The sequence below is a fragment of the Piliocolobus tephrosceles genome, chromosome 20, assembly GCF_002776525.5.
Source record: "Piliocolobus tephrosceles isolate RC106 chromosome 20, ASM277652v3, whole genome shotgun sequence".
NCBI lineage: Eukaryota > Metazoa > Chordata > Mammalia > Primates > Cercopithecidae > Piliocolobus > Piliocolobus tephrosceles.
The window spans coordinates 19150088-19293779 of record NC_045453.1 but is presented as its reverse complement, the minus strand read 5'-3'; the positions used below and the strand labels follow the sequence as shown (position 1 = coordinate 19293779).

The 143692-nt window shown below is 44.6% G+C and overlaps 2 protein-coding genes, 1 long non-coding RNA gene and 1 pseudogene across 15 annotated transcripts; 3 read left to right on the top strand and 1 right to left on the bottom strand.

The window, feature by feature from the left end:
- The first annotated feature begins 15645 nt into the window (after positions 1–15645).
- On the top strand, positions 15646–16730 carry LOC111530045 (annotated as a pseudogene).
- A 23883-nt stretch (positions 16731–40613) lies between these two features.
- Positions 40614–79870, bottom strand: LOC111530036. The gene is made up of 4 exons (XR_002727683.1): positions 79803–79870; positions 64337–64599; positions 52785–53032; positions 40614–43219 (listed from the first exon to the last, which is right to left on the bottom strand). It is a non-coding gene; the product is annotated as an uncharacterized LOC111530036 (long non-coding RNA).
- ELMO2 (engulfment and cell motility 2) lies at positions 79596–120686 on the top strand. 3 transcript variants are annotated; one of them, XM_023197096.2, is made up of 21 exons: positions 79596–80102; positions 92182–92280; positions 92597–92637; positions 93096–93168; positions 93551–93601; positions 97812–97993; positions 99589–99688; positions 100753–100904; positions 103510–103588; positions 106609–106659; positions 111119–111241; positions 111539–111673; positions 112270–112374; positions 112467–112575; positions 113361–113497; positions 114955–115118; positions 115233–115345; positions 115465–115572; positions 116387–116469; positions 117899–117976; positions 119174–120686. In XM_023197096.2, exons 2-21 carry the CDS (start codon positions 92203–92205, stop codon positions 119372–119374), a joined length of 2163 nt encoding a protein of 720 aa, XP_023052864.1. In that variant the 5' UTR covers positions 79596–80102; positions 92182–92202; the 3' UTR covers positions 119375–120686. The 3 variants fall into 3 exon arrangements, with proteins under 3 accessions (XP_023052864.1, XP_023052863.1, XP_023052865.1); XM_023197095.1 differs by having other exon boundaries at positions 80020–80102; positions 92155–92280; XM_023197097.1 differs by lacking the exons at positions 99589–99688; positions 100753–100904 and having other exon boundaries at positions 80020–80102; positions 92155–92280; positions 119174–120682.
- Positions 120687–122321: 1635 nt separating this feature from the next.
- SLC35C2 (solute carrier family 35 member C2) lies at positions 122322–139616 on the top strand. Of its 11 annotated transcripts, none has more exons than XR_002727684.2 (10): positions 122322–122409; positions 127008–127384; positions 127997–128147; positions 129132–129195; positions 129940–130012; positions 130536–130742; positions 130850–130933; positions 133452–133627; positions 134714–134843; positions 135081–139616. XR_002727684.2 is itself a non-coding variant. In XM_023197102.2 (10 exons), exons 2-10 carry the CDS (start codon positions 127265–127267, stop codon positions 135209–135211), a joined length of 1035 nt encoding a protein of 344 aa, XP_023052870.1. In that variant the 5' UTR covers positions 122322–122409; positions 127008–127264; the 3' UTR covers positions 135212–136073. The 11 variants fall into 11 exon arrangements, 10 of the variants coding, with proteins under 10 accessions (XP_023052870.1, XP_023052866.1, XP_023052868.1 ...); XM_023197102.2 differs by having other exon boundaries at positions 130637–130742; positions 135081–136073; XM_023197098.2 differs by having other exon boundaries at positions 130574–130742; positions 135081–136073.
- The last annotated feature ends 4076 nt before the right edge of the window (positions 139617–143692 follow it).

Below are 143692 nucleotides of genomic sequence, written 5' to 3'. Positions count from 1 at the left end.
GATTGGGAATAATAGGATGGTATGGAAGGTGGAACAATTGCCCCCCAAAGATGTCCACATCCTAACCCCCAGAACCTGTGAATATGTGACCTTACTTGGCAAACGTGATTAATAATTGTAAACGAAAAACCCAAACTCTGTAAAATATGTAAAGGAGTTTATTCTAAGCCAATATGAGTGACCGTGGCTCCAGGAAGAGTCTCAGGGGGTCCTGAGAAAGTGTGCTCAAGGAGGTCAGGTTACAGTTTGGTTTTATATAGTTTAGGGAGACAGAAGTTATAGGCAAAGACATAGATCAATACGTGTAAGGAATAGATTGATTTGGCCTGGAAAGGTGAGACATCTCAAAGAGTTGGGGAGCTTACAGGTCATAGGTGGATTCAAAAATTGTCTGATTGGCAATGGGTTGAAAGAGGTAAACTACAGACTTGAAGTCAGTAGAAAGAAATGCTTTAGTTAAGTGGGTGGGGGGAATTGTGAAAGCCAAGGTTCTTACTATGTAGATGAAGCCTCCAGGCAGCAGGCTTCAGCGAGAATAGATGGTAAATGTCTCCTTTCAGACCTTAAAGTTGTCAGACTCTTAGTTAATCTCTCCTAGATCCCAGAAAGACCGGGCTGCATTAATGGAGGTTCTCTACAGATGCAGAATTTTCCCCACAAAAGACAGCTTTGCAGGGCCATTTCAAAATGTCAGAGAAATGTATTTTGGGGTAAAATATTTTGATTTCCTTCAGGATCTGATATCTGTCATGTGATGCTACACCAGAGTCAGGATGGAATTTGATCTCTTATTGCCACAGTCTGTTTTGTCAGTCACGTGATCTCTATTTTAGTGTTAATGCTGGTCAGTTCTGCTGAACTCCAAAAGGCGGAGGGTATAATGAGGTGTGTCCAACCTCCCTTCCCTCCCATCATGATTGTGAATTTCATTTTTTAGGTTTCACTTGACTCCCTGTTCAGTCTGTCGGGGGGCCTGGGATTTTTGTTTTGGCTTAGAGAATCCTGAGTTTGGGCAATTATCCTGGATTATCCGGGTGGGTCTGATATAATCAAAAGGGTCCTTAAAAGAGGGAGGCAAGAAAATCAGATAATAAAAGACAAGTAGGAGCCTCCAGAAGCAGGAAGAGGCAAGGAGACAGGTTCCCCTGTAGAGCCTTCAGAAAGACTGAACCAATGTACATCTTATTTGTATTGATTAATGTCTTTTGTGTCCCTAAAATGTATAAAACCAAGTCTCGCCAGCACCTTGATTTTAGCCCCGTGAGACCTGCTTTGGACTTCTAACCTCTAGACCTCTAAGAAAAGTTTTTATTTTGAGCCACTAAGTTTGCAGGCATTTGTTCCAGCAGTAATAGATAACTGATACAGAAAGCCAGAGACTGAGGGTGGCCAGGGATAGGAGGAGGTGAGCATAGGGTGAGGACATCTGGACCAGAGGCCTTATAGGAGGACAGTGGGCCCAGATGCTCGCTTGCATCCAAAGGCCAGGGTGACTAAACGACCCCAGCAGGGGATGCAACAGGACTGAAGCCTAAACCAAAGACCCAAAGGGATGAAATGTCCCTACAGAGGCCAGCAGGGCCCAGCCACCAGCACCCAGACCTGACACATATTCCCTTGTTCCTTCATTTTTTTTTTAAGTGCATCCCCGCATGAAGACTATGTAAACCAAAAATAAAATTCTAAGCCCTCCAACCACCAGAATGGACCCCTCCTCTCGGCAAAGTAAATTCCGAAGTTAACCTGAAAAACTAGTTCAGGCCATGATGGGAAGTGGGGTCGGACATGCCTCATTATGCCCTCCTCCCTTTTGAAATTACTGAGAGAATACTCTTTAAGTCTGGTAAGAAGCATTTATAATGTATTCTCTCTGAAGCCAGCTACCTGGAGACTTTGCCTGCATGATAAAAACTTGGTCTCCATAATCCCTTATCGTAGCTCAGACATTCCTTTCCATTGATTCTAAGTCTTTAGACAATAACTTAACCCTTTCAACCAATTGCCAATCAGAAGGTATTTGAATCTGCTTATGACCTGGAAGCCCCTGGCTTCCAGTTGTCCTACCTTCCCAGACTGAACCAATGTACATCTTATTTGTATTGATTAATGTCTTTTATGCCCCTAAAATGTGTAAAACCAAGTTGTAGCCTGACCACCTTGGGCACGTGTTTTTGGAATCTCCTGAAGGCTGTGTTATGGGCCATTGGTCACTCATATTTGGCTCAGAATACATCTCTTCAAATATTTTACAGAGTTTGACTCTTTTCATTGACAACTGTAATTCTGAGGTAAAATCAGAGGAAAGGGAGAGGGAGTGCTTGAGAGGAGAGAATGTACCAGAGAGCACATGTGAATGTTGAAAACAGAGAATTTAATTTCTCAATCGACTGACTATTTCAGAATAGTCTATTGTAAACATGAAGATGTGAAATGACCTTGGAGTGGTATGATTATGTTTTCTACCATCGTTTGTAGCCCAGTTATACAGAAAGATATTTACATTTTTGCATACACTGTGGCTATTTTAGCAAGCTGCAGGAAGATACTGAGTGCTAAGCATGTCCCTATTCACGATCTCATTAACTGACACAGGCACCCTAGAGGGAATTATTATTTTGCAATCTTCTTATTCTGGAGATGAGAAAAGGGAGGATTAAAAAAATAAGCAATTTTGCCCACAGTAACACAGCTGGTGAGGGATAGCACTGAGCTCCATCCTCAGATCCATCAGACTCTAAAAGACCGGGCTCTAGGCCAGCCATGGTGGCTCATACCTGTAATCCTAGCACTTTACAAGGCTGAGGCACGAGGATTTCCTGAGGCCAGAAGTTTGAGACCATCCTGGGCAACATAGCAAGACCTTGTCTCTACAAACAATTTTAAAATTCCAGGTATGGTGGCATGTGCCTATAGTCCGAGCTACTTGGGAGGCTGAGGTGAGATCACTTGAGCCCCAGCATTCGAGGCAGCAGTGAGCTATGATCATATCACTGCACCCCAGCCTGGGCAACAGAGTGAGACCCTGTCGCTTAAAAAAAAAAAAAGACTAGACTGTTAGGCTCTTTGACGACATACACCTAACCAAAGTGCCGATTCCTAAAAAGGTGCCTTCCCCACCTGCCACATTTACCTATCCAGCCTCAACCACCAATTCCCTGTACCCTCCTATTTTTCACATTTTATTCTCTGCAGTTATCTTTATATTATATTATTCTGTCTCCTAGACTCTGTTTATGGAAGCAGAAACTATACCTTTTATCTCTTTGTATTCAAAGCCTTTAGCTCTAGTGTCCAACACTTAATATGCCGGAAAACAGGCATTATTTTGAGAGTCTCCTATCACCCATCCACTGTACCATCATGAATTATTTTATTTCAGTATCTTGAAATCCCATCGGTGTATGGGATTATTTTATTACCTCATTTTAATGAGTAGAAAATGCAAACAGATTATTTTTCTAAGATCACATGGTGAGACCGTTTGAGTACTGATAGGATATATCCCAAATTTGTCTGAACCCAGGACTGGACATCTTAACATTGACATAAAATTCTCCATCATTATTATAACTATAGAAAGGCAGAAACTATGATAAATGAAACAAGCTTTATCAGCTTGGATAGTCGCCTAACCTATATGTGACTCATCTTTAAAATGAAGGCATTGGGTTATTTCACATTTTTTTTTGTCAGCAGCATAATACAAGTGTATCAGAGGTTCTGCGGGTATAACCTGAGACTGCACATATGAAAAAGACATTAAGTCTAACTTCTATTTTGTATAATTGACGTTTGTATTGAGATAATTGTAGATCGATATGCAGTTGCAAGAGAAAATAGAGACCTCATGTACCCTTTACCCAGTTTTTCCTAATGGTAACATCTTGCAAAATTATAGTACAGTATCAAAACCAGGATATCGAGGTTGATAAAATTCTCCAATCTTATTCAGATTTCCTTAGCTTTACTTCATTTGTATGTGTGTGTTAATTCTATACAGTTTTATCATGTGTAGGTTCTAGTATTCACCACCATTGTCATGTTACAGAACGTTTTCATCACCTCCAGGATCTCTGGTGTTACCCACATTTGCTTCTTCAATAACCACACCCACTGTCCCCCCACCCTCTCTCCTGTCCCAACTAACTGCCAATCTCTTCTCCATTTCTAAAATGTTATCATTTCAAGAATGTTATATAAATATTATCATACAGTATATAACTTCTGGGATTGGTTTTTACCATCAACATAATTCCCTGGAGATTCATCCAAGTCACTATATGTATTGATAATTTGCTTCTTGTTATTGCCTAGAAGTATTCCGTGGTATGGATGTATGCCATTTGTTTAATGATTTACCCTTGAAAGACATCTGAGCTGCTTTCTGTTTGGGGCTATTACAAATGAAGCTACTATGAAAATTAGTGTATAGGTTTTTGTGTTAACATATGTTTTTATTTTCTGGGATAAATGCCCAGTAGTAAAATTGCCAGGTTGTAGAGTAATTGCACATAAGATACTGCCAAACTATTTTCCAGAGTGGTTGTACCATTTTACATTCCCACCAGCAATGTGTGAGTGATCCAGTCTCACCACATCCTTGCCAGCACTTAATGGTGTTACTGTTTTTTATTTTAGCCATTTTGATAGGCAAGTAGTGATATCACGCTATGGTTTTAATTTGCATTTCCTTACTGGCTAATGATGTTGAACATTTTTCATGTGCTTATTTTCCATCTGTGTGTCCTTGTCAGTGAAATATCCTGTCATGTCTTTTTCCCACTTTCTAATTGGATTTTTTTTTTTTTTTTTCTGAGACAGAGTCTCACTCTGTTGTCCAGGCTAGAATGCAGTGGTGGGATCTCAGTTCACTGCAAGCTCCGCCTCCTGGGTTCATGCCATTCTCCTGCCTCAGCCTCCAGAGTAGCTGGGACTACAGGCGCCCGCCGCCACGCCCGGCTAATTTTTTGTGTTTTTAGTAGAGACGGGGTTTCACCGTGTTAGCCAGGATGGTCTTAATCTCCTGACCTTGTGATCTGCCCGCCTCAGCCTCCCAAAGTGCTGGGATTACAGGCGTGAGCCACCGCGCCTGGCCTGCTATTGAGTGTCGAGAGGTCTTTGTATATATTAGATACCAGCCCTTTGTCAAATGTGTAGTTTGCAAATATGTTCTCCCACTTTGTAGTTTGTCATTTCATTCTCTTCATTTGTCTTTCACAGAGCAAAAGTTTTTAATGTTGATGAGGTCTAATTTATAAATATCTTCTTTTATGGATCATGTTTTTGTTTCCAGTCTAAAGATTTTTCCTTTTCCTAAAAGTTTTATAGTTTTACATTTATGTCTTTGATTCATTTTGAGTTCATTTTTGTATAAAGTTTGAGGTTGAAGTCAAGATTTGTTTTTTTAAGTCTATGGATGTCCAATTGCTCCAGCACCATTTGTTGAAAAGGTTAGTTTTTATTTTTAAAATAAATGATTTTGTGATTTGCTCCATATTTATATTTTTCATAGAATAGTAATGGCTTCTATTATGTGACATTAAGTATAATTTATCCTCCAAGGAGATATGCCAAGTAAATCCTGTGGTTTCCTTTACTTGTTGGAATAGACCCACAGTTTCCTTAGGGCATATAAACCACAGGGTGAGAATAAGTACTGGACGATACTGGAAGCTCCTGTCAGCTTTGATAATCTATCTATGCCTCTGTTTCTGTTCCTTTCTGTCCCTTCAGCCCCTCTTCTATTCTCTCTATCTCTCTCAGTAAACTACCGTTTTTGATGTGGGTTACTATAGCTCCTAATTTAACCAAGGTGATAGAAGCTTGTGCCAATTAGTGAAATTATTTGCACCCCGATTTGCCCCCAGAGGTGCCCTGGTTAGAGCAATACATTATTTAGTCATTGTATCTATTGAAGACTTTGTTTAGCATTTTACTCTTTATACTTCACATACTTTACACTTAGCCTTAACAGTAATTCTTTGTTCTAGATTTGCTTTAGCCCCAACATGCAAAGGGAGAATTTGAGCAAAAAGACTTCAAGGCATCTTGCAAAGGTGGTAGGCCTCTATACAGGACTTTAAACTCCTACAGATGTGGCCTTGAATCAGCATGATCAAATTATTCTGGCCGTTGACTCCTCATCAATCTACATGATGGCCATAAATCCTGGATATGGGTGAGTATATACATATATATGATTGTTTACTGATGTTACAATATATTCAGATTCTTCTCCCTAGTTAGCAATGTGTGGTTCAGTGTGCTTTGACTCTGATTTCCCTTTTTTTTTTTTGAGGCAGAGTCTCACTCTGTTGCCCAGGCTGGAGTGCAGTGGCACGGTCTTGGCTCACTGCCACCTCCACCTCTTGGGTTCAAGTGATTCTCCTGCCTCAGCCTCCCAAGTAGCTGGGACTACAGGCACCTGCCTCCATACCCAGCTAATTTTTGTATTTTTTGTAGAGACAGGGTTTCGCCATGTTGGCCAGGCTGGTCTCGAACTCTTGACCTCGTGATCCGCCCACCTCAGCCTCCCAGAGTGCTGGGATTACAGGCATGAGCCACAGCGCCCGGCCTTGACTCTGATTTTCACAAGACTCACCAGTGCATTTAGCATCCCTCAGAAGAAGTAATTGATGAGCTTAAGATCTGGAGAATGCACAGCCAATTCCATGTGGCCATATCACCTAATCCATCTTTGAAAATTAATCATCAAACCAGTCCCTCTGCATTCTGGCATAATGGGGTAACATACAATCCCAATAGACTCACTTTGGGTGACCTTCCCCTACCCTGTCAAGTGCAGGTGTTAATTGATTATAAAACATGCTCACATGAAGTAAAATATTTACTCATGTTTCCCAACTTTATAGCTACCCTATACATTTGTAATTGGTTTGTCTTCCTCACTAGAATGTACACTCCATGAGGGACCAGGATTTGTCTATCTTGTTCATTGACGAATGTATCCTTAGCAGCTGGGAGCCTGTATTTAGATAATATGTTCTCCATTTTTAAATGCATGATTAAAATCTGGGAAAGTGAGGAAAGAAGGAGATGAAGAATGAATGATCTTGAATGGGATTATCAGACTAAAGGAAATAAAAGGATAGTTTGAACTGAATCATAAGAAAGAACTGTCTATCAAGGTACAGTTAGAGCAGTTCTTAGGGAGAAGTTTATCATCTTACATGCATACAATTGAAAAGAATACAAGAAAAAAGTAATAATGAAGCACTTATCTCAAGATATTGAAACAGCAAAACAAAGTATAAACAAAGAATACCAAATAGCAGTCTGAAATAGAAAACATACAATGCAAGGAAGCAACAAAGTCAAAATTCAGTTATTAAAAAGACTAATAAAATTAACACTATTGCAACTTACTTAGAACAGAAGAGGAAAGGTACAAATAATGAATACTGGAATACGAGGGTAGCCTAATAAACAGAAGAAATGAATCCTTTCAAATAAAAATAAGTTTTATTTATAAATGATGCATACATTTAAAATATCATAAAAGAGAGGGATGAACAATTTATGCCAGTAAAAGTGGACCAAATAAACTTTTAGAAAATAAGTTACTAAAATTGACTAACTGATTCAGAAAGAAATAGAAAATATTAATAGCTCTACAACTACCAAAAGAATTAAATCAGTTGCTTAGGCTGAGGCATCAACCCCGACTTCTCTGTTTCTAATATATCCACATCTAGTAATCAACAAATCCTGTCAGATTACCTGCCAAATATATTAAGAATTTGACCTCTTCCTATGATTTCACTGATACAACTCTGATCCAAGCCACCATCGTCTCTCATCTGGATTACTGGTTCTTCCCTTGCCACCATGCAGTCAGGGCAATCCCTTTAAAACAGAGTTCAGACAGGGTCACTCACTGCTGTAAGCATTCTGGTGGCCCCGACGTGAGCCAGATTAAAAGCCTAAATCTTCACTCTTCCTTATGAGACCCTACCTACTTGAGCTATTCTCCTGTTAATCCTTTAGCCCTCTTCTTTTTCAGCTTCAGTAGCTTTCTTACCAATCCTTGAACACAAGGAGCTATTTAGGCTGTCCTAGATAGAGTTTTTACACTTTCTGATTTCTCTGTCTGGGAGACCCTTCCTCCTGGAATCCACATGGTTATTTTTCTCACTTTCTTAAAATACTGACTTAAAAGCCATCTTCTCAGGCCTTCCTTGGCCACTCTATCTAAAATGTTAACCTCCTGCCATTTTGTATTTCTTCTCCCTACTGTATATGTTTTTCTCTTCTACACATCACCATTTAACTTACTATGTATTTTATTTATTGATATGGTTTTTTATCTGTTTTCCTCACTGGAATGGGGAACTTCGTAAGGGGAGAGCTTTTTGCATATGTTCACTGCTGTCTCCTCAGGGTCTAGAACAGCAATAAGGCCACCATAGCTGGACTATATTCACAAGGGGTGGAGTAGCAGGGGAGAAGATCAAAAGAGTTAACAGGAAACAGATCATTTAGGGCCCCATAAGTCAAAGTGAGGACTTTGCTATTATGCCAGAAAGACATGAGTGGGCACTTGGAGGGCTTAGGAAAACTAAAAACCTAAATAAATGTGATTACTATGTCCATGAATTGAAAAACTAAATATTGTAAAGATGTCAAGATTTGACAAGTTAATTGATAAATTCAGTGCAATCCCTATCAAACTCCTAGCAAGGTTTTTAGTGGAAATTGATAAGCTGACATTACAACGTACCTAGAAATGCAAAAGGCCAAGAAATAGCCCAGCCAATCTTGAAGAACAAAGTTAAGAGACTTATACTACCAGATATTAAGACTTATTTTAAAATTACAGTAATTAAGTATGGTATTGGCATAAGAACAGATAACCAAAGGACAGAAACAAAATATAGAACCCAGAAATAAACCTATATAGCATATGAAAAAAGCCATACTGCAGAGCAGTGAGGAAGGAATGATCTTTTCAATAGATGGTGTTGAGTCATCTGGGAAATTATATGAGAGAAAAATAAATCTACCTTTCACCATATACTTAAATCAATCACATGTGAATTCATGTCTAATTGTGAAAAGTAAAACAAAGCATTAGCTGATATAATAGGACAATATTTTCATGAATTTGAATTAGGAAATGGTGTCTTAAATAGGACAAAACCACATTAACCAAAAAGGAAAAGATTGATAAATTTGACTACATTAAAATTAAGAACTCCTGTTCTCAAAAGACACCATTAAGAGTGAAAGAGGCAAGCCAAAGAATGGAAGAAGGTATTGGCAATAAATACACCTGACACAGTATTCTTACACTGTATATACACAAAACCTTTTTGAATTGATAGACAACCCAATTTTAAAAATCGGCAAAATACTTGAATAGGCACGTCACACACACCCAATATCAACATGGACAATAGGTGTAGAAAAAGTGCTCAACTTCATCAGTAATTGTGAGAAATCTAATTAATCCCAAAATGACGTGGTACCACACAACCACCTAAAATTAAAAGGATTGGCTAAAACTGAAATGATTGACAATACCAAGTTTGGCAAGAATGTGGAACAACTGGAATCACATTGTTGGTGAAGAGTGTATTTTTACAGTTTCCAAAAAGAAGACATTTTAGCATTATCTACTAAAATTGAAGATATCTGTACCCTATAACTTAGCGATTACAGTCGTAGGTAATATCTTATGGAAATTCATGCTTTTGTTCACCAGAATTTGTGTACAAGAATGTTCATAGTAGCACTATAATGTCTATAAACTGGAAAAATGCAAACATCCATTAGAAGTAGAATGGATAATTACATGGCAGTGTATTCATATACTGAAATATTGTACAGTAATAAAAATAACATGCTAAACGTGGTAACATGAACAAATGTCACAAACATAGACACAAGGGAACATGTGAAGTGTTTTTCCATGTACCTGGACTTCAAGTAACAGGCAAAGCTAAAATAGAGTGTTTACAGATGCATAAAATAGAGTGTTTTTGAATGCATGCTTGGGTGGTTAAAGTGTAAAGAAAAGGTAAAATATAATTGGCATAAAAGGATAGTGTTTATCTTTGGACTTGTCTCAACCGACTCAGTCCCTTGGGTTCCTCTCTGGTAAAATGGAAGGAAATAACCGAAACCTGGAATTAGTGCTTGCTTCACTTGAAGGACCATTTGGGTGGAAGGCGAGGTAGGAGGAGGAAAGATGGAGCCAATAAGGGGGTGGTGGGAGATCTCCTAGTGGGAGGGAATTGGCAGCCAGCCAGGGGACCTACGCTTCAGCCTCAGCTCATAAAAATTACTGTAGGGTCTTGAAAAACTCGCTGTCCCTCTTTGGCCCTAGTTTCTTTCTCTGTAAAATGAGAGAAGTTGAAATTAACTGTCTTTTGTGGAGCATCTATTTTATATTAGATGGACGTTATCCTAGGAGCTCTGGGAGCTCTACTATTTTAAATACAAAAGCCTGAGTGAGGTGAATCTTGTCCCTATTTTAAGGGTAGCAATTGTGAGGATGAGATATGAGAAGTCACCAGCCAAGGGCAAAGACAGCTTAGAATTCTCCAACCCATTCATAATATGGTTAAGCAAGTGTGGTACTCTAGTGTGATGGGTCCCCCATCAGTTTACTTAAAGGTGTATGTCTGCTGCCTGAACCCTGAAGGCCAGCCAGTGAGCCAAGGTCATGGTGCCCAGCCAAGGAGCAGGTGTCCCTGTGAACCCAAGCATCCCAGAGAGTATCTAAGAATCTACAAGAAAACAGTCTTATTGCACACATGGTCAGCAAAGAGCCAGAAAATTTGCTTAAAAGTAGCTTAGGGGCTGGGCGCGGTGGCTCATGTCTGTAATCCCAGCATTTTGGGAGGCCAAGATAGGCGGATCACAAGGTCAGGAGATCGAGACCATCCTGGCTAACACAGTGAAACCCCGTCTCTACTAAACAATACAAAAATATTAGCCAGGTGTGGTGGCGGGCACCTGTAGTCCCAGCTACTCAGGAAGCTCAGGCAGGAGAATGGCATGAACCCGGGAGGCGGAGCTTGCAATGAGCTGAGATCGCACTACTGCACTCTGGCCAGGGCGACAGAGCGAGACTCCGTCTCAAAAAAAAAAAAAAAAAAGTAGCTTCGGGCTGGGAGGCAGGGTGGATCTCTAAAGCTGTCCCCCTGCTGTCCAGGAGTGCCTCATATGTAAGTCCTAATAAACTCATCTACTTGCCAAACCGGACTTGCCTAACTCATTTTTTGGTCTCTTGGCTCCCTCCCAGTTTGGGGGATAGTTTTTGACTATGATTCTGGGTTTTTCTTATTATAGGTATAGTGTTGTCTACTGATACCATTATTTTCACATGGTCAATTTTTAATTATGTATCAAATAAAATGAGTACATGTTTTTGTTGATAAAAAGTAAAATATTAGCAAGAAGTCCCATTTACATTGATCATCTCTAGAGAAATAAGTACTGTCATCAGGTCAGCGTGTATTCTTGACTTTATTTCCAAGTATTTGTATCTATACATTTCAAATGAGACTATGGAAAATACTTAGTACAGTGCCACCTATAGTACAGGAATTTCAATTTTACAAATTTGAAATGAGGCCAAAGAATGATCATATTAATAATTATGTCTCATATTGAGGTAGGAGGTGGGATTCGACTCCAGAGGCAGGTTCAGACCGCAGTCCAGGTTAAAGACTAACTGAAACAGGGAAGAAGCAAAAGCCCCTCTCCATAAGACATGTCTACCAGTGAGTGCCATGTCAGTTTACCGTTGCCATGGCAACACTGGAAGTTACAGCCTCTTTCCATGGCAACGGCCTGACAACCTGGAGATTACCACCCGTTTTCTAAATATCTCTGCATAATCTGACTGTTAATTTGCATATAATTAAAAGTGGGTATAGGCCCGGGGCGGTGGCTCACGACCATAATCCCAATACTTTGGGAGGCTGAGGCAGGCAAATCACCTGAGGTCAGGAGTTCAAGACCACCCTGGTCAACATGCTGAAACCCTGTCTCTACAAAAAAAAGAAAATTAGCCAGGCATGATGGCGGGTGCCTGTAATCTCAGGTACTTGGGAGGCTGAGGTGGAAGAATCTCTTGAACCTGGGAGGCGGAGGTTGCAGTAAGCCGAGATTGTACCATTGTACTCCAGCCTGGGCAACAGAGCAAGACTCTGTCTCAAAAAAAACAAAAAAACAAAACTGTGGGTATAAACACAACTGTGGAAGTGCCCCTGAGCTGCTACTCTGCGCACACCATCTATCAGGGAACCACGCTCCACGAGCAGTATTTCTGCTGCAGCTGTGCACCACCACCTCAGTAAAAGTTGCTGTCCAACACCACCAGCTCACCAAAAACCATCCCGGGCTAAGCCCTAATCTGGGGGCTTGCCTGCCCGACATACAGATCTCCCAAAGTTTCCAAAATTTGTAAGGAGTCATATCACTTATAAGCAGTAAAGAACACTAATTGTGAACTTTGGTTACGTCAATGACACTTGGCCATATAACTTTAGCATATAAACTACAATAGACTCATTTAACAATCAGAGCCATGACTGCTAGTGTCCTGTGATGAACACACTGCTACTAATGCTTTAGAATATTCTAAATGATTTTGTAACATAGATAGTTATTTTAACATTTACTTTTATTAAAATGTTAAGTATTTTAATTACTACACCAGTCCCATCCAAATATTCATTAAATAGTGGAGCTTTTAGAGGGTTTAAAAAAAAAATTCATGAAGATCAATTACTTTGAAGTGGAAATTAGATGTTATAATATACTACAAAGATGCTTAAACCAACACCACAATGCACTGTGCAGTTAATTTAGTGGAGAACACTCAATACAACATCAGATCTAAAGCTGAGAAAATTTAAAAGGCAGCATTAGCGTACATGTATTCCACAAATAATGTAAATTTATGCCCCTGAGAATGCCTCCTCTCTATTCCATGTTTATTCCTAGGGGGATAATAGTGTTGAATGATGCAGGTTTTGAATTTCCTAGGCCTTTGTAAACAAAATCCTGGCATAGACTGCACTATTGTTATGTGTGAGGATGAAGTCGATTTTTAATTTTTCTTTTGGTTCAATTTTTTCCCTGTGTTTAGTATTTGCATATATATTTAAACCCTTAGGAAATATGCGTTATTTTTACCAAAAAAAAAAAAAAAAAAAACCCAATGCCTTATTTTTGTGTGTAAAGTACATTTTATTTAAAAATATTGTAAACTCCACCCATATCACTTAGAGTATCCCTACATTATATATTTTTTCTTTTATATCCTTGTCAGCAGGAAGTCACCTGCATTATAATTTTTAATGGGTACCTAGCGTCTCACCTTATAGATTCCTACCAGTTATTTTATCCTTTTTTCACATTTAGATTTTTTAACAGTGTATTACTGTTAACATGAACTGTGAGAAAGGTACCTACACACATATCTTTGGACAGCTATTTCCTTAGGGCACATTAATAGAAATAGAATTGCTCTATTAAAGTGTATGCTCATTTTAAATCTGGTGTGGAGTGGCCTCCAACAAATATAATTGGTTTTAGAAATTATATTCCAAAAAAATTATCAGAATTAACATTTTCCCAAACTGATACCCATCCTATATATCATTTTTCTTTATAATCTGCCAACTATAAAGGCCAAAAAGTGTATGTAAACATTTGCATTTTTGGCCAGGTGTGGTGGCTCACGCCTGTAATCCCAGCACTTTGGGAGGCTGAGGCAGACGGATCACCTGAGGTCAGGAGTTCAAGACCAGCTTGGCCAAAATGGCAAAACCTCATTTCTACTAAAAATACAAAAATTATCCAGGTTTGCTGGCACGCACCTGTAATCTCAGCTACTCAGGAGGCTGAGGCAGGAGAATTGCATGAACCCAGGAGGCAGAGTTTGTAATGAGCTTAGATGGAGCCACCGCACTCAAGCCTGGGTGACAGAGCGAGACTCTGTCTCAAAAAAAAAGTAAATAAATAAACATTTGCATTTTTAATTTGTAGTTTATGGGCTGTTTTCACATATTTATCCTTCATTTGCATTTCCCTTTTATTACTTACCCTTCATATTCATAGATCATTTTTATGGTAGTGTAATCTTCTTATAAATGTGTAAGAGATAATTAAATGAAGTCAACAAACCATTTCTTTCATATACTTAACAAATGTGTTTTCTAAGTGTATTTTTACTTGTTTTTTTCTAAAAGCAAGATTTTAAATTTGTCTAGAGTAAAATTCGGCAGTCATTTCTTTTGTGGCCACTGCCTTTGATGGCTTGGTATTCTTACCTAGAGATTAGGCAAGAAAATTTTTTTATATTTTCTCTAGAATCCTGCTGGTTTACTGTTAAAAATGTTAAACGAAAAGTCTACATGAAATTTATGTGTTATAGGGTGTATGTGCTAGACAGATAATCCTCTCTCCCACCAACACCTCTAGTTTCCTAACATGATTTCCCCCTCTTACCCAGAAATTTCATCTTTTTCATAGTCTAATTTTTTTTTTTAGACGGAGTTTTCCTCTTGTTGCCCAGGCTGGAGTCCAATGGAGTGATCTCAGCTCACCGCAACCTCCGCCTCCCGGGTTCAAGCGATTCTCCTGCCTCAGCCTTCCTGAGTAGCTGGGATTACGGGCATGCACCACCATGCCCAGCTCATTTTGTATTTTTAGTAGAGATGGGGTTTCTCCATGTTGGTCAGGCTAGTCTCAAACTCCTGACCTCAGATGATCCACCTGCCTCGGCCTCCCAAAGTGCTGGGATTACAGACGTGAGCCACCGTGCCCAGCATTTTTTTTTTTTTTTTTTTGACAGAGTCTCGCTCTGTCACCCAGGCTGCAGTGCAGTGGCACGGTCTCGGCTCACTGCAAACTCCACCTCCCGGGTTCATGCCGTTCTCCTGCCTCAGCCTCCTGAGAAGCTGGGACTACAGACACTTGCCACCACGCCCGGCAATTTTTTTTTGTATTTCAGTAGAGATGGGGTTTCGCCGTGTTAGCCAAGATGGTCTCAATCTCCTGATCTCATGATCTGCCTGCCTCAGCCTTGCAAAGTGCTGGGACAGGCTGGAGTGCAGTGGCACGATCATAGCTCACTACAGCCTTGACCACTCAGACTCATGTGATCCTCCTACCTCAGCTCCCTGAGTAGCTGGGACTACAGGTGTGCACCACCATGCCCAGCTAATTTTTTCTAGTGTTTCTGTGTTTGTTTTGTTTTTTAGAGAGGGGGTTATACTGTGTTGCCCAGAATGGTCTCAAACTCCTGGTCTCAAGTGAATCTGCTGCCTTGGCGTCCCAAAGAACTCGGATTACAGGCCTGAGCCACCGTGCCTGGCTGGAGCTTACTATTTTAAAGTTATTATTATCATCAGCAGCAGAAAAGAAACAATTGATATAAAAGTATATTGGCCTACACATCATCTTAACCATGGGATCAAAGTTAATCTTGCCAAAAATGGGCGTGTGGGATAAACAGTCACAGTGGATGCTGCAGCTCCCAAAACAACAGCCACAGTATCAGGAGCAGGACCTGCATTGTCAGCTATCCCACCCCTGTCTCAGTCACCACCCCCGTCCCTGGGGTTGGGAAGAAGGAGTGGCAGTAGCTGCAGCAATGGCTGAACTAAACAGGTCACCTACTGGTATTTTGTGCATGGGATTTGTAAGGAAGGAGATAACTGTCGCTACTTGCACTGCCTCTCTGACAGTCCACATGGCGTAGTGGGCATGTATTTTCAGCGACGGCACTGTGTTTATGGAGGCCGCTGCAGATGTGAACTCAGCAAGCCACTGAAACGGAAAGAAGCAACTGCTACAGATCTAACTACAAAATCATCCCTTGCTGCTTCCTCAAGTCTCTCACTGATAGTTGGACCGCTTGTTGAAACAAATACAGGCGAAGCTGAGTCCAATTCAAACTTTGCAACGGTCGGAGCATGTTCAGAGGACTGGTGGATGCTGTTGAGTTTGTTCCCAGGCAACTCTACTGCAGCCGTACTGCCCCTTTCTGCAGTGACCAAGGGAGAATCAGAGAAAGAGCAAACAGCTGTGATAACAAAGAAGCTGCTTTGCCCCTAGGCTGCAGTGGGAGAGAAGGAAATGGGTAGAACTGTGTGTATCTCCACAGAGAGTCATGTGATCATGTAAGCTGCAGGTCCTATCCCCAATGGATGCTGTCCAGAGACCACAGCATATAAAAATCTTGCCCTGAGGCCCATGAGAAGGAAATAGAGCTCTCACTGGCTATGCAGTGCAGCAAGGATACGGTGTGTGGGATCTGCATGAAGGTGGCCTGTGAGAAAGCCAGCACTGGTGAGCGTGGCTTTGGGATCCTCTCCAGCTGCAGCCACACCTACTGTCTCAAGTATATGCACAAGTGGAAGGGCATTAAGCTATTTGAGAGCAAGATCGTAGTGTCCTACCCAGAATGCCGGATCACATCTAGCTTTGTCATTCCCAGTGAGGACCAGGTGGGAGAAAGAAGAGAAGCAGAAACTCATCCAGAAAGTCAAGGAGGCAATGAGCAGCCAGGCGTGCAGCGATTTTGATGAAGGATGGGGGAGCTGCCTATCTTGGGGGATGTGTTTTTACAAGCAGGTATTCCCTGATGGCCATAGAAAGGGTACACAGAGACAGGCAAGCAGATACTGGGCCCAGTGAAGGAACCACTTCTAGGAGTTCATTGAGGAAAGAGAGAACAATGACCACTTTGACAGCAATGAAGAAGAGGTTGTCACCTTTGAGCTGGGTGAGATGTTGCTTATGCTCGTGGCAGATGGGGACGATGAACTGACAGACTTTGAAAATGAGTGGGACGTGTTCCATGTTGATTTGGAAGATTTTTATGACTTGGCTCAATAGCCACCTTGCGTGGCATGTGGACTGGCCTGCTGACCTCAGCAGCAGTCCCCTGTGGCAGTGTGACAGTGCCCGTGTTTCTCTCCTAGGCAGGCCTATCAACTCCAGGTGCTGTCTTAATTTTTACCCAGGGCCTGTCTTCTCAATCTATGACCTTTCCCCAAGAAGTGTGTTACTTTGTGGAAAAAAAGATTCAAAAATAAATCCTGAAGTTAGTGTTTTGTAACATGAATTTAACAGTCAGTTCATGTAGGTGTGTTGTGTCATCTGTTTTCAGCCAGATTGTATTTATGGACTCCGCACGCTCGTTTTGAGGACCCTAGGTTCAAAAGCAAAAGCGGTGGCCCTGCTTTCCAGTCTAAGGATAGGAGCGATGGCTGAAGGGATGTGCGCTTGTAGAGTCTTCTGCTCCAACACAGGGTATGGACCCTTGAGGTTTCTGCTGAAATCTGCACATCTGTGTTTTTATATCTATTCCCTATCCTGTGATTCCCACCCTGTCCACTTGCTCTGTGATTTTGGTCTCTTGCTTAATTGTACACAAGTAATACTACTGGGTAACCAGAACCAGGTGCGAATGTGTTGAGATTTCTATTATGTGTTTTGTTTGTTGTTTGTTTTAGATGGAGTGTCTCTCTGCCACCCAGGCTCCCAGGCTGGAGAACAGTCACACGATCTCGGCTCACGGCAACCTCCCCCTCCCAGGTTCAAGCAATTCTCCTGCCTCAGCCTCCCGAGTAGCTGGGACTACAGGCATGCACCACCACGCCTGACTAATTTTTGTATTTTTGGTAGAGACAGGGTTTCACCATGTTGGCCAGGCTGGTCTTGAACTCCTGATCTCAGCTGATCCTCGCACCTCGACCTCCCAAAGTGCTGGCAATACAGGTATGAGCCACCGTGCCCAGCCCTACCATGTTTTATATGATAGGAAAATTGAGAAAGAATGCAAATAAAAGATAGAGGGGCATAAAATCAATGGAGAGTTGAAAGTTGACTCCCAAGAGCTTGGTGTGTGTGAGTGTGAGTATGTGATAAGCTTCTCATCCCTGCATAGATGCAGTATTCTTAGCCTTAGTAGAGAAACTTGGTTTAGTGGTTTAAGCCTTGTGTGGCAGATAGATTTTAAAGGACAAAGCAGTGCTAGCTCTGTCTGTCTATATAAATAAAGAAATGGCTTAGCCATACAGTTAAAACTATCTGGTTATTCTACATATTAACACAAACTGGGGCTTGGATACAGAATTGTATTTACTATTTACAATCTAGGCTTTCTAGTCCAGGCACTTTTTGAAAAACCTTTGTCCCCATTCGAGATGTTCTGTTGTTGAGTGTTTGTGTTTGTTTTTGTGGGTATTTGCCTAATTCCACATCTGAGCTTTCAGGTAGACAGATGTGATTCAAAGCTACATTCTAAGGTGTTTACTGTAGTGGAGTAATTGGTCTACAGTAATAAGTCACACTTTTCTACTAAAGGGGAGGAGACGGTAATCCCTGAGACAAGCTAAGTTATTAAAAGAATTTCTATTAGAAATTTTGCCTTTGTGCTTTGTTGCTCTGTTTCCTGAAAATAACTTGGACCTGCTCCTGGTCTACCAATTGGTTCCTTGGATCCCACTCGTTCTTTAAAGTAAAAAACAAGTAATTGTTGCTGTTTGGCTTTGAAGGGAAGGTGAGGGTTAAAGAAAGACACAGAGACAGAGGGGGCTCAACAGCAACACAGGTTCATTGCAGACACCTGCAGAGATGAGGGGTCAGCTTAAAGCCAGAGTCTGACCACTTACAGGCTGGGGTACTTATAGGTATGGGCAGGAGGGATCTGGGCCGTCTGACTTGCTGCCCAGCAGGATACTGGTAAGATGTACCTATGGTCAAGCAGTTTGGCCCTCTTTCCGGTGGGATGTGATAAGATGTTCCTTGGACCTTTGTCCAGCAGGATATGACAGGGATGTCTCTTCAGTTGGGCCCTTGCCCGTCAGGGTATGGTAAGAATATTTCTCATGACCTGAACCCCCGTGGAATATTTCACTTTGACCAACGTCTGCAAAATGGCAGGGGGCTTACAAAATGGTGCAGTTTGGACTAACAGTTGCCAAAGTCTCTTGTATTTTGCAGCCGCCCTTTTGTAAGAAGCACATTTCCCAGGTAAAACAAAAAATCATTTTTACAGATGATGCTTTTCAGTATCTATTATGGAGTATGACCACAATGCACCAATTTAATATTGGAAAATGCCTGTTCTTCATGGGTATAGATAATTTCATAGCAGGTATTCAGAAGAGTATTTTGTAATTCTTCTAACTGTGTTTTATTAAATTCTTTATTTTTCTATTACTGTTTTAGTTTTGTACTTCTTAGTTTCAGTTTATTTATGTTATTCATTAAATTAGCTTTTCATTATTTACCGTTACTTCATATGGTGTCATGCCTTTTTTTTTTTTTTTTTTTTGAGACGGAGTCTCACTCTGTCACCCAGGCTGGCATGCAGTGGTGTGCTCTCGGCTCACTGCAAGCTCTGCCTTCCGGATTCACGCCATTCTTCTGCTTCAGCCTCCCCAGTAGTGGGGACTACAGGCACCCGCCACCATGCCCGGCTAATTTTTTTGCATTTTTAGTAGAGACAGAGTTTCTCCGTGTTAGCCAGGATGGTCTCGATCTCCTGACCTCGTGATCCGCCCACCTCGACCTCCCAAAGTGCTGGGATTACAGGCCTGAGCCGCCGCGCCCGGCCAGTATTTTAATATTATTATAACTAGATTAATATAATCTAGGCTTGCATTATATGTTAGTGGCAGAACCAAAAAAAGAACCCAGGCCCCATGACTGCCAGGCCATTGTCCACCTGTCTTGGTTAAGTCGAAACAAGTTTCTTAGTTAAAAAAATATATATATATTCGGAGGCACTGAAACCAAAGGAGAACAAACCTTTTTCTTTTTAAAGTAGACTCTCTTAAAGCACATTTATTTTTGTTGTCAGAGGTTCCTGTTAATTCTTTAACCTCCAAGAATTAAAAATATACGTAGAAAAGTAGATGAGCACACCTTTGTAAGTTTTTGCTGTGTCATTTTTTATGCTTTTTATTATGGAAATATTGAAAACATAGAAAAGTCAAATGATATAATGACTCCCAGGTACTTGTCACAGCTCCAGCATATGGACAATGTTATTTCTTCTATATACCACTCCCCCAACACACACCCACACACACTCTCTCTCTCTCTCTCACGCACACACACGCATACACTTTCCCCATTACTACCTGCCTCTACTGGATTATTGTAAAGTAATATATCAGTCAGTCAGACAACAGACAATGTAGCCTGTAATATGTGTGGTAATAGGACTGATGGTGTGACATCTCATCCTTTGTTGTAACATGATTGTTCAACCAGGTCTTTTTAGTTGGATTTCGTGTGGTTTATATTTGTCTGCTGTTAAATCCAAGGAGGTTTGTAAGAAACAAATATTTACTTTCCCCAGTGAAAACCCTGATTCTGTTAGCTTCCAGTGGTTATACCAGGGTTATAAGAGTCCCCTGTGCAAACTTCTACCTGCCAGTTCTGAAGGATCAAGAGAAATTTTCACACAGTTCAGCAATTTGCCAGCAGTTGTCTGTGGATTTCTGGGCATGTGCTATGAGGAGCAAAGTGGAGCATATTTCTCATGACTTCTTTGCTCCTTCTCCCTCCTATAGCTCTGCCTTCACATTTCTCTAAACTTTTTCAGGAGCAGAAGAAAATGAACACATCCCTGGTAAATTATTTACTTATTCGATTTTTCCAGTGAAACTTAAGAGCTACTTTGTCTTTTTAGTAACCATGCTTTTTCGATCATTTTTTCTTCATTTTTTTACTTCCTGACTTTTTTCCTGCATTATTTTACTTTCTTTTTCTCTCTTCCAGTGGTTTTGAAAGTCTACATTTTATTTTTATTCTATAATTGATTATCATTGATTACTGTTGATGTGTTTAACATATTTTTCTATCAACATCAGAATTTTTTTCATCGGTAGTATACCTAAACAAGATACACTCTTCTGTCTTCTCAGGTTTTGTGGAAATCATTTAAATGCTTTTCTTTTTCATCTTCTTTTTATATGATAAATATTTTTTTGAATCCTCTGCTAATTATTGCATCATGCCTTCCAGCTACTAGAACATTAATAGTTTGTATTAGAATATATATTTTCTGTTTTTTTAGTTTTGTTTTGTTTTCTTTTGTTTTTGAGATGGAGTTTCGCTCTTGTTGCCCAGACTGAAGTGCAATGGCACAACCTCGGCTTACTGTAACCTCCACATTCCGGGTTCAAGTGATTCTCCTGCTTCAGCCTCCCAAGTAGCTGGGCTTATAGGCATGCGCCACCATGCCTAGCTAATTTTTTGTATTTTTAGTAAAGACGGGGTTTCTCCATGTTGGTCAGGCTGGTCTTGAACTCCTGACCTCAGGTGATTTGCATGCCTCGACCTCCCAAATGTTAGGATTATAGGCGTGAGCCACCATGCCCAGCATTCTGGTCATTTTTCTTGTTCCCAGTTTGAAGATACAGTGGCAAAATTATAACAGTCAGTCAGCTCTACTATTACCTACAATTTAGGTCTGCATATTATGTTCCAGTCACTGTTAAATTCCTTACTTGGAGTAGCTCATGTAATTCTGGCAACCATATTATGAATTAGGTACTTTTATTTCTCCCTATTTACTGAGGGCACAAAGATTTCAGTGACTTCTTTGGGTTTTTATTTTCTTTTAAGATGGACACTCACTCTGTCACCCAGGCAGGAGTGCAGTGGAGTGATCTCGGCTCACTGCAACCTCTGCCTCCCAGATTCAAGCAATTCTCCTGCCTCAGCTTCCCAAGTAGCTGGGATTATAGTTACCTGCCACCATGCCTGGCTAATTTTTATATTTTTAGTAGAGATGGGGTTTCACCACATTGGCCAGGCTGGTCTCAAACTCCTGGCCTCAAGCAATTCGCCCGCCTCAGCCTCCCGAAGTGCTGGGATTACAGGTATGAGCCCCTGCCCCTGGCCCAAAGATTCATCTTTATACTAGCTCTCTCTCCTGAGCTCCAAGACCTTATTATATGCAGCTGTCACCTGGACACGTCCACCTGTATGTTTCACACATACCTTAAGTATAACATGTCCCAGGTGTCTCTCTATCTGTCTCTCCCCCGCCCCTCCACAATTCTTTCTCCTTTTGTGGCAATCCTAGTGTATGGTGCCAGCATCAGCCCAGCTGCTCTCATGATAACCTGAGAACAATGCTCCATTTGCTCTTCACTAGTTAATTCCATGTAGAATTAGTTCAGGCTTCTCAATCCCCACTGCTACTACATGAAGACAGGTGGTCACCTCTCACACCAGTCTACTATCTTCCTCTCGAATTTCCCTTTAAAACTGAGTTTCCTGTAGTCCCAGCACTTTGGGAGGCTGAGATGGGCGGATCACAAGGTGAAGAGATCAAGACCATCCTGGCCAACGTGGTGAAACCCCGTCTGTACTAAAGATACAAAAAAATTAGCCGGACATGGTGGCGCATGCCAACAGTCTCAGCTACTCGGGAGGCTGAGGCGGGAGAATTGCTTGAACCCATAGGCAGCGGTTGCAGTAAGCTGAGATCGTGCCACTGCACTCGAGCCTGGAGACAAAGCGCGACTCTGTCAAAAACAAACACACAACAAAAAACTGAGCTTCCTGACCTTGACCATCGACACTTTGGGCCAGGTAATTCGTTGTTGTAGGGGCTGCCCTGTGCACTGTAGGATGTTTAGCCGCATCTCTGGCCTCTACTCACTAGATCCCAACCCCACCCCTCAGTCATGACAACAAAACTTGCTTCCAGACATTGCCAGATGCATCCGGGGAGGCAAAATTGCCACTAATTGACAACCACTGCCTTAAAGCGTTCTCCATTCTGCCCCGGAGCATTACTTTCAAAATGTAAATCTAGTTATATTACTTATTTGTATGTCCCCATTGTCCGTGGAAGTGATATAAGTAAAGGTGTATATACTCTAGAGAACTGCACAAGACAATCAGATTGTGCATGGAAAGAAAGTATTGGAATATCCATTTAAATTTGTTTTGTATCTAAAAAAACTAAGTAAGTTGTTAAGCTTTACTTTTGGTGAATGGCTGAGAGTTGTGTACATATATAATTTACAAATACACTGAGGGATGCTCAGGGTTTTTTACTAATGGGTGACTAAATACTTTGGAGGCCAGTGGTCTATAGGAGAAAGTCTAAAATCCCTCTGACCACACAGCACCTCTATTGTTCTTTATCTCCGAAGTCCCCAACCTTATTCTTCTAACCCACCGTACTACCTTGTAATTCCTTTCATTTGAGGTGTGTGTTCATGATCTACACCTTGGCTTATGCTGTTGCCCTGTGTTCACATAAAACTCACTGCTTGTGTACAATCAAATGTTACTCTCCTTGATGAAGAATGACCTGAGAATTAATTTTTTTCCCTCTTTGTGACCTCCTTCTACCTTGACCACCCATTTTTTCGTGGCTTCCATAATTCATTGTTGCATGTGTATGTCTGTATAGAAAGTCTCTTCATCAGTCTAAAGAGTCTTAAAAACAGGACCAAAGTCTTCTTTGCCTTGGTCTCCTCTGCAACTAGAACAGTTCCAGACATGTTGAGGAAACTCCAATTGTTTTATGAATTAATAAGTGGATTTGTAAATAAGCATAAAGGCCTAGCGTTTTTATTATGATTTCTGTTTCCCCCGTAAAATATAACTGAAAGAAGGTACATGTCAGATAGCCTTTGTAACACTTCCTTGTAAACTTTTAACAGTGAACATGGTAGGGATTAGTTCCCATACATATTTTCCATGGCATTGAGTCTTGGGCACTTCAGATGGAGCAGGATTGGACTGTTACAGGGCTCAGTGCTGTTCGAGGATGTATCTGTGGACTTCACCCAGAAGGAGTGGCAGCTCCTGAACCCTGCCCAGAGGGTCCTGTACAGGGATGTGATGCTGGAGAACTACAGGCACCTGGTGTCAGTGGGTAAGCCCAGCTTCTCCCATGCAACTCCCAACAGCATGCATTTCCTATCTTAGGAAGCAAATTATTGTAGAGAATGATGAATTTCATGTTTGAGATTTCGGAGTCAAGACTCTTCGAGGGTACTTTGAAGAATATTATATTCTTACTTCCCTGGTGAAAGGGTCTACTTTGATGAAGCACATTGGGACACCATTATTGTGTAGCTTCTAGAGCTTCTCCATTCTTGTTCTTCTTCAGAAAGCCTGAACCCTAAGCAATTTTTCCAAGTCTCCTGTTACTTCCCGTAACAGGGCACTGTGTTCCCAAACCTGAGCTGATAGTCAAGTTGAAGCAGGGAGAAGAATCATGGATATTAAAGAGAGAACCACCGAGTCAGAGCCACTCAGGCGAGTTGAGGTCAGGTAGAAAGAAGCTGGGGGAATTAGATCCCAGGTGGTCAATCCAGATGTTGGTATCTTTGAAATATATTTTAGAAATCTCTTTTAGAGGCTCCAGGCTTTTAAAAGTAACAGAAGAAAGATGACCACCATATCTTAGATATCAAACTTCCAAATATTCTCATATATAAAGGTTTTGTGTTTTTCTGTCTGACTTTTAGGAAGAGACTTTCTTGTTTTTTATAGAATCCAGTTGCTGTCTTCCTCATCCTAGACCTTTATGTCTGTTTTTCTCTCTGTCCAACAATGGCCATTGTTCACCTTCTCTCTGGTGTCAAACACTCTGTAAACATGCATTTGTTCATGCATTCCTTTATTTGACAAATATTTATTCGGGACCTGCTACATACCAGTCACATTCTAAGCACAGGGGATACAGAAGCAACATCTCTACTCCTATCAGTAGATCCAATCAGCAAATGAATACATATTAAGCCAGGTAGTGATCAACATGCTGAAAAAGTCAGATGAAAAAGATACAGACTCCTAGAGAGTATTGTTTTAGCAAGAGGAGACGGGGAGGCCTCTTTGTGGAGGTGAACATTTGAACAGAAACAGTGGAATAGAGTTTTCAATGAAGGGATGGACTGAGCCATGGATTTTCAGAGAGCTTTCCAGGCCAGGGGAATAGCAGGTGCCAAGATTCTGAGAAAAGAATGTGTTTGTAGTAATTAGAGAACAGCAAGGAAGTCAGTGGGACCAGAGGGCATCCAGCGAGGAGAAAGAAGCAGATAAGATCAGAGAGTTAGCTGGAGGGAAAGCTTTATAAGCCGAGTAAGACTTTCAGTTTCACTGAGTGAGATAATAGGTAAGAGAATATGGCAAAGGCTGTACCTTTTTTGTTTGTTTGTTTTTTGGGTTTTTTTTTTTTTTTTTTTTTTTTTGAGATGGAGTCTCGTTCTGTCACCCAGGCTGGAATGCAGTGGTGTGATCTCAGCTCACTGCAACTTCTGCCTCCTGGGTTCAAGTGATTCTCCTGCCTTGGCCTCCCAAGTAGCTGGGACTACAGGTGCCTGCCACCATGCCCAACTAATTTTTGTATTTTTAGTAGAGATGGTGGCCAGGCTGGTCTCGAACTCCTGAGCTTGTGATCCGCTCACCTCACCCTCCCAAAGTGCTGGGATTACAGGCATGAGCCACCGCGTCTGGCCAAAGCTATACCTTTAAGCACTACTTTTGGAAGCCAGGAAGACACAGGCCTCTAGCAAGGGAGACTGAGAAGGACCATCCAGCATAGTATAGGGAGAACCAGGAGAGCGTGAACAAGGTGTTTTAAGAAGAAAGGAGTGAGATCTGATATGCAGATGGATGTGTAGAGTTCAGCATTGCCTCATCTTTTCCTGAGAGGTATCCAAAAACCACAAGGAAAATATAAAACAAGATGTCAACTCAATTTTCACTGGAAGTTGGAGGCAGCTGAAATGCTAAGGCAGCTGAAATCCTTATAACATATATATTTTAAGGTGGAAAATCTGCCCGAAGCAATGAAAATCAGGCTTGCTTATAAAAGAAGAAGTAGAGAAAAAAATACCATGCAAACTAGCACTGTGGAAAACAGTGTTAGATATATTGTACAGACAATATTTACTTAGAAAATTTTCCTTTGGTGAAACTTAAAAGTGGTGAGGGATTTCTTTCTAAACAATGGGACAGTAGTAGCATTGTTTTGAAGGATATCTAGGTTCTGAGGAGGGCTAAGGACAGAATGTGTACTAAGTGGAAAACATGAGGAGAGGTTTGTGGTTGAAAATGAACAATTTTGGAACTATATAGCCTGATCTGATAGGAGCTAATACTGTAGACTTATGGGATGGTCATTTGAACATGTATTGTGAATTTCGGTGTAAGAATCTAGTATCTAAGCGTTAAAATCTAATATCAATTTTTTTGTTAGCATGTTGACTTCTGTTTGTTTTATCTACTACAGAAAAATCCTAAGTTCTTAAGCACACAATTGGTATTATTGCATACAGTGTGACTTGCAGAGGATAACAGCACCCATAGACAAAATTGTTAAGACAAAGATCAAAAAGGGTCCTTGGACTATGTTAGGTAGCCAGGTGTTTGCTTTCTCACAGAAAAGAGAAACCAAAGAGAAATAAAACATACGAGAGCAGAATTAAAAATTAAGAGTTGGCCAGGCACAGTGGCTGGACACTTTGGGAAGCCAAGGCTACAGGATCGCTTGAGGCCAAGGATTGAAGACTAACCTAGGCAATATAGTGAAATCTGCCTCTGGAAAAAAAAATTAGCTGGGCATCCTGGTGCACACCTGTAGTCTTAGCTACTTGGGTACTTGCGAGGCTGAGGTGGGAGGGTCACTGGAGCCCAGGAGTTGGAGGCTGCAATGAGCTATGATTGCACCATTGCACTCTAGCCTGAGCAAAAGAGTGAGACCCTGTCTCTAAATAAAATTAAGACCAGGTACAGTGGCTCATTCCTGTAATCCTAGCATTTTGGGAGGCCAAAGTGGGAGGATCACTTGAGGCCAGGAGTTCGAGATCAGCCTGGGCAACATAGCAAGATCCTGTACCAAAAACAAACCAAACCAAAACAAAACAAAAACGAAAATTAGCTGAATGTTGTGGCACACATCTGTACTCTCAGCTACTCAGGAGACTGAAGTGGGAGGATTTCTTGAGCCCAGGAGTTCAAGGCAATGAGCTGATTGTACCACTGCATTACAGCCTGGGTGACAGAGCCATATCCTGTCTCAAATAAAAAATAAAATAAAATTAAGAGTTGAAAATTTATGTCCATATAAACACATGCCCATAGAGATATATAGCAGCTTTATTCATAATTGGCAAAACCTGGAAGCAACCAAGATGTCTTTCAGTGGACGAATGGATAAATAAACTGTGTAGTACCTCCAGACAATGGAATGTTATTCAGCACTAAATAGGAATGAACTACCAAGCCATGAAAAAACATGGAGGAACCTTACATGTATATCACTAAGTAAAACAGCTAATCTGAAATGAAAGGCTATATGACATTTGGAAAAAGGCAAAACTATGGAGACAGTAAAAAAGATTAGTGGTTGCCAAGAGTTAAAAGGGAGGGAAGGATGACTAGGCAGAGCATAGATTTTTAGGGCAGTGAGACTATGCTCCCTAGTATTGTAATAGTGGAGACATATATATATATACACACATTTGTCCAAACCTATCAAATGTACAACACCAAGAGTGAATTCTAATGTAAACTTTAACTTTGAGTGATTATGATCTGTTAATGTAGGTTTGATCATTTAAAACTATATACCTCTCTTGTGGGAGATGTTAATAGTTGGGAACTTTGTGCATATGTGGGGGCAGGGGGTATGTGGGAACTCTGCACTTCCCACTCAATTTTGTCATGAATGTAAAACTGATCTAAATATAGTGTATTAAAAAACAGTATTAAGACAGGGCACAAACAATTGGTAAAGCAAATCAGCAGATTGAAAGAGGGATAAGTACGATAGTCCAACAGGACAGATTACTATTGATTAACTCTGATAGAATCAGGTGGTAGCACCAACAATCAGGATATGGAGGTGAAATGGATCCTGTTGCAAGCATGCTTGTCCTCTCAAAAATTTTAACATTCTCTTTGGACATTGTTTTTCCGTATCAAAACTACATGGAGAGGTGGGGCCTGAACTATAGGACTGAGCTTCAGGCCTGAGGAAATGAATGATTTTGTATTTTTAATTGAGAATTGATGTGCATAATGGAAAAGAAGAGAAAGATTAGAGGCATGTAGAGTGAAGTAAGAATTCACCTTAAGTAATTAAGGTATAGGGAAGAGAGAGAGAGAAGGATCTAATCTCTGACACTTCCTTTAATCACCCTTTAGTCTTCATTGTCTCCCTATTGTGTCCCCTGTCTTTACCCCATGCTTTGATTATCTTCTATTGGATTAATCATTTTCCTGACTTCCTTTTTTCTCAGTTCACTATTTCTTTTTGTTTTTTTTGAGACGGAGTCTCGCTCTGTCGCCCTGGCTGGAGTGCAGTGGCCGGATCTCAGCTCACTGCAACCTCCGCCTCCCGGGTTCACGCCATTCTCCTGCCTCAGCCTCCGGAGTAGCTGGGACTACAGGCGCCCGCCACCTCGCCCGGCTAGTTTTTTGTATTTTTTAGTAGAGACGGGGTTTCACAGTGTTAGCCAGGATAGTCTCGATCTCCTGACCTCGTGATCCGCCCGTCTGGGCCTCCCAAAGTGCTGGGATTACAGGCTTGAGCCACCGCCCCCAGCTCAGTTCACTATTTCTTATTTTATTCCAAGATTTATCCATCTTAAGGTCATATTGTAATAAGCCAAAGCTATTTGTATTAATTTTTGACTTTGTCTCCTTTTTTTACTATAGTGCATGTTTTATGTTTGCTTTCATATTACCCATCCAAAGACTAGAATAAATATTTGTTTAGGACTTCTGTTATCCCAGGATATTGTGCGTGATACTGAAGAATCAACTCAGAATACAGCACTTGCGTACAACCCCCTCCTTAAGAAATGTGTTAAGATTTATAATGTATGGTTAATTGCCTTATGTTTAGAGGTCCAGAAAGCCAATAACATGAAAGAAGTCAAGAAAATAAAGACAAATATTTGAGGCAAGCTTTATTAATCAACAACAAAATACCGACTAAGAGAAGTAAAACCTTAAGGGAAGCATTTAATATGTCCACAAACACAGTGCCCTCAAGAAAAATGTCCCATAAATGTGACTCGTTTGGAATAAGCTTGAAAAGTGTTTCAGAAATCATTATTAATAATAGAAACCATGTAAGAAAAAAGTCAGTTGAAAAAAGTAGGTGTGACTTCCTTGATATTAAGCATAATAAAACTCATGCCGAGAATAAACCCTGTGAAAATGATCAGAAGAAGAAATCCCCCAGTCATAATCAGGATTTTGTTCAACATTCGAAGGATTCATCTTTGGAGCAACTTTTTGAATATAATAATCGTGGGAAAGGCTTTCACAGAAAGATAGTCTTTGTTACATGTAAGAGCTCTCACGGTAGAGAAACCTTCAGAAGGAAACAAATATGGACAAGTTTTATCTCAAAGTTAAGGCTCAATTCTCGTCCAAGAACCCTTAGGGAAAGGAAGCCATATAAGCCCGGTAAAAATGGGAAATCCTCATGCATGAAGTCAAAACATGCACTCAAGAAATTCACACAGGGGAAAAACACTATGAAATCAAACTTTACCCAACATCAAAGAATGTACGCGGGAGAAAAACCTGATTAGTGTAAAGAAAATGAGAAAGCCTTGAAGAAGTTATACCATACTCAAAATGAGAGAACTTGTGCAGGAGAGAAAAATCTATGAATGTAAGAAATGTGGGAAATTCTTTCATGAAAAAGCATGCCTTACTAAACATCAGAGTGCCCACACAACAGGAAAACCCAGCAAGTGTAATGATAGTGAAAGAGTCTTAAAGAAGGAATCTTACCTCACCCCCAGAGAATTAAAACAAGAGAGAAAAACCGTAAAGATAATAAATGTGAGAAACCTTTCTTTGAAAAGTTGAAATACACTCAACATCAGAGAAGGCACTCGGGGAAAAAAACCAATGGGTGTAATGAAAGTGGGGGTGCCTCAAGTAGGAAGTCACAACTTACACAAAGCCAGAGAGCTCACAAAAAAGAGAAAACCTGTGACTGTAATAAATGTGGAGAAAGCTTCCATAAGAAAACAAATCTCAGACAGCAGCAGAGCACACACACAGGAGAAAAAACCCCTATGAATGTAATGAATGTGAAAAATCCTTCTTTGTGAAGTCCAACTGCACTGAACATCAGAGAACTCACACAGGAGTAAAACCATATAAATGTAAGGAACGTGGAAAGTCCTTCTGCCAAAAATCAGCCTTCTCAGTACATCAGAGAATTCACATGGGAGCGAAACCATATAAAAGTAATGAATGTGGGAAAACCTTCTGTGTGAAATCAAACCTTACTCAACATCGAAGGACTCACACAGGTGAGAAACCCTATGAATGTAATGAGTGCTGGAGATCTTTCTGTGGGAAATCCAACCTTGTCATGCATCAGGGAACTCATACAGGAAAAAAACCCTACAGATGTCCTGAGTGTGGGAAAACCTTCTATGAAAAGTCAGCCCTCACAAAATATGAGCTAAATCACACAGGGGAAAACCCCTATGAGTGTAATAAATGTAGAAAAACCTTCAGCCAGAGGTCCTCCCTCACCAGACATCAAAGGAAAATACACAAGAAGAAAACTCCCATCAATACCCTCCATGTGCAGAAACCTGCATCTTCAAGCCAAATTTGTCAAACATCAGCAAAATCATAGGGCAAGAACCCTAAGGTGTTAATATATGTAGGAAAGTATTTATTTATAGGTTATATGAATAGGAATTAGAAAATTAGCATAGGAGTGAAACCACATGAATGCTTTGAACATGTGAAAGCTTTCAGCAAGTATTCAGAGCTGAGGAGGAAAAATTAATTTTAAGATATATGAATACAAAATATTCTCGTGCATAAAATATTTAAGTAGAAGTCATCTTTCTGATATAATAGAGTAATTAAGGAAAAGATTAGAAAATGTCTTGTTCTTAATAGAATGTGAAACGATCCTTTCATAAAACTATGAATTATTTAAGTCATTGACAATAGCGTTAAATATGTATGAAGATTTCCTGAAGTATATTGGGCTATATATGATTACATAGGATATGAGTGTGCTGTATAACATAAATTATGTGTGTGTTAGATTTACACATGGGAACCCACCACTGTCTCTGAATCACAACAATACAATATATTTTATAAGTGAAAACTGAACAGTCACACAACCTGTGGCCCAACAATTCCAGTTCTAGATACATACCATAAAACAATAATTCTCAACTGGGTTTCCTAATGTGTGTTTGGAAGTAAGTTGTTTTGATTGTCAACATGATTGATGTCCTACAGGCTCTTGGTAGATGGGAGGCCAGAGATGCTAACTTCCCTACAATGTATCAGTGAAAGGACAGGAAATAGTCTTATCCAGAATACCAGTAGTTTCACCGCAAAAAAAAAAAAAATTGCCCTACAGAAACTCTTGCACATCTGCACCCACAAATGTGTACAAGAATGTTCACTGCAACATTGCAATAGTTTTTTTAAAAAAAAATTTAAAGAAAATATCCAAATGTTTATTAACAATAAACTAAATAAGTGTTGGCACAGTCATATGGTAGAAATAATATACATCAATGAAAATGAAACTCTATTAAACACATCAGCATAGTTATATCTTAAAGTGATGTTGAATTTTAAAAAGGGAAAAATATAGATACTATGTTATTTATGTAAAGTTCAAAAACAAACCAAGAATACATTGTTCAGGAATACATATATAAGTAGTAAAATTAGAAAAGAAAGCAAATGGATGATTAACACAAAATCTACAATATCAGTTACATTTTAGGAGGAAGGAGGGGCTTACATTTATGGAGAGAAAAGAGAGCCTTCATGTTCCTTAAATGGGTTGTGGATACACAGGTATTTTATTTTTATTTGTATCATGTGTATGCATATTTATTCATATGTGTATCTGTTAATAGAATATCTTATTTTCAAGAAAAGCCTTAAAATAATGCATTAGAACATTAACAGAGGTGATGTTTTGTAGTAAGAGTTGTAGTTAAGATTTTTTTTTACATTTGTCTATTTTTCTGTAGTTCAAATCTTTTCAATGACTTTTTTCAAGTATCCATACCACTAGTCATTTAGGCCTACTCTTGATTTTCTTGACGGTCTTTTTCCATTTGTTTCCTAGTAGAATTTCTCCTAAATTTTTTAAAATGATAAAGTGAACACTGACCAAGATAGAAGAAGTAAGGGAAGTGGAAAAGCAAAGCAAAGTACAGTAGACTTTAAACAAGTAGAAACGAAAAAGAATCAATAATAAAAGTTATCGCAAATAATATGAACAAATTGAATTCCTACATCAATGCCACAGATAGTTTAACAGTGAGTTGGAAAACTAAATCCAACTATGTATGGCTTGTAAAAAAAAAAAAAAATGTACCTAAAACCAGGTGACAAAGGGAGTTTGAAATTTAAGGGATGACAAAAATAGATCCAGTTTTTTTTAAACATTTATCCGCTAAAGTGTGACAACATGAGGGTAGTGCTGTGATTACCTTGTTTAACCAAACTTCCACGAAGTTGTAGTCTAGGGAATAGGATGGATGTTAAAAACTGTGGCAGGGCCTGCTAATCACCCTGCAGTAGCCATGGTTCCCTTCCTTTAATAGTAGAACTCCCTAGTGAATGCTGGCAAGGCATTTGGCCACCCAACTAGACTGTACATTTCCTATCCTATTTCACTACCAGAAAAAAATAAGAAGGAAATGGCACCTACCTGTCCATTGTAACTCTCACATGGATTATTTGGAGAGTGTAGACATTTATTTCCAATGGATTTATTGAGAATTTATCCTCCTTTGAATAACAACAAAAAGCTGAAGGCCACCAAATATACAATAATAATGGATTAGCTAAAGGAATTATCACACATCCAAAGGACAGAATATCTTGCTATATGTCAATAATAGAAAACTCTGCTATAGCAGAGTTTACTACATGCCAAGCACTATTCTAGAATATAGATATAGATAGATATATTAATATGATGAAAATGTTATTTAATCCTCATAACAACCTATGAAGTAGATACTGTTATCCCCATTTTACAGATGGGTAGACCAAAGCACAGAGGTTAATTTGCCCAAGGGCATATACCTAGTAAGACATGGAGCCAGGATTTGAGTCTAGGAAGTCTGGCACCACAGGCCATGCTCCTAACCGTTAGCTTCTTTACTGCTCATCAAAAGTGATCTTGTAGGGGAAAATCCACTGATAGGAAAATATGTTCATGTTATGTTTCTTTTCTATCTGCGGTTAACATTTCTAACCTTTCATGGTCTGAGAATCCACAGGAAACTGAAAAGGGCAGGGAAGGGGCTTTCAGGCACGTCTGTCTTTTTTATTGATGGTTCTCTCTTCATTGTCATTTCTAGTGAGAAACTTTTAAAGATATCTTGTTTTGATTTTATTTGGAATGATGAACAGGGCGCTGAGCATGGGGCAACTTCTAATCTTGACATTGCCTCTAACCAGCTGTGTGACCTAGTCTAGCCCAATTTTATTAATCCTTAAATTGAGGAGGCATATTTAGATAATACTATAATGCCTTTCCGTTTTTATCATTCTGAACTTTGTATGTCAATCTGTAGGGCAATCAGCACATCCTTAGAGGCTGAAGGCAATGATGGATATAGTATGAGTGCAGGGCCAGCTTAGGTCAGGAAAGAATGAGTGGAAAATAAATAAAGCATGTGTCTTCAGAGAATGTCTTTAGAGAAGGTTGAGACTGAATTTTCTCAGCTGCACCTGCTGACTCTCTCCTGTCTTGAGTGTGCCCTCACAGACATCCAATAAGCCTTTTCTTGTGGAGTCTTCCCCCTGCCAAGCCCCTCAGCTTAGCTCCCTGCTTTGAGGATTGCCCTGAAACGTCCATTGGCACACAACTCAAGTGGGTCTCTGCATGGGGTAACACCACGCAAATTTTGCACACTCTGAACAGAAGGATCAAGAATTGCTTATAGCCCAGCTCCTTGCCTGGGGCTTTTCCACACCTGCCTAGACCTCTGGTGTGAGGTCTCACTGAATTTCTATTCCTGGAGTTTTGTCCTCCTAACACACAAGATCCATTGCATTCACATGGAGTCAGTATCTGAGCCCCAAGCACAGCTTCACTTTAGACAGGACCTCCCACCTGATAACCAGTATTTGTCCCTGATGGTACCCATGGGCCCCTGAATCTCACACTGGCTTCTGGTAAGCTCGAACCAGGGGTGTTAGGAACAAATACAGGCCAGAGAGTACATAAGACATCCAGAAGCTGCAGAAATATAGTGTCCTCCAAAACACCAAAGAAACATCAAGAAATCCTGGGCCTAGGAGGCTGGAGTCCATTTTTATTTAACATTTATTTATTGTGGAGTCATTAAGGTCATTTCATGGGACTGAGTGCTGTGAATAATTCAAAGACAGTTAGCATCCAAGTCTGGGTTTTTTGGCAATGTGGCGTATTGGCAAAGCACAACGTGCGATGGAAAGCAATTCTGGGATTTAACCCCAGCACTTCTGCCACCTACCTGTTGATGTTGGATGACTGACTTCACTTCTCTGAGCATCCATTTTCTTATTAAAATAAAGATGACATAAAATAATAAGATATTAGTACTAACCTTACAATAAATATGTTCATTGGTACACTTAATTAAAAGAACCTAGCAAAGTGTCTTGTGTAATAGAAGCAATGGCTTTTATTAGGATCTTGTTATGCAGCAAGCAAGGGTATACATGCCATATCATATTTAATCTCCAAAACAGGCCTACAGGATAAGTTCTCTTTCCATGCTCATCTTAAAGATGAGGATAACAAGGCTGATAGATACTCCTTAAAATTACTGGAGTTAGACCAGGCATGGTGGCTCACTCTTGTAATCCCAGCACTTTGGGAGACTGAGGCGGGCGGATCACCTAGGTCAGGAGTTTAAGACCAGCCTGGCCAACATGGTGAAACCCGGCTCTACTAAAAATACAAAAAATTAGCCAGGTGTGATGGCACATGCCTGTAATCCCAGCTACTCAGGAGGCTGAGACAGGAGAATCACTTGAACATGGGAGGCAGAGGTTGCAGTGAGCCGATGTCGTGCCATTGCACTCCAGCCTGGGTAACAGAGCGAGACTCTATCTCAAAAAAAAAAAAAAAAAAAAAAATACTGGAGTTATAGAGAAGCCCAGATCCCGTAGAGAGTTTGTACTCTCCTTGCCTCTTCCAAATCAGCACAAAATATTCATGTTCTTCCTAGTTGCTCTCAAGGAACTTACCTCTTAGAGTACCAGGCTGCATGCTGGCCAGGCTATACTTGGCAAGAGCAGAGTTTCTAGAATCATCTCTTGTGCACTTTGATGCACATTCCTGGCCTCCCATCCAGCACTCTATTCCAGAGAAGGAAGTAAATGCCCACTCTCCAGCCCTGGACCCAGCACATAGGGAGCCAAGACCTTCTCTTGCCTGCCATTCCCTTGAAACCAAGTCTAGGACAGCCTGGGAACACTTAATAAGATTCCTCAATGTTTTGTTTCTACCTTACAGGAGCACAGGTCAGTTCCACCTGACATGCTCCCCATTCCACCCCCAATCTCTTGGCAAAGGTACTTTTCAAGACACTTTCAGTTTGGTTCCTAGGACCAATACTTTTGACGAACAAAGATGTGGAGTCTCCCCCATAAGGCTGTAGACAGAGCAAGAGCAGCCTCTTTCCCTAAAATGGAACTGTATGTGTGCAGAAGGAGCTACTGAACATCTGTCCCTGGTGACTTCCTCTGGGCAATGCAAGACCCCATTTCCCATAAATTTCGGTGGCACCTTTATTTTTGATTATGCAAGAGTTTCTGCTTTATTGGGTACACTGAATGCTTGCTTTCCAGGTACTTTTTTTTCTTCCCCATAAATGCAGGATTCTTTCAGTACCCACAGAGATTATAATTAGAAATTGTTTAAACACAGTCTCTGTGTGTGTGTCTCTGTGTGTGTGTGTGTGTGTGTGTGTGTGTAAAATCAGGAAGTTGCCACAAGATATAAATCAATTCATCTATTAATATACATGAGACACTTAAATAACACTCTAGGAAATGGAATCCAACAAGGTACTGAAAGAGTAATAACCATAATCAGTAGCATTTCTTTTGGGAATGCAAAACAACAACAAAAGCAATCATTCAAAAGGAAAGCATTCGTCACCTTTGGAGGATGCTTTGAAAACTGGAAAATAAAGGGAAAGAATCATGAATTCTGCCTTTCCTGTATGAACTGTTCTCAGGGTAACCAAATAATTGTGAGGGAAATGTTACTCTTGCCAGAAGTATTACAACCAGCAAATGAAGAAATCATGTTAAAATAAGTATATTACCATTTTGTAATCCCTAATGCATTAGTGGAGCTGGGCAATGATCATCAACAGCTGCTAACATTAAAAAAAAAAAAAAAAGTGGGAGGCCACGCACAGTGGCTCACACCTGTAATCCTAGCACTTTGGGAGGCCGAGACAGGCGAATCACTTGAGGCTGGGAGTTCAAGACAAGCCCAGGCAACATGGCAAAATACTGTCTCTGCTGAAAATACAAACAAAATTAGCTGGGCATGGTGGTGCACACCTGTGGTCTCAGCTGCTTGAGAGGCTGAGGTGGGAGAACCACCTGAACCCAGGAAGTCAAGGCTGCTGTAAGCCAAGGCCACTATACTCCAGCCCTGGCTACAGATGTCTCAAAAACAATTTGTCTCAAAAAACGTGGGGGAAGCAACAATAATTACGTACCTTCTGATGAAAGAATGTACCACCATATATTCATGTTCAAAACTTGCATCTAAATCTGATCAAGGCCAGGTGTGATGGTTCACACCTGTAATCCCAGCACTTTGGGATCACCTGAGGTGGGCGGATCACCTGAGGTCAGGAGTTCAAGACCAGCCTGGTCAACATGGCAAAACCCCATCTCTACCAAAAATACAAAAATTAGCCAGGCGTGGTGGCACATGCCTGTAATCCCAGCTACTTGGGAGGCTGAGGCTGGAGGATCACTTCAATCTGGAAGGCAGAGGTTGCAGTGAGCCAAGGTCATACCACTGCAACTCCAGCCTGGGTGACAGAGCGAGACTCCCTCATAAATAAATAAATAAATCTGATCAAGCCTGTGGTACCAATTTACATGAAATGACAGGAACAAAGGAACATGTTGCATGACTTCTCCGAGATGTAATCAGCAAGCCTAGGTGTGGGGAAGTAGGACAAAGGATCTGGTTCCTTAACAAATAAAAAGGGGAACAGGAAAAGCAACTGAATAATATATAGGTTTTAAAGCCTCAGAGATCTTTACACATTCTGATACAAGGAGGAGGAGCTTCATTCCCTCACCTTAAGTGTGAGCTGCACTTGGTGACTTGTATTTGGTGAATAGAGTATGAAAAGAGGAAAATAGTACCTTCATAGTGAAGAGACCTGGCAGACACTACCAGAACCAAGTGATAAGGTTAACGACACCAGTGACAAGTCACATGGATATCATACGCTCCCTGATACAAAGTGATTAAAAGGATACATCACCTCCATGATATTCTTTCCCAAAATGTATAACTCTAGTCTAATCATGAGAAAACATCAGACAGACCCAAATTGAGGGACATTCTACAAAATACTTGACCAGTACTTTTCAAAAGTTTATAGAAACTACAATCATTACATATGAAAATTATATTTAAAAACATAAGAAAATGTGTGTAGGACATATGCACCTGACAACTAAGGAGATAGTTGTATGTAGGCTACTGCAATAGAGAGAAGTTAATTAATTAGAAACATGTTTTAAAAAGAGGACTTGGGGTTTTATAACACAAGGGAGTCATTAAGGGAAGGGTGCTCTAAGTCATATAGGGAAGGCGTGTTTTTTGCAATTAGCCATTTCCTGAAACACACAAGAGTGGGGCATTTCTTACCCATTCCTATTTTCGTGGAGTGAATAGCTCAGGTAAAGTTGAATGCGTCCATTCAAAAGAATAAAACACTACTCCAGCCTGGCGACAGAGTAAGACTCCGTCAAAAAAAAATGAAGAAGAAGAGGAAGAAGAGGAAGAGGAGGAAGAAGAAGAGGAGGAGGAGGGGGAGGAAACAAATGTCAGATAATCTCACTTCCCGGAAATAATAACATTTAATGTGGTGGTTTTTCAAATCTGGAATTATTAAAGAACTACATCTTATGATTATCTCTTTACTCAGCAATATACTTTTATAATGTAACTGTCTCAAATGTCCGTAACGCTCAGGGAAATAAGCTCCCATTCAAAAGCATAGTAAACATAAATATACCTGGGTGAAGCACCAGAGGATATAAACAGACAATTTGCAGAATGACAGCTCTCAAAAACTAACACTCATATGAGAGGTGCTCACAAATGTTAATAATCCAGGAAATGCAAATTAGTGCAACAATGAGATATAATTTTACACCTGTTAGATTGGCAAATATTAGGAAGTTCAGTAAAACTGAGTGTTTGGGGGTGTGGGGTTACAGCAACCTCATGCACTGACCTCCTAATTGGACAAATTGAGGAATCCCCCAGTGTGTATGGCTTGATGGAAGACAGGCTCCAGCTTCCACCAGGGATGCTGCAGGATGCTGTACATTTTCTTTCCACACCTGCCGACAGGCAGGGCCTGGGCCCACTCCCTGCAACTGGCCACTCAGGTTAGCCTTCCCGAGACTTTGTTTTTATTTTATTTTATTTTATTTTATTTTATTTATTTTTTTTGAGATGGAGTCTCGCTCTGTCGCCCAGGCTGGAGTGCAGTGGCCAGATCTCAGCTCACTGCAAGCTCCACCTCCTGGGTTTACGCCATTCTCCTGCCTCAGCCTCCCGAGTAGCTGGGACTACAGGCGTGCGCCACCTCGCCCAGCTAGTTTTTGTATTTTTTTTTTTAGTAGAGACGGAGTTTCACCGTGTTAGCCAGGATGGTCTCGATCTTCTGACCTCGTGATCCGCCCGTCTCGGCCTCCCAAAGTGCGGGATTGCAGACTTGAGCCACCGCACCCGGCCAAGCCTTCCCAAGACTTTGAATCAGGGGCTAAAGGTACGAAGACCCCAGGAAAGTTAGCGATTCTTCTCAGAAGAAGCAATGGACTCCAGCGCCCAGCAGTATGGCTTTGAGTGTCCAGTGTGTTTGTGCCTGTGGCAGAGTCCTCCCAGGACTGCCTCTGTGCACAGCTTATCAGTGTTCTTCCCAGCTTGGAGACCCTGGGTCCCCATCCGGAAGTGCTTGGTTCTTCAGCTTTCAGGAAGATGGAGTAGACACGCTTCTCCCTATTCCTCCCAGTAAAGACAACTAAAACCTCTGGACATTTGGGAAACTTTCAGCCATTATTTCTTTGAATACCTTTTCAGCCTTGTCTTCTTTCTTTTCTCCTTCTGCAACTTCAATGACACAAACATTGGGTCTTGTGATAGTCTCACAGGTCCCTGAAGCTCCGTTCATTTTTTTCCATTTATTTTCTCTCTGTTTTTCAGTCTGGGTGGTTTCTCTAGTTATAGTTCCCAATTCAGTGATTTTTTTTCCCCTCTCCTCTGTTTGGCTGTTGAGCCCATCCATTTATTTTGGTTATTGTATTTTTTCAGTAGATTTAGTTTATATATAAAGCAAGTATAAGAATATTCTGAAAAGTGGAGAAAAGAAGGCAGACCAGCTAGGAAACTTGGGACCATCGTAGTGCGTTCTCCTGGCTTTCATTTTGTCTCATATATCCCAGACTTGAATTGAAGAAGTTCACGACCTGGAAACTCTAGTGTTTGAGATGGGGGGAAAAGTCCCAACAAAAACCTACTCCCTCTAGACAAGGCAAAAACAAAACAGAAAGCAGAAAAGGGGCAGCCTTACAAGATAGAAAACCTTGAGACAATAACCTCTCTACTCCAGCCAAACACCACAGAAAAGACTGTGGCCCACCCACACTCACACAAGCAAAGGCAGAGTGGAGATCCTAGAATTCCACCCACACCAGGCTGTAAAGAGGCACCTCAACTCTCCTCATGGGCTCCCTGCAGTATCAGTGAAGACAGTGGGGGAGCCTGGACTTCCACTGCTATCCAGCAGTTACGAGGTGCCCCCTCTGCTCTGCTGGGGCAATGTCCCAGAAAACCCACCACCAACTAGTGGTAATGAGGCCACCACCACTTGTGGTGTCATTGGAGGCCCCTTGGGGAGCAGTCATAAGCCATCCCACCCAATTGTCCCCCAAGTCAGGGAGGTCTTAGTAGAGGCCTACGGAGAAGCTGGAATTCCCATTCCCACAACCAGTAACGAGGAGAGAAGAGAAAGAGGGTGAAATGGAATGAAACATCAAGGATGAAATGGGATATCACTACAGACTCTGTATACATCAGAAGGATAGTAGGGAATACTACAAACAACCCTGCGTACACACATTTGACAGCTTAGATTAAACAGCCCAATTCCTCAAAAACTACAACTCACCCAATATGAAATGGAATTTTAAAACTGAATTTGTAATTTTAAAACTAAAATTTAAAAACATCTCCTAGACCAGAAGAGTTCACTGGAGAATTCTACCGAAAGTTTAAAAAAGAATTAACACTAATTCTACAAAATCTCTTCCAGAAAATTGAAGATGAGAGTAGACTTTCCCATTTATTTTGTGAAGCTAGTACTAAAAGCTAGTACTCAAACCAAAAAAAAAGATAGATAGTACAAAAAACAAAAGACTAATATCATGAATATAGATGCAACATTTTTTAAAATTAGCAAGTAGAATTCAACAATGTAAAAAAAAGTATACACAATGACCAAGTTGAGGGTGGCTTGCGCTGGCCTGCAGGTGCCCCTTGCTGTGAGCAGCCTGGGTGCCATGGACAGTGGCAGGAGGCCGATAGGCTCTGGGGCAGAAGGGGGCAGATCCCCAGTGAGGCCCCACCTTCAGGCCAAGGAGGGCCTGAAGGCTGGAGTCGGGCTGCCAGCCCCACAGACCAGAGTGGGAGCTTGTGGTGCCTTTTCTGGGCCTGCCCATGGCTACCCATGGACCAGCTGGCATACACTTTTCCCTCTCTGAAGCCCATAATACCGCTGGGCTCAACCAGAGCTGAGCAGACACTTGGATGACCAACAGCAGAGAGGAGCTACCCACTCCAGAGCCTACTCTCTGCTGAGAGCTGCAGAGACAATGGGACCACCTGCAAGCAAAGAGGAGCTTCCCACTCCAGGGTCTCCTCTTTGCTAGGAGCTGAACACTCATCAGGACACCCTGGCTGTGGAAAGGAGTTACCCACTGCAGGTTTCCTCTCAACTGTTCTATCACTCAATAAAGCTCCTTTTCATCTTGCTCAGAGCCTCCACTTGTCTGCATATCTCATTCTTCCTGGTTATAGGACAAGAACTTGGGACCCATTGAATGGCGGGGCTAAAAGGGCTGTAACACAAACAGGGTTGAAACATGCCCCTTGCTCACTACATTGAGGGTGAAGAGAAAGAAAGAACAGCTGTGGCCCTTAGGGGATCCCAGACCTTGGAGCTCCCCAAGCCCGGTCTATGACTCCTTTTTGGGAGCCCCGTGGTTCCTGGCATCTCCAAGCTTCCAGGCACCACTGTGTTCCCCCGGTTCCAGCTGTGGAAGCTGCGTGCAGTGTGCCTGGCCCAGCCACAGCCTCACAGAGGCCTCACCTGGAGCTGCCCACCCCACTGCAGCAGCTGACATGTGTGACTGCACAGTGACCAGACCCCACACTTGCTCTCACACCCCTTGCCACTCCATGCCTGACTTGCCTTTGGCAGATGTGGGATCCAGGCTGGTAGCATGAGCTGAGCACAGCCTTCCAGGCCAAGTGGGCAGAAGGAGCCCAGTGGGCCCAAACAAAACTTGGGCAAAGGGGCCACTGGCCACAGAGGTTTCTGGCCAGAAAAGCAACACCCCAAAGATCTTGTAACAAAGTGAGGCTTACTGCAGGAACGCAGGGCTGTTTTACTGTTCACAAATCAGTCAACATAATCCAACATATTAACTGGATACAAAAGAAAATTGATCTTACCAATCAATACAGAAAAAGCATTTGACAAAATACCCATTCATGGGTTTAAAAATGCTCAGAAAAATAGAAATAGAGGGAATTTGTCCTAACTTGTTAAAGAGCATCTATGACAACTCCACAGCCAGCATCATACTTAATAGTGAAAGAGTGAATGACTGTACCCTGAGAACAGGAACAGGGCAAGGATGATTGCTCTTACCATTATTGTTAAACAGTGTTAGAAGTTCTACCCAATGCAATAAGGTAAGAAAAGGAAATAAAAGGCATACAGATCAGAAAGGTAGTAATAAAACTGTCCCTATTTGCAGATAACATGCTTATCTAAGTAGGAAAACTCAAAGATCTACCAAAAATAGAATCAAAAACAAAAATTCCTAGAGCTGATAAGTGAGTTCAGCTAGACTGCTGGAATATGTTGTATTTCTTTATACTAGCAATGAACACATGGGCACTGAAGTTTAAAATACAGTAGCATTTACAATGTATCAAAAAACAAAATACTTAAATTTAAATCCAACAAAACATGTACAGGGCTTGCATGCTGAGAACTACTCAGGTTTAAATTGTAAGAGAGAAAACTCAGAAAAAAAAAAAAACATAGGAGAAAATATTTGGGATCCAGATAGTGAGGCAAAGAACTACAAAATTGCTGATGAAAGAAATTTCAAAAATCTAAAAAAATGAATGAACATACTTATGGATTAGAAGACTTAATATGGTAAATCTGTCAATTCTTCCCAAGTTGATATAAGGATTTAATGCAATTCTTATTGTTACAGGGTAAGTGAGTTCTACTGTAACACCTAATTGGGAAAAGGGGCAAGCAGGTTTTTTCCTGGCCAGGAACAGAGGAGGGAGCTCTTTCTCTAAAGTCTCCTTCTCCCTGAGATACGAGAACCTGGGGGATTTTAAGGAGTTAGATGTGGGGCAGGGAGGTAGGTAAACACGTGTAGGGAGGAACTCCAGACGTGCAGGTGCAGATCATGAACATGCTTCTTCACATAATGTATATTCAGAAAATGGCAGCAATTATCTTCTATGGGTGAGGCTTTAGCATTATGATGATATGTTAATGATCTAAAGGTAACACGGGGTCGCTGGTTCAGGTTTGCCCTGGTTTCACACAGGCCTTATCTTCCTCTGATAATTGGCAAAGAGTGCTGTAGCTCCCAGGCCATCTGGAGTTCTTTTAACCAAGCTTACCTATAGATAAAGAAATAGAAAAATCTGCTTAAGAAAAGAATAATGAGTTTTTTCAGTTATCTACTGTTTAAGAAAATAATGAGCTTTCTCGGCTGTATCTCCAGGGCTGCCCTAGTAACACTATCAAAATCCCAGCAGGATTTTTTGTAGATACAGGCAACATTATTTGAAAGTTTGTATGGAAAGGCAAAGGCATTGGAATAGCTAACATAATTTTGAAAAAGAATAACAAAATGGGAGGAATCAGTTTCCAGTAATCAAGACTATGTGGTATTGGAGGATGGATAGACACATAGATCAATGGAATGCAACAAAGAATCCAGAAATAGACCTACACAAATATGTCCAACTGACATTTTACAAAAGTGCAAGAGCAATTCAGTGGACAAAGGACAGTCTTTTAAACAAAAAAATGGTGCTGGAACAGTAAGACATCCATAAGCAAAAAAAGAAAAAAGAAGGAAGAACAAGAAAGAAAAGAAAGAGAGAAAGAACAGAATCTCACCCTAGGTCTCACACCTTACATTAAAATTAACTTAAAATAAATCTCAGGCTTAAATTGTAAGAGATAAAACTTTCAGAAAAAAACATACAAGAAAATATTTGGGATTTACATAGTGAGGCAAGTAATTAACAACAAAAGCACAATCCATAAAAGGAAACATTGGACTTCATCGAAATTAAAAATTTTTGTTCTGCAGAAGACCTTGCTACAAGGATGAAAAGACAAGCTACACACTGGGAGAAAATACTTGCAAACCATTCATACCACAAATAACTAGTACCTAAAATGTACCAGTATTTTGTTATATAAATGATTTGCAAATATTATTATATATCCCCTGATATAAGGAATTCTCAAAGCTTAACAGAAAAAAAAATCAAATTAGAAAATGGGCAAAAGACATTTTATCAAAAAAGATATACAGATAGTAAGTAAGCACATGAAAAGATGTTTAACATCCATTAGAGAAGTACAATTAAAAACACAATGAGCTGTCACTGCATTCCCATCAGAATGACTAAAATCAAAAATAGTGACAACACCAAATGCTGGTGAGGATGTGGAGAAACAGGACCATTGTACATTGCTAATGAAAATGTAAAAATGGTACCACCACTCTGGAAAACAGTTTGACAATTTCTTAAAAAACTAAATATGCAACTACCATAAGATCCAGCAATTGCAATCCTGGGCATTTATTCCAGAGAAATAAAAATTTGTGTGCACTCTGAAAAATAGACATGGATGTACATAACAGCTTTATTTGTAATAACCAAAAACTGAAAACAGTCTAGATGCCCTTCACTGGGCAAGTGGTTAAACAAACTGTGGTGCATGGATACCACAGAATGCCACTCAGTGATCAAAAGGAATGAGCTACTGATACATGCAACAGCCTGGATGAATCGCCAGAGAATTGTGCTGAATCAAAAAAGTTACATACTGTATTGGTGCTTGAGGGCTCAGGAGGGTCTCCAGATGCCACTAAGGCCCCATTTCCAGCTGGTGTCCAGATTCTTGGCACCATCACAAGAAAGAGTTCAGGGATGAGTCAGAATAAAGCCAAAGGCGAGAAGCTTTTATTGCAAATTGGAAGTACACACTTAAGGGAGAAGTGTGAGCCTGCTTGAGAGAATAAGTCACACATAATGGAGTTTGGGTGTCTAATTTTATGAGTGTTTCTTTAAGAGGTGGAATATCCTGGAAAAGGAGGGGATTTCAGGGACATCCCCCCTCCACTCCAGTTATTACCCCGTTTCTGCCTTATTTGGATTTGCCTGGAAGAGTCATGGACATTGTCGCCCTGACCAGAGTTTTAGCCATTTTCTTTCCCTTATTTTGGGTTTTCTGTTATGCTATGGTTTCTTTACCTAGTTCTTGTTTATTTGACTGGTTCTTCTTTCTGTTCTCTCTCTCCTTTCTTTCTTTTTCTTTCTTTCTTTCTTTCTTTCTTTCTTTCCTTCCTTCCTTTTCATTTCTTTCTTTTCTTTCTCTCTCTTTCTTTCTTTCCTTCCTTCCTTCCTTCCTTTTCATTTCTTTCTTTCTCTCTCTTTCTTTCTTTCTTTCTTTCTTTCTTTCTTTCTTTCTTTCTTTCTTTCTTTCTTTCTCTCTCTCTCTTTCTCTCTTTCCTTCTCTCTCTCTCTCTTTCCTTTTTTTTGTTTAAAAACAGTCTCACTCTGTTGCCCAGAGTGGAGTACAGTAGCATGATCTCAGCTTACTGCAACTGCCACCTCCCAGGTTCAAGTGATTCTCCTGCCTCAGCCTCCTGAGTAGCTGAGACTACAGGTACCCGCCACCACGCTCGGCTAATTTTTGTATTTTTAGTAGGGGCGGGGGTTTCATCATGTTGGCCAGGCTGGTCTCAAACTCCTGACCTCAAGTGATCTGTCCGCCTCAGCCTCCTAAAGTGCTGGGATTACAGGCATAAGCCACCGCACCCGGCCTTTGGCTAGTTCTTATTTGAGTTTTTCCATCCTCCTGTGACCACCCAGTGCTGTTCCCATCTCAGTATCATTCTGTTGGTATAGCATTCTTGAAATGACAAAATTTTACAAATGGACAACAGATAAGTTGTTGCAGGAGCTAAAGAGGGGGTGTGATTGGAAGGACGGGAGGGTGGCTACAACAGGGCACCATGGGGGATGCTGGTGCTGATTGATATGTTCTGTATCCTGACTGTATCATTGTCAGTATCTTGGCTGTGATATTGTTTTGCAAGATGTTACCACTGGAGCATACTGGGTTAAGGGTACACAGGATCTCCCTGTATCATTTCATACAAATGGGCGTGAATCTACAATTATCTAAAAGTGAAATTTAATTTATTAAAAAGGATCTTAGCAGTGATCCACACACAATGTAGGTTAGCTGTTACTACTGGGGTGGAGAAGGGAAGAGGAAAAGAAAAGAAATAAATCACCTAAGGAACTGAGGCATCTACCTTATGTTTGTAGTGAATATAGATTTTCAAAAGCATGCCCCCCCAAAAATGACTTTTCACCACATAACTTTCCTTTTTATCACTGAGTGGTATTCCCCGGTACGTGTGCACTACCATTTGTTTAACCAACCATTTGCCCAGTGAAGCACATCTTGGTTGTTTTGGTTTTGGCTATTACAAATAAAGCTGCTATGGACATTCATGTCCATCTTTTGGAATGAACATACATCTTCATTTCTCTGGGATACGTGTCCAGGAGTGCGATTGGTGTGGTATTTTCCATTATCCCTTTAAATCTGTACAATAGGGCTAGCCCTCGCCCTGCACCTGGATGAGACCTCAGCCAGGCAGCCCCCATAACCTCTCTGATTGCTCTTAGGTAATAAACAACTAGTAGCTAGTTATGCAAGCAGCTGCATGTCTGACTCTGCATCCCCATTCTGCTTGATGAAGAAGACTTAATCTAGTCCCATGCTGATAAACTAAATCAAATTCAGAGACTTCTGAGTCCTTTCATATGGAGAACTCAGACACAGTCAGAATTGTTTTTTCTCCTTTCACCTCCTCCTCTTTAGAATGAATGCTGAACTTGGGGGACAGAGGGGTGTACAGAGGCACTGCTGAGGCAGTGGTGGGGAGAGATGGGGTGCTGTTTCTCCATCCCATCTTGGTAGAGATTGTCTCCATCTTTATCTGGCCTCCTGCTCCTGGGAGAAGCTGGTCCTTGGCACTGGTGTTGCATGGGTTCCGTGGATAGTGCTTGCATGGACCCCAGGTATTGACTCAGTGTGTCTTAGCCCACTAGGGTGCTCATCCATGGTGTGGAACCACATCATCCATTGCTTCCCAGCAAGGCTGTCCCAGCCATGTCCTGACCAAACATGACTCAAGGTACAAAATCATAAAGCAGCTTTATTTTTATTTTCCACTATCCCTTTAAATCTATTCTACAGGGCTAGTTCTTCCCTTGCCCTTGGATGAGACCTCAGGCAGTCTTCATAATGTCTCTGGTTGCTCATAGGTAATAAACAACTAGCAGCTAGTCATGCAGGCCCCTGTACACTACCTCTGTGTGATTCCTGTGTCACCACTTGCTCCCTAGGGGAGAGACTGGCTTATTTTCTGCTTACCACAGTGTTTGCTGCTTTCTCAAAGTATGCTGAACCTTTGGCTTTGAGTTCCACAGCTTCACGGCAGCCCATGGAGTGCGTAGCATCCATCCGAGCCCATGGTGTCACCCGTGGGACCTGAGGGCAGGGAAACCAGCACAGCTCTGCAGATATACATGCTGCTTGCTGCACTTGTAGTGATAAACTGTCGTTGCCTGCTTTGGGCACCTCTAGAGCCATGGAAGGTTTATTCCTGGCTATCCTCAGTGAGCCTGGGACTTCTCCCTAACACCCCGTCTACACCACACCAAAGGGAAAGAGCAGCTCCCTAGGGGAACCAACCCTCCTGAGCGGTGCATCTTAGACTCACAGGACCCTGGTTCCAATTCCTCATGTGTGATTTAGTCTTACCTGAGTATCTATTTTATCTCCAACTTTTATCTTAAGTTCAGGGGTACACGTGCAGGATGTGCAGGTTTGTTACACAGGTAAACGTGCCATGGTGGTTTGCTGCAGAGAGCATCCCATCACCCAGGTATTAAGCCCGTCCATCATCCATTAGCTATTCTTCCTGATGCTCTCCTTCTTCCCACCCCTGTCCTTTGACCCCCACCCCAGTGTGTGTTTTTCCCCTCCATGCGCCCATGTGTTCTCATCACTTAGCTTCTACTTATAAGTGAGAACATGCAGCTTTCTCTTCCTGCGTTAGTTTGCTAAGGATAATGGCCTCCAGCTCCATCCATGTCCCTGCAAAGGACAGGATCTTGCTCCTTTTTATGGCTACCTAATATTCCATGGTATGTCCCACATTTTCTTTAACCTCTATCATTGATGGCAATTTACTGGGGAAGCATCAGGATTTTCTTCTGCCACTTCTGCCTGTGTTTTACAGAGCCTGAGTTTTTTTTTTCTGTCTTTGTGGAACAGCCCTTTGCAGAAAGCTGGCACCGCAAGACTTAACCCAAGTCATCCTCACTCCTCTTCTGCTCCAACTTCTAGGAGAAAAGGGAAATCACCAGGTAATAATGCCCTAAATATCCCAAACTTCTACCCCACCTCTACCTGCCCCTCATCTTACTTTCTGTCTCAGAGGCCACGGAGGGGACTCCCCTCTAAAGCCAGTAAGAACCTGGCTTGGGAACTCCAGAGGAGGGGACTGTGGGCTTTGGAGTCAGAGAAAACTGACTCTGAATGCCATTGTGACTCCTCACCACTGTGTGGTTCTGACTCAGTTATTAAACCATGCTCGGCTGCAAACCCAAGTCTAGCTCTCAATGCACAGCCTGTGATGAATGCTGGGCAAACAGCTGCTAAATGAATGGGCTGCGTTCAATTTATTGGAGGATGTTCCTGAAATGCCCAGCAGAGGGCTCTGGTTGTGCAGAAAAGACTCATCCACTGCTCTGCCTGGGTTGAAAGCTCTCTGCCTGCCAAACCCCTTTGCCTCATTTCGGGCCCCCATTTTCATGAACCTACATTAATGCATAGCTCTGGGGAAACACTTTTTTGCAGTTATGTGTGTCACTACGCTTCCATCAAAGAGTCAAATCAGATAGCTTTACATTTTCATTACAATACTGCTTTTTCCCTGCCTACTTGGATTTTTTTCTGGTGGGAATAAGTCATGATTTCTCAACAGGGCAAGAGAGCCCCCAAAGCAATAAATATTGGTTCTTAGGATGCCCCCAACATCTTAGCTGTTACGTCTGTTTGTGGCCCTCCAGAATACCACAGTATGTAAACAGACACACGGTATATCTGCAGTATTATATTTTCATGGGGACGTGGACAATTAGAAAAGCAAATGTAAAATGGTTCCTTGGAGGAGCTGTAAGTTTAAAAATAAGGGTTGAGCAATACTGGAATGAGGGAAGATGAATCAAGAGAAGATACCATCATTGTCACACACTTGGAGTTAGGGACACATAAGACAAGCCTTTCCCGCAACGTGGGGTACGCATGACACTGTCCAACCTCAATAGTTCTAACTGGAGATCCTGTCATTGTTTAAAACCTCCCACGCACCTCACCCCCACCCCTGGGAGAACTTAAGTTCCAGTGCTCTGCTCTCATCAACCCCAAAGTTTCCTCTTGCTCCTTCATACTCCCTCCTTCCCATCCCCCCATCCCCCATCCCCAAGGAACCACTGATCTATTTTGTGTCACTCTAGATTAGTGAGCATTTTCTAGAGGGTGTTTTATAAGTGGAGTCATAGCCCAATTTATTCTTTCATTCACTTGGTGGATATTTGGGTTGTGTCCAGCTTGGGGCTGTTGTGAATAAAGCTGCTATGACTATGAATGTATAAGTTTTTGTGTGGACATATGTGCTCACTTCTCTTTTTTTATTATTGATTTTTTAGAGACAGGATCTCACTCTGTTGCCCAGGCAGGAACGCAGTGATGGGGTCACAGCTCACTGCAGCCTCAACCTCCCGGACTCAAACGATCTTCCCACCTCAGCCTCCCAAGTAGCTGGAACTACAGGTATAGATCACCAAACCTGAACAATTTTTTAAAATTATTTCTCTTGAGTAAGTACCTAGGAATAGAATCACTGGGTTTTAGGACAAGTGTGTGTTTGATTTTTTAACAAAGGGGCTGATTAAAGTCTCTTTCCCCAGGCAGTGGGGCCCCCCTGGGGGAGGGAGCCACCTTCTGTAATTCCAAAGAATTCTTTCCTAGGAAGACTTCTTAAGAGATGTCACATATTCATATCCATCCTTCAGAGAGCAGGGAGTTGACAACCACATCCAGTTATGCCAAGACGATTTTCTGGAACCTCTCTCCAGAGAACAGAAAACACATATTACACATGTAATCTCTGGCATGACAGAATACATTTGCTATAATACAAAAATATGAAAAATACATTAAAGTATTGTAGGAGACGCAAAATTTTACCTTACCCTTTTAGAGTTTTTTTTCTAACTGGGCCTGAGAATGAAATTGACATAAGACAGATCAACAGGAGAAAAGCACACACAGTTATTTAATGCAAGTTTTACCTGCACAGGAGCCTTCATAAGGAAACAAAGGCCCAAAGATGCTGTTAGAGAAGAATGCTTATAAACTGAAATGGACAAAGTATCGTAAGTCATGAAAATGAGAGGAGGCAAAGGGGCTGCGGCTAGCATGGTTGATCAGGTGGAGAAGTGACTAGGAAGATAGGAATTAGTCGAACCGGATCTGTGTGTGAAGGTTTCCCAAGGTCTCACCTTCCTGTCCTTGATGATAAGAATGTTTCTTTCTGCTATAGAGAGGGCATCTTTCACATGGGAATTTTATCTCCTGCTTTTAAGAAACAGAAGGAAGATCAAGGCAATCTTCTCGTACCTGTTGTTTTTCAAGTGCCTTTAACTCAAAATAGTCACTATGCCAAAGTGGCATATTTTTAACTCCTTCAGTATAAAGCATAAAGTTAGGCTGGGCACAGTGGCTCATGCCTGTAATCCCAGCACTTTGGAAGGCCGAGGCAGGTAGATCCATTGAGGTCAGGAATTTGAGACCAGCCTGACCAACATGGTGAAATGCCACCTCCACTAAAAATACAAAAATTAGCCAAGCATGGTGGTGTGCACCTGTAGTCCCAGCTACTTGGGAGGCTTAGGCAGGAGAATCACTTGAACCCAGGAGGCAGAGGTTGCAGTGAGTTAGGATCATGCCACTGCACTCTGGCCTGGGCAACAGAGTGAGACTCTGTCTTAAAAAATAAACAAAGAAGGATAAAGTTAAATGGCCCATAATACTGCCATAGAGAGGTAGGTATGTATGACAGTCAGCTGTGTGCCTAGCGAGTCTTTCTCTTGTGCATATTATACATAGAAATGTCTGACCACTAAGATACACATTTTCTACAATTTAACATTCTTGGTCAGGTAGTTGAGGGTGATCACTCTTCAAAAAAAAAGTCACAATCCTTCACTCAGTTTCCAGACCTGAACCAGTTTTAGTGTTTAAAACACATCAATTGAAGGAGAGGCTGGCTTCCTAGGAGGACCCTGAGATACCATGAGAGATGGCCACACGCTGGAGAAAGAGGAACACTCAAACATCAAGAACTATTGGCACAGGATCCAGATTGACATTTACCCAGGAACCCAAAGCATCATCATAGCCTCCCTATTAAATTGAGGGCACACGAAGGGCAGGAAATAAATGGGATCCTGGCCCAAGTCTGGGTTACAGTGGGTTCACTAGACTCATGGGACAAGCCCATGGCCATCTCTCCAGTCCTCAATTGGAATAGACATGTTGGCAATTGGCACAGCTCCCATACTGGTCCCTTGGCCCATGGGGTAAGAGCTATCAGAATAAAGATTAGTGGAAGCCTCTGAAATAGCCCCCTAACACCTCAACTCAACCAAGAGAGTAAAGTTTTTAAAATGTCACATCCATCCAAAGAGGAATATTAGAGATTGGAGCTATCCTTAAAAACCTAAATGATGCTGAGGCGCTAGTCACCCCATAGCTTGTGTAATTCACCAGTCTGGCCCCTGCAAAACCCAGATAATTCTGGAGGATGACAGTGGACTACTGCAAACCCTGCTAAACAGTAGCCTCAATGCAGCTTCTGTGCCAGGTGTGGTACCTTTGCTAGAGCAGATGAGCACAGCCTTGGGCACCTGGCAAGCAGCCGTCAATGCAGCTAATGTGTCCTTTTCCATCCCTATCAAAAAACAGTATCAGAAGCAGTTCACTCACATTTGGTGGAGTGGACAACAGTACACATGTACGATCTTTCCCAAGGGTTATCTCAACTCTTTGGTGCTATCATGACACAATATGAAAAGACCTGAACTGGCTGGACATCCACAGAACATCACACTGGTCCCCTCTATCGATGACATATGCTAATTGGACTAGGCGAAGTGAATAGAACATAGAGGCCTTGGTACAACACAAGCACTTCAGAGAGTACAAGACTAAACCCTTCAAAAGTACAAGGACTTCCAAATAGGTTACAAAGTTGAGTTCCAACGTTCTGAAGCATGCTAGAACATTCCCTCAAAAGTAAGGGCAAAACTTTTTTATCTTTCATCTCCCACCACCACCAAGAAGAAAGTGCCATACCTATAGACTTCTTTGGGTTCTAGAGGCAGCATGTTCCAAACATGAGAATACTGTTCTGATCCAAGTATCTGGTAAAAGGAAAGGCTGCTGCTTTTGAGAGACACCAAGAGCAGACAAGAGCTCTGCAGCAGGTCCAGGCTGCAAAGCAAGTATCCTTGAAGCTTTGGCCACACGACCTAGCAGGCCCTATAGTATTAGAGATATTGGTGGCCAGAAAAGACATTGAATAAAATATATGGCAAGTCTCACTGGGAAAATCACAATTCAGATCCCCAGCGTTCTGGAGCAAGTCATGTCATCTGCATCAGAGAATTACACACTCTTTGATAAATAGCTGTGTATTAGAGTTCTCCAGAGAGACAGAATCAATAGGTTCAGTCTTTCTAGATCAATAAATCAATCTAGAAAGAGATAGATGTATTAGGAGAATTGGCTCACATGCTCATGGAAGCTGAGAAGTCCCACAACAGGCCTTCTCCTGGAAACACTGGGATGCTGGTAGCATGGCTGCCCAAAAACCTCAGAACCAGGAAATTGCTGGTATAATTCTCAGTCTGAGGCCAAAGGCTTCAGAATCCAGGGCCTTCTGTTGTAAGTCCAGAGACTGGTGTTAAGTCCAGAGGCTGGAAAGCCTGGAGAACCTACAGTTCCGGTGTCCAAAGGCAGGAGAAAAAAGTGTGTTCCAGCTCCAGGAGAAAGAGGAAGGGCGGGAGGAGAGAGAGAATTGTTTTGTTTTTCTGCCTTTTTTGTTCTATCTGGGTGCCAGTTGATTGGATGGTGACTGCCCACAATGACAGCAGATCTCTTCCTCTCAGTCTGCCAAGTCCCAGGCCAGCGTCCTCTGGAAACACCCTCACAGACACACCCAGAAGTGATGCTTTACAAATTATCTAGCTATTCCTTAATCCAGTCCAGTTGACACCTAAAATTAACCATCACAAGCTCCTAAGGGTTACTTGGCCCCAGAGGGAGGGAACACCTGATCACGGGAGAGCAAACGATTGTACAGCCAGAACTTTACACAATGAGTCAGATATTTGTCAGATCGTCTAAGTCGTAAGATCAGGTGGGCCCAGCAGCATGCCAGGACAGAAGTGGGACATGGAGGATTGAGCAGAAGGAGGACCAGATGGCATAAGCGAGCTGCGTGAGCAGGTAACCAGACCCCCATCTCATCCACCTGTTGCCTTTGCTCTTGGCTCATACTGATGGCCAAGAAGGGCCATCATACGCATGGGGCGGAGAGATGGGTCCTTTATGACCAGCCCACAGAAGAGGAAGGAGCCTGAGCTTGGTATATGGATCAGGTGCCCAGTTTTGATGGTAAATGGACACGTACATCCATCATGGCTTCATACATGAGAGGCATGGTGACCAAGAAGGGCTCAGATCGCTTAGGAATGAAGGTTGGGGTCACACCACCAGGTAAGCTACCAAGCCCAGCAGAGGTGCTGAGGGTGAGGGAAGCTGGAAGAGGGTAGAGGTTTTCTGAGCAGCTGCCTATATCAGCAGCTCTCTGCTGCAAGGAAAATTAAATTTCTTACATATTTAAACCACTGTAAGTTAGGTTTCTGTTACACCAGTTCTGACTGATATAGTATTTCTAACAATAGCATATGGCTGGTTTTTGTTCTTCAATCCTGTTTAACAAACTTTGAGTTTTAATGTGAGAATTCAGCTCATTTGAGGTTTGTGTAAACCTGGATATAATTTATTTTATTTCTTCCATTTTAACTCAGGTTCATTATTTATTTTACTTTGTCCTTTCTCTCTTTTTCTTGTTTTTGATGGCTTGGTAACATGGCCATTTATTCGATTTTTATTTTCTTGTAGATCTTTTTCTTTTAGATTTTCTTGTAGATTCTTACAGGTTTCTTAGAGAAGCCCTATACTTTTCCAGGCCATGAGTGGTTATTTTTATTTTTTTTCACATTCAGAATAAAATACACAATTGCAATTATATAATCCTCCATTATATGAGAAAAGCATCTATTTCCCCACATTAAAGTTACCTATTTGTAATATTTTTATATCTCCTCAACCTGCAAAGATATTGAAACACTTTTATTCTCCATCTTCTTCTGCCCCTTCCCTAAATACTGGCTGAGTCCTTCAGGACTTACAGTCTGGCATTACCATTAGTCTTTCTCTTAGGATTCCTCTTCTCTCAGAAATCTGTAGATATACTTACAGCATAGTTTGCTTCCAGGGATGCAGATGAGAAGTCACATGCCATCTCATTGTTTCTTTGTAAGTTATTTATTTTCCCTCTCTAGAAATGAATAAGCTTTTATATTAACACTTGAGATTTCAGTCATTGTTTTCAGGACATGGCTAAAGATGAGTATTATTTTGTGTAAGTTCTGTTTGGAATTCACTGGGTCCTTCAAATCAGCAGATCAAGTCTTTATTGGAAAATTTTCAAGGACAATTTCCTCTATTATTTGTTTAATTATTGCCTGTCTTCCATCTGCTTCATTTTACAAATTTCCATTATCCTAATAATAATAATTCCAACACAGAATAATCCAAATATGCAAGTATTTGATTGCCTGCAGCATTTCCTCAAACTCTGTTTATTTCACCTCATAATTTTCCTCTCTCTGCATTTTTGATTTGTTTTGTTTCATTTCTCCATTTGGCATTCTAGGTCAGGTTTCAACAGTGACTCTGCAATCCTTTGATTCATCTCTTGAAATTTTTTGTCTGAAAATGAGATTCTTTAGATCCAGAACGTGTGTGTGTGCATGTGTGTGTGCGTGTGTGTGCATGCACGTGTGTGTGCTTGTGTGTACATGTGTGTGCGTCTGCGTGTGCATGTGTGTCCGTGTGTGCCATGTGTATGTGTGTGCATGTGTGTGTGCGTGTGTGCATGCGTGTGTGCATGCGTGTGTGCATGTGTGTGCATGCATGTGTGCGCATGTGTGTGGGCATGTGTGTGCATGCATGTGTGTGTATATGTGCGTATGTTTATGCACACTGTATTTGTGGCTCCTTACGTGTTGTTGTCACCATTGTTTTTGGTTCAGGCTATCCTCTCTCTCCCCCAGTAGGTTTGTAGCTGTTGTTCTCTGCAATATGCTGGTTCTTTCCCTTTCTTACTTCTGGATCCCCCAGGATGGGTTGGTATTTTCCTTTGCTGACCCACTGGGGCCCATGTTCAGCTGCTGGGGATCTAGAGCAAGGCCAGTCTCTCGAGTAATGGATGGTGCAGCAGTCTTTGACTTGCTGGGTCCGCTGGCAAGTGGTCGGTCCCAAAAGGTCTCCCTCTGCCCTCTAGTCTCTTCAGCTGCAAAGACTGGCATTTTCCCAGTGAGGAGAGGATTTAGCACTTTTGTTTTCCCCTATAGCTTTGTGTGAGCTGGAGCAATGAGCCCAAAGAATGCTCACGGGGGCAGCTGCAGCCTCTCCCTTGGGAGGTCCTTGGATTTCCGTAGGTCAAGTGTTCCCGATTTCACTTTTCTTTTGGCCATTACTCCTGGACTCTGAACCTCCAGTCTCCGGGCTGTCCTGGGGCTCAGAAGCAGAAAGTTGCTCTGCCAACTCCCTTCTTCTGGATCCCAGAGATGCACTACATCTCTAAACCCCAGAAACTGCTTGGCTCACAAAAGGTTCAGTAGCTGGTTTTAAATTGAAGGATGAAGGCAGCACAGATGTATTCAACAACCATCTCCACAGAATTCTCAGAGGAAATTTCACTATATTCTAAATGGCAGAAATATGTTCACAGACCACAATGCAATAAAACTAGAAATCGCCACAGAATAACCAAGCAAACAAAAACCTCATTACCAACAAAACCCCTATAGACATGAATATTCAAAACCTACTCTTTTAACTATCTATTGGGTTCAAAAGAAAAATTAAAGTAGAAATTATAAATTATTTCTAATGAATAACAATGAGGGCACAAAAAATAAAAAATCTATGAACTGTAACAGAAGAAGAATTCAAAGCAAGATATACAGACATATCTCAGAGATAATGCAACTTCAGTATCAGACCACTACCATAAAGCTAATATTGCAATAAAGTGAGTCATATGAATTTTTTTGGTTTCCCAGTGCATATAAAAGTTGTATTTCCTCTATACTGTCATCTATTAAGTGTGCAATAGCATTCTGTCTATAAATGTACATACCTTAATTTTAAAATACTTTATTGCTAAAAAATGTTGATGATCATCTGAGCTTTGAGTGAGTCATAATCTTTTTGCTGGCAGAGGGTCTTAACCTCAGTGTTGATGGCTACTGACTCATCCGAGTGGTAGTTTGCTGAAGTTTGGGGTGGCTGTGGCAATTTCTTAAAATAAAACAACAATAAAGTTGGCTGCATCAATCAACTCTTCCTTTCACGAAAGCTTTCTTTGTAGCATGTGATGCTGTTTGATAGCATTTATCCCACAGTAGAACTTTCAAAATTGGAGTCAGTCCTCTCAAACTCTGCAGTTGCTTTGTCAACTAAATGTATGTAATATTCTAAATCCTTTGTTGTCAATTTAACGATGTTCATAGACTCTTCACCAGAAATAGTTGCCATCTCAATAAATTGCTTTCTTTGAGCAGTCATAAGAACTAACTACACACTCATTAAAATTTTCTCATGAGATCGCAGCAATTCAGGCACACCTTCAGGTTCCACTTCTAATTCTAGTTTTCTTGCTATTTCTATCACATCTGCAGTTACTTCCTCCACTGAAGCCTTGAGTCTCTCAAAGTTATCCGAAGAAGTTGGAATCAACTTCTTCCAAACTCTTATTAATGTTGATATTTTGACCTCTTCTCCTGAATCACAAGCATTCTTGATGTAATCTAGAATAGTAAGTTCTTTCTAGGAAGTTTTCAATGTATTTTTCCCAGACTCATCAGAGGAATTACTATTTATGGTAGCTATAGCCTTACAAAATGTATTTCTTAAATAATAAGATTTGAAAGTCAAAGTTACTCTTTGATCCGTGGGTTACAGAATGGATATTGTGTTAGCAGGCATGGAAACATTTGTCACCTTGTACATCTTCATCAGAGTTTCTGGGTAACCTGGTGCTTTGTCTATGAGCAGTAATATTTTGAAAGGAATCTTTTTTATTCTGAGCAGAGTTCTCAACAGTGGGCTTAAAATAATCAGTAAACCTTGCTATAAACAGATGTGCTGTCATCCAGGCTTTGTTGTTACATTTATGGAGCACAGGCCGAATGGATGTAACATAATTCTAAGGGACTCTAAGACTTCAGGAATGGGAAATATGCATTGGCTTCAACTTAAAGTCACCAACTACCTTAGCTCCTAACAAGAGTCAGCCTATCATTTGAAGCTTTGAAGCCAAGCGTTGACTTCTATCTGTGAAAGTCCTTAATGGCATCATCTCCCAATAGAAGGGTATTTCGCCTACATTGAAGATTTGTTTTTTGGTGTAGCCGCCTTCATCAATGATCTTAGCTAGATCTTCTGGAGAACTTGCTGCAGCTTCTCCATCAGCACTTCCTTCTTTCCTTAACTCTCATACACCAACCTCTGGTATCTTCAGACTTCTTTTCTGCAGCTTCTTCACCTCTCTGTCTTCATAGAATTGAAGAGAGTTAGGGGCTTGCTCTGGATTCAGTTTTGTTTTATGGGAATATTGCAGCTGGTTTGATCTTCTATCCAGACCACTCAAACTTTCTCTTTATCAGCATTAAGGCTCTTTTGTTTTCTTATCATTCATGTGTTCTGAAGTAGCACTTTGAATTTCCTTGAAGAAGTTTTTCTTTGCATTCACCACTTGGCTGTTTGGCACAAGACGTCTAGCTTTTGACCTATCTTGGCTTTCAACATGCCTCCCTCATTAAGCTTAATCACTTCTCTTTTTTTAATTTTAATTTTTAATTTTTGTGGAGACATAGTAGTTGTGTATATTTATGGGCTGCGTAAGATATTTTTATACCAGCAAACAATGTGTAATAATCACATCAGGGTAAACCAGGTATCCATCACCTCAAGCACTTTTCCTTTGTGTTATAAACAACCCAATTATACTCTTTTAGTTACTTTTAAATGTATAATTAAATTATTATTGACTTTCGTCACCCTGTTGTGCTGTCAAATATTAGGTGTTACTCATTCTTTCTATTTTTTTTTTTTTTTTTGACCCATTAACCATCCTCACTCCCCTATCCCTCTCCCAATTACCCTTCCCAGCCTCTGGTAACCATCACTCAACTGTCTATCTCCATGAGTTCAATTGTTTTAATTTTTAGCTCCCACAAATAAGTGAGAACATGCCAAGTTTGTCTTTCTGTTCCTGGCTTATTTCACTTAACATACTGACTGCCAGTTCCATCTATGTCATTGCAAATGACAGGATCTCGTTCATTTTTATGACTGAATAGTACTTCATTGTATAAATCAACCACATTTTCTTTATCCGTTCATCTGCTGATGGACACTTAGGTTGTTTCTAAATCTTGGCTATTGTGAATAGTGCTTCAACAAATATGGGAATGCAGATATCTCTTCAATATACTGATTTCCATTATTTTGTGTATATACCTGGCAGTGGGATTGCTGGATCATATGGTAGCTCTATTTTTAGTGTTTTGAGGAACCTCTAAATTGTTCTCCATAGTGATTGTACTAATTTACATTCCCACCAACAGTGTATGAGGGTTCTCATTTTTCCACATCCTCACCAGCACCTGTTATTGTCTGTCTTTTGGATAAATGCCATTTTAACTGGGGTGAGATGATGTTTCATTGTAGTTTTGATTTGCATTTCTCTGAGGATCAGTGATGTTGAGAACCTTTTCACACACCTGTTTGCCACTTGTATGTCCTCTTTTGAGAAATGTTTATTCAGATCTTTTGCCCATTTTTAAATTGGATTATTGGATTTTTTTCCTATAGAGTTGTTTGAGCTCTTTATATATTTTGGTTATTGATCCCTTGTCATATGGATAGTTTGCAAGTATTTTCACCCATTCTTTGGGTTGTCTCTTCATGTTGTTGTTTCTTTTCCTGGGCAGAAGACTTTTAACTTAATGTGATCCCATTTGTCCATTTTTGCTTTAGTTACCTGTGCTTGTGGAGATCATTTCTAGCCTTTGATTTAAAATGAGATATGTGCAACACTTCCTTTCACTTGAACACATAGAAGCCATTGTAGGGTCATTAATTGGCGTAATTTCAATATTCTGTGTCTCAGGGAATAGGGAGGCCCAAGGAGAAGTAGAGGGATAAGGGGATGGCTGGTAAGTGGAGCATTCAGAACACATACAGTATTTATCGATCAAGTTCACTGTCATATGGGCATGTTCATACCCCAAAACAATTAAAATAGTAACATCAGAGGTTACTGATCACAAATCGCCATAACAGATAAAATCATCATGAAAAAGTTTGAAATATTGTGAGAATTACCAAAATGTGACACAGAGACATGAAGTGAGGACATGTTGTTAGAAAAAATGGTGGAGTTGCTGTATGCAGAGTTGCCACAATTCTTCAGTTTGTAAAAACACAATACCTGGAAAGTGCAGCAAAACAAGGTATGACTGTACAGATTTCAGTAATTGTATTAGAAAAGCAAAACAAAGGTTTAAAAATAATGAAGAGGTCCCAGGTAAAGATACAGATTGAATATACAAGCCTAATTTTGTTCCCACTGAAACACCTATTAAAAATAGAGGAAAGGGGCCGGGCACGGTGGCTCAAGCCTGTAATCCCAGCACTTTGGGAGGCCGAGACGGGCGGATCACGAGGTCAGGAGATCGAGACCATCCTGGCTAACACGGTGAAACCCCGTCTCTACTAAAAATACAAAAAACTAGCCGGGTGAGGTGGCGGGCGCCTGTAGTCCCAGCTACTCCAGAGGCTGAGGCAGGAGAATGGCGTGAACCCAGGAGGCGGAGCTTGCAGTGAGCTGAGATCCAGCCACCGCACTCCAGCCTGGGCGACAGAGCAAGACTCCGTCTCAAAAAAAAAAAAAAAAAAAATAGAGGAAAGGGATTTTGTTTTCACCTTGATATTTTGTAAATGTCAAATCCTCAGAAAAGGCAGAAGAATGCTACAATAAACATCCATATATGAATCATCCAGATTCACCGGTTGTTAAGATGCTACCACACTTGCTTTATCTCTTTGTCTCCTTTTTATACATATATGCATACACATTTTCCTGAATAATTTGAAAATAAGTTACCCATGTTATGACACTTCACTCTTAAGTATACATCCCCTAAGAATAAGGACAACCTCCTATTGTCATAAACTGGCTTCCGTAGAAGGAAGACTCAGATATGTGCATGCAGGAAATTTACTAAGGAGAGCTCTTGGGATCAACATCTTGGAAAGGGAAGGAAGAAGGATTAGGCAAAGTGAGGAAGTGGACTGTGATACAGATACAGATTCAGTAACAGCAGTAGCCATCTCCTTGAGGAGCTTTGAAGCTGTAAAGGCACTTCAGGGTTGTCCCAAGTTGGAGTGAGGGGAGCTGGGCCTTTGTGCCTTTATGTCCACCAGTAATAAGGCATGAACTGCCTTGGGAGAGGGCATGACCTTGGGTGAGCCAGGACTCTTCAACCCAGGCACTTCCTGAAGAGCACTGATATCTGATGGTTATTTGCTGACAACACTGCCAGCAGCTATAGAAATAAGTCCCTCACTCTTTTTTTTTTTTTTTTTTTTTTGAGACGGAGTCTCTCTCTGTTACCCAGGCTGGAGTGCAGTGGCCAGATCTCAGCTCACTGCAAGCTCCGCCTCCTGGGTTCACGCCATTCTCCTACCTCAGCCTCCCCAGTAGCTGGGACTACAGGCGCCCGCCGCCACGCCCAGCTAGTTTTTCTGTGTTTTTTTAGTAGAGACGGGGTTTCACCGTGTTAGCCAGGATGGTCTTGATCTCCTGACCTCGTGGTCCGCCCGTCTCGGCCTCCCAAAGTGCTGGGATTAGAGGCTTGAGCCACCGCGCCCGGCCAGTCCTTCACTCTTGAGGGGGAATCTGGGCAGTACACCAAGTGTCCACTACAGTCTGCTCCTTTGCCACACAGAGCACTTTTTCATTTAGGTTCCAGGAGCTACAACTCCAGGATTCCCATGGGCATCTTTCCTGGGAGAAACTTAAAAGGGAGGTTAGAGGGAGACACTACCAACCCTGCCAATGCAGCAGGTCTCGAGGCCACAACTGATATTCTTGCTTAGTCAGTGTGACAGGATCCAAAAATTAGTTTTGATCTGGAAACAAAGAATTTGAGTAGCAATATCCACATCACATGGGTTGGATTTTAAGAATAAAATTCCAGGCCGGGCGCGGTGGCTCAAGCCTGTAATCCCAGCACTTTGGGAGGCCGGGACGGGCGGATCACGAGGTCAGGAGATCGAGACCATCCTGGCTAACACGGTGAAACCCCGTCTCTACTAAAAATACAAAAAACTAGCCGGGCGAGGTGGTGGGCACCTGTAGTCCCAGCTACTCGGGAGGCTGAGGCAGGAGAATGGCGTAAACCAGGGAGGTGGAGCTTGCAGTGAGCTGAGATCCGGCCACTGCACTCCAGCTCCGGCGACAGAGCAAGACTCCGTCTCAAAAAAAAAAAAAAAGAATAAAATTCCAAACTGGATAAAGAGGGATATTATTACTACAAAATTTATGAAGAGGACTTAATGAGCATAAAACTTTATGCACCAAACGACATAACAAATAAATACAGAAAGAAAAAGTATTAGAATTATAAAGAGAGCCTCATAAAAATACAATTTCGATGGGAGACTTCAACATGTCTGTTTCAAAATCAGTAGCTCTAGTAGGAAAAATGGATGCATAGAAGGATTAAAAATAGAACCAGCAACTCAAATAAGTATTTCTTCAACTACAGAATATAGATTTTTATACACACATGGAGTATTTACCAAAATTTATCTTCTATTTGGTCATAAGGAAAATCTTGAAAAATTAAATAAATTAGATATTTTATAGGCTATCTTTTCCATTCATCATCCAATAAAAAGAGAAGTAAATAATTTAAAATATTACCAAAATATGCTAATGATTTGGAAATTAAGTGTAAGAAATACAGTGTTAGGTAACCCTTGGATCAAAGGAAATAAAAAATAAAATCACAAATTATCTGGAAAACAATGGAAAGGAGACTTCGTCATTCAAAAGCTAATGGAAGACAGAAAAAGCTGCAGTCAATGGAATTTGTATAGACTTAAGTGACTCTGTCAATAAATGAACTTAATACTTGTATATGATTCAGTTTATGTATTGCTACAGATCCATAGCAACCCTATACCCCATGCTTCCTCCTCTGACATCAACCATTACCCTGCTTCAGTGAACATCACATACATCTTAACATATAAACCAGGTATCAAACTTTAATGTGCATACAGATCACCTAGGAATCTTGTCAAAATGCAGATTCTGTTTCAGTAGATCTGGAGGGGAACCTGAGAATTTGCAATTTTTTTAAGACAGGGTCTTGCTCTGTCACCCAGGATAGAGTGCAGTGTTGCAATAATGGCTTGGCTAACTGCAGGTGCACACCACTGAGCCTGGCTAATTTTTTTGTTTTTGTAGAGGCAGGACCTTACTATGTTGTGCAGGCTGGTCTTGAACTCTGAGCTTGAGTGATCTTCCTGCCTTGGCCTCCAAAGTGCTGGGATTACAGGTATAAGCCACCACACCTGGTCAAGAATTTGCACTTCTAAAATGCTCCCAGGTTCTTCTGCTGCTACTGATCCCCTACACACACACACACACACACACAAACTTTAAGTAGCAAGGCTATACATCATCACCCAAAAGCAATCAGACTGACAGAAATGGCCTCTCCAAGGTTTAGTTAAGGTACCAGCTTGGAGACAACACCTTTTGGGGATGAGGTGATTTCCTCCAGAATATGGTACATACACTGAATTAATGGTCAATATACGGTGTGATATCCCCAGGAGCACAGGATTGGAAGTAAGATTCGCCTCTCTCAAACCAGCTGGCCATTTGGGGCCATTTTGGCAATTCATGCCAGTTGACTAGCAGATAAAGAAAGGATGGTTTTACCTGCTGAGATAATCAACCCTGGGATAATCCACCCTACAACATGAGGAGCTAGGGTAGCTGCTACACAGTGAGAATCCAGGGAATCCCTGGGCATCTCTTAGGACTTCCATGCAAAGGACAGTCCTAAATCCCTTGCAGCAACTACAGTTAGACAAGAGCAAGGGTTCAGATCCCTCAGATCCCTTGAGGAGGAAGGTCTGAGTCACTCCAGCAGGAAGCAACCCATTTCAGTTGAATGATAGCCAAGAGGGAGGGAAATCCAGAATGGGTAGCAGAGGAGGAAGACAATGAATTGGAATTACTATCCTGGAACAGGTTACAGTAGCAAAAACTGTACTTGGTTTGCCAGCCCTCTAAAATTGCCAGGAACTGCAACAAGTCACAACCTTGGAGGACTGACTTGCATCTCTCCCCTAGGGGACAAAAGGAAGGCATCGTTCTTGTATGTGCTCAAGATATAAGAGGGTGAAAGTAGGTCTGAATAGTGCAAAGTGGAATGTACCAGATTTGGTATGCACTGCCCTAGATCTCTCTGTGGTATCTTTTCCCTAAGCCCCATACTCACCAACCTCAGGCCTAAACCCCTTGCCTTCAATCCTAGATAGAAGAGATCTACAGGGGACAGCAAGCTAGTACCTGGTCATGGAGCCAGGTCAATGCCTCTGCCATTGACTACACTATAGATGGAGGATCCCCACAGTGGCACTGTCAGAAAAGGAGAGACAAGCTACTACCTGCACTAGCTAGATTGGTCTTGAAGGCTCTGGCTTCCCCAGCTGCTGTCTGGAAAGATCAGGTAATACAGCCTGAATGTGCTGGAGGGTTAATGCCCTATGGGGGAGACTTTGAGCCACAGGGGATGAGACAAAAGACAGGATGGAGGGTTAATGCCCTATGGGGGAGACTTTGAGCCACAGGGGATGAGACAAAAGACAGGAAGGAGCCATGGTTAAATTCTACTCACTTTCTCCTCCTGAGGATGTTCCAAGACAGGGAGTTCATACAACTTCTCTGAAGATCTGAAGATGTACTGTGAGTCCAAGCAGTTACCTCCATTAATTACAAAACTTGGGTCCTCTCAGTAATGCCTCTTATCTTTGCACTTCTTCTTCTTGCCTCATTTTTCTCTCAATCTGGTTTCTCCAAGGTTGCACTCCCCAGCAAGTTGTTAGCATACAAACTTGCCAAAGGCTCTGTTTTCTGGAGAATCCAGGCTAAAACAATATTCTTGAGAAATAGAAAAAAGACAAGAAAATAAGCTAGGGGAAGAGGAAACTCATTAAGATGGAAGATAATATTTTAGAAATAGTAGGGGGAAATAGCAGGAAGAAATAAATCCAAAATTTATGTCTTTAAGGAAAAAAAATCCCAGTGTATCAGTCAGGATTCTATATTGCCAGCAACAGAAGCTGATTTGGATGATTAAGCAGAAAGCAAGTTTATTAAAAAGATATTGAGTAGCTCACAGTATTTTTTTTTTGTTTGTTTTTTGTTTTGTTTTGTTTTTTTTTTGAGAAGGAGTTTCGCTCTGTTGCCCAGGCTAGAGTACAGTGGCCTGATTTCAGCTCACTGCAAGCCTCTGCCTCCCAGGTTCAAGCGATTCTCCTGCTTCAGCCACCCGAGTAGCTGGGACTACAGGCACACATTACCATGCCTGGCTAATTTTTGTGGGCTTCACCATGTTGGTCAGGCTGGTCTCAAACTCCTGACCTCAAGTGATCCACCCACCTCAGCCTCCCAAAATGCTGGGATTATAGGAGTGAACTACCACGCCTGGCCAAGTAGCTCACAGTATTATTGGGAGGGCTGAAAAGTCAGATTCAAGGTTAAGCAGTGCCCAAAGCATACCCAATGCTGGCCTGATAAAGAAACTGCCACTGCTATCACTATCCGCCAAAGGCAGGGCCTTGACCTTGCAACCTCTTCTGGAGCTGCCACCATCAAAGCTGGTTGCATGTGCCACCTGGGCCTATGGAAATAAACACTCCATGCAGAACCTGATCCCTCATGTAACCGACTTCCAATTCTTTCCACAAACGTCAAATATGCACATCTTAACTGTGAGAGAGACTGGGAATTTGAGGTCTAACTCCTACCCTGGAGAGGTGAAACTCATGATTGTGAATTTCCCCCAAGAGAAAAAGGCTATTCAAAGATGATGGGAAGTGATGAATAAGACAGATGTCTACTATGAGAAATAAAATAGATATACCTCTCACGAGGCAGATAAAAGATAAGTGAAAGACAGCAAAAATGTTTAAGAAATAGCTCTGGCACAACTGATAATCTGAAATAGAGCTGTCCAATAGAAATATAATGTAAGCTATGCATGTAATTAAAATGTCTTTTTTTTTTAGACATGCTCTTATTCTGTCACCCAAGTTAGAGTGCTGTGTCTCTAACATGGCTCACTGTAGCCTCAAACTTCCAATATCAAGCGATCCTCCTGCCTCGGCCTCCCATGTAGCTGGGACCACAGGCATGCATCGCCATGCCTAGTTAATTTTTAAAAAAGTTTTTTTTAAAGATGGGGCCTCACTATGTTGTCCAGGCTTGTCTCCAACTCCTGGGCTCAAGCAATCCTCCCACCTCAGCCTCACAAAGTGCTAAGATTACAGGCATGAGGCACCATGCCTGGCCTAAAATTTTTCTAGTAGACACATTAAGAAGTAAAAATAAATATACAAAGTTAATTTACATAACATTTTATTTACTCTAATGCATCCAGATGAATTAAAGACTTAAATCTAAAAAATCAAACCATTATAATTTTAGAAGAAAACATGACATTATATCAACCTAGTACTTGATGAGATCTTTCCATCTATCTGCAAATCAGATGGCAGATAAAGGGTTAATACCTATGTGCGTATCAGAATAAAAATGGTATCAGAATAAAAATAATCAAAAGCTGTCTTAGGCAATTCCCGGAAGAACAAGTCCAAATGTCAAATAAATGTAAAAAGATGTTCAGTCTCCCTAAGAGTTAAGGAAATGTAAATTATACAACAATCAGTTATCACTTTACTCACATCAGACTAGCAAATTGGGAACATGATAACACCTACTACAGGCTGGAAAGGGATGCTCTTCACCACATCGCCAGCAGCTGTGACCTTGTTGGCGAGCAATCTGGCAGCATATATCAAAAGAAAACAACTCCACACATTCTTTTACCCGGCAATCCCACGCATGGGAATTCATCCCATAGAAATAAAAACACCAGAATATATGTGTATATGGATGCTCCCAACAACAGTCATCATGATTGCAATTGGGGGAAAAAACCTGAAAACAATGTGAATGCCCATAGATAGAAGAATTATTGAGTAAATTGCAATACATTTATATCATGACATAATGCAGCCATTTAACAAGAATAACTTAAACCTCTGTCGACTGACTTGAGAGCACCTCCATCTTCTATTTCTGAAAGATGCAGAGAAATTTATAAACTATGGTTCTATTTTTGTAAGCTATAGGAAGAGAAATTTACATATATATGTATATATTTAGATATGATTTTATGAGCATGAAGAAAGATATAGATGGATACAGTCACTCTGCTAGCAGCGTTACCTGGGAAGAGGAGAAGCAGGTTGTATAATTGGAGAGAAAAGGGGAAAGAAAAGGCTAAAAGGAAAAAAAGCTATTATTTCAAGTCAGGACAATTTTTGTAAAGTTATCATGTGTGTTTGAAAAGGGCAAACATTTATCTCTATATAAATTTATTTGATTAAACTTGGTGTGCTGGCTGCAGTGGCTCATGTTTGTGATTTCAGCACTTTGGGAGGCCGAGGTGGGTAAATTGCTTGAGTTCAGGAGTTTGAGCCCAGCCCAGGCAACATGGTGAAACCCCATTTCTACCAAAAATACAAAAATTAGCCAGGCATGGTGGTGTATACTTGTGGTCCCAGCTACTTGGGAGGCTGTGATGGGAGGATCGCTGGAGCCTGGGAAGTTGAGGCTGCAGTGAGCTGAGATGGCACCAACTGCACTCCAGCCTGGGTGATAGAACAATAGTAATAAATAAAATAAAATAGTAAATAAAAGAAATAAAATAGTAATAAATAAATAAATAGTAATAATAAAACCTTGTTGATTATGGTACTAGATCTTTATGTTTCTTACTTGATTTTTGACTACTTGTTCGGTAGATTTCTAAAGGCAAAGTTTCCCACGAAGCCATGGATTTGTTTTCTCCTTATAATTCTCAGTTTTTGTATTACACATTTCAATTCTATGTTACTAGGCACACATAAGCATAAGGCTAAATTGATTAGTAGATTGAGTATATTATCACTATGAAATATTACTTTTTGTCTTTTTGAGTAACAATGATTATTTTTGCCTTAAAATCCATTTTGTCAAATGGTAAGATTGCTTGTACCACTTGCTTTCCTTTTCCTGGCATTTTCCCAGTTACCTTTTCCATCTCTTTATTTTCAATCTTTCTGTATTACTCTGTTTTACTGTGTCTTATACAGCAACACATGGTTTGACTCTTTTAAAACTCAATTCAAAAGTCTCTGTCTTTTAGCAGCGAATTTGACATAGTCATATTTATTGTGGTTACTGATATATTTGCACATTTTCTACCAATTTACCTTGTGCTTTCTATTTTATATGCTGTTCTTGTGTTTCTTTTTCATCCCTGATCTTCGGTTAGCTGCTGGCTTTTTACTTCTTCCCAACTAATTTTTCTTCTAATGACTTGAAAAGTATATGTTTAGTTCCTGTATCTTTATATTTTTATACACATAGTTATGCATATTATTAATTGACATCCAGAGCTAATTGTATAAATAAAATGAGGCTCCTAGCATGCTTTTACTTCTCTCTCCTACCTCCTTTGCAGACTTCATAACTCTCCATCCTGAGTTGTCTCAGATTTTAGTTTATTATTATAGGTTTATTGTTATAATTTATTTAGACTTAAAAGTAAATTTTACCAATTATCTTGCTCCCCTGTGCTTCTTATATCCCTTTTTTTCTTCCTGGATTTATTTTCTCTTTGAATATATTTTCTAGACAGTGGTTTCTCAACCAGAGGTGATACAGCACCCCCTCCAAATGTGGGGCTGTTGTATATTGTCACGGGGAGGAGAAATGCTACTGGCATTTAATGGATGATGGTCAAGGACACTAAGCAACCTGCAATGTGTGGATCAGTCTTACACAATGAAGAATTGTTCCACCCCAAATGCCAGTGGTACCCTGTTGAGAAAGGTTACTCTATGTGGACAGTGAATTATAAACTTTTTGAATCTGTTTGTGTGTCTTAAAATGTCTATGATGTCCTCACATTCACTTGCAGTTTGGCTGGTTAAAGAATGTTAAAAGAACACTTCAAATTAAACTTAATGGAGTTTAATTGAGCAAGAAGAAAAAACAATTCACAAGTCGGGCACCCTCCAGAACCACAGTAGATTCAGAGATACTTCAGGGATGCCTCAGGATCAGAACAAATTTATAGACAAAAAAAGGAAACTGACACACAGAAATTGGAAGTGAGGTAAAGAAACAGCTGGATTGGTTACAGGTTGGCATTTGACTTATTTGAACACAGTTTGAACACTCAGCAGTGTATGAGTGATTGGAGTATGGCTGCTGGGATTGGCCAAGACTCAGCTACTGTTACAGATGCATACTCCTAAGCTAGGTTTTCAATCTTGTCTATTAAGTTAGGTTATGGTTAGTCCACAAGTAAGGAGTCCTTCTCAGGCCATATTTAGTTCACTTTAACAAGAAGCATAACTTCACAAGTATTTTCACCAGAAAACTTTAAAGATGTTATTCTGTTTTCTTACTTACTATGTTGCAAATGTCTGATATCAATCTTATTCTTATTCCATCCTGCATAATTTTTTTCACTCTGAAAACATTCAGAGTTTCCTCCTTATCCTTAGTGTCCTGAAATTTCATCATGAGTTACTTACGTGTCAGTCTTTTTGCATTCTTTCTGTAAATATTCACTGGTTCCTCTCAATATGAGTATTTCCAATTTCTAAGAAATTGTCTTAAATTTTTGCCTTGTTTTAGGTATTCTCCTTCCTTAATTTTCTTCTCTCTTCTAATTCACATTAAGTAGAGAGTGGAACTTTTACGTCTGTCATTCATATCTCATAACATTTTGTTCATTCTACCCATCTATTCATTGTTTTGCACTGCTGGGAGTGCAAATTCTGGGAGAATTAGCATGATATTCTGGTTCGCTGATATACTCTTCAATCCATTTTGCTATTCAACCCATCTATTGAGATTTTTATTTCAAGAATAATTTTTTAATTTCTAAAACCTCGATGCATTTTTTTATTTTTTTTAAAAATGAATACAGTAGGCTCTGCCATTTGTCCAAGGTATATAATGATACTTACTCCATAGTCTGGTTCTATTTGCTCTCTTTACTCTATTTCCTCAGGTGTAAGTTCTTTGGTTTGTTGTTTTTGATGTTACTGTTTCATGTGTTGGATTTTCCAAATATCTGGTGACTCTTGGCTATGTTTTTATTTTGAAGTTTAAAGTTTCTTGTCAGCCTATCTGAAAGTGCTTTCTCTGTTCACCACATTCTAACTCCAGGGATAGAATATAAATTTGTTTTCTGGACTTGGAGACCTCTGTTTCTCAACCCACCCACCCAGGATACAGTTTTGCATTGAGACTTATTGCTGCCATCTGTGGGGAGACACCTATGTAACTTACTATTTAGCCAAAGCAGGGTGGATGGGAGGGAGCTGGTCACCATGCCTGATGGCTTCTATTGCATCGCTCCAAATCAATCCCCTATGTCCCCAACCTCTTGGCTCTAGGTATCTACCACCCTTGGAATGACACCCATTATTTACTGCCTTGGTGTGTTTGAGGCTGTTTTCTCTTCTCTTTAATCTCATCTTTTGCAGTTTCTAAACCACTGGAGGCATGCCATCCTGATTTTCCATATGGTTTTGGAACACACACACACACATTTCTGTTATTTCTAGATGTTTAGGGGTGGGGCGAGGCTGCTGTTAAGTGTCCCATTTGCCATCTTGACCCAATCATCCATAGATCACTTTTATGAGAAAAAAATGATAATAGCTACTCCTGGGACCCGCCTCTGTTTCAAAACAGCTGTTTCTGCTGTGACTTGGTGCCCTCTGGCTGCTCCTCCTTTTCTTCCAATAGAATTTACAGTAAAGCCAGGCCTGCCTTTGTGGGAAGGCAGCCACAGTAGAAAGACTAACTTAGCATCAAGAGCATGACAGAGAGGACAGAGCAGAGGCTGTGGAGTCAGATAGGCCATTTGCTAGCTCTGTGACCCTGAGCAGAGGTTGCACTAGTAGCAATAGTAGTGTTAATCTATTAAGTAACAAGCATATATTGAGTATCTGCTATGTCCCAGGCAATATGCTATATGAACTGTAATCCCTGATGCATCCTAGAGGCAGGATTATTATTGTCTCTGTTGCACAAATGAGAAAAGAGGCCAGAGGGGTGAGTCTCAACTTCATCATCTGTTAAACAGGAATGATAAGACCTACCACTCAGTTTCATTATGGCAATTGGCATTAACATAAAGCCAGGCATGTGTTGCACACTAAATACCTATTTGCTGAATAGGCAAAAGTGATATAATATATGTAAAATACCTGGCACATACATAGTAGGTATTCATTAAGTGGAATCATATTACCATTCTTATCATTATCCTTATTATTAGCATTCACTGAGATAATGACATTCAAGGATTTTATGTTCTTGGTTTCAACTATGTAAGAACGCCACCACCCCTCCCACCTCCAGATCTATGACATGGACTGATTTATAACTTTGCTGAGGTACAAATTTGAACTACAAGTAGCAAGGCTGGTGAGTGGGAGTGGAAATGTGCCCAGCATCTGTCTTCCAAAATGGCTTTATGTTTTTAATATATGACACCAGTTAACCATCACCACTACCCCAAAAGGCAAGTGTCATTATTCCAGTTTTATAGGATGATAAACCTGAAGAAATTGCAAGCTATGGTCATAGGGCAGTGGTTTAGGACTCCAGGCTAAGCAGTCGGATAGATGGATGTGGTACTTTGTGACTCCAGAAACGAACTCTCTGGGCCTCAGTTTCTTCTTCTGTAAAATGGATCTTACAGTGACTCTTTTGTCAACTCAGTTGGAATTCCACTCATCACTCATCCTTTAATGCCTAGTACAAATGCATTGTGCCACTTCTAAGGATTAGAACCATTCAGGCTGAACTGTCCCCACATGTCCCCACATTCTGCCACTTCCTCTGGCCCTTCATTCACCAAAAGCATCACATGTTGCTAAGAATCAGCTGATTGTACATGCATCTGCCCCCACAACCAAACAGAAAGCAACTTAAGAGAGGCATTTGAGATGACAATGAGATGACTTCCCCAAATCTTAGAAATGAGGCTGACCTCTGATAATTAAACATTTTGTAAAAGCAGGATAGAAACAGAGAAATATAATGTCCCCTGTTCCAGTTATTAAGCTGCTGGCTCTCAGCTCCAAATCCACCTTTCCATACTCTGCTCTGTGGTGCTGGCTGGAATTCTGAAAAACTGCACTTTTGCTTCACCAGCAGCTCTCTTAGTTTCTACTAATGCGGGTGCTCAAGGAAGGTACAAGTCTGGAAGAGGAAAAGGCTTTGCTCTTTCCTGTTTGCTTTTTGTGGAATTGTTTTGAGCATTACTTATTCACCGCAGCAACAGCGGTGCAGTGTCTTCTTGTAGCACCAGCTGACTCCAGTTTGCAAGTTTCTTCAAAACTTGCAGACCAGATTCTAAGTCTTGATAATTCCAATGTCTTTCGTTTGTTCCTTTCAGCCCTAGAGGTGGTAGATGCTTTCTGCAGTCACTACCCCCATGAGAGCTTAGAGTTCTTTTGATCCTTTCCGGGGGACCTACTTAACAACTTTATACCCCGTTAACAATTCTTTATATTGACTTACGTCTGTTCAAATAACTGGTACTGTTTCTCTCTCCTGACTCAACCCCGATTGACACATTCCCTTGAAGGGGCAGAACATCCCCTGAGACAAGATGCAACCGTACACCTAAATAAAGACATAAAATCTTCAAAAGAAAGATAATGTCCTTCAGCAAAGGGTTTGTCAGCCATAGGCGCCTGGCCCAGGGAGGGTCAGAGAATAAACCCCAGGATGACATCCTCAGCAGTGACAAGAGAACAGACCATCACCATGGATAGCCTGGATGACTGTAAAGACCCCTGCTACAGACTGAATAGCTGCTCCATGTGCCCCCTACCCTCCGCCTCACCATCCATTCATATGTTGGAAACTCATGCTCAATGTGATTGTATTTAGAGTGGGGCCTTTAGGGGGTGATTAGGTCATGAGTGTAGAGCCATCATGAATGGGATTGGTGCCCTCATAAAAGAGACTTCAGAAAGCTGCTTTCCCCTTCTGCCATGTGAGGACACACTGAGAAGATGGCTCTCTGTGAACCAATAAGGCAGCCCTCATTAGACATCAAATCTGATGACATTTTGATCTTGGACTTTGCAGCCCCTAGAACTGTAAGAAATAAATATTTGCTGTTTATAAGCCACCCAGCCTATGGTATTTTGTTGTAGCAGCCTGACTAGCCTAAGGCAACCTCTACTGGAGGATAAAACCACCCCTTAGTGTCTGCAACCAGATGCATTTCTTGCTTCTTTAAGCACAGGAGCCCTTTGATGGTCAGGTATAGTCTGAATGAGCAAAACAAACTGTGAATCTTATATAGGTTTGGGGAAGAATTCGTTTGGGGATGAGGTTGGTTTCCAAGCAGAGAGAGGAGTGACACCAGCCTGAGAAACCTACTCACTGCAGTGAATCTGGGGCAGCTTGGCTGATTCTCAAAGCACAGACTATCACTGATTGATTGGTTTCAGATGCAGATTCAGTGAGATGAGTTGCCATTAAACTATTAGGTTTAAGACCAGTTCTGGTGGTTACTTATTACTAAGGCCATAGAACAATCAGTCTTTTCCCATGAGGGTGGGGGCTTTTTAATATTCGCATCCCACTCGGACTTCTTGCTTCCATCTTTGTATTCTACAAGCTAGTCTCAACACAATCTGGTCACAGCAACCAACTAGATATTTTTCAGAACTTAAATCAGATTTTGTCATTCCCCTGTTTGCAACCTTCCAGTGGATTCCTATTATACATAGAATAAAACTAACCCTCACCACAGCAGGGCCAACAAGGCCCTTAGTAGTAGCTGCCTTCTCCTTAACCCTTCTCTTCTCTTCTCTCTGCTTTTGTAATCCAACCACCCAGGTGAAGTCATGATTTTTTTTTTTTTTTTTTTTTTGCTGTTCCTTCTACCTGGAACACCCTACCCTTCACTTCTTACTTGGAAAACTCCTATTCATCCACCAGGTCTCAACAGAATCATCACCTCCACAGGGAGGACCTCCATGACTACACTCTCCTCCTGCTTTGATTGCTGGAATGTGGGGAGGTAAGCCTAATCATTTTCCTATTACATTTATCACAGTTTATAATCACACTGATATGCTTGTTTGCTTCTTTATATGCTGTCTGTCTCCCCTGTGTCACTGTGAATGCCAGGAGGACAGGGACCATGTTTGTTTTGATCACTAACATACAGCCACTAGCTAGCAGACACGGAACACTCAACAGATGTTTCTGGAAAGAATAGATGATCATATGTAGAGGTCTTCCTAGATTAACCAGAGCCTCGCCTCATGGTCACTTCTGGCAGCCAACCCTCCACAGCCAGGCCTTCACTTCTTGTATCATGGCTGCCTCGTTTTTCAACAAATGGGCAGCTGGCTCTGGACAAACTGAGCCAGTTCTGTAAAACTCAGGGAGGTGTCTAGTGAAGCAAAGTGACCACAGACCGGTTAAGGAACCCCCAATCCACCCCAGGCTCTGGGTTCCAGGACTCAGCTACAATTGAACAGAATGAAAGCAATGGATGGCGAGATGGGATCTGGAGTCAGCAAGACTAGCTCATTCTCCCCACCCCAACAACGCCCCCCCCAACACACACACATATCTGTTCAGGCCATTAACACCAACTCTCATCGACTGAATACCTCTCTGAAGTAGAAGCAGGACCTTTACTTGCTTTTGTTTGTGTAACCCCTGCACCAGACCCATGAGTGAGTTCCTACTATTACCCCAGGACCCACAGTAAGAATGGCAATATTCAGCTAGCATAGCCACGCCAACTGTTAAAATATTGAAATTCTTCCATATTCCTTGGTAAATAGTAGCTGCCTCAAACCACTCTTCCCCAGCAACCCTGACCTCATCTTCCACCTCCAATGGCCCACATTCCAGTAAGTAAAAGGGTGAAAGCCTTGGCCATACTGTGGGGGAGGCAGAGGGACTGTCTCCTGGGACCCTGGGGGAGGGGTTGTCTGTTCTGATCTGTCAGTACTGGTACCTCCCTGGGTGCTAAATGTTTTGCATTGTTCATTAGGACTGTCTGCTTTGTTGTAGCCAAACAAAATGTTGTACTATTGTAATATGGTTATTACTGGACAAGTAGATTCCGGGGGTCCAAGCTGAGCAGTAGCTGGAGGCTTATCTCTGGTTCAGACAGATGCAGGGGATTCTAAGGCCAGCCACTCAGCGAGTCTACAGCCTCCCTGAGCTTGAATACAAAAAGCAGCAAACTCACCACCAACTCCCAGCCTGGTTACCATCTGCAGTGGCTCATGCCTGTAATCCCAAAACTTTGGGAGGCTAAGGCAGGAGGATCACTTGAGCCCAGGAGTTCGAGACCAGCCTGGGCAACATAGTGAGACCCCCATCTCTACAAAAAACTTTAAAATTACCCAGGAATGGTGGCGCATGCCTGTAGTCACAGCTACTCGGGAGGCTGAGGCAGGAGGATTGCTGCCCAGGAGGTCGAAGCTACAGTGAGCCATGATCGCACCACTGCACTCCAGCCTGGGCGACAGAGTGAGACCCTGTATCAGAAAAAAAAAAAAATGAAAATTTTCAAATCTCATTGCTTCTCCAATGCCACAAACACACACACACACACACACGCACACCCAACACACACAACCGGCTTGCTTGATGTTGGAAGGTGGCTTCCGATGCCAGCAGAGGGCGCTGGTCTCCTGCAGGCGGCTTGAGCATGCCCTCCCGGAGCTGACAGCCACCGCTCACCGGTGAGCTGACAGCCACCGCTCACCAGAAAGTCCGGCCCCTTCCTGGGCTCCACTCACACAAATACACCGTAACCACCACCCCCCCCCCCCCCCCCCCCCCCCCCACCCCTCCACCACCCAGTTCCTGGAAGAACGATCTTCGCAAATTAAGTTATTGTGAGTTATGTGAACCCCTAGCCTGCAAGCGCTGGTTCTAGACTGGCTGTCTGCCTCCTGCCCTTTTGCTTCCCGTTTCAAGAACCAAGTCACCATGAATTTTCTTAATGATACTTTTATTCTCCTGTTTTAGCCACTTTTCTTCTCTTTCTATCTGAGGCAGAGAGTGGTCTTAAGGGAGACAGCGCGCTATTGCAGTAAAGACAGAGGCCTTGAAATTAAACAGAGCCAGGTTTAAATACTGGCTTCACCACTCAACTAGATAACCGTGGGCAAATGTCTAAAGTCTCTGTGCCTCAGTTTCCTTGTTTGTAAAGTAAAGGTGACAGCAGTATGTGTTTTCTAGAAACATGAGGATCAAATGAGATAAATCATGTAAAGACCTTAATACACAGTGTCATCTATATCCAGGATTAATAAGTGTGAAAAAAATGAAGAATTACATGCACAGTGGAATGCTGTTTCCACTGAGTGGTATAAAGAGAAGGTCAGACTGACTGGGTACCAGCCAGGCTGAGGTGCCTTAGCAAGTTTTTCACATCTCTAATCTTCAATCTTTCTCATCTGCAAAATGGGCACACTAATATGCCATAGAAAATTGACAGTTTTAAGTGTGATAATGTGTATAACAGCCTCCAGTATAACCCTTGGCACATAGTAAACCCATGATAAATGCTAGTTCTATTTCCTTTAGCAGATAAATGAAGGTTTTGACATGTATAAGCTATCATGTAAAAATCCTTTTGGGACGGGCACAGTGGCTCACGCCTGTAATTCCAGCACTTTGGGAGGCCAAGGTGGGCAGATCACTTGAGGTCAGGAGTTTGAGACCAGTCTGGCCAACATGGTGAAGACCTGTCTCTAATAAAAATACAAAAAAAAAAAAAAAAAATTAGCTGGGCGTGGCAGCAGGTACCTGTAATCCCAGCTACTTGGGAGGCTGAGGCGGAAGAATTGCTTGAACCTAGCGGGTGGAAGTTGCAGTGAGCCAACATCATGCCACTGCACTTCAACCTAGGCAACAGAGCAAGATTCCATCTCAAAAAAAAAAGAGCCTTTTGGTGTAGTGGCAGGGATTGTATTTGACAATAATTCTATGTGAGAAGGGCCATGATTAATCTCTAAGTGTTTAGAGAGATTTAAGTATAAGTCAAGTTCATAGAAACCTTCCATTTACCCACAGGTCATTTTTGTTTATTCAGTGATGCAACCATTATTTTACAAGGTCAAAATAAGATATTGACCCCATATTATGTACTGTAATAGATATGTTCTAGGTAGTAGAGATACAGCTATGAACAAGACAGTCAAGATCTCTGCCATCATGGAGCTTACAACTAATGGAGAAGTCAGAAAACAAAACAAAGTAATATGACATACAGTGCTAGGGAGAAGGCTAGAGCAGGTTAAGGGAAGAGAGGGGTGGAGGGGCTGGATGACAGGAGACAGAGTTGTCAGGGAACACTTGGAAGAGGAGATAACAGAGCATAGCCTGAATAAAGTGAAGATGGAAGCCATATGATGAGCTGGGGAAAAAGCATTCTGGGAGAGGGCACAGCAAGTGCAAAAGCACAGAGATGAGAAGAAACTGTGTGTTCAGAGAATGGGAAATTAGTTTGTAAGACTCAAACAGTAAGTTAGCAGGAGAGTAGGAATAGATTAAGTCTGAGAAGTAAAGTGCCAGATCATCTAGGGTCTTATAGACCATGGCAAAGATTTTGTCTCTAAGCTCCCCACCACTCTAAAGATGGGCCATATAGGCCAGGTGTGGTGGCTCATGCCTGTAATCCCAGCACTTTGGGAGGCTGAGGCAGGCAGATCATTGAGGTCAGGAGTTTGAGACCAGCCTGGTCAACATGGGGAAACCCCGTCTCTACTAAAAATACAAAAATTAGCCAGGTGTGGTGGTGCACACCTGTAGTCCCAGCTACTTGGGAGGCTGAGGCAGGAGAATCTCTTGAAACTGGGAGGCAGAGGTTTCAGTGAACCAAGATCATGCCGCTGTACTCCAGCCCAAGTGACAGAGGGAGACTCTGCCTCAAAAACAAAAAATAAACAAAAGTCAAATGTATTAGAGAACTGAGAGGGGTAGATAATTCACTCACACAATACGTACTTATGGAAGACCTACTATAATTTTACAATTTTATAATTTACAATTTATTGAGCACTTAAATGCAGACATTTTGCTAACTGTTGTACATTTATAGTGATCTCACTTCTCAAACAATCCATTAAGGCTGGTACTGTTATTCTCCCCATTGTACACATGAGGAGACAGGATCAGAGAGATCTAGTAACTTACCCAGGGACAAACAGCTGGTAAATAGCACAAAGGTCTATAAGGTTCCAAAGCTCAGAATCTCTGCTATCCTCTCCCACATGCCAGACACAATTGCATTTGTGTAATCATGACTTTCAGTTGCAGGTACTCCTCCTATTTGATCCCAGCCTGAAAACAGGGCACCTGAGCCTAGTTGCCCACTGGGAGCAGCTGAGGGGGATGGAGGAAGAGGGATCTAGAACTCTGCACTTCTGTGCCGTCTTGGTGAAGCTGTCCATCAAGGTGCCTGCCCTCCTTAGCTAAAGTGTGGATGTGTCTTGCTCCAGGGACTTTGACTCATCAAAGAAAACTCTGGTCAAGAAAGGGAAGAAAAACAGAATTGATTCACTTGCCTGCTTAAACTCTCAAAGCATCTCCACTTTCTGTCCTTTTCTAAGCCTGATTCTCCAGCTTCCTGTTACCTCTGTGAGTTAAACACTAGCCTGCCAATAAAATCTTTTTTTGGGGTAAAGTTAGCCAGAATTGATTCCTAAGACTAGCAATCAAAGAACCTGCAATGGCAATATCAGGAAGAAAAAAAAATGACACAGTCTTGTAAAGCTAAAGTGAGTGATTCATTCCTTGGATAAATGTATATTAGGCAGGGCCAGGACTAGGATGAAGCAAAGTGAGGCGCCCAGGGTACAAATTTAAGGCTTTCATCTTCAGTGTTGTGTGAGTGCAAGATTGACTCTAAGAGTCCTCTCTGCTATCAAAGTTAATAATAAAAGGAACGGAGAAGATCATTTCTCTTTCCATAAGAGTATGAAGTGAGTGTCCCAAGTAGGCAGGTAGCATTTGGCACCTTCTGTGCTGTGGCTCTGTCCCCTAGCACATCATCATCATCATCACAAGGTCAAGGCTGGGTCCAGCCAGCGAGAAGGAGAAAGAGTAACTCCTGCCAGAGCTCTAGCAATGTTAGTTATAGCTAAGCCTCAACCTCCCCAAGCCTTACTTTATTCACCTGTAAAATAGGACTAACAAAAAAACAAAAATCATATTTAATTCCAAGATGTTTTGAGGATCAAAGGAAACAACATATATAAAACTGCTTTGCAGACTGCGCAGTGCCCTATAAGTGGTAGTCATTACATCGTCTCTTTGCTGAGTATCAGTTTCTTTATCTGTAAACGGACAACTGAATACGCACCTCCCAGGATTGTTGTAAGAATCTGCTAAACGAACGATTAAAGTATAAACTTTGGAATTCAACAGGCATAGGTTGGCATCTTGCTCTGCCCCTCACCAACTGTAAGATCTCGGATCTTCTCTGCGCCTCAGTTTCCTCATCTGCAGCGAAGGGATCACGATGCTCCCTGCACCACAGGGCTGCTGTGAGCATGGAGAGACAGCAGGAGTGAGTCCTTGGCGCGGTGCCTGGCCTTGTTCCGATCCGCAGGTGCAGTGACGAATGCCACCTCCCACGGATCCCTTCCAACAGCACAGCTGAGTTGTACCCTTCTGCCTCTGCTCAGCGCCCACGGTCAGCCCTGGGTGCCGGTATAATTAGCTCCAACTCGGTGGTGAGCAGCGCGGCTGCTCACAGCCTCTGACACGACTGTCACCTCCCACTCAGTTCCCCAAACCACAGCTATCCCCACTGTTGGGTGTGCGGTTAAGTGCCCGTTGGGCACAGGGCGGAGTGCCACCAGAGGCCCGCTTAGAGCTCACAACCTATGATTTGGCACAGGGAACAAAAGCCTTTTCCTTCACTCTAGGACTGCATACCAAAAAGAAAAAATAAAAGTTTGGGGCAAAAAGAAAGCTGCCTCTTGGGTTTGTTGGGAAATTACGTTCCTTCAGACCCTGTAGCCCGCGGGGGAAAGGCGTCCTGTTTCTTTAAGAGGCCTCCACTGGGGGGCGGGGACGGCCGGCGTTTTTCCCCTCTACCGGCAGCTGTGCCCGCCCCTCCTTGAGTGACAGACAAGCAACCCAATTGAAGAAAGAGAGTTCAGCGTGACGGCGAGTCGGAGCAATAGGAGCCCGGCCCGGCCTGTGCGGGGCGGGGTCCCAAGAAGGCGGGGCGGGCGGAGGCTGGAGGAGCAGCCGAGGGGAGACCCGGGAGCGGGAGCTGGGCCTAGGTCGGCGCCCTGGTGAGTGAGGGGCGCGCTGGGGGCCGGGGCGCGGCAGGCGGTGGAGAGGGGCCCGGCCCGAAAGACGCAGGGAAGAGAGGCCGGGCCGAGCGTTGCGGCCTGCGTCTGCCCCGGAGGCTGAGGGGCTGAGAGGGCGGGCCTGGGCTGGACCGCGCCGGTTCGTCAGGTCCGTGAGGGGTGGCGGCCCTGCCGGGGCCTTAGGAAGGGAGGAGAGACCGGGTCCTGGACCCAGAAGGGGCGTCGCGTGGCGGAAGAGGGCGGGCCAGGCAGTCAGGCGCGGGGGCTGGGCCGGGCAGCGGAGGGAGAAGGAGGGAGGCGTTGGGTGGGAAGATCGGGGAAGGAGGGCAAGGAGAGGGTTTGGAAGAAGCCGGAGAGCGCTCGGGGCGGACCCGCACGACTTGAAAGCCCGAGGTCATACTCGGCCTGGACTCCGCTGCCCGCGTCCACCAGTTCGCCCTGTGGATCCTGCCGGCTCAGTAGCCCCGCCAGTGCATGTGCTTTCCACCTCCTGCGCTCACTCGCTTCAGTTCAGGCCCCTCTCGCTTCCTGCCTGGACAGTTGCAGTGTCCTAAGTGGTCTGCCCGCAGGCACAGGGGCCCCTCTCCTGTCGGCCTCGCACCGTGCCCAGAGAAACCTGTCCTTTTGTTTTTGGAAACCTGTTTGAGACGGAGTCTCGCTCTGCCACCCAGGCTGGAGTACAATGGCGCGATCTCGGCTCACTGCAACCTCAGCCTCCCAGGTTCCAGCTATTCTCCTGCCTCAGCCTCCCAAGTAGCTGGGATTACGGGCGCCTGCCACCACGCCCAGCTAATTTTTGTATTTTTAATAGAGAGGAGGTTTCACCGTGTTAGGCTGGTCTCGAACTCCTGACCTCAAGTGATCCTCCCGTCTCGGCCTCCCAGAGTGCTGGGATTACAGGCGTGAGCCACCGCGCCCAGCTGAGAAATGCAGAGCAAATCTGGATACTTAGGGCATGAAACTGGCCCGGCGTCCCACCCCTTTGTAGGGTCAGATCCAGAACCTCACCCAGGCCCTTGATATCTGGTCCCGCTGACCTCTCCCAAGTCTGTCTATTCGTCCGTCCGCTTGCTCAGTGCTCTCCACACACTGGCCTCTTTCTGTTCCTTCTACATCGCAAGCTTCTGCCTTCCCTGGGGCCTTTTATTGAGTATTCCTCCTCCCTGATCTGCTCTTCCTCCCCCGGCTTAGTCTTGTAAATTCATCTTCATCCTTCAAATCTCCACTTAAGCATCACTTCTGCAGGGGAGGCATCCTTGTCCTTGACTCTTCAACCAGTACCCCACTTTTATCACTCTGGGTACTTGTCCTTAACAACACTAGTACAACTGCAATTTTACATTTATTTACAAAAGTATTGATATTTCTTTGTCCATCCCACCAGATTGTAAGGTCCACGAAGAAGATAGTGTCTGGTTTTGCTTCATGTTGTATCTCTAGCATCTCATACAGGGCCAAGCACTATAAATATTTACAAATAAATAAAGGCAGGGTTTGAATTTGGCAAGAGGAAGGGGATGTGAATGGTGGTCACTGATGTCCTACCTGTAGGGGAATGAAACTGACAATTGGAATGCTTTTTGTGTGCCAGGCCCTATGCTAGAGTGATGCTGCTGTCTAATAGAAATGTAATGTGAGTTATAGATATAATTTTAAATTTTATAGTAGCCACATTAAAAAGTGAAACAGCTGAAATTATTTTAGTAATATATTTAACACAATATATTCCAAAATTATATTATCACATAATCAATATAAAATTATTAATGGGATATTTTACGTTCTTGTTTTTTGTACTGTTTTTGAAACCTGGTTTGTATTTTACACTGAGGGCAGCCTGTGCCACTTTTCAAGTGCATAGTAGCCACCTATGGCCAGGGATTGTGGTATTGGGCTGTACAGTGTCACACACTTTATATACCCTCTAGCGTATTCTAAGATAACTATTGTTATCTGCACTTTACTGCTATCAATAGTGAAGTTTCTAAAAGAGGTTGCCTGCCAGGGATAATTCTAGAGTTTGTAAGTGGAGGAGGTGGGATTAGGACCTCTATCTGTTATCTTCCATCTGGTCTTTCTGTATACCTCATGCTTACTCTAGGAGGTGCAAAGGAAGTTTGAGGGTACAGGAAGTAGGGACCAAACTTCTTTAAAAACTTCAGTGTACAGCATATTCTAGCTTGTTCTATGCTGAGATAATGTGTCCAGATGTAGCAGTATCACCTGCCAAGGTGGCTCAGCAAGAAGCATATTTGGTGCAGTTGAAGAAAACCCTGCAAGGCAAGTCCTTCTTTGACCTGAGTCACCATACCTTGGCCCAGCCTGGACTAAGTCTGGTCCCAGGACCTGGACAGAAAAACACACATACCATTCAGCATCTCAGAGGTGCTGGGAATACTAGGCTTGAGTTTACAGCCTGGCTTTTCTCTCCTTTTTTTTTTTTTTTTTTTTTTGAGACGGAGTTTCACTCTTGTTGCCCAGGCTGGAGTGCCGTGGTGCCATCTCGGCTCATTGCAACCTCCACCCCCCGAGTTCAAGTGATTCTTGTGCCTCATCCTCCTGAGTAAGCTGGGATTACAGGCGTATGCCACTGTGCCCGGCTGATTTTTGTATTTTCAGTAGAGACGGGATTTCACCATTTTGGCCAGACTGGTATTGAACTCCTGATCTCAAGTGACTTGCCCACCTTGGCCTCCCAAAGTTCTGAGATTACAGGCATGAGCCAGCACACCCAGCCTACAGCCCCAGTTCAGCAATTGTTCACTGAGTATCCATGTGACCAGCACTGTTCTAGGCCATTTTTGGTGATTGGGCGGTGTATGTCATAGCCTTCATCTTCAGGATGCTTCAGGTATACTTGGAAAGATAAGACTGGATCACATAAAATGACTAGATGGCATGCACGGCATCATGTGGTGTAATGAAGAGCCAGAATCAGTATGGGCTAGAGGCTGCAAAGGGGCTGTCTTGGCCAAGCTGCATGATGTGTTTTTAAAAATGTTGGATTTAAACTCCTCTAGGCAAGGTGGTATTTTGCAGTGTTACAGACCCTACATGGAGGCTGCTTGGTTTATTTACTTACCTGCTTGGCTGCCTAAGACATTTGAATTTTTAACCTTATTAGGCATGCTATGCTGGTTTAATGTGAGTCACTAGAAAATATTTGTTAAGCACTTATTATTTGCCAGGTATTGTATTGGCTGCTGCTTTGGAACTGATCATAACATTTTCCAAAGTTCTTCCACTGGGAAACAATAATAATAATAGTGGAACACCAACAAATGCTTTGCCTTTTGTATTGACTTTCCTCCTGGACTGCCTTCACATATGCTCTCTCATTTTGTCAACAATACACAATATACCTGCCTAGCAGGTAGGGCTTTCTGTGTTGGGGAAACGTGGTTTCAGAGCTTTTGCAGTTTCTTCAGGTTCACACAGTTAGAATTCTGCTATTATGCTTAGTGCTTTATTATCCCACTTAATGCTCACAACAGCTTTACAGGGTAGGGTTGATGCTAATCCCCGTTTTATAGGTAAGGAAATTGTTAGTGCTAGGATCCAAGTTCAGGCCTTTCCCACTCCAGAACACAGCTCCTAACTGTTAAGCTACACTGCCTCACTAGAAGGCCAGAGTTGGAAGAGAGCTCAAAAACATCTAGTCCAGACCCCCATGTAGATCAGGACCTGAGGTCCAGAAAGGCCTGTGCTTGTGGCAAAGCTGTGCCGCAGGAGGAGGACTAAACCAGAAGTGGAGGACCTAGGCCTTCTTTTGTCCCTAACTGGTGGCATGGCCTTGCCAGCTTCTCTGGACTTCAGTTCCCTTATTTATATAATGAAAGGGCTTGGCCTGATTTTACGCTGAGAACAATGCTGTGCTGTTATGGTCGGTATTGAAGGAGTTCACAGCCTGAGGTTTTAGTCATAACCCAGGACTCCTCCCAGCACACCACACTCCCTCCCTACCCAAGGTCCATCTCCTTGTGTAGCCACCGTTTTCTGAAGTTTAATTCTGAAGTTCATCTGTATTTTCCGTCTCAGTTTCTGTTTCCTCTCATTTCCAAAAACCGAGGCAAGTGGTTTGTAAACACTGACTTTCTGTAAATTCATCTCCTCAGTCATTGTAGTTAGGGATTTGGAAAGTTCTAGGCAATTTCTTTTAAAGGGATTTAGTTAGGTCTGGAAGCACCCTGGAGGGAACTTTCCTGTAGAATTCTATGGACGCAGCTATGTGGCAGGCAGTGTGCTGCAAACTGGGGGAAGAGTAGATGGGGGAATAGACTCAGGCTTCTTGAGTCCTTGCCCTCAGGTTGTCAACTCTCCTGGAGCTGTGGGTCGACCTGGCCACCTGTTAACATCATCTGGAGTTTATAAATGACCTGGGGTGTGCATTCACAGCCAGAGTTGAGAACCACTGTTTCTCGGACTTTATCTGATCTAGAGCCTACGGTAGGCTGGAACCACCCCCAGGATCTTGTGTGAAGGCAGATTCTGATTGGGTGGGTCTAGGCCGGAGAGGTGCTTCCCCATTACTACAGGCTCCCAGGAATAATGCCGCTGCTGGTGTGCACATCACACCTGTGGTAGCCAGGGAAGAGACTGCACATAGAGAATTGTAAATCAATAGGATCATGAAGGTATGTATAAAAGACTGGGATCACAGATGAGGCTGCAATTAAATTTCCCTGAGGTAAGAGGATTAGGAAAGCCACATAGAAGAGTGATTATCTTAGCTGGGCCTTGAAGGTTGAGTAGAAGTTTGCCAGCTGGACAAGGAAGAGGAAATAATAGCACAAGCAAACATATGGACTCAGAAGAGCGTGGTTTTTCAGGGAACAGGTGGTCTGGCGAGAACATGGCATCTGCAAAAGCGAGTCTGAAAGCCAGTTCTACCACAGAACCACGGTGGAACTGGAGTAAGTTGAATGCTCTGCTAAGGAGCTTACTTAGGCACTATTCTTTAAGTATAGGAACACTACAGAAGGTGTCTATGCAGGATAAGGGAAGACCCAGGCCGTTCTCACAGCAGGAATCAAGATGAAGAAACCCAAACAGTTCCCCTGCCCCCACACCCCTTCTCACCACACTTTTCCCTCTATGTAAGTTTGTGGCTTTTAACCATGTTTGAATGAGTCCTGTGTCTAACACACTTCAACAAAAAGGGGACACTTCAGCTGCTGTTAGTACGGTGGTCCTTCCCAGGGTTTCCAGCAGTAAACATAAGAACCTTAATCTCTGCCAGTCAAATCCTCCCTTTTCTGTACCTCAGAGTCTCATCCTCATTCAGTGGACTGAACGAAGGGAAATTGAGTCACTTCTCAGATGAGAAGATTGCAGAGGGGGAAGCCTTTATAGAGATTGTGTTCTCGATTAGAAAGAGGGCGTGACTCCAACTTGCCTTCCTGATGAGGTTGCATTCTGTTGCAGGAAACATAAACCAAACTTAACCCATGCCTCCTTCACCAAATCAAAAGCAAAATAACTGAACAAAAAGCATGCATCCATTCTTATCCTTAAACGAATAGGGGGAAGGAGGGGAACTGGAAACCTGGCATTCTTCATCCCAAATTCCTTACTAATAGGAGGGGATCATCTTTCACTTCCTTCCTTAAGATGGGTTTTCCAACCCTGCTGTCAGAATCTAGCTCTGTGAAGCAGCAGTCACTGCATGGGTGATTGATAAGCTCCATGGGGCTTCTGTAACAGTGCTGATTTTATAATCACACCTTCTAGAAGCCACTTAGAGACTGCTCCATTGGAGACACTAGTGTTCCTATTTTTCTCTACTTTTCCCAGCTCTATGTTTGAAAACCTGGCCTTTCATTCTTATGACTTACAGTGAAATTGTCTTCAGGTCAGTGTGTGCCTGTCTCCTGTTTTGTAGCATTTTGAGGTTTCCAAATCATCCTTATAACTGTAATGCTTAAAGAGGAGTGGAAGGGAGAAGGGTGGGGGGTTGTTGAATCCGGAAGGGGCCCTCTGGGCCTGGATGTGGAACTACAGCTCCCTTATGCTGGTGGTTTGCAATTGAGCTACAGTACTGCTGAGTGGCGGAGCAAGAGGCTATTTATAACCCTGAGAATTTTGCAATGTTATTGAATTCCTTTGACCTAATTTCCACTTCCTTTCTAGAATGAAAATGAAGGGAGTAAGCAAACACGTGCTGGAAGGGTTCTCTATAAGGAGATCCTTTATCCTGGGAATATTATCTGGAGAACAGAATTATTTCTAGTCTCCTATCTCCTGATATTTCTTTTCCATAGGGAGAAAAGCAGAGGGATGTTTTCCTCTTTCTTTTAACTAGAGTTAGGGGTGCTAGCCCTGATTTTTCAGTAAGACTTATTCTGATGTTTGAGATGAAAACAACAGTTTTTTATTTTATTTTTATTTTTTAATAGAGACAGGATCTCACTCTATCACTCAGGCTAGAGTTCAGTGACATGATCATAGTTCACTGCAGCCTCAAACTCCTGGACTCAAGCAACTCTCCTGCCTCAGCCTCCTGCGTAGCTAGGGACTACAGGCACATGCCACCATGCCCAGCTAATTTTTTATTTTTTGTAGAGACAGGTCTCGAACTCCTGGCCTGAAGTGATCCTCCTGCCTTGACCTCCCAAAGCATTGGGATTACAGGTGTGAGCCACTGCGCCCAGCCAAAACAAACTGTTAAACAATGGAAATACTTTGTAGTTAAAGGGTATTGGGACACAGAGGGAACACCAGACAACCTGCACAATTCATGTCTGTCCCTGTCTGTTTGGAGCCAGCCTGGTTCACAGGAGTGGAAGAAGTCAGAGCCATTGGGTTTAAGCAGACACAGGTGTTTACTGAGCCTTCACTGGACACTAAGTGCTGTGCTAGGTTATGAGACTGCAGAGTTATACCTGTCCTGGAGGAGGAGCTAGTGGAGATACGTAAATATGTAACTAATAGAGTATGACAAAATCATACTCGTTAATGGAAGTATGAACAGGATGCTGTGAGAACACAGAGGCCCCTATCTTATTTACTTTTGCCAGGGAAAGTAGAGAAAGCTAAGACTAGTACAAGGAGGAGGTAATATCTGAACTAGGCTTTGATGCTTGAATAGGAGCTCTTCTGACAGTCAGTAGGAGGAAGAGAATGTGCAGAAGTACAGAAGAATTGAAAGAACATGGCCTGCCTTATAGAAATAGCAGGTAGTCCAGGGAAGAGTGGCTAGAATGTAAAGGACCAAATAGCACATGAGGGAGTGTGGCCCACCTGTAGACAGTGGAGTGCTGTCTTCTGTTACAGTGGTGAGTTCTTGTTGTGAAGGTTTCTGAGCCTCAGTGTGCTCTGGTTTCAGATACACAAACCAGAAATCTCCACAAAGCACCTGCTGCAGGTCAGGTGCAGAGCCACCTGCTTTCTCATGGCTTTCCAGCAACATCAGACAACCTGGTATCAAATTCTAGCTGTGCCACTTGCTAGCTGTGTGACACTGAGCCTTCTACTTAACTCTTCTGTGCCTCTATTTTCTTATCTCTAAAGTGGGGATAATAACATACCACACAGCATTACTGTGTGGATTAAATGAATTAATATATGTAAAGCCTTAAAATAGTGCCTTAGCATTATGTAATTGCTAGCTAATGTCATCATCTCTAAGGAAGTATTAGGTAGAGGGATGAGAACTAGCTTTGGAGTCCTAAGACCTAAGCTTGAGACCCAGTTCTGATGTGTTGGGTTGATTTATTGTTTTATTTCTTATCCCCCCCTTCCTTTTTTTTCTTCCTTCCTTCTTTTGGGAGGGAGATGTAGAAAGAGGTACATGGAGAACAAGTTTGTCAATCCATTTGAACTTCAGTTGCCTTACCTGTAAGATAGGAATGTTTTTCAGAGTTCTTACGAGCATCAACTATAATAATGATATAGAAGTGAGCAATCAACTATAAAGAGACTACCTGGGCTGGGCAGTGGCTCACGCTTGTAATCCCAGCACTTTGGGAGGCCGAGGCGGGTGGATCACCTGAGGTCAGGAGTTCAAGACCAGCCTGGCCAACATGGTGAAACCCCGTCTCTACTAAAAATACAAAAATTAGCTGGGCGTGGTAGTGAGTGTCTGTAATCCCAGCTACTCGGGAGGCTGAGGCAGAAGAATCGCTTGAACCCAGGAGGCAGAGGTTGCAGTGAGTCGAAATCACACCATGCACTTCAGCCTGGGTGACAAGAGCAAGACTCCATCTTAAAAATAAATAAATAAATAAAAATAAAGAGGTTACCTGTACATTACTATTAGATATATGATTACTATGAAGTTACCATATAACTGATCTGTTTCAAACAAATCAGACTTATCTAGTGGGTAAGAGCAAACCAGAGGAAACCCATGGGTTTTGCTCTCGTTAATTCAGCCATCATTAATTAAGTGCTTACCCAGTACCATCACCGTATGCCAGTGATGCTGCTGTCTGCTTGGACCTCCATTTTAGAGTTCCTGCAGAGCTTGGGGGCAGTTTTGGCCTTAGGCTTATTAGTTGCAATGTGTAGAAACATAGACTAGCTTCATTTATAGGAGTTTTATTGGCAGGATACAAGTGGACTTTCAGGCACCCCAAGCATAGAAGCATAGCCACGTAATCTGGAAAGTTAGCAGGTAATGGCTTTTCCCATCTCTTTCTGATTTCTGGCCTCAGCTCATTTAGGTATTTCTGGATTCCTCCTGCAGAATCACTTCCTCTGAAAGGCTCTTGGTTTTTTTTTCTCCATATCTTTGGCTCATGAGAATTTTTGGCTTGCCATGGTATTCACTCTGAAGCTTACTATGATCTTACTTCTCCAGGGCCATTATCACCCAGTTCCCTTAGTCTGTGTCTTCTGTATGTATGTATGTATGTATGTATGTATGTATTTATGATGGAGTCTCATTCTGTTGCCCAGGCTGGAGTGTAATGGTACAATCTATGCTCACTGCAACTTCCACCTCCCAGGTTCAAGCAATCCTCCCTGCCTCAGCCTCCCGAATAGTTGGGATTACAGGTGCCTGCCACCACGCCCGGCTACTTTTTGTATTTTTAATAGAGATGGGGTTTTGCCATGTTGGCCAGGCTGGTCTCAAACTCCTGACCTCAGGTGATCCACCTGCCTCGGCCTCCCAAAGTGCTGGGATTACAGACATGAGCCACCACGCCCATGTGGTGTCTGTGTCTTTTGGCCAGTCTGTGTCTTTTAAATTCAAGAGAAAGAATTGGAATAGTTTTGCTAAAGTTGGGTATTCACTTTGGTCCCATCAGCTATGGCACGGTTGTGGAGAGTGTCATTCAGTTCAAAGAGGCTTCCTGGGCTTTCTGGGAAGGACAGAGTTACTGAGAATGGGGGCTTATTAATATATTTCAAATAGTTTGGTGGTTGCAAATCTCTGTGTTTTAAAATGTGTATGAATTTTTGAACAGCTGAGAATCATTCAGGGCTAACTTTAATAAAGAGAGTCAATCTGGGATATGTCATATGGGGTCAAGAGAAAATAATAGCTATAACCTAACGAGCTTTAGCTTATTTATCTCCAAAGATGGTGTTCAGAAAGGAGTTAAAAATCATGTAGTTTGTTTCTTAGCAGCACCGTCGAAATTAAGGAAGGGTGTAACTTCATTTGGTAAGGACTTTAAAATGGGCATCCTCACTTGGATTTTTTAAATTCCACTTACAAATCATGGACTTTTAGACTTAGAAGGCACCCGAGACATGCTTTAGTTCTATACTCACATCTTTCAATAGAAGAAAACTGAGATTTGGTTAAACGGGCATGGGGTATACATTGTGAAAGACCTAGGATTGGGTCCTGAGGCCTTTGGCTGTAAATCCAGTCACTTTTTTCAGCAGGGACAATCATTCCAGCCCAATGCTCTTTCTGTTGTACCTTCTGTGCCTGCTTATTTTAAAAATAAGAAGAAGCCAAACTAAACAAATGATCGAAAAAGTCATATTGTATAATTCCATTTATATGGAGTACAAAAACAGGCAAAACTCATGGATGATGTTAAGAAGTCAGAAATTCCCCTTTAAAGGACTGGAAGGATTGACGGGAAGAGGAAGTATGAAGTAATTTTCTAGGGTGATGAAAATGTTCAGTGTCTCGTTTTGAGTGGTGGTTACAAGGAGATGCATGTGTATATTTATATGATGTATATTATATATACAAACATACTTTAAGCCCTCTGCATTTTATTGTATGTAAATTATACCTCAGTTTTTAAAACTGACCTCACAGCTGTGCAGTCCTGTCTGCTAATTGCAGGAGTTTTGCCGATAAGGATAAGGAGGCATCTCTAGGCATCCAGAGATTGATGGCGCCACCCCTGGAACGAGAACTCCCTGCCTTCCTGTAACTGGAGCAGAGCATTTTCCCCAGAAATTATGCAGATAGGGCCAGTGTCTTTTCTGAGGTTTGTTTTGCATCTAGGCACATAAAAATTACATGTGAAAAATTCTGCCATGAGCTGCAGAAGTTATGGAACCTTTGGGGGCCATAAGACCAACCCACTTCAGTCCCTTTAGGCCACGTTTAATTGCAGTGGACAGAAGTTGAGGCTGGCTCAGAGGAAAAGGGGAAAGCATTGGCCGAAGCCAGTCCAAGTTCTGTCCCCCCATTATGACTTATTAGCTGGGTGACCTTGGGCACTTAACAAAACACTGAGCTCTAGTTGTGCCATCTTCCAATGGAGGTGATAATCCTCTTCTGCCTAATCCATGGGGCTGCTGGGAGGACACAATAAAATAAGTGAAAGCACTTGGAAAGCTAGTCCCTTTACATTGTCATGGTCTGGAAATGTTGGCTTTTTATGACAGCAGACTTCTGAAGCATCCCATCCTGACTAGGAAATGGTCATGAAGGCATCCCTCTTTCTGAGGCCAGTGGGCTTGTCAGGGACAGGACTTTTACTCCTTTTCATCAAAGAGGTTTATACTTACCAGGCTGTGAGAACTGACATCTGTGTTTGGGCTGAAAAATTGATAGCATACATGCATAATAGCCTTGCGACAGCTATGCTTTGTAGGCCAGGAGAGGCAGGCGGTCCCCATTAGCGAGTCGTGAATTGTGGGTGAATGGCTAAATCTGGAGGATGCAGAAAGGTCTTTTTCATTAAGAGAGAGGCCTCTCCTGAACCTGTAGGCAAGGAGTATAAATATACATTGAAATAATCCATCAGCCAAGTGACTTCCCTTCGTCAGACCTTGGAGAGAGAGTGCTTTAGTTACTGCTTGGAATACCAGTAAGCTATCAGAGTTGCCTAGGATACCAGTCACATGGGCCCATCTTCCAGACTTGCTCAAGATGATTTATCTTCCTTTATTTTGGAGAGAAGTGGGGGAGGGGGTCAGAGGTACTTGCAAAGCCTTGTCCTTGTAAGAGGGGCCCTTATGTGAGGATATGCTTACCTCCCTCCACTTGAGTTGTCAGCCGCCCTTGCCCTTGGCAATAGGGACAAAAATAGCATTTCCTGTCCCAGTTCTCTTCCCCATTTTCTGATGTCGTCCCACACAGAGGAGGCTTTGCATTGTGTCCTTTGAGGGGAAAGGAGTGGCATCGATGAGTGTGGGGGAAGCAAGAGAGCATGAGGCTGAGCCCCGCTGACGCTGGGATCTTCCTAGGGTGACTGCAGAAAGAAGTAGCCTGGCTTCTCCAGCTAACCACTCAACCAAGAAAGGCTGTCTATTCCTATCTGTTTCGGAGCATATGCTTCTCTCCTCCCAAGGTCTCAAGACAGGAATTTGCAGTAAATACGTTCTTCTACCACTGAGTCCTCTTGACTCTTAAACTGAAGCACCACACTGGCACATCCTGCTGCTGGCTGATCTATGGATGATAGATTGTTTGTCCCATTTCTTCTTGCTGATAAAATCTCAAGAAACAAAACCCCAAGGAGAGGTTGTGGTATGATCTAGAAAAATTCAAACCAAGTAGTTTCATGTGTTACTTTATGCAGTGTCTGTCTTCAGACTCTTCAAAACATGTAACAAGAGTGAAAAATGAAGAAATACTCTGACTTTTTCTACCTTTCTGATTCCTTCTCCCCAGGCAGCCGTGTCTGTTTTTGTCTCGCAGAATTAGAGCCCATTGGGAACGATGCCACCACCATCAGACATTGTCAAAGTGGCCATTGAGTGGCCAGGTGCTAACGCCCAGCTCCTTGAAATCGACCAGGTACGCTCCTGGAGTGAGAAGCAGTGGTTCAAGGAAAGGCATCTGGGGAGTGCATGGCAGAGGACATCTTGAGGGATGGGGACCACTGGGCATCAAGAATAAGAACCAGCAACAGGAAGGCTAAGCTTTGGGCCTGGCCTACCCTAGGGAAGGTCGGTCACCATGGCTTGGGAGAGGCTTCCTGTTCAACAAAAGCTATTAGGAAAGAAGTTCATTCTCATGCCCCAGCTTGACCCTGCTTGGCAGTCCTCTTGTCAGAACCTTGGCATGAGTAGGATGTTGCTGCTGTTGAAGGCTTTCTCTCTCTCTCTTTCAGAAACGGCCCCTGGCATCCATTATCAAGGAAGTTTGTGATGGGTAGGTTGAAACGGACCTCGTTTTCGACAGTGGCAGCTCTGACTGAAGGAGCACTGCCACACCTTGAGGGGAGCTCTGAGAAGGATCTCCACTTAGGCAGGTCTCCAGCATGGGGGTCTTGGGAATCATTGTCTTGGGAAGGAAGTACAGTTGACGACAATACCCCTAAGACGTTTATACATCTTAATTTTTTCCTTAAAGTCTAGCATTGCTCTGCTTGAGGTCCTGGTAGAATCTGAGACCCCTCCTCAGTTCTGCACACCTCCTTTTGTGGTGCTCATCTTTACAAAAGGCTGAGGCCATGATTTCTTCTACATGACAACCTAAAGCTTTGTTTTTTTCCACTGTATTCCAAATAGGCCACCCAATCCCTTGAGCAACTCTATTGAAAATTATTTATGAGCAGCTTCTGGACAAGAGAGTAGCCAAGTGGGATGTACTGTTTTTCTCTTGCATAGGTGGTCGTTGCCAAACCCAGAGTATTATACCCTCCGTTACGCAGATGGTCCTCAGCTGTACATCACCGAACAGGTTAGTACAGGGAGAGGCAAAATAACTGTGGGCCTTGCTTGGAAGTAAATGACCCAAGAAGACGCACTATTTATCTTCACTCAGCATCCAGGTAGCTTTCATGTGTTGGGTAAAGAGTCACTCTCTGGACAGACTGGGAAGCACCAGCCCTTGTTCCTCCCTAGTGGCTGGAAAAAGGTGACTTTTACTTCCTGAGGGCCCAGGGTGCTAGAAGAGGATCTTAGAAGCTCTTTGCCAAGGAATAAGCAGGAGGAGAGGGCCCGACTGAAGAGCCTCAGTTACATCTACTGTAAAAAAGACAACATTATTGTTGATTCAACTTGCTTGTACCACTTTAACATTTTATCTTAGTTACTTTTTTTGTTTGTTTTTCACTACCTAGACTCGCAGTGACATTAAGAATGGGACAATCTTACAACTGGCTATCTCCCCGGTACGTATTCTTCCTTCCTTAGGAGTTTATTCATGTCACAAACAAATATGGGCACCTACCATGGGCCAGGTTCTGTTCTAGAAACAAGGACTCTGGAGATTAGACAGTCAGTCTTTTTGTATCAGGAAATAGTACAGGAAAATAAGTCTGTCTTGGTTCTCATCACCTAGTGGGGAGTAAACAAATGCAATAGAAGGCCTGTCTCAAGGGTCTTGAGAGAAAGTTACTTAGGGAGCTGTGGGAACTCACAAAGGGGACCACCTAACTCAGCCTGGAGATTTCCAGAAAGCCTTGCCAGAGAAGTGGTCACTTAGCTCAGATGTTAAAGGATGAGCAAGAATTAGCTAGAGAAATAAGAAAAGGAAAAGTATTCCAATCAGAGAAATCAGCATATGCCAAGGCACAGAAGTGTGCTGTGTTTGGGAAAAGCAGGAGTGCTGGGTGGCTGGAGGCTTTTAGCAAACATTGAGAAGCCAGATATTCAAGGTTCCTTGATGGCCTGCTCATAGCTTTGAACTCTGTCCAGAGGGAAACTAGGGACATTGAAGGATTTTAAGCAGGAAGATATTTTATGTTTAGATTTTAAGTTTTAGAAAGATCACTTGAGTGACCGTGTGGAAGACGGGCCTTAAGAAGAAGGTTGGTGGTAGTAGGAACCTTTGAAAAGGCTAAGGAGGAATGTTAAAAGCCCAGTGAAGGCAAATGGTAATGGAGATGAAAGGATGGATTTGAAGAGTATCTAGGAGGTAAGCTTTATGAGTATGGTGATATGCTGGATGTGGAAGGAAAGGGGAGAATGGAGGATGAGCCTGGTTTCTGCAAGAGCAGCCCTTAAAGGTCACTGAGGAAGCAACCAGAAGGATAGAAAGAACACCAAGAATGTGAAGTGACTGAGGAGTTTTGGGCAGGGAGAGTGTCAAGACTGAGGAAAGTATGGTCTGCAGTTTTTAATGGGCAGAGAGATTTAGTAAACTGAGAACAAAAAAGCTGTCTAATGACTTGGGAGGTGAAGAGGACACATGGTATTCACAAAAAGGTTATGTGGGGAGGCCAGGTGGCCAGACTGAAGCGGGTCAAGTAAAAGAAAGGTAAAACAGTAAGGACTTTGAGTCTACTGCTGTATCAAGAAGCTTGATTTTAAAAGAAAACACAGAGAAGGTGATAACACGAAGGGGACGTGGAGTCAAAAAGATGTGCTTTTTAAAAGCAGGTAAAGCATTCATGTGTTTCACAAATCAAAAATTTTCACAGAGATGTAGCAAAAGGTCTCCCCCCAAATCCTGCCCCCATCTGCCCAGTTCCCCACCTTTCTGACCCTTCATGGTTCTTGTTTCTGTTGCAATTTTTTATGTGCCCTTAAGAATGTGTTCAGATGGAAGAGAGGAAGGTTGAAAGTGCAGGAAAGCAGGTAATCAATAGGACAGGACCTTAGTGGACCAGGAGAGGAAGGACTCAAAGCCCAGGTAGAGGGAATCACCTTGACTGCTAGGCCCATGAGGAAGACAGCCATTGTGGTTGCACCTTTGGTTACATTTGTAGAAGGGCAGCCAGAAAATTAAGGGCATGGTGTCACCTCTTTTCTTGGTGCAGAGAGACTGGTTCATCTGAGAGGAGGGGAGATATGAAGTGATATCAGCCAACATTTACTGAATGCCTGTATTTTGCTAAATACTTTGTGTAATTAAATCATCTAATCTTTACAAACATCCCATGAGATAGGTACTCTTGATAGCCGCATTGTGTAGACAAGGAAACTGAGGCTTACAGAGGTTAAATTACTTGCCACTTGTCACATAGCTAATAAAGTAGCCAAGCTCGCTCTCAGACCCAGGTCTGTCTGACTACTAGGCCCATATTCCTCCCATCATGTTCTTCTGCCTCCCCCTCATCTCCTGAACTCTTCTCATCTTAAGGACTTCATTCTTCCCTCCTAAGCTCTGGTAATTTAATACGACAGCCTGGGAGTTACTCACTTTTAAGGAAGTGCCAACACATTTCACAGACCTCTTGCACAGTGTAGTTGACTTTCCCAGAAGCACATCTCTCTGGAGCGGGAGGCAGCAGCCCAGAAATGCTGTCTCAGGAGGAAAATTGACATTTGGAGTTGGAAGTTTCTAAGTGGGATGCAAACCAGTGCTCTTCAGATTGTTCTATGCTGTGCCCTTTTCCCGTGGCGCACATTTTGTCCACTGTAGAGATAGTGAGGGCTTCTGTATCACAGAGAGCATTGTGCTTTGAAGGGCCATCTTTGTATTATTGAAAAAGGAGAGGCAAAGAAAGGGGAGAGGGCCAGCAGGCCTGACTCCTTGGTGGTAGCAGGAATTGGGCTCCAGTCATTTGCTTAACACTGAGAAAAAGGAAAGAAGACAGGAGTGTTTTTGCTCTTAAGTCTCTTGCTTTCTAGTGGAGAACATCAAATTAACACCCAAAAAACAGAGAATGATGAAACAATAAATTGTAAGGCACCATATAGTAACAAGCTCAGCAGAAGGAAAGCCCAGTGAATGCTAGAGGAGGGATCTTAGCCGCAGCTTGCAGAAAAGGAGGCGGGCATCCTGCTAGGAAAAGTTCATGTGCTAGGAGGAGGTTTTGTCTTCACCAGACTGCATTTTCAAAAAACGATTGGGAAATTGTTTCTGGCTCCTTGATGTTCTTAAAGTTTCCCCAGAACTATCACTTTGAGGAACAATCATACAGATTTTGAGAGAAAGTTTTTAAAAAATTGCCAGGCTTTTCACATTTTCAGATTAAAAGGGACCTTCTAGAGGACATCAGATTAAATTCTTCACCCAATGCAAGAATCCCTTCTACAGCGTCTTTGACAGATGGTTGTCCAGATTCTCCTTGATTGCTTCTGGTGACAGGGAGCTTAATACCTCAAGAGAAACCTCTTCTGCTGTCTAACAGTTTTATAAATTTCATTTTATTTTATTTATTTATTTATTTTTTGAGATGGAGTCTTGCTCTGTTGCCCAGGCTGGAGTACCGTGGCACGATCTGGGCTCACTGCAGCCTCCACCTCCCGGGTTCAAGCAGTTCTCCTGCCTCAGCCTCCTGAGTAGCTGGGATTACAGGTGCATGCCACCATGCCCAGCTAATTTTTGTATTTTTAGTAGAGACGGGGTTTCACCATGTTGGTCAGGTTGGTCTCAAACTCCTGACCTCGTGATGTGCCCGCCTCGGCCTCCCAAAGTACTGGGATTACAGGTTTAAGCCACCGTGCCTGGCCAATTTTATTTTATTTTTTATTTATTTTATTTTTATTTATTTGTTTTTTTTTGAGACAGAGTCTCCCTCTGTCTCCCAGGCTGGAGTGCAGTGGCACGATCTCAGCTCACTGCAAGCTCCACCTCCCAGGTTCATGCCATTCTCCTGCCTTAGCCTCTCGAGTAGCTGGGACTACAGGCACCCGCCAGCACGCCCAGCTAATTTTTTTGTATTTTTAGTAGAGACGGGGTTTCACAGTGTTAGCCAGGATAGTCTCGATCTCCTGACCTCATGATCTGCTCGCCTCGGCCTCCCAAAGTGCTGGGATTACAGGCGTGAGCCACCGCGCCCAGCCTATTTTTTATTTTTGAGAGAGAGTCTTGCTTTGTTACACAGGCTGCAGTGCAGTGGCGCAGTCCTAGCTCACTGCAACCTTGAACTCCTGGGCTCAAGCAGTCTTCCCACCTCAGCTTCCTGAGTAGCTGGGACTACAGGTGTGCACCACCACACCTGGCTCATTTAAAAAATTTTTTTGTGGAGACAGGGTGTTACTCTGTTGCCCAGGTTGGTGTCTAATTCCTGGCCTCAAGCAATCCTGCCTTGACCTTTCAGAGTCATGGGATTACAGGCATGAGCCACTGCACCCAGCCAGACAGCTGTAGTTAATAGAAAACCTTCTTCTATTAAACCAATATCTGTTTCTCTGTGATTTACTATCGTTAGTGGGCCTCCCAGATGTCTGTGGTCTTCCCTTGGTAGGAATTTTTTAAATCCACAGACCAAAGTGGTACAGAAAAGATACAGATAACTATAGATTGGTTTTGGCATACTAATAACTCCCTGATTGATCCCACAAACATTTATTTAGCAACTCATAAGCAGTGTGAGAAAACTAGTTCTGCCTCAGGTTTGGATGTCTACAGAAGGGCCTCTGTGAGCTATCCACAGAGTAGTAACCTTCTCCAAGGAGCAGATGGCACATATGTTGTCCCTGGCCTCCTAGTCCCGGGCTGCACGCCAGCTGATGGAGAGGACCCAGTCATCCAACATGGAGACCCGGCTGGATGCCATGAAGGAGCTGGCCAAGCTCTCTGCCGACGTGACTTTCGCTACTGAGTTCATCAACATGGATGGCATCATTGTGCTGACAAGGCTCGTGGAAAGTGGAACCAAGCTCTTGTCCCAGTGAGTATGACTAAGGTCTCGGTCCAAGGACTCTGATAATTTACTACATCCCACAGGGCATCCTAGTCTCATTTCCCTTGAGTCAAATAAGGAGTTTATTGAATATCACCTGCATACAGAGCAGTGTGCCAAGCACTAGAGTCTATAGTGAGAGACAGAATTCCATATTGTGGTTCTAAATTGTGTAGTCTATTTGGGCTCTCACAAATAATAGTACAAAACAGTACTGTGCCAAGTGAGCAGTAAAAATAGGGGCTAGAGAGCGGTGAGGTCGTGACAGACCTGTTAATTGCTGGAAATGATTGGTCCGATGAGGGTTAGTGAGCAGATGCTCCAGTATCTCCCAGGTATCTGTTTGTAATCATCCCCTGCTCTTCCCTCTCCAGTCACCTCCCATCCCATACACACACACACACACACACACACACACACACACACACAGAGGCCTTCCTTTGTGTTTACCACAGGTTTCAATCTGCCCATTCACCATCACCCTGCCACACTTTTGCACAGGGAGGAGGAGACCAGAACTTTGTGATACCCACAAGCATCTTCATCATACCCCAGAGTTGACATGCATGTGGTGGGCAGCTGTGCCTTATGAGCAGCAGTCAGTAAACTGGTGCTTGGAGCCTAACCTGCCGAAGAGGGAATCAGAAATCTTCTCAGCCCATAGATCAACTATTGAAATTTTCAGCCAAATCGAGTAACTAATCAGAGATATTTGTTTTACATATTGGATCTTCCAGGTGTACTGAAGTCCTGGAGCCTTCAGCTGCCATCAGCACTGACATAGTTCTACAGTCTCCCGAGAGTGCAGGGTTAGACTGGCCTTAGTTTCCCTCTCTTTATCCTGAAGATAATACCTTGCACAGTATTACTGTGAGAAGTATTGTTAATGAGAATGTGTCTGAACATGCTTTGTAAATAGGAATATCATCTGTTAATTCTAGAGCACCGTACAGATATATAAAGGATTAAATGTATGAGGAGAAGAGAAAACATTTTAATCCTTATTCTCTACCAACACTAGAATAAGAGCTTTGCATACATCATCATCTTGCCCTCTCTACAACCCTGCGAGGTTAACGCTGTGAGACTAATTTGATTTTACAGAGGAAGAAATTGAATTTTGAAAAGATAAAATTTGCTTGGTTAGTAAGGTGGACAGGAACTGAACCCATCTCTTGCACTCTGCTGCCTCTTGGCCCAAAGGTTAACATGGCATGTACACTTCCTTAGGTTCCCCCGACAGGTGTTGGAGTTTGACAAAGGTCCAATGTCTTCTTTGGTCTTGGGAAATAGTTAAGGGATTCTGTGTCCCTGGGATGAAGCATATGGAGATGGAAGATCTAATTACCCAGCAGCAATTTTTTTCTTTTCTTTTTTTTTTTTTTTTGCAGCGATAGATACCTGGGCTGAATCTGCTCTACATCTGGCTAGGTGTGCACACAGGCACTCACAGTTACAGTTGCATCGACTGATTTCCCATGGGGTGTTCACATTAAAATTCATCTTTTTTGTGGCTGCCCTCACACCTGTGTTTCCCGATCTGAATCCTTGTCTATTTTGTGTGTGTGTTGCACGTGTCTCAGCTACAGTGAAATGCTGGCATTCACCCTGACTGCCTTCCTAGAGCTCATGGACCATGGCATTGTCTCCTGGGACATGGTTTCAATCACCTTTATTAAGCAGGTGAGGCCTCCAACATTCTGTCTTTCTTTCCTCCCTCAGCTGCCAGTTCACAGGGCTTAAGGGGAGATATAGGCAATATCGCCATTCTGGTGAGATCAGCTTTATATTCCCTGGGGCCAGATTTTTCATCCTCAAGCTCTGGTCTTCTGTGGCTTCTGAAAGATTTGCATTTTGTTATACTCTCAGGGCCTGCACTGAGATGGAACTGAACTGTCAGAACTAAATATGATCAGAGTAGAATTAGATCGTCAGTGAGACTGGGGATAAAGCCGGCCAGTCAACCAGTACTAGCCCTGAGTCTTTTGACCGACTTCCTGAGTTCTCTCTTCTCTTTGTATTAAAAAAAAAAAAAAAAAGTACATTTCATTTGTAATTCTGCCTTCTATTTACAAATCTGCAAGGTAGCCTGTTTGGATTGTCAGACTAATCTCAGTGGGTAAGAGGGGTGACTTCTGGTTTTACCCTCGTTTCTTTTACACAAAGGAGCAGTGTCAGTTCAGAAAACTGAACTAAAACCAATGAATAATATTCTATCTGCTGCCCTAGAACTTCACCTATCATTGGCTTAGGACATTGGGACTCCCCAACACTGGACACAAGTGAAATGACCACGTGTCAAGGATATTATAATGAGGACTGAGAAGAAGGATTACAGGAAAAGGCTTCAAGGTCCTTTCTACCTCTCAGAAGTCTAAGTGTGTTTAGGGAGAATGTGTGTCAGTGGAAGTACATGGAGATAAAATGAGATCCCAGTATCAGTAAAATTCTCTGCTTTTGTATACCACTTTCTCAAGCTGGAAGCTTTATTTTGATAAAAAGAATTAAGCTTTTAGATTCTGAAGAATCACGATTAAGTGGATACTATAATCTGAGATTAAGGTATCCATGCCAAGGGAATCCCTGGCACATTGGCCAGGGTAGCTATAAACCAGATACCACTATCCACCTAGCAACAGCTGCCCAAATGTGAAGCAGAGAGAGCTTTAAGGGCTAGCATCAGATGCTTATCTTCTATCTTTCTTGGGCCCTGAGCTTCTCAGTTGATGTACCATCTCTGGGTCTAGATTGCAGGGTATGTGAGCCAGCCCATGGTGGATGTGTCAATTCTTCAGAGGTCCCTGGCCATTCTGGAGAGCATGGTCTTGAACAGCCAGAGTCTGTACCAGAAGATAGCCGAGGAAATCACCGTGGGACAGCTCATCTCACACCTCCAGGTGTGAGTAAAAGACCCTACACCTCCCTCCATTCACTTGTATGTCTTCTTCTCTCCTCTTATTTTAAGTCTTCCAATCCTACTCTGCTTTGCTTATATTCCAAGCTGCTGGTTGGCTTCTACATTCATTCGTCACCTCTTCCACACTCCTGCCAGAATTTCTCCCATCATTCAGACCTGATCATGTCATGCTCCTGCCTAACATCCTCGGTAACTCTCTCTGCCCCTTAGGTTAAAATGAAGATTTTCCCAGTCTTCCCATACTACCCTGGTACCAGGCAAAATTAGATGCTTTCTCCCACATGGGCCCAACAGTCTCTGTTTGTACCTATGATAATTGTATAAAATACTGGATTTTTATTATCTGTTGCCCATTTTGGACATAGAGCCCCCTGGAAACAGACCAATCATTGTATCTCCTGTTTTGATTTAAGTAGAGGCTCAATTAGTACTTGTTGAATGAATGCTCACTGAACTGATGATGCGCTGTGGGTGATTTGTAAGAAGTATCGCACAGGGCGTGAGTTTGGAATATCAGTTCAAATCCAGGCTCTTGTGCCTACTAGGTCACTGCCATCAGCAAGTAACCTAGTCTCTTCTGGCCTCAGTTTCTTCATCTCTAGAATAGGTTAATCATCTTCACCTCTCACCCTGTGAAGATCAAAGGAGATTTTTAAAAGGTCCAGCATAGTGGCCAGTATGGGTTAGGTATTCAGTAAATTCAGGGACTTTTTTCCTTTGTTTGTTAAGACTCTTATCACATCCTAAAACATTTTACCAGATAATGAGACTATATGACAAATGAACCCATTGGAGTAATGTTTCTCCCATCTCCGTTGTTTTTACTTCACTTCCAACCAACCTACACCATGTAAGCTGGACTTTGCAAAACACCGGTGGCACTCCTGTTGATTCTCTTCTGACTGTTGCTCGCTTCTGTCTTTTTGGACATTGTCAGAATGTTGCCAGAATCCCCCACCAGTTCAAGGGGAAGTCATAGCTCCCAGATTTGGGAGTTTATAGTGGCCCTGTCTTCACTCAGCTATGCTCCCAATTTGTTTCTCCCCACTCTGTTTACTTGGATTGTTTGTTTAATCCAAGTAAACAGAAAGCACAATTATTTCTTTGCAACTCTGATTTCTCCTTGTCACTTTTAAGGAATTTTCAGCCTCAGCTTTCTTTGCTTTTCTTTTTTGAGACAGGCTCTCACTGTGTCGCCCAGGCTGGAGCACAGTGGCATGATCATAACTCACTGCAGGCTCAGGCGATCCTCCCCATCTCAGCCTCCCGAGTAGCTGAGGCTTGTCCACCACACCTGGCTAGTTTTTTTTTTTTTCATTTTTGTAGAGACAAGGTCTTGCCGTGTTGTCCAGACTGGTCTCAAACTGTTGGGCTCAAGCAGTCCTCCCACCCCAGCTTCCTGAGTAGCTGGGACTACAGGTGTGAGCCACCATGCCTGGTCTAGCCTCAGCTTTCATACCCAGTGAGCCACCAAGGTTGATTAAGGTGAGAGGGACATTATAAACTCCAGATAGAGAATTCTGATCTTCCTGTAACCTCACATCTACCTCGCTGTTTTTTTTTTTTGTCTCTGAATTCAAGTGGCCCCAGTTGCCTCCCGAGGGATGATAGGGGAACATGGCGTTTCATAGGGGCCAATCATGAATACTTTCAGCCCACAGCTGTCACCAGAACTTATATTTCGGCTGAGGAACACTTAGTGCCCTCTGTTAGACTCCCTGGGTACCATGTGACTAACCAGGAAGCCTGTCAGACCCTCTGGAAAGACAGCCACAGAATGCACCCAAGACATGGCAGGTGGAAATGTCAAGTACCAGGATTGTAAGATTCCAGAGAATGATTGTAGTTATTTTGTTTGTTCATAATAAAATAAGTTTATAGTCAAAGACTTTAAAAATACAGAAAAACCCAAAAAGTAAATTCTTTGCCCATTATCTCACCTCCAGACATACCCACTGTTAAACATTAAATTGAATGTCCCTTCAGTATTTTTATGCATATTTTTAACAAAATCGGGATCTCATTATATATACTATGTGAACCTTGATTTTTTTTAGCTGAATAATATATCTTGAACATTTCTCCATGTCAAAGATTTTTCTGAAAGGGTAATTCTAAGTCTTTTTTGCAACCTAGACACCTTTGAAAATCTGGTAACAAGTATGTACTCTCACCAGTTTGGAAAAAATACCACTTAGCAAACTACATAGAACAATTTCTGTATCATTCCTGGGGTTCACAAACACTCTAAGCCTATCCCTGAATCCCAGGTTGGGAATCTTGACCCTAAAACATGACTTTTAATAACTACTTAAGATTCTCATATGTATAAACAGTTAGCTAATGTGATCATTTGGATTACTTCCCATTGTTTTTTAAGTAGTACTTTAATGAAACGCCTTATCAGTAAATCTTGCACAGCTCTCTGATTACTGTCCTAGGATAAATTCCTATCAGTGAAATTGCTGGGTCAAGAGCATGGTCACTTTGCTTATAATCTATGAGTGATTGTTTTAAACCATCTCTAAGCATCATCTTGCTGTTCAGTCTTCTAATCTCCCTCTGCCTTCTTTCTCCATTGACACAGCTCCAATCAGGAGATTCAGACCTACGCCATTGCACTGATCAATGCACTTTTTCTGAAGGCTCCTGAGGACAAGAGACAGGTCTGTGGCTGCCTTTTCATATATTTCATCTGGGCTTTTCTGAGAGAATTCTCACCCCATATACTCTTTGCTGTGCAGAAAGCACAAATCCAGCCATTTTCCCAAGAGTCCTTCTTCCTAGCCATCTGGTCTGGAGCCTAGCAGGGTGGCTTTGCTAAGGAAGACCCAGGGAAGAACTATGAGGGGAAACCAGCTGGGTCTTAGATGAGAGCAGGGCCCTTCAAACTTTTTCCTCTAAAGGGCCAGAGAATAAATATGTTTGACTTTATGGGCCATATGGTCTATGTGATAGCTACTCAACCTTGCCATTGTAGCCAAAAGCAGCCTCAGCCAGTAGGTAAATGAATGGGTATGGCTGTCTTCCAATAAAATCTTATTTACAAAAACAGACAACAAGCCTAATATGGCCATAGTTTGCCAACTCTTGGGTTACAGGATCAAGAATAAGGAAGAGGAGACCCTGTGGGTAAAGGGGTCCAATATGAATGGGACTTTGCACTAAGTTTTATGTTTAAAGGTTCTCTGGATGCAGATTCTAAACATCTTCCTTCCCGTCATTGACTGACATTATGCAGATAGCTCTGCCTCTGTGAACCTTAGTTTCCTCACCTGTCACATGGGAGCAACAACGTCTGCCTTGTTTACCTCACAAGGATGTCTGAGGAAAAACAAGATCCCTGTTTCACAAATGAGGAAACTAAGAATCAGCTGGGTGGTGGAACAAGCACTGACCTAAGAGTCGAGGGGCCTGGGACCAAGTATTCTCCCTGCTGCTGGCTAGGCAAGTGTTTGTAACTTCTTTGGGTCTCGGTTTCTCTTTCCGTAAAATGAAAGGGCCAGTTTAAATGATCTCTGACAGCCCTGCCAACACTAACATTCTAGATTTCACTGAGAAAAGCCCAAGTGGTGTTAAAAGTAAGACGTTTTCGTTTTCTGACAATCTCATGGGCTCAGTAAGATGAAATCCAAGTGGGATCATGTATGTACCCAGCTCTTGGTAGATTCTAGAGGGAAGACCAGAAGCATCTATGGTTCTGTCTGTCCTTGTCTTTCTTGGATGGCTTGGCTCTGTTAATCTGCCTTCCCGGTCCTTGTTTGAATGTCAGCTGAAAGCTCATTCTGTCTGCTTCTCTCTGTGCTTTTGCTTTCTGCCGGCAGGACAAGCACCTTAATCCTCTAGACCTGCCTGTCACTGTAAGTAGCACCGCCATGTGGAAAGGGCCCTGGCTCTTCCAGGTGGGGAAGTCAAAGCTAGGCAAGAAGCTCATAGTCTGATCTAGATGTTCAGGGCATGCCAAGACCCAGGGAAAGGTTGTGTGCCGTGAATCTCCTTTGTCAGGACACTTAGGGAAGTACTGCAGATTAGAGTCACAGAAAGGATTAAGGGGGTACCTGCCCCAGGGAGTGTGGCCCCAGCCTTCCTTTATAACTTGCCTTTGCATGGGTCTGTGGGTCAACTAGGGAAGACCAGACTTAGAAACAGCTTGCGACTTTGATCTAGACAATATCATGGATGCGTCACACCTTCTTTCTTGCTTTAGTGGAAAAGAAAAGGTATCCATGCCCTTTTTGGACTCTTACTAGACCGTAGGAATCTGAAAAGGTTTAGACAATCGACAAAAGGGAATTTGGATGCTCATTTCTTCGTTATAGGGAGCTTTAGAGAGGTCAGCTTTGCGAGGAGATGAAAGGGGATAAATGCCTCCCCCTGACACCACAGAGAAGCTTTCGGTCTAAGACCTTTATATTCTAGCTGCAGACCACTGTCAATTACCCACTTTGTGAGTTGTCCACAGCAAGATTTAATCTCAGTCGACTTCCTATAGTTACCAAAGAAGTTCCTAGGCCACTGTCCTCCTCTGCTAGCCAGTATGTATTCAGTGAATGCAAAGTAAAATTTAATGTTCCTGGCAGCATCAGCCATTTGGGATATGGCTAGAAATCCAGAAGTGTGAGAGAGGGGGCTTTCAGCTCTGAGAAAAATGACACAGAGCTCACAGATACTACTGCATAGGAGAGATGTGACAGCTCCCTCAGGCCCACTGATTTAGGATTCTCTATAAAATTAAATGAAAGCAGCAGTTTAGAAAATGAAGTCATAGTAATTAACATTAGTAAGAAGTGATGGTAGACACTGGAAGGAGGAGACAAGAATTATGAAAAGCTGCCAGAAAAATTAAAGGCATTGTAATCTGGGACCATTTTGTTTATGGGAAAATAGCTTCACATCTCAATAGCTCCTCAGGGTATCACAGTATCACAAATACAATACAGAATAATCACTGATGTTCTTTTTGATGAAGCTGACTCCTTAGCAGTGATTAAATTATCACTGTAGTCACTTCAGAAATCAAGATATATATATAATATATATATATCTAAATGAATAAATAAAGCATGACTATCAAAATCTGGATCAAATCTGGATCAAATATTCTAAAAAAGGTGAGCCTGTTATAAAAAATTACCCAAAACACTGGACCTGTTGTTCTCTAAGCCAGTTGGAACTGAACCCTGGACTACGTACTGTTGTAGAGCGCCCAGGCCCCAGCCGTCTGCTGTAGGGTGGGAGGGGGTTGCTGGACCAAAGCTCTTCCAAAGTTTGGAGTCAATGCTTCACTAGAGTTCCTTCTAGCCTTAGCAGTGGGGTCTGCCTGGCACGATGCATGTGGCTTGGAAACCATCACGCTGCTGTGTGTCCACGTGCAATGTCCTTGTGACACAAGTGTCTCATCTTCAAGCAGTCCACATCTCTCTTTGAAGACAGTGCAGTTGATTGTGCCATTAGGAAGGGAAATCCTATTTGAATTAATTTGCACTCACAGAAATAGGGAATGTTTCAGAGTGTGAAATACATTTGATGGTCAGTGGATTTTCGTTCATTCACCCACTTTTCATTTGGGAGGAAAAAAATTTAAGAAAGCCAAAAAGGCTCAGAATTATGACATCACCTTCCTCTCAAAGTCGTCACAGATGTGTGCCTGCCACCCTGCCTTATATTTGCTTATTTTCCTCCATAGGATATGGCCAATGCATTTGCACAGAAGCATCTCCGGTCTATAATCCTGAATGTGAGTTCCTGGAACACGGTGTATTTTGCTACTATTTTGTTACTATTAATTGCAATTATTACTGTTACTGTTATTATATTATTATTGAAATTATTAATGAGTGAGGAGGACACACAGAGGAACCTTATCAATAAGAAATACCTCTCGAACCGAAGAGCTTTTTCCTGTGATCCTCTGTGAGCAGAGTTGCCTCTAGGCGGCCATCTCACCAGCAATTGCAGTGACTCCAGAGAGGGACCAAGGCCGGATCTACTGTTTGTTGCCCTGCAACTACAGAATTTTTATCCAGAGGGAATATGTTTAAATAGGCACAAACAGGGAAAATAACTCATCCAGCTGACACTGATTAAAAACCTGAATTGTGTAGGGCACTGACAGGACTAAGTAAACAAGTGTTATTTGCTCTCAAAGACCTTCTGGCCTGGTAGGAAAGACTAGTGATCATAGTGCGGTGTGATCCCGGTCTGAGGTCTAGGAAAGGATGGAGGAGGAGCAGTGAGTTCTGCCTTGAAGAAGAGTGTTTCCGGAAACTTTTAGAGGAATGTCTTCAGGTGAGCCTTGGAGGATGAGTAGGCAGACCGGGAATAACAGGAATTTCAGCCAGAGGGTAGCCAGAACCCAGAAGGAGTGTGTGATTAGGCACACAGCAAGGAGCAAGTGGGTGAGGAGGCTAGAGAGGTAGCAAGGACTAGATCAGGAAAGGTTAGTCTCATTCCTAAGGACAGCTGAGGGCATTTAATTAGGCTGGTGAAATAACCAGACCAGATTTGCATTTTAGAAAGAGCACATGAAAGACTTGTATTTGCTAAGGGGTGCCTGAGGGAGGAGAGCAGAGCAGGAGTTGGCAGGGGGATCTGGAAAGAAGTGTAAATCCCTGTTACCACCTGTGGGGTGGAGTAGGGCCGATGTTGGGAGGTGAGGCTGGTGGGAGTGGAGGAGGAGAGCCAAGGATCTGAATTAAAAGGAGGCAACTTTGGCCAGGTGCGGTGGCTCACACCTGTAATCCCAGCACTTTGGGAGGCCGAGGCAGGTGGATTGCCTGAGGTCAGGAGTTCAAGACCAGCCTGACCAACATGGTGAAACCTCGTCTCTACTAAAAATACAAAAATTAGCTGGGCATGGTGGCAGGTGCCTGTAATCCCAGCTACTCAGGAGGCTAAGGCAGGAGAATCGCTTGAACCCGGGAGATGGAGGTTGCAATGAGCCGAGACGGGGCCCTTGTGCTCTAGCCTGGGCAACAAGAGCAAAACTCCATCTCAAAAAACAAGTAGGCAACTTTATCAATTGTCAGAAACAAGGGAAACCTGGGAGACCACAGTGAAGGGAATAAAATGAAACATTAGAAGTCAAGTGTAAGACTTAAGCTAAACATGGACTTTGGAGTCTGCCATTTTCCAATCTTTGATCTTGAGCATTTCACATAACTTCTCTGGACTTCAGTTTGCTCATCTGGATATGAGGACTAAGTGAGGTAATGTACATACCATGCCTAGCAGGGTATCTGGCACTCAGTAAGCACTCTGCTCATATTGGCAGAACAGGATGCAGAGGTGATAGGATTGAAGAAGTAAGCTCTGAGCACTTGTGAAGCTGAGCAGTCAGCTGCTCTAAACATGCAGAGTCTGCCAGACTTCACCTTGCAGAACCAGCTTCTCCCTGCTGGCTGCTTCCCTGGTCACACCCAGCTACCAACCTGGCAGGAGGGGCCCCAAGCCCACAGGAGTACACAGGTTCCCACACATTCCTGTCTATACTCCTCAGCAGCTGTCCTGGTCACCCTCTTCTGCATGTGTGGGGATGAGAGTGCCCTTCTGAGGGAAATTTAATTATATTTGAGACTTACTATTTAATCGTGTTAGAAGTTCATTTCTGGACAAACCCTGTGAACAAGTAAAGATTTCACTATAGAAGGCAGTTCAGCATCAGGACTCAGGACTTAAGTGGCCTGGCAGGAAATGGCTCATGCGTGGTCTAATGCATGGTCACTGCAGTCCAGGGACTTCACTGAGTAAAGCCAGAGAACTAAGACACTGAGATACTTGACAGTCAAGTGAGACTTCAGGTAAAACCTCAAACTGTCATTCATCAGACTGGAGCTGTACTTCTTTAAGCCATTGATGTTAGGATAAATTAATTACCTTCCTGCTCTGATGTTTCTTAAGTTTGAGAAAGAGGATTAAAGAGACTGAAAATCAGAATCACATTAACTTCCACCTCTATTCAAAGCTGTTTTATAAATTAGGGAGAAAAGTGAAGAGAGAGGAATAGGATAGACAGGGAGACAGAGGGAACAGCAGAGAAGAAAAGCCTCAGAGTGAGGCAAAGGAAGAGGTATGGAGGGGAAAAGAAGTGGCGATGGCAGTGAAGAACCCCTGGCCATAAAAGAAACTGGGGGGAGTGGGAAGGAAGGGAAGTTACGGGGCAGGGGGCACAGAGCAGAAAACAAGAGAGTAAGGCTGGGGAGATGAAAGAGACAGTGAGACTTAGCTAAGAAGAGCGATCTCGCACTTAAGAGACAGAGGGCGTGCCTGTGACAGGGCGGGAGCTAGAGGACTGGACATGGTCACTGATTCAGAGGGAGGGAGGGATGCAGACAAAGGCCTAACTCCAGCATGTTAGCACATGCTATGGAAGTGCTGTCCACAGTGGTGGCCACTAGTCATGTGTGGTACTTTAAATAAGTCTGTTGTGACTGAGGACCTAATTTGTAATTTTAATTTCATTTTAATTTAAATATCCATATGTGGCTCATGGCTGCTGTATTAGGAAGTGTAGATCTAGAGAAACAGCTAGAAAAAGGAGAGACCACTGGAGTCACAGTAGGGGAAGAGGTCTAGAGCAGGACCATCCAGTGGACATAGAACCGAAACCATGCACATGATTTTAAATGTTTTAGTAGCAGCATGAAAAAGGAATAGAGAAATTCAGTTCAATAATATATTTTATTGAACCCATGATATCCAAAACATTACCATTTCAACAAGTAATAAATGTGAAATATTACTAATAAGACATTTTTTTCCTACTAAGGCTTCAAGATCTGGTATGCATTTACACTCATAGCACCTCTCAATTTAGCCTAACCACATTTCATGGGCCTGGTGGCTACCAAACTGGACCTCACAGGTCTAAAGAGATTGATCTAGAGTCAGAGCAAACTCTAGGGAGAGCTGATCCAAAGTTAGAGGGAGCTTTAAAAAGATACTGAGTCAGATACCTGCCTAAAGTCAGAGCGCTCCAGAGCATTGCTATTCAGTAGAACTCTGTTAATGGAAGTGTTCCATATCTGCATCGCTGTAGCCGCAGCCACGGTGACTACTGAGCACTTAAAATGTGGCTGGTGCAACTAAGGAGCCAAATTTTCAACTTAAATTTGTTTTAACTGATTTAAATGCAAATAGCTGCATATGGCTAGTGGCTGCTATACTGGACAGCACAGCCCTAAAGACGGGGCTACTGAGTAGGGAAATTGAAGGACATAGTGGTGGTACATGTGGGAAATGGGGGAGAGTCTCATTTGGGCAAGAAAGAACCAAGAGGGACAGGATTCAGGATGGTGGGTGAGACAGGGGGAGTGAGAAATACAAGGGAGCAAGAAGGGAAGCACGATATTGTGGGAGTGAGAACAGGATGGTGAGAGACAGGAACATAATCAAGGGTTGATCAGCTAGGACAGACAGAGGGAGACACAGCATGCGAAAGAAAGACAGAGACAGAACATGAGACAGGACCACGGGACCTAAAGTGGGGGGTGGGCATCAGAGGGACAAAGGAGGAGGTGATGAACCCTTAGGGGAACGTGGGGGCACAGAGACAGTGGGGAGGGAGAGTCAGGAGGGAGAGGGACATGGTGTGGGCGGCACAGGGAGCAGGGACAGAGTGATAGGAGAGAGGAGAGGACAAGCGAGACGAAGGAAGGAAGGAAGGAGAGAGGGCTGTGGGAGAGAGCTGGTGGGAGAGTGAACTGTTCCTCCTTTGTGTAGCTATCTCAGTATCATTGAAAGAAAATGGCCTTTCCCAAAGCCTCTCTGCTTGGTGAAGCCATCCAAAGCATTTTATTTTTCTAAGGGAAAAACAACTCTGCCACCATGCACGCCATCTATTGTTTTGCATTTAGTAGGCCTGTGAAGTGCCTGATTGGAGGAAGGTCCAGCCGCCAATGTTCTGTATCATAGCCTTCCCCATTTCTGGTGTGGCTGGGTATAGCCCCTGCCTTCACTCTACTTCCCCTGCCCAGGGGAATGCAGAGGAAGGGATGGTGCCTTTCAGACCTGCAGTGAGTCATCTCTGCCTGAACCAAGCCCATTCATGCTCCCATCACTTTCTAGAATATGAAGTCCTCATGTGTCGGAAAGTTCTGTTCCCTTCCCAGCATTCATTCCTTTTCCTTAGCACGGATGTGACCCTTCATCAAAAGAGATCAGTTCAGTTCCCTACTCCCTGCCTGTGCTTTTTCTAGCATGTGATCCGAGGGAACCGCCCCATCAAAACTGAGATGGCCCATCAGCTGTATGTCCTTCAAGTCCTAACCTTTAACCTTCTGGAAGAAAGGATGATGACCAAGATGGACCCCAATGACCAGGTAGGTGCTAAGTGGGGCAGCTGTTTTCTCATGGCTGTGGTGCAGTCCAGCCTTAGTCTGTGTGCCAGCCACTGTGCTTGGTCTTTGTCTGCAGAAGTAGTTTGCATCTGCCCTAGAAAATCTAGCATGATCTGTACCATGAGCCAAGCCCATTTTTGTCCTGTTGTGGTAGAGGTGATGCCTCCTAAGGGACTGATTGGGGCCAGAGTTTGGCCCGGAAAAGCCTGACCCACTGTTTCTTTTCCTTGCTCCCTGGGTTAGCTGATTTACCTGCTGACTGTCTGTTTCACCTCACAGGCTCAAAGAGACATCATATTTGAACTGAGGAGGATTGCATTTGACGCAGAGTCTGATCCTAGCAACGTCCCTGGGAGTGGGACAGAAAAACGCAAAGCCATGTACACCAAGGACTACAAAATGCTGGGATTTACTGTAAGAACCTCAGAGCATAGACGGTGGTAGGCCCTCCCCCATGATGGGAAGTCAATGGTGCCACCCAGCCAGAGCCCTGACAAGCAACCCCATGGTGACCCTGGAATAGATGACAGTTAGGAAGCTGGTGGGACTTTAATGTTTGCTTTGCTTTTTTGATGGTGAGTCTGTGAGTTTGTGTGCAAAGTTTGGCCCCATGAAACGAATCCATCTGTAGGGGGGTTGGGGTCAGCTAGAATGGGTAGAGAGGGGACCTGTCCTCCTACCCAAACTGCTAGGTTCTTTGCAAAGCTAGTGTGAATATTTTGTGATAGAGTAAGGGCTTGAGGATGGAGTTAACTGGAAGAAGTATTTCTTGCATACCTACTGGGTGTGCAGCATCATGCGAAGTAGGTTTTAGGATGCATGGTGAGGCGGCCACCATCCAGCACACAAGAGATCACAGTTCAGTGGTGGTGATGGCTGTGAAAAGAGCTAGGACAGAGGTGGGTGCTGAATGGTAGCAGCATCAAGAGGAGAGGCGAGAGGGCATCCCCTCAGGTCCCTGCACACAGGGAGACTACTACATCTCAAATTGTGTGCCTTTATTTCTCTAGAACCACATCAATCCAGCCATGGACTTTACCCAGACTCCTCCTGGAATGCTGGCCTTGGACAACATGCTGTACTTGGCTAAAGTCCACCAGGACACCTACATCCGGGTAAAGGCAGGGGAGCCGGCCTCAGTCCTGGTGCCACATCTCCTGCCTTCCTCCCTCATCTCCCTAATCCTCCCTTTCTCTTCCCCTGACAGATTGTCTTGGAGAACAGCAGCCGGGAAGACAAACATGAATGCCCCTTTGGCCGCAGTGCCATTGAGCTCACCAAAATGCTCTGTGAAATCCTGCAGGTTGGGGAACTACGTAAGTCTCTGCAGCTCCCTCTTCTTCAGTCATTCCTTGTCATCAAGAGCTCAGTGAGACTGGAAATTATTATAAACAGTTAAATGTCAGTGGGGCCGGGCGTGGTGGTTCACACCTGTAATCTCAGCACTCTGGGAGGCTGAGGCAGGAGGATCACTTGAGCCTAGGAGTCCAAAACCAGCCTGGGCAACATAGTGAGACCCCCGTCTCTAAAAAAAAAAAAAAATCAAAAAATTAGCCAGCTGGTAGTGCATGCCTCTAGTCCCAACTACTCGGGAAACTGAGGCAGGAGGATCGCTTGTGTCAGGAGGTCAAGGCTATAGTGAGCATAGTTGTGCTACTGCATTCCAGCCTGGGTGACAGAGTGAGACTCTATCTAAAAAAAAAAAAAAAAATTGTCAGTGGGACTAGACAACCTTAGGTGGGTTTTTAATTTTGTTTTTTTTGTTTAAATCACTGCATCAGCTGGTAATTCCATCTTATCCTTGTTTATGGGAATCATGGTTGTTGCTCTGTTTGAGCTGGCAATTTGAATCATTCCAAAGCTACCCCAAGCCTGTAGGTAAGGGCTGGCTGAGTCTGTAACAGGGTAGAGGGAGGGCAAGAAAATGCACCCTGGAGAAGAAAGCTAAGGAAGTGAGAAATGCCCATCCCACACTCCCCATTAGCTGCGCTCCTTGGTGTGCTGTTGTTCCTCGGGACTTTTGTGCAGAGTTTCCGGACGTGAGCTCCCAGGCCCTTGTGGACAGAGGCTTTATCTTCTCCCTGTTTTTTCACTTCCATAGCAAATGAAGGACGCAACGACTACCACCCGATGTTCTTTACCCATGACCGAGCCTTTGAAGAGCTCTTTGGAATCTGCATCCAGCTGTTGAACAAGACCTGGAAGGAGATGAGGGCAACAGCAGAGGACTTCAACAAGGTCAGTGTCTCCAGGCTGCTCTGAGGCCCACGGGAGGAGACTATCACACGACAACCTCTGACAGCTGGCTGGCACCTGGAGAATCCCTGAGCTGGCAAAGCAGCTTGGTCTGCAGAGCTGAGTCATAAGACTGAGGCACTGGAGAGTTCAGCCCTATCTGGTTGTTGCTCCCTCTGTGATCTTGAGCTTGTCTTCCACTTGGTGCCTTTGGCCCTTATTTGTCCATTGAAGTTAGCACCTGTCCCTCTGGTCCTCCATAGAGGTCAGGAGGATAAGCACAGAAGACTCACTGTGGTTTATTGAGTGCTTACTCTGCAGGTACTGCTGTAGTTTTGTGAACTGGGAATGTTTGCAGAGAGAAGAGTGGACACCCTGGGTACTTAATCGATTGTTATCCCTCGGTGCTTTCAGTTCCCACTCTATGCAGAGCACTGTTGTGCCAGGCCCTCAAAAGCTGATCATTTAGGGGTTGAGTGTTTTGAAGTTGATCATCTCATTATAAAAAATGTGGAAAGTATAAAGAATAAAAAATTACCTGTATTCACACCATCCAGTGACAAACATTTTTGTTTTCCTCTAGTCTTTTTTTTGCCTACGGGTTTTTCCTTCATTACCGAGATCATACGGCACATGCAGTGTGGTATCCTGTTGTTTTCTTTAACAGTTGTTTTAAGGGGACCAGTGCATTTTTTAAAATCACCACAGCGTGCCAGGCACTGTGTCTGCCTTTCATGTGGTGTTTCATATTCTTTTTTTTTTTTTCCAAGACCTAGTTTCACTCTTGTCACCCAGGCTGGAGTGCAGTGGCACTATCTCGGCTCACTGCAATCTCCACCTCCACGGTTCAAGTGATCCTCCTACCTCAGCCTCCCGAGTAGCTGGGACTATAGGCGTGAGCCACCACACTTGGCTAATTTTTGTATTTTTAGTAGAGATGGGGGTTCAACATGTTGGCCAGGCTGGTCTCAAACTCCTGACCTCAGGTGATTTGCCTGCCTATGCCTCCCAAAGTGCTGGGACTACAGGCATGAGCTACTGCAACCAGCTAGTATCTCATATTCTTTATGACAACACCTATCAGGAGATGTGTCTTCCTTTCTCTTGGTTTAGAGATGAGTAGATCACACCTAAGGATGTTAAGTGACTTGCTGAAGGGACAGAGTCAAGATGTGAACCCATTTCTTTCTGACTACAAAAATCCATGCTCATTTCCCCACACCATTGACCAATTGAAATATATGGGAAATAAAGCATCTATCGGTGTCAGTCATGTGACCTGAATGACCTTAGATGGTTATTCATTCTTAGATGAAGGTATACCTATTTCACCCAGCAGATGTCTGTAGTGCCTGCCCTGCTCAAGACCCTGGGGTAGGAAAGAGCCTTGGTGCTCCATAATAGGCCTGTCCATTTCTCAAGAATAATGGTGTGAGTTGGCTGGGTTCTTCTCTTCTTAGGTTATGCAGGTCGTCCGAGAACAAATCACTCGAGCTTTGCCCTCCAAACCCAACTCTTTGGATCAGTTCAAGAGCAAACTGCGTAGCCTGAGTTACTCTGAGATTCTACGACTGCGCCAGTCTGAGAGGATGAGTCAGGATGACTTCCAGTCCCCACCAATTGTGTAAGCTCCATCTCAGGGGAGGCTGGCGGGGGAGGTGGCTGCCAGCTCTGCTTTCCTTCCAGAGCTCCACTGGCCCCATGACCTTCTGCTCACTCCAGTGTGTGTCTGCCCCAGGGAGCTGAGGGAGAAGATCCAGCCCGAGATCCTTGAGCTGATCAAGCAACAGCGCCTGAACCGGCTCTGTGAGGGCAGCAGCTTCCGAAAGATTGGGAACCGCCGAAGGCAAGGTGAGAGGAGACAGGGCAATCCTTACTGCCAGAAAGAGCCTGCCTGCATGGCCCCTTTTGTGCCCAGGCCTTTCCCAGTACTGTCGTTGCTCACCTGTTTGGTTTCCCTTGTGTTCCAGAACGGTTCTGGTACTGCCGGTTGGCACTGAACCACAAGGTCCTTCACTATGGTGACTTGGATGACAACCCACAAGGGGAGGTGACATTCGAATCCCTGCAAGAGAAAAGTAGGTTCACTTCTCTGTTGATGCGTCATGGTCACTGGACTTGTCAGGAGACAGGAGTTCTAGTCCGGGCTGTTTCTAGCTGATCATCTGGGCTTGTACCTGTCACCTTTTTGGACCTGTTTCCTTATCTGTCAGCAATCGCCTCTACCTGGCCTACTCGGTGGGGTGGTTTGGAGAAATAATGAGTTCACAGGTGTGAATGTGTTGTGTAAAGGGTGGTACATGAGTAAGTCAAAAGGCAGCAGTTAAGAGGAGAAGCTGTGAAGCCAGACTGCCCACATTCAAATCCTGGCTTTGCTCCTAATTAACTTGAATCATAATTAAGTGCAAGTTAGTTCTCCCCTCTGCCTTGGTTTCTTCTCCTGTAAAGTGGGAATAATAGCCACACTTTCCTCCTAAGAGGATTGCATGAGTAATGTATGCAAAGCACTTAGAAGAGTGGTTGGCCGGTAGTCAGCATAACTGTTAGCAGCTGCCACTGCTGTTGGCGATGATAGCATCATCACTGCCATTACTGTGAAGGGGAGGAGAGGGGAGTCACCAAGGTCCCATTCCTTGGGGATATAAATCTAAGAGCCCTGAAGTGACCCTCAGTTAGCTTTGACACAGCCTCACTGGGCCATGGTCTACAAGAAGGAGGGACCGGTACAAGGCCACCCTCCCCACCACCCTCACTGAGCTCATACAGCAGCTCTTGGGGTTTGGGGCTGAGGCTTCCTGTGCATCTGCCCCAGTACCTCCATTCCAGTACTGATGCAGGCACTGACCAGCTTGCAGCATGAACTTCCAGAGACTAATTCCCATCATTTATCAGTTCCTGTTGCAGACATTAAGGCCATTGTCACTGGGAAAGATTGTCCCCACATGAAAGAGAAAAGTGCTCTGAAACAGAACAAGGTGAGTGGAGAGGCCAGTTTGAGTAGCTAGCCCAATGATACTTGGAGAGTGCCATTGGTGGTGTTTTTTTCCAGGTGCATTCTTACCGTCTTCCCCTCTCTATTCCTGAATGTTTTATTAAGAATTTTGAACATACACAAAAATAGATGGAACCTCTGTATATGCATCACCCAGGCTCAGCAACCATGGCCAATTCTGCCCATCCACTTGTTTCTCTCCTTTATCACTTTGAAGAAAGTCCCAAGTATCACACTGTTTCATATGTAAATATTTAGTGTACATCATATAGTATATAACATTACCACCAGTCCATTAGCACACATAACAGGAAATCAAAGTAGTTATTTCAGATCAAATATTCCACTGATGTTGACTTTCTACCAATTGTCTTATAAATGTCATAATTTCTCTACAGATACATAAATGTTTATATGCATACACACACACACACATACCCATCTTGTTTAAATCAGAATCTAAGACTGGTCTTTTAAGTTTCTTAATTCCTAAGTTCCCCCCGCCCCCCACCATCTTTTCCTTTGCAGTTTATTAGTTGAAGAACCAGATCGCTTGTTTGGTAGTTTCCTAGCATCTGAATTTTGCTGATTGTTTCCCCATGGTACAGTTTAACTTGTTCCTCTGTCCCAGATCTGTAAATCAGCAGAGGGATCTAGAGGTTTGATCCAGTTCGGGTTTAATTTTTTTTCTGGCCAGTGTCATCAGTGGTATTATGTTCTATCAAGAGGCACATAATGTCTGGTGGTCTCTCCTTTTGTGGTATTAGCAGACTGTTGAAGCTCAGTGCCTCATTCCATTAGTCAGTTAAGGTTTGCAAACTCATGATATTTTGATGCAGTCATTGCTTTTCATTTATGAGCTGAACCATGAAACTTGCCCTTATCTACTATTGGTTTCCCAGTGGTACAGTTTATATAGGAAACAAGAATAAATGCTGATTCTTCTTTTATGTACTTACTTTCAAAATAATGAGTTAGTTCCCTGGTATCATGCAACAGTGACCAATTTTGTGTGTGTATGTTTTGTTTTGTTTTTTAATTGTTAAGACATGCCTATGCCAAATACATCATGATAGAAGTTGTTAGTCATCTTGGTAATTAAAAACTTGTAGGATAACTTACAGTCATGGATTGTGACCTTCCAGGGTTCTGAGTGTTGAAAAGGACTTTTTTCCAATCTTAAAAATATCACAACATCTTTGAGGTGACTTGGGCAGGGAGTGGGTAAGTTAAGGTTGATTTATGCTGGGCCTAATCTCCAGCCACACTTGTGGCTGCCTAGGAGCATTGATGACATTCATTTGAATCAGCATGTTTGGTGATGATGCCGAGTCAGTAGGACTTTGGCCAAGATCTTGATGTGCAGACCCCAGGCTGTTCCATCGCTCTAATTTAAACGCTTTCTCCTTCAGGAGGTGTTGGAATTGGCCTTCTCCATCCTGTATGACCCTGATGAGACCTTAAACTTCATTGCACCTAATAAATATGAGGTGAGCAGTGTGGTGCTGCCTTGGACAACAGAGCCATTTCTGTAACTCTTTCGTTGGTGCCAGGAATGAACAGATCAGGAACGTCCCCTGTGGTGGGTGGCTGCAGTGTATCATGAAGGCTGTAGAATGCCAAGGATCTGTCACGCTCTGGATTGTTTATCCGTGAGCTGGGCTCTCCACATTACTCTTCAGCAGCAGCCGTAGGTTGTCATTACAAAGACAAGGTCAACTAGGAATGACTCATTTACTTGGGACTAGGAAAATTCTCCCCTTTTCAGTTTCTCTGTGGTCAACTACCCAAGAGAACTTGACAGATCCTTCCTCCTAGGGGCTCCTGGTCACATGTTGTAGTGGATCCAGTGCGGACTTTGAAGCCAGATGGAACTGGTCCTTCTGACAAGGGCCCTGTAGTTCCATCTGCATCACTGGAAGATACTAGATATTAAATGAGTGATTGCATTTGAGACCCTACATGCCTGGTGAGCTCTGAGAGCCATCACTGGGAATTAGAAGTAGGGCTCCTGAGAGAGGAGACACTTGGGCAGGGCCTGAGCTGCTGCTAGTGGAATTTTATTGGGAGGACATGAAGAACAAGCAAGTGGGGAACCAGGCGAGCAACGGTGTGGAAAAAGGAAAATGGCAGCAGAGGAAGCAGAAAGAGTAAGGGAGCAGTGGGATCAGAAGGCTTCCTGGCTACCCCCTCTTAGCATGAGACCCACCAGTTCCATTTCTTTAGTATTTACTCTTTAATATGTATTGACTTGATTGATTTTAATTTACTTTTTTTTTGGTGGCAGGGGAAACAAAATTGAGATCCTACAATGACTCCTGTTTGTGTCTTGCTTCTTTTCACCTAATACATATTTCCCTTCTCTCGCTTCTGATTTTGGGGTAACTTCAGGTAGATGATGCCCCAGGACTCAGATCTCATTTTGCTGTATTCATTCATTGCATTTTTAGGTTCTATTTCATATTATTGTAAGGAGTTGTAATATAAAACCCCTTATAAAAACCAGATATCTTGAGAAAGTGAAGGATCACCTCCCGATTTATCTTTGCTATCATTCCAAATCAGTTTTGCCTATACTGATTAGTTCCAGAAGGAACTGTTGTGAGCCCCATCAGAATAGAGACCTTGGCAGGATCTCCTGCTGTCCGGGGGTCACGATGTGACATTTTGCAACTTGCTCCCCACAGTACTGCATCTGGATTGATGGCCTCAGTGCCCTTCTGGGGAAGGACATGTCCAGCGAGCTGACCAAGAGTGACCTGGACACCCTGCTGAGCATGGAGATGAAGCTGCGGCTCCTGGACCTGGAGAACATCCAGATTCCCGAAGCCCCACCCCCCATCCCCAAGGAGCCCAGCAGCTATGACTTTGTCTATCACTATGGCTGAGCCTGGAGCCAGAAACGACGGTACCCAGGAGAAGGGATTTTGGGCCCAGGAGAAACGCTTAAAGTCTGGTGCCTTGTCTTTTGCTTGTACAGAATCTGTAGTGATTTTGGTGGCCAGTAAATGCCAGCCATTTCTCAAACCCACCTCGGACCACCCAGAGTTTCCTCTTGGTCCCTGTCTACTAAGAGTCATGAAGGCAGGGTGCTCTGCCCACTCCATCACCATGAAGCCTGGGATTGGGCCACAAGGAACAAACAGCAGATGCCCTTGCCTTCCAGTCCAAGAAATTGCTTCTTGAAATGGATTTAACAACAGCCACTCACCTTTTCCTCCTGAACCTGCTCTCTGATCAGCTGGATCCCCACGTGAGCAAGAGCTGGCCCAAGAAAGGCTGCCTGCAGAGGACAGGTGTGCTGGGTGTGTTGAGAGCCTTGGAGTGACTGCCTGTATCTCAGATCTGAGTACAGGCCTGGGGCCTTTGCTTTTGTCTTTTTTGATGAGGGCTCACTCCAGCTTCATATGGTGCCAAGATGTTGCTGCTTCTGAGGTTGGCTCTAACATCTCTGGTCTTTAGAGCCACCAGATCTCTCTGGCCCATACAGATATCAGAGCAGACGGAAATTTCTCCCTACAAGCGCTCAGTCTCATCCTGGCAAGTCAAAGACCTCCAGGCCAAGTCCTGCCCTCTTAAGTCTCCAGGAACGCTGCAGGGAAAACCCAGCTGAGGCCTGGGCCTAGACTGTGGTTAGGTCACTAGATTCTACCCCACTCCCCCCACATTAATACCTTTTCCTTCCTCAGAGAGAAATCTCCCACCTAACCTGAATTGTAGCCCCCTCCAGTTTGCTTTCCTTTGGCCTTCCAGACCCCAGGAAGTTTGCCTTTCCTTCTTAGAGCTATGGTTTCTGCCATTGGCCATGATTTCAGGGAGCTGGCTGAGGCCGGCTGAGGCCACACCTGTGCCAGTGGGGCTTCCCTGGTGCTGAAGCACTTGTAAACCACACATACAGCCTCTCTCCCTGGACATACGTTAGCACATTGGCATTCAGTATTGGTGGCCTGGCATGGTAGGTACTACCCAATGAAGAGTGTACTATATATTTTCATTACTATAGGCCATACTTATACAGACATGTATATATATTTATATAAGATCTACCTATCTTAGGATGGAACCTTGGGGAAAAATAAAATTGAGGGAAAGTAAAAAGTATGTAATGCTTCCAGTTGTGAGCCAAGATTGTAACCAGAGAGCAGCCAGGAGCTTCCTGTCAGTAACCATGTTTTCAATAAATACTCTTTCATGTACAAACTGTGGTTCCTGTTAACAGCTGTTTGTACGTGCCCCCTGCCCAATGGTGAAGATTTCACCTTGACAAGATTTGATCTCAGTGTGTCCGGGAGACTCTGGAGAGCTCCAGCTGGAGCCCTTAGTCACCTTCCAAGAGTCCCTTCCTCCTCATCATTCGCTCCTCCCACACATACACACACACACACACACACACACACAGACACACACCTGCTGGTTAACAGTGTTCACAGATTGCTGCACTGGGACAAAGCGTTTTCTGCTCAACCCTGCCGGGTACAGCAGGGTAAGGCATACTGTACACCCCCATGAACACATCCTCCCTCTTCTCCCTGCCAGGGACACAGCCAGGGAACAGCTCGAGTACTTGTGCCTTACAAAGAAGACACGCTCTTTACCCTGTGTGTTGCCTGTGCTTAGTGCCTAGCCTTCCAGCTGGTGTTTTAGGCTGTTGCTCCAAACCTTGGCCTTGGTAGCTGGGAGACTTGAATGAGGGTGGTGATGAAAATAGATACTTTCTGTTGTCCCTAAGAGAGAAGGGTGTGAGGACAAGCTATTTCAAAAGGCATAGAAAGTGTATGCAATACAAGCCTTGAGGACTGAATAAAGCCAAGACCTTGGGCAGTGATGGGTACCATTGTAGGTGCTTGGTAAGCACTGAATGAACTAATGCCTGCTTGATGCCAGCTGGCGGCGGTGACAGCAGCAGTTTGCACAAAACACTTACACTCTGGCCTTGAGCCTTCTGTTCAGAGGGGCCAGGGATCCCAGCTGAGTCACTTGTAAGGATCCATGTTTGCAGCTGGTCTTACTGCCGGAGAGCCCAGGAGGAGGCTAGAGGACGGCAAAAGGCACAAAACTGGGTCTGAATGTGCAACCCTAGCTTGCCCAGTCCCAGTGTTCTCCTTGACTGCAAATGCTGCCCTTTTAATCCATCCCGCAAGATGAAGAAAATATGAACTCCCTAGGCTGGCATTTTGGGGCCACTTCAACCTGCCTCTTGACTACCTTAACCACCACAGTTACAAACAACCTGAGCCCCAGGCACGGCTGGAGGCTTCTCACCATCTTTTAGGATTCTGCCATTTCCTCTATCTGGCATGCTCTTCCCCTACTCAACCTATTGAAGTTGAGATAATTCTTAGAAAGTTTCATGCAGAAAATATTTCACAAATGTTTCGTATTACTTCTGGATCGCCTAAGTTTTAAGTTGTAACGGCCCCAGCCGGCCTCAGCTCCCAGAAGAAAAAGCCCATGAGATACTCATCTTCGTGGTTCATTCCATGGTTGCCTAGCACTAGACTGGACATAAGAAAAACAATTTGTTCAGTAAAAGTAAACAAGTGACCATTTCTTGGATGCCCACTGTATGCAGAACACTAGCAGGTACCGGGGTTCCAAAGCAAGCTCCTGATTGAGCGCAGGAGAGACGCAATCACACTGCTGTGCTCTGAGCCTGAGGGACTCCGCGGAGGACAAAACTGCGCTGTACCCCGGAAGGACCCGACCACCTCAGAACCGGACCACAGCAGACGCCCCGCCCCCGTGCTGCCCCGCTCCGCCCCCGTGCTGCCCCGCTCCGCCCCCGTGCTGCCTTTTCGCTCCGGCTCCGCCCAGCCCCTGGGTAGCTTCCGGCGGAAGTTACCGCCCCTGCCGCGGTTCGGCGGTGGCATCCGGCCTCGCACTTCCGGTGGGAAGATTCCGGCCGGGAGCTCACCAGGCGGAGGTGAGTGGGTTCGCTGCAGGCCTCCCGGTGCGCTCCCAGGGGCTGGGGGGCCGGGGCTGGAGACGGGAAGCGGGCTCCCCGCCCGGGCTCTGCGCGGGTTGGCATGGGGCACGCCACGCCCCTGCCCCTCTCCGGGCCTTAGTTTCGCCGTCTGTGGAGGGGGCAGGGGTCTCCAAGCGCCCTCCTGCCGTGCTTCTGCCCGACGCCGGCTCATCTGGTATTTCTTGAGCACGTGCGACGTGCTGGGTGCGGGACCCAGGCCGGAATCGGACACGGCTCTGCCCTCTGAGAGGCTGCTTCCCGCGGTGGGATTGGGGCGGGCAGTAAACACGTGAGCAAACAAGGAAACGTCAGAGGTGGGAAGTGCCACGAGGATTGGGAGGGGTGGGGCATTGGGGAAAGCCCAGCGGAGGTCTGCGGAAGGGTGCTGAAGACATAAAGAACAGCAAGTAAAGAAATACGCAGGCTTGATGTGTTTGACGCGTGGCAGGGGGCCGCTGTGGCGGGTGCTGGGGCCAATGGCAGAAGAATGAGGTTGCAGAGGCCTTCCTTGTGGACCAGGCTGAGGAGCTGGGCTTAGCCTTAGGGCATGGTCTATTCTGTGTGCTTAGGCCATCTCTCTGGCTGCTTTATAGTTTCCAGGCCTTAGAGGCTAAAGTGGAAACAGGGAGACCACCAGCTAGACGAGTGGCAGCAGGTGAAAGGTAATTGTGGCTTAGACTATGGTAGTGGGAATGGAGAGGAAGAGAAGTGGAGGGGTCAAGAAGTATATTGAAGGTGGAACTGACAGGGCAGGATTTGAGAAATGACGGAAATAAGTGGCCAAAGATGACTTCATCATAGATTTTTGGTTTTGGCTTAAGTAACCGAGTGTATTATGCTGGCATTTACTAAATGACTCTGGGATAGATTGGGAGCGTGAGAAATAATTATGAAATCTTCTTAGGGCATCTTAAGTTTTAGATATTTGGAGTGCAGCTACCAAATAGGCAGTTAGATAATACTAGTCTGATGCAGAGAAGGTCAGGGCTGATGTAAAGAATTTAGAAATCATTGGCAAGTGGATTGGGTAGGATGAGATTATGTAGGGTAAGATTTAAGAGAGAAGAGAAGCTAGGTTCCAAGCTTTAGGCACCCAGTTTTTATAGATTGAGTTGACAAGAAGGTGCCAGCAAAAAAGGCCAAGAAAGAGTCCAGAAAAGCAGAAGAAAAACCAGGAGAGTGTGGTATCGTGGCACCTAAGAGAAGATTTTTTCTAGGAGAAGGAAGTGATCCATTGTGTAAGATGAGAATAGAGACTCAGCCGGCGGGCTCAGTGGCTGACGCCTGTAATTGCAGCACTTTGGGAGGCCAAGGTGAGTGGATCACCTGAGGTCGGGAGTTCAAGACCAGCCTGACCAACATGGAGAAACCTCATCTCCACTAAAAATACAAAATTAGCCAGGCGTGGTGGCACATGCCTGTAATCCCAGCTACTCAGGAGACTGAGGCAGGAGAATCACTTGAACCTGGAAGGTGGAGGTTGTGGTGAGCTGGGATCGTGCCATTGCACTCCAGCCTGGGCAACAAAGAACGAAACTCCATCTCAAAAAAAAAAAAAAAAAATAGAGACTAAGCCTTTGAAGGGGCAGCAGAGAGGAGGGTGTGGTGACTCAGTGGAGCAGTAGAGATGGGCTGAAGTGAGGGCAGGGAGTGCATGAGTGGGGCTGGCAGTGCGAGGCCCTCTGGGAAAGTTTCACTGTTAAGGGGACCAGGAGGGGAGTAAGCCTCTATCATGAGCCAGCATTTAATGCTGTACCTGATGCCACTTTACAGTTGGAGAAACTGAGTCCAGTGGTCAAGTAACTTAGGGTCACCCAGTAGTGAGTAGGGACACCAGGATTTGATTATCAGTCTCTAACTCCAAAGCCCACACTCTTAAGCACTAAACCATGCTGCCCAAGTTACAGTTAGGAAGATTGAGGGAAGCAGGTGCGACAGTGATGCACCAGCCAGCCTTACCTTGATGTGACTGCTGCCCCCAGCTAAGCTGCTCTCTGTGGAAAGTGGGGCAGAATATGGACTTTCCTTCCTGAGCAAATGAGATTTCAAAAAGAGTATTTACTCCTTTAAATCTTGTTTCTGTTTCCCTTATAAAATAAGGGTGGGGACCTTTTCAGTTTCATGTCTGTGTCTCCAGTGGTAGGCCTACAGGAGCACTTAATAAATGCCCATTAAGTGCCTAGATAATCTCCAAGGACCCTTCTAGCTGAGATTTGGCTTTGTGTTTGTGCATAGGTGACCTTCTGAATCCCAATAAGAAAATGAGTTAACTTTGAGACAGTGCTTCTTGTAGGCGGGGTAGCCATAGGGACTTCTTGGAGGCAAGGGACCTGGGCCAGGTCTGTGAAGGAAGGTCAGCATTGAACCTCTTTTTTATTACAAATATTTTGTAACAGTCCCTTTTATTACCCTAAAATGAAACATATGATTAATAAAAACAGCCTACACATAATTTTTGAAAAATCAACAATGTGATCGGGCATGGTGGCTCACGCCTGTAATCCCAGCACTTTGGGAGGCCAAGGTGGGCGGATCACCTGAGGTTAGGAGTTCGAGACCAGCCTGACCAACATGGGGAAACACTGTCTCTACTAAAAATATAAAAAATTAGCTGGGCGTGGTGGCGCATGCCTGTAATCCCAGCTACTTGGGAGCCTGAGGCAGGAGAATGTCTTGAACCTGGGAGGCGGAGATTGTGGTGAGCCAAGATTGCACCATTGCACTCCAGCCTGGGCTTCAAGAGCAAAATTTCGTCTCAAAGAAAAAAAATAGTAAAATAAAATAAAAATAAATAAATCAACAAAGGCCTATAAAAAAGGAAAGTAATTGATAGTAAAACAAAGTATGTTTCAATATGTAAGTTCCTGGGCACGACAATGCTGGAAGTCGCAGTGAAGCTGTCCCTTCTGTGTGGACCCTCAGGAGTGTGATTTCCACAGACGCAGACTGACACAGCCGTGTTGGGTCACAACTCAAAAACCACTAGTGCCATTGCCGTAGTCGATGTGGTTTTTCCAGAATGGGAACTTTGGTGCCATTTTGAGACCAATTTTGACCATTTTCAGTCTCCCTTCATTGTACATAGGCATCGTATTCTTGGAAATGTTAGTTCACAACAGAACCATGGAAACACTGCCCTGTGTTTACATGTAAACAGTTACATTCTAGGTTCAGCTGATTATAAGCTAATCTTTCACCTATATGAATGTCAAAGTCATGCGGGATGCAGAGCAGTAATTGGCTATGTGGACTGCCCCTTCTTTATCCCTGCTCACTGAATGCCAGGAGCATATCCCCAAAATACCACCACAGGTTTCCAAAGCTACTCTGAAGACAACTGTGGCCCTGGAGATTCATTTGGACACAGCCAGCTCCCTGTTTGCCCCGGAGAGGGGAAGTAGTAACATGGGTTCCAGAGTGCAGAACAGAATGTAATGGCTCCCTTCGGAAATGGTGGGGTGGGAAATGGAGAGTGTTTCTGATCTTGAAGCCTAGGAAGGCTTCGAGAAGAAGGTGGTGTTTCAATAGGATGGGAATGTCTCAAAGGAGGAGCTATGGTTGGGGGCACACAGATGAAGCAGCAGGTATCACGTAATGCTGGACCTGAGGCTCCTCCAGGCGCAGACAGGTCTACCTGGCATGCTCCGGGCAGTCATCCGGGTTGGCTGGATTGACAGGGAGGCTGGGAGTGGTTTCATTTGGCAAGACCCTAAGGCAGGCACCGCTTCCAGGCAGTAGTGGTTAGAGCCTGGTCTTAGAGTGTTCCAACTGTTAGAGTGGTTTCCTTCTCCGCTTTTAACCCCTAAAGACCAGACCAGTCCCCTGAAAATCGCATGCCTGCTGTCAGTCAGTCATCAAACCAAACGGAGAACTTAAAAGTACGCCAGGTGTGCATAAGGCCAGTGTGGACACACTGTTCCCTATCTTTGTGCCTCTCGTAGTCTCAGTGGACACAGACATTACTCACATCACACCCTACACAAGTGCTATGGAGGAGGAGGAGGAGAGCTGTGAAAGCCACCGGTATCTCAGGGGACTGATGAAGGGGATGGGGTGGGGGTCCCTGAAGAAGTGACCTCTGAGCTGAAGGTAGGTAGGATGGATGAAGGACTGAAGGGTGGGTGCAGTGTTCGTTCAGTTCCTTTGGACAACGGGAAGAAAGCTGGTGTGTTTGAGAAGCTGAAAGGCGCGCAGTGGGGCCAGGTCCTGGAGAGCCTGTGGCTGAGACTGGGAAGACCAGCAGGGCCAAATCAGGCCATGGGAGCCCAAAGAAGGGTCCCGGTCTTTATGAGAAAAGCACTGGAAACTGCTGAAGGGTTTTAAGCAGTGGCCCGACATAATCAGATTTGTGTTTTAAAAGGTCACTTTGGTGGCAGTTCATGGAGAATGACTTGAGGTGACAAGAGAGCAGACATGACCTGGGTCTCTGGGAGTGCCTTGTGCCATTGTGGGCAGCCCCTCCGGAGCCCTGAGTCACGCAGCCTTCAGAGGCACCCATGGCTACGAGAAGCGCAGTCTCTGCCTAAGGCTCCAAAGCTGCCCTTTTTCCCCAGCAGCAGACCTCGGGACCTGTGAGCGTTGCATCCAGTTAACCATGGGAAGGGTTAGCACCAGCCACCAGCCCCTTAGGTGAGGACTCTGCCTGGGGCTCCGCTGATGGTTCCAAATCATGGAGCTGCAGAGAGCTCCTCCAGCCAGGAGACGTTCTTGGTGAAAGCTGTGGTCCAGCTCCACCGGCTCTTCCTGCACATTGTCTTCAAGAGGGGTGCCTGCCCCCGCTGACTCAGGAGCTCGGGTGCTGCAGCCGCCACGAATGGGGAGGTGGGCCCTCGATGTGGCCTTTGTGTGGAAGGCGGTATTGACCCTGGGGCTGGTGCTTCTCTACTACTGCTTCTCCATCGGCATCACCTTCTACAACAAATGGCTGACAAAGGTACTGGGAGGCCTTGCTGGGGCAGGGCGCTGGGATGAAGGTGGCTGGAGCCATGGCTATGGTGCCCTTCACGTTTAACAGGAAGGCACAAGCTTCAGCCAGTCTAACTGGAAGCCAGTTACAGCTGGGCGGGAACAGGGCCCTCCAAGCCCGCCATGCCGGGGTTCCCCTTCAATGTTTGGATCCAGGGAAACCAAGGAGAGTGGGAGGTGTGAAGGGATGAGCTGGGGAAACTGGGGCTCAAGCAGCAACTGTTTACCCCACTAGAGAAGTATTTCAGTATTTTAACAAGTGATACAACGTAGTGGGCTGCAGTGGCTCTCACCTGGGAATGGGCTGTGAGGAGGGCTGGGCAGGTAGCTCACAGTGTATTGAACTGGTGGAGACAGCACCAGGCTAGAATTGAGCCCCTTGGCTGCCACTTGTCTTTGTGACCTAGGAGTCTGTCATTCCAAGTGATGATACGGTACCTAAGGGCCCTTCACACATAGCAAGGTCCTCATGAACCACCAAATGAACCCCACTCCAGCAGAGGGGCGAAGAGGAAGAGGGAGCTGTTGGGGGACAGGCTGTCTAAACCGAGCCGGGGTGTCTGCTTTGGGCTCCATACAGAGCTTCCATTTCCCCCTCTTCATGACGATGCTGCACCTGGCCGTGATCTTCCTCTTTTCCGCCCTGTCCAGGGCGCTGGTTCAGTGCTCCAGCCACAGGGCCCGTGTGGTGCTGAGCTGGGCTGACTACCTCAGAAGAGTGGCTCCCACAGGTAGGTGGGGTACCTCGGTGAGGGCAGGGCAGGAAGCGGGGCTGGGGAACCATAGGATGAGAACAAGAGAGACACCCGTATGTCTGGAAGCCGAGTCCGTCCCCTCTTCCTGCACTGTTCCTCCTCTGCCCTCTTGACCTGGCCTCCCTCCACCCACGCTCTGCCTCTTGCACACTGCGTGCCTTCCCACTGCCCCACCACACACCCACAAAACCCCTGCTACACCCACGGCCCCACAGCTCCCTCACCTGGCAGCAGACACCGAGCCTGGAGTGTGGCCTCGGGCCTGGAGATGAGTGGTGAGCAGTTAGGGTCCCTGCCCTCGCAGGGCTGTGACACAGACATGGAGGACACTACGGAGCCCAGGGAGGGGAACCGACCCAAGGCTGGGGCCCATGGCTGGTAGAGGAACATTTCCTAGGCCAGGTGCTGAGTAGGCCGAGGGCTAAAGGATGCGTGGGACTGATTGGCCCTGGGAGGAGGGGCCCTTGTGGCCAGAGGGAGATTTAGTGCCAGCTGTGGGGTCTGGAAGGGAACTCAAAGTGTTTCAGGATGCTGAGAACCTGGTGCTGGTCAGAGGAAGTGGGAGAAATGAGAACTGAGAGGGTGGGTGGGGCTCACGTCCTGGAGGCCGGGTTCCCCTTGGAGGAGTTGGTGTTCCATCCTGAGGAAAAAAGGGTTTCCAATAAGGGATCAACCAGGTCGGGTTAATACCTCTGCTCAGGGGCCAGCCGGAGTGTTTGTGGAAACCACACTGGCCCAGCCAGTTGGAATGGGCCCAGCCCTAGTGCTAGAGCAGCCCCCCACCGCTTTGGGGCTGGGTATGAACCCTTTAGTTGCTCGTGGAAAAAAAGGCCTGAGGGCCCCAGAGGAGGCCGCGGGATGGTTCAGAAGTGGGGGACACTCAGGTGCCTCAGGGTGCCAGCCCGCCCCAGCAGAGTGTGGACCTCCCACACCGTCCTGTGGGTGCCTTTGTCTCCACAGCCCTGGCCACGGCGCTTGACGTGGGCTTGTCCAACTGGAGCTTCCTCTATGTCACCGTCTCTCTGTGAGTACCGGCCATGCCCTGCTGCCTCCCTTCAGGCTCAAGCTGTCTGTCTGTCCAGCGGGCTGTCTGCACACCCGGCTGCCAGGCCAGCCACTCCACTACTCTCTGGGACCAGCCCTTGCTCTCTCAGCCTCTCTCTGGCACCCAGCAGCTCTCCAGGAATTCACCAGCCTCTTCTGTAAGCCCAGCGCAGAGGGGGTGCTGTGCCCACCTGCCAGGCAGCATGGGGAAGCCAGGGAGCTCACCCAGAAACCCATCATCAGAGTAGGGGAGGGCGGGCCACAAGGCCACAGACAGACAGCCACTGGCGGGTGGTACACACAGTCGCAGCAGAGCCCTGTGTGGCCTGGGGGCTGCACAAGAGTTTCTTCTTCCCTCTGATGTTTCGCTTCAGAGAGCACAGTTCCTGCCTCATCCTCCCACTCCTCATCCTCCCACTCCTCATCCTCCCATTCCTCATCCTCCCACTTCTCATCCTTCCTTCCCGCTCCTGCTCCGCTGAGGGTCGGGTAAAGAACAGGACTCAGGGAGCTCAACGTCAGACCTGCAACCTCTTTTCCCTGGTGATAACCAGAGGCCTCTTAGTCAGAGATTCCTTCTGGTTAAAGGTCGCTTATCAGCTCAGATGACTTAGCCCAGCTCCGTTTGGTCATTTTGCTCAGTGATTTGTGCTCCTGCTCCTTTCTCGATGATGGGTCTGAGCCCTGGGCTCCATCAGTGCATTGTCGGTAATTTTGCTTCCAGGTACACAATGACCAAATCCTCAGCTGTCCTCTTCATCTTGATCTTCTCTCTGATCTTCAAGCTGGAGGAGCTGGTGAGGGCCCAGTGTCTCTTTTGTCCCTCCTGCCCCCACAGATGCTAAGAATAAAGCAGGAGTCCGAGCATTGACTTGTCCCGCTGTGTGACAGAGGAGATAAGCCCAGGCCAGGTGGCAGTACATCCCTTTCTGAGAAGGGCCCTAGACATGGGCAATATTCGGAATATGTAGAAACCAGTGTGGCAGGGTAATGTCCAAAGGTGAAAGCACCGCAGGATGCGGGTCCCAGCAGAGCCTGGTCTAGGAAGCTCCCTGCTGTGGGAGGCAATAGCCCTGTGTGTTAGGCCCCGGGGGGGAGGTGGGACCTCTTGGGGGCCTAGGACAGCCGTCAGTGTGGCAGAGCAGGCAGGGCTGTTGGCACACCAGCTGACCGTCAGCCCTGCCTGCTGACATTAGTGGGCAAGGACTGTCCAGGACCCCCTGGGGTAGAGCTGGAGAGTGGGAGGATTTCTTGCCCCAGGGGCAGCCAAGATGGCTGCGGACCCCAGGCTTCAAATGTGACAAACCCTTGACCCTCAAGACCCCCAAGTTAGCTGCCACTGCTCCCCATCCTCCCAGCGCGCGGCACTGGTCCTGGTGGTCCTCCTCATCGCCGGGGGTCTCTTCATGTTCACCTACAAGTCCACACAGTTCAACGTGGAGGGCTTTGCCTTGGTGCTGGGGGCCTCATTCATCGGTGGCATTCGCTGGACCCTCACCCAGATGCTCCTGCAGAAGGCGGAACTTGGTGAGCACGGGCCACTCACCCTCCAGAGCGAGGAACCGCGGCACAGGCAGGGCGGAGGCAGGGCAGGGCCGGGCGAGACCTGATGGTGCCCGTCCCCCGCCCTGCAGGCCTCCAGAATCCCATCGACACCATGTTCCACCTGCAGCCACTCATGTTCCTGGGGCTCTTCCCTCTCTTTGCTGTATTTGAAGGTACGTTGGGCCTTCCCTCTCGAGGGCACCCCAGTGCAGCAGACACAGATCCCTGCCCTGAGCCCGACACAGCGGTAGCTGCAGAGATGACTGAGATCACAGATGCAGTCCCTCCCCGGAAGCGCGTGGTTCGGGGGACGGCCAGACGTAAACAAAATGGCTGGAGTCCAGCATGATAAATGCTACAGAGAAAGCACATATGAAATGCAGGGAACAGTAACAACACTAAGTGTGTACAGAGCCCTGAAAGTGCACCAGGGCTGTTCTGATCTTTTTAAACATGCGAACTTATTTCATCCTTCCAAAAACCCTGTGTGGCAGGACTATTATGCCCCATTTTGCAGGTAGAACAAAGTGAGGCACAGAGAAGTAAAGATAACTTGTCCAAGGTCCCATAGCTCATAAACGAGCCAGAATTTGAAGCCAGCAGCCTGGCTCCAAGTGTTCCAGCCCTCCTCTTAACCACCCTATCCTGCCTCTAAGGAGTGGGGAATCAGGGATTGTTCCAAGATGCTGGAGTAATCAAGCAAGTCAGAAAGGCTTTCTTGGCTGTGGTTTTGGAGGGTGCGTGGGATTTTGGCAGGCTGCAGGGAGCAAGGTATCTGGGAAGTGGGAATAGGAGGTTCAGCCATGTCCAGGCATGTAACATTGGGATGTGTGTTCAGGGAGTGTGGACCGTGCAAGATCAGCAGAGGGTGGGCTTCCAGAGCTGGGGGCTGAAGGCCAGGAGCCAGCACACAGGAGCCTGGGGACATGGTCAGTTGTTCCTCCACTGTCATTGTCCAAGAAAGAGGAGAGCCCTGGAGAGTTGTGTAGGCTGGGAGGTGTGGCGCCACCTTCCTTTCTTTGATGTTTTGGGATTAGCCTTTGTCCCCTTTCTGTTTATCCTTCCTCCCAGAGTCCCCTCTGTAATACTTTCAGGGTCATTACAGAAAATTCTGTCCCACATCCATTTAAGTTTCAAGCGGTGAAGCATCTTGAACCTCCCTGAGAAAATTATTTTGAAGCCCCATTGTCCAGGAAACTTCTGTTCAGGGCCTCATTTTTTTCCCTCTTTAAAATCTCTCCCCATTCCTTCATTATGCCCCCTCGTATCAAACGCCACACTCTCCCCTCCCGGGTGTTTACACCATGCCCCATCTCTGCAAAACCTCATCTGAAAGCCCCTGGTAGTCGTCACTTAGCAAAGCTGCATGGATTTAGCTCCTTTAATCTTTTCTGGTAAATTAATCCCCCAAGCGCCTTCATTACTTATGTTGCTTTTCCCCGAATTCCCTTCAATTTGCCGACGCCTTTGCAGTACTGCTGAGCCCAGCACCAAACAAGATGTCCTACGATGTGAGGCTGTTTTGCCTGCGGGGGACTGTCACTCAGCATTTCTTTGGTGCTTCCCTCCAAAAATCTCAAAATACTCGACCAACTTCCAGCTACCACAGGTGTCTCCTGTGCCCAGTTCTGGGCCCCGCTTCACTCTGTGCTAACACACCACAAGGACTTTCCTGTGGGAGGGACGGGAGTCATTCTCCCAGATGGACAGTGTTGGAAGGACCATGACGACTCTGAAAGTCTAAGCCAAATTTGGGGGAGGGGGTGTGCATGCCTGTGTTTCTGGAGCAAGGGGCCATGGCTACATGTGTTTGCATTTTCTTTTTGGGAAATGTTTATCAAGTGGTACCGCAGGTTGGAGAAATACCAGTCTGGTCCCAGGCCTCTCATTTTATCAGTAGAGAAACTGAGGTCCCGAAAGGGGACACATCTCAGCCCAAGTTCCTCAGCTTTGTACTAGCAAGACCTACATTAAAATGAACGTTTGTAGGGATAGAATTTTGTCCCTGTTTGTAGGTAACCTGGCTGAATTGTAGACCAAGGAGCTCCCTGAGTGGGCCGGGGCACTATTGGTCCTTCCTCACTTGGTGGCTGCCCTCCTTTCTTTTTAGCCCATTGGTTTCCACAGCTCCAAAGACCCCATGAAGTTAGCAGCCTTGCGCCCCTTCCCCCAGACCAGCAAATAAATACCGTCCAAAGGCTGAGGGCACTTCCGTCCGTCTTTCCATGCAGTGCCACCCCCCTCTACTTGACCCCAGAGGCTCAGACGAGCCCTCCGCGTCATTCTGTTAGGATCCCTGTCATCCCGCTTGGATCCCATCATCCCGCTAGGATCTCCATCATCCCGCTAGGATCCCATCATCCCACTAGGATCCCCATCATCCAGCTAGTATCCCCATCATCCCGCTGGGATCCTCATCATCCCACTAGGAACCCATCATCCTGCTAGGATCTGGCTTGTATTGCCCCTGGGGCTCTCTGGCAGCCATCACTGCTTCCCTGGTTTCTCCAGGTCTCAGGCCATCTGTGTGGGATCACTTTATACCTCCCATGCTTTTTCTCTGGGCTGCAGACAGTTAGCAGGTCTCAGTAAGGACTCACTATGACAATGGAAGATGTCATGTGGTTGGCATTGGGCTGGCCAAGGCAGCCCAGGGCCCAGCCTCCCACTGTCTCTCCCCATTGATTTCAGGTCTCCATTTGTCCACATCTGAGAAAATCTTCCGTTTCCAGGACACAGGGCTGCTCCTGCGGGTACTTGGGAGCCTCTTCCTTGGCGGGATTCTCGCCTTTGGTTTGGGCTTCTCTGAGTTCCTCCTGGTCTCCAGAACCTCCAGCCTCACTCTCTCCATTGCTGGCATTTTTAAGGTACAGACTCGGGGGTGATGCCATTCCTGTCTTAGAGGGGGAGCCCCCAGGGGTTTCTCACTAGCAGCTCCTGCACCTCAGGGCCCTGCAGAGAAGAGACGGAAGTGCCCCATTAGGTGCCGGGCACTTTGCTGACCTGACTGCTGTGTTGGCCCCTCCTTCCGCCTTGACCACAGCCCTTTGAGAGGGTGTGATCACCTGCACCCCACAGACAGGGACACAGATGGAGAGCCAGCTCTGACTCCCCTAGGCCTGGGGTGCATTCACATTTTACCTTGACTGCCAACTCTGGCATTGGGCAGTGGCCTGGAGCCACAGGTTGAACAGCTCCTATCCAGACTCATCAGGAAAGAGTTCCATGATTGACTGGTGGTGTCCTCCAGGGCCACAGCCAGGGCTAGTGAGACCCTCAGCAAGCACCCCTGTGGCCAACCTCGCTGTACCTCCGCCTCGCAGGCCTGTCCTTCCCTCTCACACCTCTTCTCACTTCTGCCTTTCCCTCCCACACATTTAATTTTCTCTTTGGTCAGGCACACACCAATACCGAAACAGTGTTGCCTAAACCCAGAAATGCAGGCCTCTCTCAGTGTCTTCTGGGAGCCAGCCGCATGCTGAGGCATGGCTGTGGTTCTTGAATGAACGGCCTCGCCAGTCCGTTTTGCAGTCTCTGTTTATAGAGAGCCCCGGGACCAGTGTGTGTCTTCAGCCCAGGGTAGTGCAGCATTCTCACGCAGAGGCTCAGGGCTCCCTTCTGTAGCTGCCTTCTGGGACAGCCGTCCTTTATCCTTGTGGATACAGCACGATCTGGACACCCTGGTCCCCAACGTGGGATCCGGTTTGCCTCTTTTATTCCTGACAGAATTCCGTGACAAGCACCTCCTTTGTTGCATCTCACAGAGGGAGGCTGGTGGGACAGCGCCACAAGCCGGCAGGGTCCCCTGACGTCTCTGCCTGCCTGGGCCCAGGATTTCAGACAGATCTTGATCTACCCACCTGAGTGTACCCAGTACCCCCACCTTCCACCCTCCTGGCCAAGTGGCCAAATCCTCCTGTTGATCACGCTCCCTCCTGCTTCTCTGCCCCCAGGAAGTCTGCACTTTGCTGTTGGCAGCTCATCTGCTGGGCGATCAGATCAGCCTCCTGAACTGGCTGGGCTTTGTCCTCTGCCTCTCGGGAATATCCCTCCATGTTGCCCTCAAAGCCTTGCATTCCAGAGGTAACCCGGAGCCCCTTCCAGAAGCCTCTTGTTTTCTATTCTTCTCCCTGTGACTCTTAGTGATTCTGACGCAGGAAGTGTACGCGGTGGCTCTGCTGCCGTCACTTCTCTAGGAAGATACGGGGGTCATCTCCAGAGTGGGTGGGTGGGGCCTGGGTGACTCAGCACACATGCAAATCAGAGCAAACCAAGAAAATAACGACTGGGCCTGTAACTGTGGTCTCTCTCTATCCCAAGGTGATGGTGGCCCCAAGGCCTTGAAGGGGCTGGGCTCCAGCCCCGACCTGGAGCTGCTGCTCCGGAGCAGCCAGCGGGAGGAAGGTGACAATGAGGAGGAGGAGTACTTTGTGGCCCAGGGGCAGCAGTGACCGGCCAGGGCAAATGGCTTAGAAGCAGGCCGCTCTCCAGCCTGCTGCCAGCACTCCCTATGTTCAAGCCCCCGGGGCTCTTCATGGTAGCTGGGAGCTGTGGATGAAAGTCAAAGGTGGTGGGGCCAAGCCAGGGACTCCTGACTCTTGTCCCTCCCTTCAGAGCTTGGTCACACAAGGGGCGAGCACCAGGCCAGCCTGGGACCTGGCCAGAGCTGGGCCCAAGCTGCGCTGGAGTTGGAGTCACTGCCGGAGAGGGGAGTGGGCTGGTTCTTCCCAACCACTTCCCAGGCTCTGAGAACCAAGACTCATTTCCAAGGCACAGCAGCTTTCTAAGGGGACTGGGTTTGGACTGAGTTTTGGATCTCGAGGGGCTGAAGCCTGATCACCTGGGTAGCATCTTTTTCTCAGAGAGCAGGTTTCTTTATAGTTTAGAAATAAATGGTTCACGGTCCACTGGCCACCTCGTGTTGCTGGAGACGGGGCAGGGAGGGGACAGTGTGGGCCTGGCCTCTCCTTTCCCTGCCTGGGGCCTTCTTCAAATGACGGGTCTTAAGCCAGGCCTCCTTCGTTTCTTGCTTATATTGGAACACCAGTGCCCTCAGCATGGGGCCCCACTGCACCTGCTGGCAAGAAATAAATGAATATTTACTGAGCACTGCATTCTGGAGACTTTACATGTTTTCACAGCCTAGTGTGAATCCTGGCTGCTACTAGCTGTGTGACCCTAAGCAAATGGCCTAACCTGTCTGTGCCGTAGTTTTTTAATCTGTGAAGTGGGGATAATATCTATCTCAGAGTCCTTTTGAAGATTGAGTCATTATTAGTCACAGATTAAATGCTATATAAGCATTTCTTTTAATCCTTTTAACAACTAAGAGACTAAAGCCTGGAAAAGATAAAGAGCTGCCTAAGTGGCTGGGCTGGGATTCACATCCAGGTCTGTGTACCGCTGCGTGCATGTGCAGCACGTGACATCCACACTGCCTCCTGGAAGGGTTTATGGACCCCGGGGCCTGGGCTTTCCACTCCTCCTTGGCCAAGTCCCACCTCTTGTCTAGACTACAGGCCTCTCAGATGAGGAAGGGAGAGGGCAAGACCCCGACTGTGATGTGCTGTGGACTGAGTCTGCTGTAAGCTGGTTCCTGGGCCTTGGGAGACCCCACCAGCCATTGGAGACAGCTTTCCAGGCGAAGTGCTCCTAGGCACTCACAGCAGGTGGCGCCATTGCACCACACTGGCTCCCAGAGCCCAGCCGCCCTGCCACGCTGCTCTCCAGACACAGGCAGAAAAGGGGTGCTTGGAAGAGGACAGTGGGTGTCCATGGGTGGGGACAAGGATGAGACTTGTTCTAAAATTGTTTCCACAGGTTGGAGTCACTAAAGCTCACTCTAAGCGCAGGAGAACTTTAATACTTTAAAAATGGGTCTGCAAACTTCCTGTAAAGGGCCAGTTGGTATTTGGGGTTTGGGGAGCATAGCATATGGCATCTGTTGGAGCTGCTCTGCTATTGTAGCACAAAAGCAGCCATAGATGACACAGACCCAGGGTGTGGCTGTCCCAATGAAACCTCATTTACAAAAGTAGGATCCAGCTTGCTGGCTGAAGTTTGCCAGCCGGAGAACCCTCAAGAAGTCTCTAGTCCAACTTCCACTTCTGCAGCAGGAGGCTAAAGCCAGGAGGGGGCGGTGACTAGCCCGAGGCCCTCAGAGCTTCCATGCTCAGGAGGAGTCAGACTAAAATCTGCCTCTAATTCAGATTCCCAGCACAGACTCAGCAGGTGGAGGTGGAGCACCAAGGGCGCTCGGAAGCGGCCCGTTATCTGGCTTCTGCACCTCTGCCCCCCTTGGATTCCACAAGCTCAGAAGCCAAGATTAAAGGAGGCTCGTGCTCCAGCTGGATGACGTGGGGAGAGCCAGCCAAGGAGGGGGGCCAGGGCCTCCTCCGTCTGAGAGGCTGCTTGGGATGCAGGCCGCTTGGGCAGTGGGGGGAGCCTGCCAGAGCCCCGCTGGCTCAGGTGGATAAGAGCTTCCTGTCTGCTCCCCCACTGCCCGCCTCCCAGCACATGGAGAAAGCGCTGCTGTCTGGTGCAGTAATTACAAGGTGCAGAGCTGGGGCCCTTACCTCGCACATGTTGGGTTCAATGACAGCCCTTCATTTAGCAGCAATTACCAGCCAAACCTAAAGGAGGGCTCCTTCTCCTCCCGCACCTGGCCCACCCAATCACCTGGCCTCCCAGGCCAGACAGCGTCCACCTCGGTATTGAGCCCTAGAACCACCCATGCTGTCTGCAGTCATTGCATCTCAGGGCTGCAGCATCACCATGGCGACGTGGTGCTTGCACAGGTTGAGGGAATCTGAGGATGTGACTTGTCTCTCCAAGGCTGTGGTGTCTGTCCCCACACAGCCCCCCAGCTCCGAGGCTTCTGCAGAAGGGGGCGGAGAGAGGAGGGCTGACCTGCAGATTCGAGTTTTAAGTGCTTACAAGCCCACCGCCTCTCCCAGGAGCCCACAGTGGAAGGAAGGTTAATGCCCCCAATATGTGAGGACGTCCACAGTTGGTGCTGTGGTGGCGGTGAGAACAGGCTGCAGTTTGCCTGTGGGAGGGACCTGAGCCGTCAGGCAGGCCCGGTGTACCTTCATCTTCACTCCAGTACCCTTTTCTGCCTTGAGGGCTCAAGGGATTGTCTCCATCTGTTTCTGCTCTATCCTGCTGTGAAAAAACTGAAAATCCCAGTGGCTTAAGAGTAGTTAATATGGCACCAAGAGAATTCTCATGGTACTTGCTGCAGCTTCCTGCATCACACACTAGTGATGGACTGAGGGTGGGGACTCCCAGGCCATCCATATAGGTCGACAGCATTCAGTGAGTGCTGGCCACATGGCAGACACTGCTGGACTTGGGGACAGAGACATTCGTTTTTGGAGTCAGCCTTCCTTCCAGCCCAGGGAAGTGATGAGGCAGTGGGCTGGGGAATGGGGAAGAAAGAACAGAACAGACTGTTCACTGGGCACCATCTAGGCCTTTGCCATAGGTTATTTAATCTGTAACAGCCCGGTGCAGTAAGGACTGATTGTATTTCTATCCTAGCTGTGGCAACTAAGCTCCAAGTGGGTAAGCATAACAATGGCTAAAGATACAGCCTCCTGATGCCATAGACTGAGAGACATGTCTCTCTCTGCTGTGATTAGCTGTGTGCTTTTCGACACGTCGCTGATCTTCTCTGAGCCTGTTTCCTTGTCTCTACAGAAAGAATAATAATAATAATATATATCTGAAGGAAGCTACTGTGAAGGTGAAATAAAATAATGTAGGTAAAGCACACAGTGCTGCGCTCATAGTCATCACCACTCAGGAAATGGAGCGGGAAGAATGTCACATAACTCGCCCAGATGAGAGGATGAGCCAGTGTTGGTGCTCTGGCCTTCTGAGGTCCCTCCCCATCTCTGCTGAATGTCTGGTACTGAGCATGCACTTAACAGATGCTTTTTTTTTTTTTTTTTTTTTTGAGATGGAATTTTGCTCTTATTGCCCAGGCTGGAGTCCAATGGCGCCATCTTGGCTCGCTGCAACCTCCGCCTCCCGGGTTCAAGCGATTCTCCTGCCTCAGCTTCCCAAGTAGCTGGTATTACAGGCACCCACCACAATGCCTGGCTAATTTTTTGTATTTTTAGTACAGGGAGCTCTAAAGCTGAGATGCCTGTCAGAGTTGTCCCAAGTTGGGGTGAGAGGTTCATGGCTTTACACCACAGCATTTTTTGTATTTCTAGTATTTTGTATTTTCGTATTTTAGTACATGTTGGCCAGGCTGGTCTTGAACTCCTGACCTCAGGTAATTTACCTGCCTCAGCCTCCCGAAGTGCTGGGATTACAGGTGTGAGCCATCGCGCCTGGCCCAGATGCTTGTTTTTTGTAGGAATTTCCACTAGTGGAAACTAAAGTGGGGGATTTTACAGGTTCTAACTTCCAAATGACTTGCCCTGTAAGAAGGAGCTGCTCCCTCCCACTGCCACCCATTCCTGCCAGTCTCCAGTCTCCTAGCCATCCCATGGAGTCTTCACCCTGACTGCACAGCCCTGACATCAGCCAGGTCCCTTCACCCCTGCTTTGTAGTAACCAATTAGCTTGACGTCTGTTCCCATGGTTATTTAGTTTCGTTGGCAACTAACATATTTCCCAGAAACAAGCCAGCAGCCCCCAGTCCCACCACCATCCTGCTGGTGGGGCCGTCTTCTTCTGGATGTCGGATGAGAACTCTCCTGCTGGGGAACAACAGAAGGACAGAACACAGAACCAGAGGAAAATGCATTCAAATGCATTCCGTCAGTGTTTCTGGACCATCTACAATGTGCCCTGCCCACTGATCGCTGCTGGAGATATAGAAGCCATTAAAACACAGTCTCTGTCCTCAAGGAACTTTTATTTTAGGGCTTTTTATTTTATTTATTAGAAATGGGCTCTTCCTGTGTCTTCCAGGCTGGAGTGCAGTGGTACAATCAGCTCACTGCGACCTTGACCTCCTGGGCTCAAGTGATCCTCCCACCTTAGCCTCCTGAGTTGCTGGGACTGCAGGCTTGTGCCACCATGCCTGGCTTCTGCAGGGCTTTTTAATCCAGTGGATTCCCTGGGAAGTAGATTCAGAGATGGAGATTAGAGTGCAGGACATTTATTAGAAAGTGATCTTGGAAAAATTACCTGTGGAAAGGAGAAGGTGGCAGGTTAGGGCAGAGGGGAAGTTAAGCTTCACGGCAGTCCTGCCAAAAGCCTCAGCCAACCCCACAGGGAGCTCTAAAGCTAAGATGCCTTTCAGAGCTGTCCCGATTTGGGGTGAGAGGCTCATGGCCTTACACCACAGCATTGACCTGTCATTGGGAGTGAGCCTGCCCCTGGAAGGAGATGTGACTTTGGGTAAGGCAGTTTCTTCAAGACAACCCCCAAAGAAGGCTGCCTGGTAAGGGCTGTCTGTTAGCCGAACTCCCAGCAACTGAGGAGAAAGTCCTTCGCTCCCAACTGGAGATCTCAACACCACATCACAGCGTCTACCACAACCAGGGTCCACAGTCTGGCTTCAGGGATGACCCAAGAATCTTTGAAGAGGAAAGCAACATCCAGCATGTGTGTGCATATACATGTTTTTCTGGGAGACATTGACCTTGACCCCTAAAAGATTAAGAATCATTGGTCTATGGAAAGCCAGACTCATTTAAAACCATGTGATCAGAGATGCACACAGTAGTTGCTCAATAAATCTAAAAGGACAGATGGATGGATAATCGATGGATGGGTGGATGGACAGATGGGTGGATGAATGGAGGGGTAGATGGATGATGGATGGAAGGATGGATGGATAATGGATGCATAGATGGATGGGTGGATGGATGGGTAGAAGGAGGATGGATTGATGAATGGGCGGGTGGATGGACAGATGCCATGATAGTTGAATGTATAGGGGCCGCAGGAAAGGGAGCAACCGTCTGGGTCAGGAGAAGAGCAGAGCTCCAGGAAGAGCTGACCCTTTTGAATTGAGTCTTGAAGACTAAATAGAAGTTTGCTAAGCAGGCAAAAGAAGAAAGGCGTACCCTGCAAGGGGAAAGCAGATGTGAAGGTGCAGAGATGTGCATGAGCTTCAGGATGGTGTGTTTAGGTGCTGTGAGAATTTGTTCACCGTGGCTGGCCAGGTGGCTGGAAAGAGGAGGGGGAGGGGAGCTACTGACCCACCTTTGAAAAGAGGAGGTATCCTGATAGGATTGTTCCATCATGTTATTTTGAACAAGTAAGTAGATCCCCTCCCCGCCCCACAACACTCAACAGTGGTATCTCTAGCATGAGGAGGGGGAAGAGGGAGGTCCTAAAATAGTTTCATGCAAGTGAAGAGCATTGGGTCATTTACCACATCCTTTTCCATGCTTGAGTTCCTTAGTCCTGCAGTCCACCCTGGGAAGCCGTTGGTTGGGAGCAGCCCTGCTTTCCAGGTATGAAACAGGCTCAGAGAGGCTAAATGACTTGCCCAAGGTCACTCAGCTTGTTAGCCACCAAGCAGACAGCCCTCTAGCCCAGCAGGGGCTTACACCTCCCAGAGCTCAGCAGCCCTATGGTTGGGATGGCAGGCAGCCTCACTACCTTCCTGGGATTAGGTTACTCTGGCTAGGGACAGAAAAGATGGCCCACTGCGGGGGGCCCAGGGCCTGGCGGCATCGTGCTGACAATATTTTGCTCTGTGAGGAATCCCCCACTGAGCTCAAGCCTCCCATCCTGTTCCTGGGCTGCCCCATGAATTAAACATGCCCCCGTGGTTAACTCAGTAATGCTTTTATTAATAGTTAATTACTCAACGCGCACTGGGGAAATGAGACTCACTCAGGCCTCGTAAATTAAGGCAGTGATCTCATGAAGGAGGCCAATGGGAGTTCATTACCCCAGCCCCTTCCGACATTGTACCTCTGGGTTTGCCATTTAGCAGTGCTAAACGAGATGTGCTGGCGGGGGCGGGAAGGAGAGACGCGGGGACAGGGACCTTCTGCAAGGGGAGGCGGGAACTGGAGGATGAGTGTCCACTGGTTTCCTAGGAGAGAAAGGGCCCTAGGAGATGGGGCGGAAGCGTCAGCTAGGAAATGTGATCCCTGCACCTTGGCAGCTTGTCATCTGCCTGTGTTCCCTGTCGCTGCTAGGGACTCACAGCCTCCAGGGATTCCAAGACAGGGCAAAGCCGTCTGTCTCAGGTGTGGGACTCCCTCACCCCATCTGGACCTGGAGCTGGCCCTGCCCCAGCCTCGGCTGGTGGTGTCCCCCCTCGTGCCGCCCATCAGGCCCTGGGTGGTGAAGAGCAGATCCCAGGCCCTCCCTCCTCAGAATCCAGGCCCCTGCCTCCCCCACCCCTGCTCTCTCATTTCACAAATGTCAAGACTTCCCCTTCTAGTTTTTGTTGTGTCTGAAGCCAATTTCCCATCCTGATTCTGCTGCTGAGCTGGACAAGGGGCTTGCGCTAACCTGGTTTGGTTTTTCTAAATTTAACTTTCTCCCAGGTTTTGTTTCCCAGGAGACAGAATCCCCTCTATTTATCTTCCTAGGAGAAGGCAGCCAATGTCCGCTTTGAACCTACTATGTGCCAGGACCTGTCCCTGTGGGTTCTGTTCACTGGCTTTAATTTCTAGCCGTGTGACTCCACCTCCTGGGGTGTCCGTTTCTTCATCTGAAAATGGAGATGATCATAGGACCTGAGTCTGGAGTCACTGTGGTGATTAAATGGAGTGGTTAGACACTGCTCAAAATATGTCAGCTCTCTCTCTACGGGGCAGCTGTCATTACTTGCTTCTTCACAAGCATGCTGCCAGTTGGAGACCGTCCCCATTCTACAGATAAGCAAAGTGAGGATTTAAATACCTTCTTTGAACTTGCCTAAGGACACACAACCCAGAACTTCCTGTTGCCAAAGCTTATCATGTTCCTTCCTTAGAGGCAAAGTGGAGCACCGATCCCCACTCTAGGAGGGCACACTGGCCAAGCCCAGGAGCCAGGAGAGATATGCCCATCTGTCCTTGAGTCACAGGGTCTCACCAAGGTAGTGTAGGATGAGACGCAACGCCCTGCAGTTGGGCTGGCCCAGATGCAAATCCTGCCATACCCACTAGCCATCACTGTAACCCCTGGAGTCTCAGTTTCCACTCCTGGAAGAATGGGCTCAAGGTAGCACCTGGCTCCTTGGGCGGCCATCAGGGCTTCCGTTTGAAAGTGCCTGACATCTCGTAGTCAGCTTTCAGAGCTCTCTGCACCTGGGCTGCTTTATCTGTAACTGGGGATAACAAAAAACGTCCCTTGCTGGGTTGTGGAAGACCCTACAGAGATAAAGGGCACCAATCTGCCTTTCGAGCAGGCAAATGTAAAACAGGTGAGCTGCTGGTGCAGAGGTCAAGGCCCCTCAAAAACAGTTTAGCAGAGCTGCTGGGGGTTAAACACTGCCCAGGTGGATGAGGTGACTGCTGGCTTGATGAGGTCTCTCATGGATCCGTGATGCAGAGGGCTGGGGACAGATCACCACCTAGTGCCCTCCTCAGCTCCCAGCTGCTTTGCCAGGCAGAGATCAGTCTCTCAGCTGTGACTCCCCAGGACTGCCGGAACCACAGGCAGGCAAGAAGTCTGGGGTGGGAGATTGAAGTCTCCATGGTTAGGGAGCACAAGTAGTGAAGGAGTGCAGCTCGGAGTTCATATATAATATGTAGCGTCAGATTTAAATGTCACTGCTGCAGGCAGCTGACCCGGGTCCCACACAATGGGCCGCAAGGGGCAGCATCACCGCCTCTTCATCTTCCTGGCGGTAGCTGACCAAAGGGAGGGAGATTTGGTTTCTTAAAAAACTAAACAGTTGTTGAGCACTCTGGCGTTGCCTGGGCAACAGCTGAGGGGGAGAGAGAAGCATCTTATTGTTTAAAGTTATTCTTGCTCGATTTCAAAGGGCTGCTCTGAAAAGACCACATTCTCCAAGC

Coding starts and splice junctions, on each gene's coding strand:
- ELMO2 (XM_023197096.2), top strand. CDS start 92,203: ATGCCACCACCATCAGACATTGTCAAAGTGGCCATTGAGTGGCCAGGT. Junction 112,576..113,360: donor CCTGCAGGTTGGGGAACTAC/GTAAGTCTCTGC, acceptor TCACTTCCATAG/CAAATGAAGGACGCAACGAC. Junction 113,498..114,954: donor CAGCAGAGGACTTCAACAAG/GTCAGTGTCTCC, acceptor TTCTCTTCTTAG/GTTATGCAGGTCGTCCGAGA.
- SLC35C2 (XM_023197098.2), top strand. CDS start 127,265: ATGGGGAGGTGGGCCCTCGATGTGGCCTTTGTGTGGAAGGCGGTATTG. Junction 128,148..129,131: donor CAGAAGAGTGGCTCCCACAG/GTAGGTGGGGTA, acceptor TTGTCTCCACAG/CCCTGGCCACGGCGCTTGAC. Junction 130,743..130,849: donor CCTGCAGAAGGCGGAACTTG/GTGAGCACGGGC, acceptor CCCGCCCTGCAG/GCCTCCAGAATCCCATCGAC.